This window comes from Oncorhynchus gorbuscha, linkage group LG05 (assembly GCF_021184085.1).
Source record: "Oncorhynchus gorbuscha isolate QuinsamMale2020 ecotype Even-year linkage group LG05, OgorEven_v1.0, whole genome shotgun sequence".
Taxonomy (NCBI): Eukaryota; Metazoa; Chordata; class Actinopteri; order Salmoniformes; family Salmonidae; genus Oncorhynchus; species Oncorhynchus gorbuscha.
Window position 1 is genome coordinate 36,915,505 of NC_060177.1, and position 121,642 is coordinate 37,037,146.

General features: G+C 43.9%; 1 pseudogene; it reads right to left on the minus strand.

The window, feature by feature from the left end:
* Positions 1-449: 449 nt before the first annotated feature.
* LOC124035911 lies at positions 450-95,958 on the minus strand (annotated as a pseudogene).
* Between the last annotated feature and the right edge of the window lie 25,684 nt (positions 95,959-121,642).

The following is a 121,642-nucleotide window of genomic DNA, read 5'->3' on the forward strand; positions in this document are numbered from 1 at the left end:
GGCCAGCCACAAGGAGTCGCTAGAGCGCGATGAGCCAATGTTTAATAGCCCCCCCCCCCAGCCAAACCCTCCCCTACTCGGATGACGCTAGGCCAATTGTCCCGATCACGGCCGGTTGTGACCACAAACACATTTCTAATCGAACGTTGTTTTTGGAGTTTTCTGATGTTCTCATGCATTTGGTATGGAAGACTGATCTACCAAGCTAGAAATAGCTAAATAACTGTAGACATGGGGGGAAAAAGGAATGGTTATTCATGGGGTCACACAGAAGTTGGGGTCAATGTGAATGTAATAACATTGATGAGAACTGTGAAAAAGAAATGCCCCTAGGCCACAGCAGGGAGACGTTGTCGAGTATCTTGACAGAGTCTGTGACAGCGAGATCGAGACATTTTAGTACCTAGGATGACTCGTTGGTTTTGTTCTGTGCAACACTCGAGATGGGCCTTAGGACCATTGTCTAATTTAATGGGTTTTGTGAACATCCAGACATTCTTAGTATTGAAGTTGCTATACTTATATTCCTTTATATGTAATAAATCCCTCCAGATTAACTAGTTCATTAAATAAGTTATTATGAATTCACTGTTACAATGGATTCTAATTTATTTTATTTCTTGATGGTGGAAGAAAAAAAACCTCAAGGATAAGTCGATTTGGATGAGCCAAACATTCAGTAAACACCACTATAAGAGCCATGCACTTTAGTACTTGCATGGCCTGTTTAACTAAATGCACTCCCGACCTGCATTCCTTAGCTCTCCTCTCGTTTCAAAACACTTAGATTATAGAGTGATTCAAAATAATTTAAAACATCTCTATGCGTATTTCTACATATTACATGTACACGTTGAGCACAAAATGAGCGAATAACATTTAATTGAGCAAAAACCATCCATCGGCTCCCGATATGGCATTGTGGCTGTTTAACAGTACAGGTTGTTGTGAAGATGTGACATGAGGATTGGTCTGCGAGGGTGTCGCTGAGAAAGAGTAGAGGGACAGGGTCTGTGGGAGGGGTGTGTGTGCCGCCCTCATTCCCAGGGTCCTTTGGGGGCAAAGCTAGGCGTAGAAGGTCTCCACTTTGACTGCATGGCAGAACATCGTCATAGAGAACACCAAACCCAGAATCTACACAAAGGGATCACATACACAATCAAAATCAATGTGAGACAACTACATCATCAATAAAGTGGCCCGTGTCCAAATACCCGTACTTGCGTCCTAAATAGTAGGCCGTTTGAGTATGCAAATGTTTTTACATTTTATAGCAGGAAATCTAGTTTACTTTAAATGCCCGAATGTCATACTCATTTCGGCTTTGACAACAGCTGATAATCAGCTATGGGGATTTGCGACAGAAATGAACCAAGACTCATTCTCAGTATGCGGAAATAGAAAGTTTTATAGTATATACACTACTGGTCAAAAGTTTTAGAACACCTACTCATTCAACGGTTTTTCTTTATTTTTACTATTTTCTACATTGTAGAATAATAGTGAAGACATCAGAACTATGAAATAACACATATGGAATTATGTAGTAATCGGAAAAGTGTTCAACAAATCAAAATATAATTTATATTTAAGATTTTTCAAATATACTTTATACTTGAGATTCTTAAAATAGCCACCCTGCCTTGACGACAGCTTTGCACACTCTTGGCATTTTCTCCTCAACCAGCTTCATGAGGTAGTCACCTGGAATGCATTTCAATTTACAGGTGTGTCTTGTTAAGTTAATTTGTGGAATTTCTTTCCTTCTTAATGCGTTTGAGCCAATCAGTTGTGTTGTGACATGGTAGGGGTCGTATACAGAAGATAATATGGGCTTTATCTTTTACCAAATCATGCTATGGTAAGAATAGCTCAAATAAGCAAAGAGAAACAACAGTCCATCATTACTTTAAGACATGAAGGTCAGTCAATATGGAACATTTCAAGAACTTTGAAGGTTTCTTCGAGTGCAGTCGCAAAAACCAAGTGCTATGATGAAACTGGCTCTTATGAGGACCCCCACAGGAATGGAAGACCCAGAGTTACCTCTGCTGTAGAGGATACGTTCATTAGTTACCAGCCTCAGAAATTGCAGCCAAAATAAATGCTTCAGAGTTCAAGTAGCAGGCACCTCAACATCAACTGTTCAGAGGAGACTGTGAATCAGGCCTTCATGGTCGAATTGCTGCAAAAAAAACACTACTAAAGGACACCAATAATAATAAGAGACTTGCTTGGGCCAAGAAACACGAGCAATGGACATTACATTTTTGGTTCCAACTGCCATGTCTTTGTGAGACGCGATGTGGATGAACGGATGATCTCGGCATGTGTATTTCCCACTGGGAAGGTGGAGGTGTGATTGTGTGGGGATGCTGTGTTGGTGACACTGTCTGTGATTTATTTAGAATTCAAGGCACACTTAACCAGCATGGCTACCACAGCATGCTGCAGCGATACACCATCCCAGCTGGTTTGCGCTGGTTTGCACTTGGTGGGACGATCATTTGTTTTCCAACACACCTCCAGGCTGTGTAAGGGCTATTTTACCAATAATAATGAGAGTGATGGAGAGCTGCATCAGATGACCTGGCCTCCACAATCACCTGACCTCAACCAAATTAAGTGAAGTAAAAGCAGCCAACTACTGCTCAGCATATGTTGGAACTCCTTCAAGACTGTTGAAAAAGCATTCCAGGTGAAGCTGGTTGAGAGAATGCCAAGAGTGTGCAAAGCTGTCAAGGCAAAGGGTGGATATTTGAAAAATCATCAATATAAAATACTTTGATTTGTTTAACAATTTTTTTGGTTACTACATAATTCCATATGTGTTGTTTCATAGGAGGTGTGATGGTGTGGGGGTGCTTTGTTGGTGACACTGTCTGTGATTATTTGTCAATGTAAAAAATAGTAAAAATAAAGAAAAACCCTGGAATGAGTAGGTAGTGTACATTTAAGAAAATCTAGGATGTTTATACTAATTTCAGCTCAACATCTAGTAGAATTCGATGCACACTTTCCCACAATGCATTGGAAGAGGGGCGCTGTGAGTGACGAGCCCAAGTTCTCGTCAACTAACCAAACAACAAAACTATGCTACTTAATTGGGAAGATGCCGATAGCGAAGCTTCTGCGGTGGTGTTCACGAATATTGCATAGTAGGCTACATCATTTAAAAAAACTATTTTATTTGACCTAACATGGATTTCTGTTTTCTCATAAAGTGTTTCTTGTTCTCTTGGCCTTCGTCAGAGCTTTTAAAGTAAATACTGAAACGTGGTGATTTCTGAGTGTGTCGGCACCGGGGACTCGGGATGTGGCTGCGTTATTGATGTCGTGTTAATCAGGCTTTTTGTTTTGAACATATGGATTGTTTAGGTTTTGTAGGCTACCTGTTTCATTATTTAATGTATGGATCAAGCCTTAACTCCTTCCCAATGATCAGTGCTTTAGTTCATTATGTTGCTGTCCAGCGGTTCTGAATTTGCGATGCGCCCATCTGTCCACGTTTTTCTGTGCAATAGCCTTTTGATTTGAAAAGTTTTGCTGTGTGTACTAGGCTAATGTATACGATACAGCACTTTGGTTTCACTCAGAAATATGTTGAAATGGGACCAAATGATTTGTTTCTGTCTTCAGTCCTTTTGAAATAGGATAGAATGGCTATATGGGCTACGGTATACTGTTGGATAATGCGATGCAAGAAAAATCCACCCGCACTCAGCCCCGCCCCACGTACTCAGCCAGTCAGGATCCACCACTACGTTGCGGTCGCGGCAAACTGTATACTTTTTACTATGCGACGATGAGTACATAGCATGCAGTTGAAGTATATAATAAGCTAGTGTGGGTATTCAGACACAGCCAGTCTCCATTGAGAATAAAAAAGTACAACGTCGTGAATTTGAGTTCACTGTAATAGTTAACAATAGTGGCTTACTTTCAAATCATCTCATTTTTATCAATTGTTAGTGATATTAGCCTGGTTCCAGATCTATACAATATGTGCTTTAACCCAACTCCTCTTGACTTTTGTCGTCATGCCATTGTCTGACCCCAATGCAAGCTACAGTAAAACGTTCAGGTGCGCAGATATTTGGAATGGGGTCTGTGTATAGCAATGACAACCAATGGTCAAAGTCGGAAAAGCAAAATGCCGATCTTCTGGTGCCAAGCTAAGATGCTGTGGTTCCCTGTCAATAGACATCTCTCTATAAAATGTATTGGTCACATACACGTGTTTAGCAGATGTTAATGGGGGTGTAGCGAAATGCTTGTGAACTGTACAATGGTGTCACCAGTGTCTGTACCTGTGTGAGTGCCGTACACAGAGCAAAGATCCACAGGGCCACCAGATTCTCTTGTAGCCAATCCTTCACCCGTTCGTAGCATGGCTGTGGAGGCACACAAGAATGGAAACAAATATTTTAAAGCACATAAAATATATATTTTTTATTTATCCGTTATTTTACCAGGTAAGTTGACTGAGAACACGTTCTCATTTGCAGCAACGACCTGGGGAATAGTTACAGGGGAGAGGAGGGGGATGAATGAGCCAATTGTAAACTGGGGATTATTAGGTGAATAGAACAGCCATAGAAAAAGTGATTTTACCTGAAAGGTTAGAGAAAACAAAAACTAACAATTGAATGTGTTTCCTCATTCACTCCATCTGGTGCTAGTCTTGGTAGACTTACAAGAGTATTGGCCCACAGACTCTTTTATACACTGGCCAGCACAGTGACGCATCCCACACACGCCTTTTCCTCTGAAAATCATCTCCTTGTCATGTTAGCTAAGTGGGTCCCTTGCCTTCCACATTTTGCCCAACTCTGCTCTGTTGTTCCCTGGGAGGGCTAACATCCCTATCTAGTGCGATGGACGGAAGGATGGGAGTGACTTGCAGATACCATCACTCTGTGCTGGGACAAGTGAGTGAGCTGAATTTTTCATGGCCAACTCGAACGGGATATACACATAGGCGACGTCAACCAAAGTTTCGACTCTCCCTTTCCAACATTCATTACGTGTAGTAACACAGTGAAAAGGATGATGGACCACTAGACAACTACAAGTCCTTATGTAAAAAAAAGTGAATAGTTTATATATCCTCAAAGTGGTTGTTGTAATAATTCAACATAGTGGCATAGACAATGGTAGACAGTGATGGGACTGGCACAGAGTGCATGAGCCTGGCATGGTACACGGCAGAAATAATTTACGCCTTACAAGGGAACCCAAACCGGCTGCACACATGCACCATTGTACATAAATGTATTTTATCCCCCCCACACCAAACGCAATCACGACACGCAGGTTAAAATATCAGAACAAACTCTGAACCAATTATGTTCATTTGGGGAATTTGGGCACTTGCAAGCTAATTTGTCTTATTTAGCTAGCTTGCTGTTGCTAGCGAATTTGTCCTGGGATATAAACAATGAGTTGTTATTTGACCTGAAATGCACAAGGTCCTCTACTCCGCCAATTAATTCACACATAAAAACGGTCAACCGAATCGTTTCTAGTCATCTCTCCTCCTGCCAGATTTTTCTTCTCTGGACTTTATATTGCGATTGGCAACTTTCATAAATTAGGTGCATTACCGCCACTGACCTTGTTCGTCTTTCAGTCACCCACGTGGTTATAACCAATGAGGAGACGGCACGTGGGTACCTGCTTCTACAAACCAATAAGGAGATGGGAGAGGCAGGACTTGCAGCGCAATCTGCGTCAGAAATAGAACGGATTTCTATTTTAGCCCGTGGCAACGCAGACGCTTGTTTGGCGCGCGCAATAATTGAATAACACAGATTTCTACATTTATTTTGCGACGCGATCGGTGTAGTCAGCCTGTTGGTCTGTAGCACTGCTGTTTTTCAGTCTTCCCTATAATCATGGATTTAGACCTGGGACACCAGTTGAGTGGATTCTCTCGCCGAACACGGGGATTAATCAAGTAATTATATATTAACTAACTACCAGGGGCGAAAGAAAGTCAGCACTGCTGCTGCAGACCTCGAAGCCGAGATTCCAAAACAGAGTTGATTAACATAAACAAATCCACATCAAAATCTGTCTAGAGATATATCTGTGGAAATACTACTCTGTTTGTCAGACCACGAAGCATCCCGAGAAACGGTCTATGACCCCACTATGGTGTTCTCCATTTTTTTCCCCATATGACTCCCACAAGTGTCACGTGACTAGTCTAAAGGTAACCCGGGACCAGTTTAAAAAATGAATGAATGTATGGAAGTAATTTTGTGCCCCAAAAAAAGGGGTTAAATGTGTGTCCCCAAATATAATTATTATACAATTATTCCTGAGCTTTCTCCTAGATGTAAACCTTATTCTTTATGATACATTTTTGACTGTCTGCTTTGCCATTTAAGAGTGTGCTATTACTTGTGCAGTAAAGACCCCCCCCACACACACACACGTTTAGGGATTAAATACCCCTTATATTTGAATATGCCTTTTACCCCAGGTATAAGGAATATGAGAACAGGTAGTTCTCCTCAGCACAGCAGTGTTTCCCAAAGCGTGGGTAGGGTTTTAGCAAAAATCTCTGTGGACTGTGTGGATTGTCTGAGATTTTTCGCAGTATAATGTTTTGCTTAGCTGGTTGGTCACAAGGGAGGCTTTTAGACAAACATTCTTTTTTAAACATTTGGGCACCAAAAACTACAGAATAACATTTGGGAACGAACTAAGTGTGCATGCGCGTGTGTATTCATTTCAGAGAGACCGAGTGTGTGTGTGTGCATATGTGTTTGTTCGTGCATGTTTTTATCCTGTGCATCTTACAGCAGTCCACCAGGTCCCTGGGTTCTCGAGGCCACAGTTGTCGCTGTACTCCAGACAGCAGGAGTCGGGCACACGGCTGGCGTTGTACACATCGAACCAGTCCGTATGGTTGGTCACGCCACAGCAGCGGAACTACACCAGACAAGGACACTGCATGTCAATGACAGAACAGAGAGGAAAACCGAACATGCTACACACTAAAACCATTCTGCATGATTCAAAAACGGAGATCGTTCTCAGGCTCTGACATGTTAAACATATCTGTCACATCGTTTTTTTTTTTCTTTTTAGATAGTTCTCCCTCATCACTCCAAATGGGCCGTTACTGAATTGGAACTAGATTAACATTTTGCAGTGTGGTAATGTATTCAGTGGGGTGTGGAGAGGGTAAGCTTGGTTTTATGGAATGAGAACTTTTCTTGCTGCGGTTTTGACATTTGACTCAATCTAGAATTTCACGTTGAACACATGGTCACTCACATACACACACAACTAATGCACACTACAAACAATCAAACTGGACTCTGTAATGTAAAAGTGGCCCCTTCTGTGATGAACAGCCCAAAGTCTGATATCGTGTAACTTTTGAAGTCTATCGGCAGCTTTCACCAGCAACATTTTTATTCGCTCCTTTTGTTCAACCTTTCCTCTACTATCTTTCCTCACCTTGTGTTTCCTACTTTCCTTTGCCCACGATTTGAGCATTGGATTTTTGGTCATGAATAATACAAAGCCGAGCACATCAAAGTCAGTGTGGAAACAAACAATGTTGTTCTTCGGGGAGCCGTGCGGTCCAATTTGCATTCCTCTTACTGATTGACAGCCTATTTAAAGAATCGAAGGCTGTTCTTATTGGTTGGAATCAGGTTTGATTGTATAATCCCTTGTCCCTATGAAGTGGTACATATGATAATGTAATTAGCCTGCAGTACTGTATTTCTCCAAGCTTGAACTGTTTTAACACTAGCCTGGCCCCAGATCTGATTGTGCCGTCTTGCTAACTCCTATGGCCATTGTCATTCAGTGTCATAAACCGATCTAGGATCAGAATAATTTAAGACTGTACTGTTCTACTGTTGACCACCAGGGGGCAGTCTAAGCAGGACAAGTTGACTTACATTTGACATTTTATTCACTTAGCAGACGCTCTGGATGACTTACAAGAGCAATTAGAGTTAAGTGCCCTGCTTCAAATAAAATAACATTTTATTGGTCACATACACATGGTTAGCAGATGTTTTGCGAGTGTAAAGAAATGCTTATGCTTCTAGAGCCGACAGAAGAGCAGTATCAAACAGGCAATATTGAACAATTCCACAACAAAACCTAATACACACAATCTAGTAAAGGAATGGGATGAGAATATATAAGTACAAAATATATGGATGAGCAGTGACAGAGCGGTTAAGACGCAATAGATAGTAAAGAATAGATAGTGAAGGATACAGTATACAGCATATACAGTTGAAGTCGGAAATGTACATTTAAACTCAGCTTTTCACAATTCCTGACATTTAATCCTTGTACAAATTCCCTGTCTTAGGCCAGTTAGGATCACCACTTTATAAGAATGTGAAATGTCAGAATAATAGTAGAGAGAATTATTTATTTCAGCTTTTATTTGGTAGAATTGCCTTTAAATTGTTTAACTTGGGTCAAACGTTTTGGGTAGCCTTCCACAAGCTTCCCACAATAAGTTGGGTGAATTTTGGCCCATTCCTCCTGACAGAGCTGGTGAAACTGAGTCAGGTTTGTAGGCCTCCTTGCTTGCGTGCGGTTTTTCAGTTCCGCCCACACATTTTCTATAGGATTGATGTCAGAGCTTTATGATGGCCACTCCAATACCTTGACTTTGTTGTCCTTAAGCCATTTTCCACAACTTTGGAAGTATGCCTGGGGCCATTTTCCATTTGGAAGACCCATTTGCGACCAAACTGTCTGATGTCTTGAGATGTTGCTTCAATATATCCACATAATTTTTCTACCTCATGATGCCATCTATTTGGTGAAGTGCACCAGTCCCTCCTGCAGCAAAGCACCCCCACAACATGCTGCCACCCCCGTGCTTCACGATTGGGATGATGTTCTTCGGCTTGCAAGTCTCCCCCCTTTTCCTCCAAACTTAACGATGGTCATTATGGCCAAACAGTTCTATTTTGTTTCATCAGACATTTCTCCAAAAAGTATGATCTTTGTCCCCATGTGCAGTTGCAAACTGTAGTCTGGATTTTTTTATGGTGGTTTTGGAGCAGTGGTTCCTTGCTGAGTGGCCTTTCAGCTTATGTCGATATAGGACTCGTTTTTACTGTGGATATATATAATTATGCGCCTGTATCCTCCAGCATCTTCACAAGGTCCTGCTGTTGTTCTGGGATTGATTTGCACTTTTCGCACCAAAGTACGTTCACCTCTAGGAGGCAGAACGCGTCTCTTTCCTGAGCGGTAAGTGTTCTCCAAGCTGTTTAAAGGCACAGCCAATTTAGTGTATGTAAACTTGTGATACAGTGAATTATAAGTGAAATAATCTGTCTGTAAACAATTGTTGGAAAAATGACTTGTGTCATGCACAAAGTAGATGTTCTAACCGACTTGCCAAAACTATAGTTTGTTAATTAACAAGAAATGTGTGGAGTGGTTGAAAAACGAGTTTTAATGACTCCAACCTAAGTGTATGTAAACTTCTGACTTCAAATGTACATATAAGATGAGTAATGAGAGATATGTAAAGATGGAAGCTGTTTTTCAATCTCTCTGTCCCAGCTTTGATGCACCTGTACTGACCTCACCTTCTGGATGGAAGTGGGGTGAACAGGCAGTGGCTCGGGTGGTTATTGTCCTTGATTGTCTTTTAAAGCCTTCCAGTGACGTCGGGTGTTGTAGGTGTCCTGGAGGGCAGGTAGTTTGCCCCCAGTGATGCGTTGTGCAGATCGCACCACCCTCTGGAGAACCCTGCGGTTGTGGCTGGTGCTTTTGCCATACCAGGCGTTGATGTAGCTCAACAGGATGCTCTCAATTGTGCATCTGTAAAAGCTAGTGAAGGTTTTCGGTGACAAGCCACATTTTTTCCGCCTCCTGAGGTTGAAGAGGCGTTGTTGCGCCTTCACCACACTGTCTGTGTGCGTGGACCATTTCAGTTTCTTGGTGATATGTACACGAGAAACTTAAAATTTCCACTGCCGTCGCATCGACTGGGGCCCCAGTGTTGAGGATCAGCGGAGTGGAGATGGTTTCCTACCTTCACCACCTGGGGGCAGTCCGTCAGGAGGTCCAGGACCCAATTGCACAGGGCGGGGTTGAGACCCAGGGTCTCAAGCTTAAAGGATGAGTTTGGCATGTACTATGGTGTTGAATGCTAAACTGTAGTCAATGAACAGCATTCGTACATAGGTATTCCTCTTGTCCAGATGGGTTAGGGCAGTGTGCAGTGTGATGGTGATTTCATCGTCTGTGGACCTATTGGGGCCTTAAGCAAATTGGAGTGGGTCTAGGGTGACAGGTAGGGTGGAGGTGATATGGTCCTTAACTAGTCTCAAAGCACTTCATGATGACAGAAGTGATGGTCATTTAGTTCAGTTATCTTCGCTTTCTTGGGAACAGGAACAATGGTGACCATCTTGAAGCATGTAGGGACAGCAGACAGGGATTGATGGAATATGTCCGTATTTAGGACGTGGCTAGGGATGCCGTCTGGGCCGGCCGCCCTGCAAGGGTTAACACGTTTAAATGTTTTTTTCACGTCGGCCACGGTGAAGGAAAGCCCAAGGTCTTTGGTAGCGGGCCGCGTTGGTGGCACTGTATTGTACTCAAAGCGCCCAAAGAAGTTGTTTAATTTGTCTGTAAGCAAGACGTCGATATCCGCGATGGGGCTGGTTTCCTTTTTGTAATACGTGATTGTCTGTAGACCCTGCCACATACGTCTCGTGTTTGAGCCATTGAATTGTGACTCCACTTTGTCTCTATACTAATACTTTGCTTGTTTGATTGCCTTATGGACGGAATAACTACATTGTTTGTATTCGGGCCATGTTTCCAGTCGCCTTGCCATGATTAAATGCGGTGGTACTTGCATTCATCTCCTATCCACTTCCTTATAAACTTGCTCACTGAGTCAGCATGTACGTCAATGTTATTTTCTGAGGCTACCCGGAACATATTCCAGTCTATGATTGAAGCAATCTTGAAGCGTGAAAGCTGAGAGTTTTCTGTGCTAACAATGTAGGAAATAATACATTCAAAAAACTAAATACTGTACAGTTTCCTAAGGACTAGAAACAAAACTGCCATCTCTATCGGTGCCATCTTGTGTACACACACACACAAACACTCTGCTTAAGGACTTACATCCGTTTGTACGATCATCCAAGCGTTGGTCAAGCCCACGTTGCCCTCGGTGCCAAAGAGCTGGAGTCCCCTCTTCAAATCCCTCTGGGCATAGTGATCAATCTGGTTACAAGACACACAAAGACATCAAGGTGAAGACATAAACCTCCTTACTCATGCAAAACACACACACACACACACAAATTCTGTCTCTGTCTCCGAAACACATGACTTAACCTTTATTTATACATTCAGACAGTCAACAAACAAGATATCAATCTGATTGATCGCCATTGCTCTCTCAAAAACTGTGCCATGTAGAGTAATGTAGTCTTTTGGCATGTTTGTGTAGTGGGCTACAGGCTGATAACCTCAGTGGTCTGTTCAACCCACTGTCGACTAAATCACATCTGTTTACATCCGTTTCAACACAGCCGCAATGTAGCATGAATAATAGACTCTACACCTGATATTTCTCTGAGCAATATAATATACTGGTACAATGTAAAACAAGGTAACACAGAGGATGAAAGAGCATGGGTAAGGCCTTCAGGGGAAGTTACTAAAAAAACAATTTCATTAGTTTAGCTTTGTACTTGTCTTGTATTCCCTTTCTGAAAAGAACAGGAGCAACTTAACTCTGACTTTTGCGTCATTCATTGACGTTAATGGGAGACAAATTTGAGTTTAGTGCTATCTCAGGTCAGAATATGGCCCTGAGCAGATGCTGTCTCAGACTTCCAATCATGCCTCTGCTGACACTGACACTAACTTTAAAAAAAATGCATGATCAAATATGTCTGGCGAAAGACTAATCAAATCTGATATTTTTAAAACATCTACTCAAAGTTTGACTTTTCAAGCTGAGCCTAATAGACTCTCATTAGTAGGGAGTGTGAACTGCTGTTTCACTGTTAGCTCGGTATCGATGTTGACCTTGGGACTGCCGTCGCCTCCTTGACTACACCAGGCAAGGTAAGGAGGGAGGCATCAATTACTTAGAAGGAGAGAGAGAGAGAGCGTAGGTGAAGGGCAGAGAGAGCAAGATAATGGGATAATGGGATAGAGAGAAAAGGGGGAGAGAGAATGGGAGAGAGAGAAAAGGGGGAGAGAGAATGGGAGAGAGAGCAGAAAATAAATGAACTTCTTATGGCTGGAGGGCAGTATTGAGTAGCTTGGATGAATAAGGTGCCCAGAGTAAACTGCCTGCTACTCTGGCCCAGAATATAAGATATGCATATTATTAGTATATTTGGATAGAAAACACTGAAGTTTCTAAAACTGTTTGGATGATGTCTGTGAGTATAACAGAACTCATATGGCAGGCAAAAACCTGAGAAAAAATCCAACCAGGAAGTGGGAAATCTGGTTGGTACAGTGGGATATTGGTCATATTGCACTTCCTAAGGCTTCCACTAGATATCAACAGTCTTTAGAACCTTGTTTGAGGCTTGTACTGTGACGTGGGGGCGAATGAGAGGGAATGAGTCAGAGGTCTGCCAGAGAGCCACGAGCTGGAGGAATTCCAACCGGAATTCTCCGGTTGGAACATTATTGAAGATTTATGTTAAAAACATCCTAAAGATTGATTCTATGCATCGTTTGACATGTTTCTACAGACTGTAATGGAACTTTTTGACTTTTCGTCTGCTTGAGTGTCATGAATTTGGATTACTGGGCTGAACGTGCTAACATAAAGGAGGTATTTGGACATAAATGATGAACTTTATCGAAACAAATCAAACATTTATTGTGTGATTCCTGGGAGTGCATTCTGATGAAGATCATCAAAGGTAAGTGAATATTTATAACGTTATTTCTGACTTCTGTTGACTACACAACATGGCGGATATCTGTTTGGCTTGTTTTGGTCTCTGAGCACCGTACTCAGATTATTGCATGGTTTGCTTTTTCGATAAAGCTTTTTTGAAATCTGACAGCGGTTGCATTAAGGAGAAGTTTACCTAAAGTTCCATGCATAATACTTGTATTTTCATCAACATTTATAATGAGTATTTCTGTAAATTGGTGTTGCTCTCTGCAAAATCACGGATGTTTTTGGAACTACTGAACATAACGTGCCAATTTATACTGAGATTGTTTTATATAAATATTTAACTTTATCAAACAAAACATACATGTACTGTGTAACATGAAGTCCTATGAGTGTCATTTGATGAAGATCATCAAAGGTTAGTGATTAATTTCTCTCTATTTGTGCTTTTTGTGACTCCTCTCTTTGGCTGGAAAAATGGCTTTGTTTTTCTGTGAATAGGCACTCACCTAACATAATCGTTTGTGGTGCTTTCGCTGTAAAGCCTATTTGAAATCGGACACTGTGGTGGGATTAACAAGAAGTGTATCTTTAAAATGGTGTAAAATACTTGTATCTTTTGAGTAATTTTAATTATGATATTTCTGTTATTTGAATTTGGCGCCCTGCACTATCACTGGCTGTTGTCATATCGATCCCGTTAGCGGGATCTCAGCCATAAGAAGTTTTAATAGCAGAGGCAGCATAAGATAAGGTACACAAAAAATCCCCCAAAACAACACGGAAGACCATAATTCACTGCTTTTGCAGCTGCGACCTGAAAGTAAACATAAACAAAGTTTGCATTATGTGGGTTGAAAACGCTTTGTCGTAGGCGGGGTAAATTCCATTTCAATAAATAGAAAAAACACTCAAATGGCGTCATTCATGGCATCAGGTCAACAGAAGGAGAGAACTTGTGAAAGAAGTATCTTTCCAGTGAAACCAGCACCACAGACAAACATATACATTTTCTCTCAAGTCAGGAAGAAACATAGAAAGTGAGAGATACTTGAAAGGAAAAGGGGGCTTTAAATACAGTAGGGGGAGAGACATGAGCATATCCTCTGTGTATTGCCTTGGAACACACTGACTCATAATATGCCGGGTCACCACAAGACAGCTAAACCTGCCATATAAGAGTAGAGATTCAAGGAAGGATTTTCATTTTCATTTTTCAGCAACTGGCAAAGCTTTTCCAGTCAGTGCAGTGAAGGGAGAGGAGAAAACAAAGTTTTATTTCAGACATTATACTCGGAAAGTATTCACACCCCTTGACTTTTTTCATATTTTGTTACGCTACAGCCATTTTCTAAAATTGATTCAATTGTTTTGCCCCCCTTTTCAATCTACACACAATACCCCATAAAGAAAAAAGTTGGTCAGAATTTTTTTTTTTAAACCTCCAAATTCACATAAGTATTCATACCCATTACTCAGTACTTTGTTGAAGCTCCTTTGGTAAGAATTACAGTCTCGAGTCGTCTTGGGTATGACGATACAACCCTGGCACACTTGTATTTGGGGAGTTTCTACCATCCTTCTCTGCAGATCCTCTCAAGCTCTGTCAGGTTGGATGGGGAGCATCACTGCACAGCTATTTTCAGGTCTCTCCAGAGATGTTCTGGCTGGGCCACTCAAGGACATTCAGAGACTTGTCCCAAAGCCACTCCTGCGTTGTCTTGGCTGTGTGCTTAGGGTCATTGTCCTGTTGGAAGTTGAACCTTCGCCCCAGTCTGAGGCCCTGAGCAGGTTTTCAACAAGGATCTCTGTACTTTGCTCTGTTCATATTTCCCTTGATCCTGACAAGTCTCTCAGTCACTGCAGCTGAAAAACATCCCCACAGCATAATAATAATAATAATAATATATGCCATTTAGCAGACGCTTTTATCCAAAGCGACTTACAGTCATGTGTGCATACATTCTACATGATGCTGCCACCACTATTTATTTATTTTACTAGGCAAGTCAGTTAAGAACAAATTCTTATTTTCAATGACGGCCTAGGAACAGTGGGTTAACCATTAACAACAGATTTTTACCTTGTCAGCTCGGGGATTTGATCTTGCAACCTTTCAGTTACTAGTCCAACACTCTAACCACTAGGCTATCTCCTGCACCATGCTTCACTGTATGGATGGTGCCAGGTTTCCTCCAGACGTGACGCTTGGCATTCAGGCCCATGAGTTCAATTTTTGTTTTATCAGACCAGATAATTTTGTTTCTCATGGTCTGAGAGCTGTCGTGTGCCGTTTCCTAAGGCTTATGTCTGGCCACTACCATAAATGCCTGATTAGTGCAGTGCTGCAGAGATAGCTGTCCTTCTGGAAAGTTCTCCCATCTCCAAAGAGAAAATCTGGAGCTCTGTCAGAGTGGCCATCGGGTTCTTGGTCACCTCCCTGACCATTGCCCTTCTCCCCTGATTGCTCAGTTTGGCCGGGCAGCCAGCTCTAGGAAGAGTCTTGGTGGTTCCAAACTTCTTCCATTTAAGAATGATGGAGGGGCCTCCCGGGTGGCGCAGTCGTTAAGGGTGCTGTACTCCAGCGCCAGCTGTGCGACCAGAGACTCTGGGTTCGCGGCCAGGCTCTGTCGCAACCGGCCGCGACCGGGAGGTCCGTGGGGCGACGCACAATTGGCCCAGCGTCGTCCGGGTTAGGAAGGGCTCAGCCGTTAGGGATATCTTTGACTGATCGCGCACCAGCGACTCCTGTGGCGGACCGGGCGCAGTGCACGCTAACCAAGGTTGCCAGGTGCACGGTGTTTCCTCCGACACATTGGTGCGGCTGGCTTCCGGGTTGGATGCGCGCTGTGTTAAGAAGCAGTGCGGCTTGGTTGGGTTGTGTATCGGAGGATGCATGACTTTCAACCTTTGTCTCTCGATGAGACAAGACAGTAGCTACTAAAACAATTGGATACCACGAAAAAGGGGGTAAAATTCCCAAAAAAAGAATGGAGGCCAATGCTGCAGAAATATTTTAATTCACTTCCCCAGATCTGTGCCTTGACACAATTCTGTCTAGGAGCTCTACGGACAATTCCTTTGAACTCATGGCTTGGTTTTTGCTCCCACTGTCAACTGTGGGACCTTATATAGACAGGTGTGTGCCTTTCCAAATCATGTCCAATCAATTGCATTTATCTCAGGTGGACTTCAATCAAGTTGTCGAAACATCTCAAGGATGATCAATGGAAACAGGATGCCCCTGATCTCAATTTCGAGTCTCATAGCAAAGGGTTTGAATACTTATAAGTAAGTTATTTCTGTTTTTATTTTAATAAATGAGCTAACATTTCTAAACCTGTTTTCTCTTTGTTATTATGGGGTATTGTGGGTAGATTCATGGGGGCGGGGGGGGGATCTATTTAATACATTTTAGAATAAGGCTCAAATGTAACTAAATGTGGAAAAAGTCTAGGGGTCTGAATACTTTCCGAATGCACTGTACTTCAGACATTGTACTGTGTGACATGTTTATTGGACAAGGATTCAGGAAATATGAAGAGACGGGGAAGGCTCTGTGCATCGTCCCAAAATGGCAAACTGCTTATCTATGCTCGTCTGTGATAGCTCCCTGCAAGGGGCGAATAGTGTGAAAATGGGCCCTTTTTTTGGATTCTATTCTCTCTGGAGTCATTCCCCTTAATTTCGTATGTTCATTCAAATGCATTCATATGTATTCATAGGAAAACATTGACAGAAGCTGTTCACGCTTTGTTATCCACCCACAGCCTATTTTCCTCAATGCTGCTTTGCTCCTTTCTAGTTCTTGTATTATGGTTTTATCTCAACCTGATTGCAATATTGAATTAGACTGTTTTCCTACCCGACGGTTTGTACACGACCCTCATTTTGGCTTATGGGGCTCCCGAGTGGAGCAGCGGTCTAGGGCACTGCATCTCAGTACTAGAGGCGTCACTACAGACACCCTGGTTCGAATCCAGGCTGTATCACAACAGGCTGTGATTGGGAGTCTCGTAGGGCGGTGCACAATTGGCCCAGCGTTGTCCAGGTTTGGCCGGTGTAGGCCGTCAATGTAAATAAGAATTTGTTCTTAACTGACTTGCCTAGTAAAATAGAAAACAATTGTGCCTATGAAATTCGAATCAACAAATACTTTTCCCAGATGTGGGTTCAAATAGGCTAGTATTTGTACTTTGCGTGTTTGGTTGAGCCCGCCTGCCAGTTAATCCTGCCAAAAGTCAAGCTAAAGCTTTTGAAACAAAACAAATACCATTTGAACCCAGGTGTTGTTTTTTTACGGTCAACACCACTACAGGATTTCACCAATGGGTTCCTCCTTTTCACATAATGAGCAGAACATTTGACATGTTTTGTGGGTAGTCCAATTAATTAGTCATTTCATGTTTCCATTCATTTAATGGGTAAATCAATATGATTAGTGGTGCGTTTTACCAATGAAACATTTCTCTCAGTGTGAAATGAAACTTTTCCATGCTTGAAATTCATTCAGGCAGTGGGTTACATGACTCAATTTCAAATTGCTACATTGAACCTCAGAAGTCCCATGTTGCTGAGGTAAAATGTGCAACTTGTTAATCTAAGAAATATGATTCATACTAAGATTAAATACAACAAACTGAGTTATGCCAACGTCAGTTCTAAAAGAAACAGTGACATTGAAGATAACATCACTGTCTTTCATTTAAAATATGAGAATAATATTGACAGGTGTCTCAGTGAATTGAGCAATTGGATGTATCATTTATTTATTTTATAATGTGTAAACTAACTGAAAATGACTGACAACTTCCATTGAAGTGAGTCTGTCCTATTTAAATAAAAATGTATGTAACCTTTGAGGTTTGTATGTAAAACCCATTGAGGTTAAAAACCTATTTTGCAAGGGTGACCTGGCAAGGACGCAAAACAGGTAAATAGCAGCGAGTCCATAAAACATTACAGAAAAATACAGAATGCACACAAAAGATAACGTGTCACAAGTTAAAGATACAACTGCAGTTGTCGATCAGAGTCTTAAAAACAGGCAAAGACACTAACTCCCCTAACTTTAAGATCTTCTGAAGCATGTTCCAGGATGAAGGCATTATGGCATTTGTTTTCTTTTTTCTTCCCCATCTCGGTTCTAGACTTAGGAACAGACAGTCAGCAGCGACTGTGAACGAAGACTATATTGAGAGACCGATCTGGCCAGTAAAGAGAGATACAAATGGAGTTGTCCCATCAATGCTTAGTACACAAGTGTACCAGTGCTTTAGCCTCCTGGTGGAGAGAGAGGTCCCTTTCACCATAGTGTACAGATCACAGTGATGGGTGAGGGATCTAGCATTTGCAATAGTGTATCATGGTGCTTTAAGATCTATGTCCAGAGTTTAAGGTACTTGCTGAGGCCTGCATATAGACAATATCCCCATAATCCAGCACAGTTTTTTTAAAGTGCTTTGAACAAGATATTTTCTGACTAACATTGAAAAGCAAGATTTGTTCCCGTAATAGAAACCAAATTTCAACTTCAGTTTCTTGGTCAAGGTATCAATGTGCTGTTAATATTCAACTTTTCATCTAATCAAATTCAAATATAATTATAGGAGGTGACCCTATCAATTTGCTGGTGTTTTATAGTTAAAATCTGCACGTGACGCCATCTGTTTACTATCAGGGAAGAGAAAACCATAATCTTTGTTTTCCTTTCATGAAGCACAAGTTTCAATTTGAAAAGTTGCCTTTGAATAACATCAAAGGCCAACTGTAAGGTCCTGAAAAGCCTTCTCAATATTAGATGCGCTAGAATAAATAATTGTGTCATCAGCATAAAGATGGAGATTTGCAGAGTCAACAGTCTGCCCTAAATCATTTATATACAGTGTAAAAAGGATCAGACCTAAAAAATGTAGCCCTGGGGAACTCCTTTTTTAAGTCTTCGAAACTCAGATTTCATACCCTCCTGAGTTACACACGGTGTTCTGCCAGAAAAGTAGTTTTGGACCCAATCCAATGCATCAACACTTAAACCAACCTTTTTAACCTATACAACAGCACGGCATGGTCAACAGTGTCGAAGGCCTTCGATAAGTCAAAAAGTGAAACAGTGATTCTCCTTCACCTACAATCTTACTTACAGCTGTAATTGTACTATGCTCGGCTCTAAATCCCGGCTGGATTTGAGATAAACTGAGTTATTATAAAGAAAGTCTTTGAACTGTGAGGTCAACAAGTTTTCCAAAACTTTTGCCAGCGCAGGCAGTTTAGATAGTTCTCCAACTGGGACGGATCTACACCTTTATGTGAAGGCGTGACATCGGCTGCTTTCCAGACTTTTGGAATGGTATTACTCCCCAATTAAAGATTTAATATATGAGTGAGAGGGGCAGCAATGATCTCTGCACCATTTTTTTTGTTTTTAGAAAATATGGGTTTAATTCATCTTGGCCAGCTGCTTTCTTAATATCATTAGATTTGAGTTCCTTTACAACTCCTGAAAGCTCAATCTCTGTAAAATGAAATAAATGAACCGTAGGCCGGCATGTGGCAGTTTCATTCACAGCCTCATTTGAGATGGTTGGAAGGAGTTCATTACCAAATAAATGCCCAGCTTTAGCAAAATGCTCATTAAACATGTCAAGCAGTTCATTCTTGTTAGTCACATCCATTGAATTTGAGGTCAATTTCAGCAGAAGACCAGAGGAGTTTGTGTTAACATTCATGGATTTAATGGTTTTCCATAATTTTGTCAGGTTATTGAGGTTTTCCTTGGTATATTCATAATAGAAGCTAGATTTGCATTTCCATATTAACAAGGTGCACGTATTTCCAAGTGCGCTGAATAACTGTCATTCAATCTGGGAATTACCCTTCCTGGCTTTGGCCCAATGTGTATTTTATTTTTGGATCAAATCAGATAATTCTGTAAACCAGGGATTGTCTATCCCTTGCCCGGTACTTTTTGAGAGGGACATATTTATCACAGATAGTAGAAAATATAGAATGAAAATAGGAGAATGCCTCTTCGATATCTGGAATAAGTGCAATCCTGTCCCAGTTGTATATGTATAAAGTTCATGCAGGAAAGCATGCTTACAGAACTGCCTAAAATGTTGTTTGAATATGAACCGAGAGGGCACTTTGGGGATTTTGGTGTCTTTAATGCAAGCAACTGCACAATGATCACTTAAAATCATTAGCGAAAATCCCAACGGCCGAGTATTTATGCGGATTGTTTGTTAGAATAACATCAATAAGTGTTGACTCAGAGATGTCTTTTGGATTGAATCTTGTAACCTCATTCATCATTTGAGTAAAATGAAATGTATTGCACAGTCCTCTTATGGCCTCAGAGTTTGGAGATAACCAATCCCAACTTAAAATAACTGCAGCTTCACTGCTAAAAACTCAAACTGTTTTGGTTTGGATAAAGACCTTAATTCAAGAACCACATATGTCATTAATATAGATGGCTATACATCCCCCCCTTACTTTGTAGGTCACATCGCTAAACATTAGACCATCCAAGCCTATAGACTGATTTAGAACAGATTTCTGAAAACGGGTCTCGGACAGTACTAAAAGACATCTGGGTCAGCAGTGTGAACCCAGACTTTTATCATGTCCAATTTCAGCATCAAACTCCTCACATTAATATGCATTAGTCCCAACCCTGATCTAGTTTTAAAATCATTTGGAGTGGGAAGTTCATCCATAGCCAATGGTCCTTGGTTTGGGTGAATGTTTCCTGATCCATAGCCAATGGTCCTGGGTTTGGGTGAATGTTTCCTGATCCATAGCCAATGGTCCTGGGTTTGGGTGAATGTTTCCTGATCCATAGCCAATGGGCCTGGGTTTGGGTGGATGTTTCCTGACACCAAAAGCAGAAGATTAATAAAACACAATTTGTTTCTTCCTAAAAATCTCTCTGCACTTAGATGATTTAAATCCAAACTACAGTCATCTGATACAGCAAACAGTTTCTAGCCAGACCAAACCCTGTAGATGAGAAGGTTTTATGTGCCTGTCACAGTAAGAGTAAAATGGTAACACAATCTGATCCCTCTGAAAGATAAAAGCTGCTATACTATCAGTCGAAGTAGGGTTTAGAGGTATCTCTGGGTTAGGGAGATGAGATTTGTTTTTGAGCGTTGTTGCCTTAGTTAGAGCGGTCAGCGCGTTCAACAACCGCTGCAGGAATGTACTGACGGGATTGCCCAGTGTGTGGGTCTGGTCAATGCACCCAGTCACCTTGCAGTAGGCTACCGCACAGTGAGGCAGAGCGGGCCCAGTAGACCAGCCAATCACTGGTTGCTAGTCCACCCGGCAGGGGTATCCTGGGCTAGGAACCTCAGGAGACTCCGGTAGAATGTCGAAACACCGGTAAAAACCTGACCGTCGAGGAGTAGCCAAGGCTAGTCAGCTCAACATGTCGAGACCGTCAGTCACAGCACAGATGTATCCTCTCTCGGCTTCCAGGAAGGGCACCACACCGGCTTTATCTCCTCATGTAGAAAACAGCAAATGTCAATTTAACGCCTTAATTGCTTGGATCCTGTAGGATTTGAGATTTTGCCTGTTGTTTAATGCAGCCTATAATGGTTGTGCTAAGTAATTAAAAACGTGTAACACTTGAAACAAACAAACAGTGTGACACAACACGCTCGGCAAAGCTGCCCTGCCGCCATCTTGAACTAGTGTCTAGAAACAGACGTGTTTATGGACACCGGACGGATCACCCTTTTCCTACAGTAACTTAATTGGTTTGACTGACAAGGTTTCCTAGTTGGAAAGGAAACCCTGCCTGGCTGCCGTAACTTTTTTTTAGTGACCCTATTTGATTAGGTGGTTATGTGACTAGCTGGTGATGAGACTAGGTTAGCGTTTCTCGATCCTGGTCTTGGGGACCCCTGAGGGGAGCACATTTGAGTTTTTACCCCCAAAGCTAGCACTACACACCTGATTAAAATAATCAAAAGGCTTGATGATACGTTGACTATTTGAATCAGGTGTGTAACGCTCGGGCAAAAACAAAAATATGCACCCCTTGTGGTCCCCGGGACCAGGATTGGGAAACACTGGACTAGGTGGTACTGGCATGACTGCCTGGAGTTACAGGGATTGAAGTCAGTCAAAGATGGCAAGGTTGGCAGCTGTAGGCTGGCATTAGGTGCCACGGGCTGATGTGGTGATGAGACAGCTGGGAGTGTTCCAGGCCATCAGTGGAGCAGCAGAGTTGTGGGAATGAGACCCGGCAACAGAATACTGATGAGGGATCAGGGAATCAGCTCTCTGGGCAAAGTTTCCTCGTTATTTCGTACTTTCTCAATCATGTTGAATCAATGTTGCTGGTAGGTTGAATATTTCTGAAAAAGGCAACAACATACTGTACGGTGTTTTAATGTCACAGATTTGCAGTGGGAACTGATACATTTGACTATAACGCAAGTTGACATAACCGTTAACGTCACGTACCAACTCATCTGATCACCAAGACCGTGCTTAATCATTGTGCGTCAGTGCTGGGCTGCCATAAAAGCCAGCACACACACATCTCCCTTCCAGTACTCGGAATGGAAAACACTTTTAAAAAAATAGCCTTCCCAACAATAACATTAACATATAGCTCTTATGTACATGTGGAATGACTCCCTGCTGTTCAAGAACAACGTAGAGTCCATTTAAAATAGCCACTAGAGGACCATTCCCCCTTTGTCTTCCTTCCTAACAAGTCTTACAGTACATCTACAGTACGCCTGACTCTTACAGTGCTCCACTCGTTTACTCAGTTTCTCGTTGCACTGCTTTGTGTAGAACAGTTAAGAACTGAAACAAAATCATTCAGACACAGAATGGAGGATAGGGAAACAGGGGAATGCTAGACATAGGGACTAGGGTGGGGACGGAGGTAAGTTAACATTCATAACGGATGGGATGTAGTGGCTGAGAGCCCAGGAAGATGCTACCAATCCAGGAACTCTTCTAGAATTACACAGCGAGTGAGACAAACCAAAGGATTATAATGGCTGTGGGGCGGAGGATTCCGATTTAACAGAGCCTGTATGGGTTTTATTACATAACCACAGATAAAAGGCTATAGACAGTACGAGAGTGGGGGAAAATGTAATACACTCAAAGGAAATAAAGAGGGTGGAGAAAAATATCAAAAGGATAGGATCATTATTTACTAAAAAGGTACAGAAAGAGACTTTAGACACCAACGGCCTTTGTCCTGGCCCCCGGGGTAGCGAGGACGCCACAAGTCATGCATAATGGAGTGGCGTGGTCGATAAATTGGAGGGTGTCCCGTCATTGGAGCAACGCTTGTTTAGACGGATTGAATTTGGAATGCCGTGAATTGTATTACTGTGTCCGTGTGTGCCAGCGTATGCGTGCGTATGTAGGAGCAGGATGTGTGTGTGTGCGCGAAATGCATGATTAATACCTTCCCATGTCGGAAATGCTCTGATGTGTAGAGATTGATTTATGTTGAAAAGCCATTGCTCCTCTGCCTTTCAATCAGACTTGCTTATTGTACAGGGGGGGAAAAAAGTATATAGGATTAGTTTAAATCAATATATATTATGTTATTATTCTGTGATACATAAACTGTACCGGAATCGACCACAGTAAAAGAAATAAGAGCGAGACGTCACCTTACCTGGTTTTGGTTAACAAAGAAGAGCGTGATGGACAGAATCTCCAAGAAGAAGATCAGAAGGAGGAGGATGAAGAACTGTGGAGAGAGAGAGAGAGATGGAGAGAGACAAAACTGTCAGGAAGAGTGAGTTGAAGATACATGGGAGATCCAACCCCTTTGGATCATTCCGCCTATATATATATATATATATATATGTGTATTTATATATATGTGTATTTATTTATGACTGACAGAGAAGGAGAGGAGTGGGACAGTAATACTCAGACCGACAGGTTGGGCCGTGACACAGTGAGATCCAAATGTATTGGGACAGTGACACATTTATTATTGTTTTGGCTCCGTACCTCAGCACTTTCAATTGATACAAAGACTGAGGTTAAAGTGCAAACTGTTAGCTTTAATTTGAGGGAATTGTCATCCATATCGTTTGAACCGTTTAGAAATTAGAGCACTTTTTGTACATAGTACCTCCATTTTAGGGGACCAAAAGTATTGGGACAACTTCACTTATATGTGTACTTGAAGTAGTAAAAATGTAAGTATTTGGTCCATTATTCATAATACACAATGACTACATCATGTGACTCTACAAATATCATACCCCTCCAATAATGCTAACTTCCCCTGTTATTGTAATGGTGAGAGCTTAACATGTCTTGGGTGTCTGCAACTTTCACACTCATCATTATTCACTTAGGATTGTCCGTAATCATGTTAGCATCCACATTCATGTAGAAGTGTTTAGATACACGTTCTATTCTTATTTACAATAAAAGTGACTCCAAAATGACACAACACATTATTTACCATTCATTTCTATTGGGCACAAAATAATCTAAATCACCACCGAAACAGCAAATGCATCCAACAAATTTGGAGAGTCACAAGCTCGACGTAGTCATTGCGTGCTATGAATATGGGACTAAATACTTAACCTTTTACTACTTTAAATACACAAGTGAATTTGTCATTACTTTTGGTCCCCTAAAATGAAGGGACTATGTGCAAAAAAACGCTTTAATTTCTAAACGGTTCACTCGGTATGGATGAAAATACCTTCAAATTAAAGATGCCAGTCTGCACTTTAATCTCATAGTCATTGATTATCTCAAATCTAAAGTGCTGGAGTACAGAACCAAAACATTAACAAAAGATGTCCTGTCCCAATATTTTACGTGATTTATAACCTAACTGTCACGCCTTGGTCATTGTATCTTGTGTTTTTGTTATATGTTTGGGTAGGCCAGGGTGTGACATGGGTTTATATGTTGTATTTCGTATTAGGGTTTGTATTAATTGGGAGTGTGTATTATTAGGGGTGTGTCTAGTTAGGCTTGGCTGCCTGAGGCGATTCCTAATTGGAGTCAGCTGATTCTAGTTGTCTCGGATTGGGAACCGTATTTAGGTAGCCTGAGTGCGCGTTGTATTTCGTGGGTGATTGTACCTGTCTTAGTCACTAGATAGGCTGTATTTTGTTTCATTCGTTTGTTGTTTTCTTCTTCCGTTATTTCATGTACCGTATAGCTTCATTAAAAGTCATGAGTAACCTACACGCTGCATTTCGGTCTGACTTTCTACAAACAACAGACGAAGATCATTACACTAACCTGTATGCCTTTCATATTTGGAAATGCTCACATATTTTAAATCAACAAACCCTACCTTCTTGATCGTTTGCTAGATTGGATAGTTTCTGAGTAATACATTTCCCCCCCTACAAGCCTCACGTGAGTGCTCAAAAAAGTTACCACCCGATACATCCTACCCCCGCAAAGCAATCGTTCCTTCCCTCTCACCGAAAAATACTTGACTAATCTCAAACGGAGAGGAAAGGAGAGAACATGGGAGGGTGATGGAATGACAGCGAGTTTTCGAATGTCAAGGGAGTGAAAGTGAGTTTACGAGTGCGACTGTCACGCCCTGACCTTAGAGAGACTTTTTATTTCTCTATTTGGTTAGGTCAGGGTGTGATTTGGGTGGGCATTCTAGTTTTTCTATTTCTTTGTTGGCCGGGTATGGTTCCCAATCAGAGGCAGCTGTCTATTGTTGTCTCTGATTGGGGATCATACTTAGACAGCCCTTTTTCCACCTTTTAGTTTGTGGGATCTTGTTTGTGTGAAGTTGCTTTCTGCACTGCATGTAAACTTTACGTTCATTTTGTATTTTGTTGTTTTTCGGTGTCATTTAAAATAAAGAAAGATGCACTTCTACCATACTGCTGCTTGGTCCAATCCATCTCTAAACGAGCGTGACAGCGACTAAGTCTGTGAAGACAATACTTTGGTTTACTGCAGTCTGGTGTATGGTGCATTTGTCTTTTCTAACTGCTAAAGCGTCATTTTCAGGCCTTTCTAAGTGTGAAAGGCTAGTTAGAGTGGTTCTCACAGTCCTCGTCAGGTTTGGGCGGACGTCGCCTTCAAGGACTGCTTGGCAGAGCTTGTTTGAATGGGAGACCAAAGCAGGGAGGATAAAAAAAACAACTCTATATTATAAAAAAATGGCTGACTTAGTGAAGACCTTGCCTCTGCTCTCTCCTCGACTCAACCAGGAAGAAGCTGTTCTATGTGCGTGTCCTTTGTTTCCAGACACACTGGCTGCGTGTGCCGGCTTTTAATGCATTACTTCAGTGTCTCCCAAACTCAGTCCTCGGGACCCCGTTTTGTTTGTTGTCCTTGCACTACACAGCTGATTCAAATAATCAACTAATCATCAAGCTTTGATTATTTCAATCAGCCGTGTAGTACTAGGGCAAAAATCTAAACGTGCACCCATTGGGGTCCCCAGGACAGAGTTGTGGATATGCTGCATTACCGTTATGCAATCGTGTGGGAAAATCATTTTAAAAACAAAGGTTGAAGGGGTCATAGAGAGAAAGGAAAATGGAGCGGCAGGTAGCCTAGCTGATTGAGAGAATGCCAAGAGTGTGCAGAGCTATCTTCAAGACAAAGGGTGGATACTTTGAAGAATCTCATATTTTCACTTGTTTAACACATTTTTGGTTACTACATGATTCCATATGTGTTATTTCATAGTTTTGTTGTCTTCACTATTAGTCTACAGAAAATAGTCCAAATAAATAAAAACCCTGGAATGAGTAGCTGTGTCAACTTTTGACTGGTACTGTGTGCGCACATGTACATGGCTGTGAGGGAAGCCCCCCCACTACAGTAACCAAACCAGCCCTGTTATTTATGTTATGACTTGTTTCTCCCCTCGTCAGGCTTTGCTGATATCCCAGTTTAGTGGAGATCAATGCCTTGTCAGGGAGAGTGATGAGGAGAACTATAATCAAACTGCTGGTCTGCCATTGATCTCGGGGGGGGGGGGGGGGGGGGGGGGGGGTTTATCGACTCTCTGTGATTCCCATTCAGCATGAAAGCTACCGAGGCTCTTTGTTGATAGACGGACAAGGGAGAAACTGAAGGCGTGCCACTGTTAGACTGTGCCTCCCAAATCAATACCTTGAGGAATTCAGCTGTGTCGGACCGGTAACGAACTAACTTGGGGTGGCGGGGAGGTTACAGCTGTGCTAGGTCCCAAATTACTCTGAAATGGCAGCCCCTTTTTGCTTTGTTCTGTAGCCACTGATCTGAAAGGACTGGCTAGGCGAAAGCAATGCGGTGGTGTTTTTCAAGATTGGGCCGGAATCTGGCCTTGGTGCACTAACTAAAAGCCAACCTCTAGCTCATCACCTTTGATCTCGGGCCAGTCTTGCACGTCACATTTTACACCCATAGAGATTTAGGGGAGATTTAACTCCTGGACTGTGACAATGCAGTGAGTCTGCGGTGGAGGTAGAAGCTTCCAGAGAGGCTGTTTTTAGCTGAAGGCAGGGTTCTAAAGTGCGACCAATTTGTTTGCATATGCAACAAAATATTTTTCTGTGCGACCAGATGTTTTATTTTGGGAACACTGTGCCCCTAGGAAAAAATCTCCCAGATAATAATTGCTGTAATAATAAGGCGAGTGCAGATTCGATAGCGTCGTGGTTGCACCATTACTACAGCGAAAACGGCTTGCTTATAGCCCAACTAGGTCAAAAGGTCCGACCCATATTCCCGGCACAATATTTTTATCTCCCTATAGTGGATCGCAGGGACCACATTTTACATTCCTTAGCCATGTCTTGGGCATTTCTAAAACTACTCGCGCGTCATTTACACTTTGTTCAGTCATTTCATCTCATTGGCTAGCTAGCTAGCTAACTAACAACCTGGTAACATGACCAGTATCTCCAAACATTTGGGGCCACAGACAGAAAGGAAAAGGTCATAGCAATGAATAAATGACAGATCTCTTGCATGTCTTTGTCACCAACCTGATGTTTTTAAAGAGACAGTGCACAATTTTCAATGTAATGCATCTCAATAGGAAAACAGTGCTTTTACACAATGCAGAAACCGATTATTCCACAAACAACTTTGTAATATCAATGACAGGTATTCGTATCAACATTTGAGCTTTTATAATAAACAAATGCCTTTACAGTGTCACATATTACCCACTGGACACAGACCTCAATTCAACGTCTATTCCACGTCATTTCATTGCAATGACGTGGAAACAATGTTGATTCAACCAGTGTGCCCAGTGGATAGTTTCTTCTTTCTAGGGAACAACATGTGCTTAAAGTAGCTAGAATTCATATAGGCTGTATCTCAATCAATGAAAGAAATCTAATATTCTGGTGCTACCAATGAAAAATGTCATTTAGAGCCCTGGTTGCAGGTTAACCATAATGGAAGGCTCGACAACCCAGTTTAGAGCGATCTGGTTCAAATGGACTGAAATGTGTTATCGGATATGAAATTTGTCCCTACAAGACTACTTCAGAGCATTCAGACTAGAAGGAGCAGTCTCCAGTGTAAAAGTATGGCAGTCCACCAAGAGGGCTGTTAGGCTACGGTCCATATTAGTACACTACTTAGAATGTGTGCCTAAAGCTTTGTACCAATATGCATACTAGCGAACCACTTGAAATGTGTGCACAAGGGCAAGGCTCAGTGGTGACACATCATTCAGGGCAGGTGGGGCAGAGCCTGTTTTGAGCCCCACCTTTCTAGCCTGTTTTGCATGCTATTTTGGCATTAATACGTGTCAAATATCAGTTTGCAAACGATGTAAAAAAAAAAAAAAACCATTTAGTTCATAAAGCCGCATACAAACATGGTCTTTTTTTGTGCTTTCTTGAGTAAAGCAGCTCCAAAATGCATGTGTTTCAGCCTAGCTCAGTGCTTTCTGTGGTGGTGGGGCAGCCAGCAGAAAATACAGAGCATAGGGGTTGGTAATGTTCTCTAGTTCTCTAGTCGATTGGCTCAGTGTTCTGTCACTCATGGGGACACTACGGCACCATCAAATCTAAGGGTAGAGCTCGAAAATTCAAGCCCCTTGAATGCTGCCATAGAGTTACATTAGAAGTGCACATCCAAGAAGGCTCAAGGTCATTGGCCACAGGTCAAATGACGTTATATCTATAGCAGCTTTGATTGGACTGATCATGTCAACGTCATACTTTCGAAATCTTAAGTTGCAAGCTAGCAGTCATCATGAATTAAGTCGACAATCTACTTGCAAATCCTTTTTAATGAAGATAAATTATAGATAAAACGTATCGGTGCTCATCGGCCATAAACGTCATACAACACGTTGGAAATCACAAATTCAGCAATGTGTGGTTTGAAAGTAGTCGGTAGCTAACTGCAAGCATTGCAAAGCAATCACTAGCCAGCTATTCAGTGAAGTGTGTGTGTGGTCCCAAGTCTATTTTCCAAGCTTAAAAGGATAAACATAAAAAATTGGCCATTGTGTCAATCCAGCATGTTTGTTGTCCCGCTGAAAACTGGAAACTCAGAACTGGGAAATCAGATTTCAGTGAGTTCAAGACAACTGGAAACTGGGAAAAAAAACTCAGACGGGGAAATAAGCTTTGAACGGTCATCTCGGATTTGCAAATCGGGAATTCTGGTCTCTTTCTAGAGCTCCGACCTGAAGATCACTGACATCATCATGATTTGACCCTGTTTTTTTCCGAATTCCCAGTTGTCTTGAGCGCTATGTGACCAGGTCAAACGTAGTGCACTACATACAGTGGGGCAAAAATGTATTTAGTCAGCCACCAATTGTGCAAGTTCTCCCACTTAAAAAGATGAGAGGCCTGTAATTTTCATCACAGGTACACTGCAACTATGACAGACAAAAATGAGAGAAAAAAATCCAGAAAATCACATTGTAGGATTTTTAATGATTTTATTTGCAAATTATGGAAAAACACTGGATCATTGTTATTCTAACTTCTGCGACGCATACAAAGCCCTCCCCCGCCCTCCTTTCAGAAGATTTGACCATGACTCCATTTTGTTGCTCCAAGCCTATAGACCGAAACTAAAACAGGAGACACCCGTGCTCAGGTCTGTTGAACGCTGGTCCGACCAATCGGATTCCAAGCTTCAAGATTGCTTCGACCACGTGGACTGGGATATGTTCCGTATAGCGTCGGACAATAACATTGATGAATACGCTGATTTGGTGTGCGAGTTTATTAGCAAGTGCATCGGTGATGTTGTACCCACAGCGTCTATTAAAACCTTCCCCAACCAGAAACCATGGATTGATGGAAGCATTTGCGCAAAACTGAAAGCGCGAACCACTGCTTTTAATCAGGGCAAGGCGACCGGAAACATGACCAAATACAAACAGTGTAGCTATTCCCTCCGCAAGGCAATCAAACAAGCTATGCTTGTAGACAAAGAAGAGTCGCAATTCAACGGCTCAAACACGAGAGGTATGTGGCAGGGTCTACAGTCAATCAAGGACCACAAAAAGAAAACCAGCCCCGTCGCAGACCACGGTGTCTTGCTACCAGACAAACTAAACAACTTCTTTGCTCGCTTTGAGGACAATACAGTGCCACCGACACGGGCCTCTACCAAAGCCTGTGGGCTCTCCTTCACTGCAGCCAACGTCAGTAAAACATTTAAACGTGTTAACCCTCGCAAGACTGCCGGCCCAGACGGCATCCCTAGCTGCGTCCTCAGAGCATGCGCAGACCAGCTGGCTGGTGTATTTACGGACATATTAAATCAGTCCTTATCCCAGTGTGCTGTGCCCACATGCTTCAAGGGGGCCACCATTGTTCCTGTTCTCAAGAAATGTAACTGAGCTAAATGACTACCGCCCTGTAGCACTCACTTAAAAAAAAATGTTAACCTTTATTTAACCAGGCAAGTCAGTTAAGAACATATTCTTATTTTCAATGACGGCCTGGGAACAGTGGGTTAACTGCCTGTTCAGGGGCAGAACGACAGATTTGTACCTTGTCAGCTCGGGGGGTTTGAACTCGCAACCTTCCGGTTACTAGTCCAACGCTCTAACCACTAGGCTACGCTGCCGCCCCAACTTCCGTCATCATGAAGTGCTTTGAGAGACTAGTCAAGGACCATATCACCTCCACCCTACCCAACACACTAGACCCACTCCAATTTGCTTACCGCCCCAATAGGTCTACAGACAACGCAATCGCAATCACACTGCCCTAACCCATCTGGACAAAAGGAATACCTATGTAAGAATGCTGTTCATCGACTCCAGCTCAGCATTTAACACCATAGTAAACTTGTCATTAAGCTCAAGACCCTGGGTCTCGACCCCACCCTGTGCGACTGGGTCCTGGACTTCCTGACGGGCCGTGGTGGTGAGGGTAGGAAACCAGATCTCCACCCCGCTGATCCTCAACACTGGGGCCCCACAAGGGTGCGCTCCCAGCCCTCTTCTGTCCTCCCTGTTCACCCATGACTGCGTGGCCATGCACGCCTCCAACTCAATCAAGTTTGTAGACGACACTACAGTGGTAGGCTTGATTACCAACAACGATGAGGCGGCCTACAGGGAGGAGGTGAGGGCCCTAAGAGTGTGGTGTCGGGAAAATTATCCTCACACTCAATGTGAACAAAACAAAGGAGATGATCGTGGACTTCAGGAAACAGCATATCCACATCGATGGGACAGTAGTGGAGAAGGTGGAAAGTTTTAAGTTCCTCAGCATACAGATCACGGACAAACTGAAATGGTCTACCCACACAGACAGCGTGGTGAAGAAGGCGCAGCAGCGCCTCTTCAACCTCAGGAGGTTGAAGAAATTTGGCTTGTCACCAAAAACACTCCTGGTACGGCAACTGCTCCGCCCACAACCGTAAGGCTCTCCAGAGGGAAATGAGGTCTGCACAACTGTAATGGTTTTCTTCATTTGAATGAGAGGCGGACCATAGCGCAGCGTGGTTGTTTTGATTCATGCTTTAATAAATCACTTCACATGAACAAACTAACAAAAACAAATGTGAAAACTCAAAACAGTCCTATCTGGTGCAAACACAGAGACAGGAACAATCACCCACAAACACACAGTGAAACACCCAGGCTACCTAAGTATGATTCTCAATCAGAGACAACTAATGACACCTGCCTCTGATTGAGAACCATACTAGGCCGAAACATAGAAATACCCAAAACCTAGAAAAACAAACAGACTGCCCACCCAACTCACGCCCTGACCATACTAACTAAATACAAAACACAGGAAATAAAGGTCAGAACGTGACAGTACCCCCCCCCAAAGGTGCGGACTCCGGCCGCAAAACCTTGACCTAAAGGGGAGGGTCTGGGTGGGCGTCTGTCTCTGGCGCGGGACGCGGACCCCACTTCACAATTGTCTTAGTCCGCCTCTGTGGCTCTCCAACCATGGCAACCCTTCTCAATGACCCCACTGGACAGAGGGGCAGCTCGGGACAGAGGTGCAGCTGCTCGGGACAGAGTGGCAGCTGCTCGGGACAGAGGGGCGTAAGCTCTGGCGCCTCTGGGCTGAGGGGCTCTGGCGTCTCAGATTCCGGCAGCAGCGCCGGACAGGCGGGAGACTCCGGCAGCAGCGCCGGACAGGCGGGAGACTCCGGCAGCAGCGCCGGACAGGCGGGAGACTCCGGCAGCAGCGCCGGACAGGCGGGAGACTCCGGCAGCAGCGCCGGACAGGCGGGAGACTCCGGCAGCAGCGCCGGACAGGCAGCGCCGGACAGGCGGGAGACTCCGGCAGCAGCGCCGGACAGGCGGGAGACTCCGGCAGCAGCGCCGGACAGGCGGGAGACTCCGGCAGCAGCGCCGGACAGGCGGGAGACTGCGGCAGCAGCGCCGGACAGGCGGGAGACTCCGGCAGTGAGGAGACCGAGAGACAGCCTGGTGCGTGGGGCCGCCACAGGAACCACCAGGCTGGGGAGACCTTCAGGAGGCTTGGTGTTAGGAGGAGCCTGAAGGACCGGGCTGTGGGGGAGCACTGGAGCTCTGGTGCGCAACCTTGGCTCCCCAGGCTGGACAACTACTCTAGCCCGGACGCTCCAGAGTGCAGGCACAGGTTGAACCGGGCTGTGGGTAAGCACGGGAGATCTAGTGCTTACTACACGCACCTCTCCCTTAGGCTCCACACCCACATTTGCCCGGCACGAGCGGCGCGCAGGCAGAGGACGCACTGCACCCTCCCAGCGCCCCGGAGACACATCACGCAGAGCCGGCGCAGGATAACCTGGACCAAAACTGCGTACCGGTGACCAGACCCACTGAGCAGTCACCATACGCCCTGGCTCAATGCCCATACTCGCATGGCACTTTCGGGGGGCTGCCCTATTGCGCACCGGGCTATGGGCACGCACTGGCGACACCGTGCGCTTAACCGCATAACACAGTGCCTGGCCAGTAATGTGCAGCTTATAATAAGCACAAGGCGTGAGCTCAGGTCTGCTACCTGGCTTAGTACCACACCTCGTCTGCCCCCCCCCCGTACCTGTCGCACTGCCGTGCTGCCTCCTCACATCGCCAGCTCCTCTCTCCGGCTGCCTCTGCTCTCCTAGCTGCCTCCACCTGTTCCCATGGAAGGCGATCCTTTCCCACCAGGATCTCCTCCCAGGTGTGGCAACCCTTGCCGTCCAATACATCCTCCCATGTCCATTCCTCCTGTGATGCTGGCCGCTGTTGTTGCTGCTGCTGCTGCTGCCGTCGCTGCTGTTTACCACGCCGCTTGGTCCAAGTTGGGTGGGTGATTCTGTAATGGTTTTCTTCATCTGAACGAGAGGCGGACCAAAGCGTAGCGTGGTTGTTTTGATTCATGCTTTAATAAATCACTTCACATGAACAAACTAACAAAAACAAGAAATGTGAAAACTCAAAACAGTCCTATCTGGTGCAAACACAGAGACAGGAACAATCACCCACAAACACACAGTGAAACCCAGGCTACCTAAGTATGATTCTCAATCAGAGACAACTAATGACACCTGCCTCTGATTGAGAACCATACTAGGCCGAAACATAGAAATACCCAAAACCTAGAAAAACAAACATAGACTGCCCACCCAACTCACGCCCTGACCATGCTAACTAAATACAAAACACAGGAAATAAAGGTCAGAACGTGACAACATCACATCACCGGGGGCAAACTACCTGCCCTCCAGGATACCTACACCACCCGATGTCACAGGAAGGTCAAAAAGATCATCAAGGACAACAACCACCTGAGCCACTGCCTGTTCACTCCACTATCATCCAGAAGGCGAGGTTAGTACAGGTGCATCAAAGCAGAGGCCGAGAGACTGAAAAACAGCTTCTATCTCAAGGCCATCAGACTGTTAAATAGCCATCACTAACACTGAGTGGCTGCTGCCAACATACCATCTCTAGCCACTTCAATAATGGGGCGCCAGGGTAGCCTAGTGGTTAGAGTGTTGGACTAGTAACCAGAAGGTTGCAAGTTCAAACCCCGAGCTGACAAGGTACAAATCTGTCGTTCTGCCCCTGAACAGGCAGTTAACCCACTGTTCCTAGGCCGTCATTGAAAATAAGAATCTGTTCTTAACTGACTTGCCTAGTTAAATAAAGGTCAAATAAAAAATTAAATAAGAAAAAATTGGATGTAATAAATGTATCACCAGCCACTTTAAACAATGGCACTTTATATAATGTTTACATACCCTACATTACTCCTCTCATGTGTGTGTACTCTATACCATCTACTGCCTATGCCGTTCATCCATATCTTTTTATGTATATATTCTTATTCATTCATTTACACTTGTTTGTATAAGGTAGATGTTGTGAAAATGTTAGATTACTTGTTAGATATTACTGCACGGTCGGAACTAGAAACACACACATTTCGTTACACTTGCATTAACATCTGCTAACCATGTGTATGTGACAAATAACATTTGATTTGATTTAGGGAATAGGGTGCCATTTGCGATGCAACCTCAGTGCCATAATCCCTTTAAGAGTTTATTTGCTGAGAAAAAGAAAACTCTCCAAGGCTCTAGTCTATTCATTGTGAGGCCAGACTGCCGTCCCTTTCAATAGATGAGTATAATACAGTGTGTTGGTTATACTTGAGCACTTACTTTTGTTAAATTGGTCTGCTGAGGGGTGTTATGCTATGTCTGATGTCCTTGTGGTAAAATGAAAACTGACAAAAGCAGAAAAAGAAGTAACTGTCAAAAGTAAATGATGGCAGTTCTATACATTTTTCCAAACAATGTCAATGTAGCCTACCATCTTTTAAATTGAAAAGCCCCTGCTTGACAGAAAGTATAATGATGAAACCTTCATTATGACATATTTTTGTGATATGCTAGTGTGGCTATTGGAAAAATGCTTTGTATTCTCCAATGAATCTCATGGAGATAATAGAATAAACATGAAAACATAACCTCACTAATAGACTTACAAGACGTTTAAGTACACAACTGTTGTAAGGTATTGCCATGTTACAAATTACCACTCAACCTTATTACTTTGAATTACAACACATATCAGGCACGAAACATCACAGCAATTAGCACTGTCAAATCTTGATCTATTTCCCCCTCAATGATCAGTTCAGTTATCAAATCTCTAATTGTTTTTTTACCCTGTTTTCTCCCCAATTTCATGGTATACAATTGGTAGTTACAGTCTTGTCTCATCGCTGCAACTCCCATATGGATCAGGAAGAGGCGAAGGTCAAGAGCCTCCGAAATACAACCCAACCCAAGCCAAGCTGCACTGCTTCTTGACACAATGCCCACTTAACCCGGAAGTTGCACCACACTGTGCACCTGGATACCGACTCAGCGTGCACTGCACCCGGTCCACCACAGGAGTCGCTAGTGCGCGATGGAACAAGGACATCCCTGCCGGCCAAACCCTCCCCTAATCCTGACGACACTGGGCCTATTGTGCGCTGCCCCATTGGTCTCCCGGTCGCGGACGGGCCTGGAGCCTGGACTCGAACCCAGAATCTCTAGTGGCACAGCTAGCACTGCGATGTAGTGCCTTAGACCACTGTGCCAATCGGGAAGCCCCTAATTGCTTTTGTAATGAAAGCAGAGGGTTAGAGCTGTCTCTTTTGAAATCGATGTGAAGGCTCAAGATGATTCGTCAGTCGCTGCGAAAAAGCCTTCGAACATCGTCTTCCAATCATATCGACACAGTGGTTCAACCGGCTAGGCGTTCTGGGAGAATGTCAAGGCTGATACTAATGATGGGCTTTTGCACTGCGATACGTTTGATGGTCGGTCCCATGGGGCCAGTAATTGAGCCACCTGCTGCGCTGATGTCATAAACTTTATTTAAAACCTAGGTTTATAGGCTAAATTAACAGACAGTTGTTTGAAGTAAATAAAATGATATGGTTTGTTATACGATGGGCGACTTGTTCTTATCAACCAGAGACAATTTTGACTTGAAATAGTGTTTTTAAATGGGAAGATGGAGTTATGAATGTGTGGTTCCAATGACTGGGTTGAAGCATGGTGCTGGTTGTGGGTTTGATTCCCGCACGGGCCGCATATACTGAATATCGTCATACCCTTATCTGTTTCACCCGTCTTTGTGCTCGTCTCCACCCCCCACCAGGTATCTCCCCTCATTATCCACAGTGTATTTATACCTGTGTTCTATGTCTGTTGCAATTTCGTTTAGTTTCGTCAAGCGTTTTTCCCATGCTCCTGTCTTTTTCTAGTTCCTGTTTTCTAACTTTCCCGGTTTTTGACCATTCTGCCTGTCCTGACCCTGAGCCTGCCTGTCGTTCTGTACCTTGTGACACCACCCTGGATTACTGACCTCTGCCTGCCCTGACCCTGAGCCTGCCTGTCGTTCTGTACCTTTCGGACTCTGCTCTGGACTACTGACCTCTGCCTGCTCTTGACCTGTCATTTGCCTGGCCCCCTGTTTTTGTATTACAATTTTGTTACTTTAAAACTGTCTGCATCTGGGTCTTTTCCTGAGACTTGACAAATATACACAATGTGTCACTGTCTGTTGAGGTTGACATTTGTATGTTGCTTTGGATAAAAGCATCTGCTAAATTGTAAAAGTGTGAATATAACATGATGCTTACAGCAGATATGTGAATGTTTATAAATACTAATTATCAAGAGTGGCAGATACTCACGCTCAGCAACAGCGGACGACTTTCTTAGACAGCTCCGACACAGCCGAGGCAACCAATTACCATGATGATGGTCCCTACCACAATGAGTAGATTGGCTGCTGAGAGGGATGGGAGGGATGAGGAGAGTGTGGCAAAGTTGCCCTGGGTCACTGACAGCCATACCCCCACGCCCAGTATTCCACAACCCCCCAACTGTCCGAGAAAGAAGGAGAGAGATAGACAAAAGAAGAAGGAAAGAAGAAATAGAAAAGGTGAGTAGCATATAAAAAACACACACAACATAAAATACTTTGGGATTATTTGTTGCACACATTTACATTTACACAACACACACAAATCCCAAGGCGCTGCCAGGAAATGCATTGCCCGGCATGCTCAACCAAGACAGGGATACTCGATTTGCGTGGTTAAATATGTGATTATTGTTTTTCTCCCTAACTTCTATCTCAACTGTACAACCACACCAGATCGGTTTTAAATCAGCTCTTGAGGTCAAAGTAGGGCAGGTCATGAATAAAACTGCTCTGAAGCGTTGTGTGCTGCCGCTCCAATCACTTAGACAGGTTGGTGCAAGTCATCCATCACCCTCCACCATGATCAGAATACTAGAACAGCTGGAAATTAGAGGATGATTATACTGCTGTCTCTCCTCATACAAGCCTATCATCATACCCCTGAGAGAGAAGTCAGAAGGGAATCAGAGAGAGGGGGAGGGGGGGAGAAAAGACAAGGACAGAGACAGACAGACGAGGGTACTGCAGTAATGTACATGAAATAACAATGACAAGGTAAAACAGATATGATACATGCTCCCAATGCCCTATTTTATCAACACATAGCGCTTTACATACGTACATACCACATGCTCTGTGCCTCAGTCGATACAATGTCATACTTAAAATTTGAGGTCAACCGATTATGATTTTTCAACACCAATACAGATTTATTGGACGACCAAAAAAAACTGATACCGATTAAATCGGCCAATTTATTTATTTACTGGTAATAATGACAATTACAACAATACTGAATGAACACTTATTTTTACTTAATATAATACATCAATAAAATCAATTTAACCTAAAATAAATCATGAAACATGTTCAATTTGGTTTAAATAATGCAAAAACAAAGTGTTGGAGAAGAAAGTAAAAGTGCAATATGTGTCATGTAAAAAAGCTGCAATATGTGTCATGTATAAAAGCTAACATTCCTTGCTCAGAACATGAGAACATATGAAAGCTGGTGGTTCCTTTTAACATGAGTCTTCAATATTCCCAGGTAAGAAATTTTAGGTTGTAGTTATTATAGGAATTATAGGATTATTTATCTCTATACCATTTGTACTTCATATACGTTTGACTAGTGGATGTCCTTATAGGCACTTTAGTATTGCCAGTGTAACAGTATAGCTTCCGTCCCTTTCCTCGTCCCTACCTGGGCTCAAACCAGGAACACATCGAAAACAGCCACCCTCAAAGCATCGTTACCCATCGCGCCAAAAAAGCCACGGCCCTTGCAGAGCAACTACTTCAAGATCTCAGAGCGAGTGATGTTTTAAACACTATTAGTGCGCACCCCGCTAACTAGCTAGCCATTTCACATCAGTTACACCAGCCTAATCTCGGGAGTTGATAGGCTTGAAGTCATACATTGCGAAGAGCTGCTGGCAAACGCATGAATGTGCTGTTTGAATGAATGCTTACGAGCCTGCTGCTGCCTACCACCGCTCAGTCAGACTGCTCTATCAAATATCAAAGCATAGACTTAATTATAACATAATAACACACAGAAATACGAGCCTTAGGTCATTAATATGGTCAAATCAGGAAACTATCATTTCGGAAATTTATTCTTTCAGTGAAATATGGAACCGTTCCGTATTTTATCTAACAGGTGGCATCCCTAAGTCTAAATATTGCTGTTACATTGTACAACCTTCAATGTTATGTCATAATTATGTACAATTCTGGCAAATTAATTACAGTCTTTGTTAGGAAGAAATGGTCTTCACACAGTTCACAACGAGCCAGGTGGCCCAAACTGCTGCATATACCCTGACTGCTTGCACGGAACGCAAGAGAAGTGACTCAATTTACCCAGTTAAAAAGAAAGTCATGTTAGCAGGCAATATTAACTAAATATGCAGGTTTAAAAATATATACTTGTGTATTGATTTTAAAGAAAGGCATTGATGTTTATTGTTAGGTACACACTGGTGCAACGACAGTGCTATTTTCACAAATGCGCTTGTTAAATCATCACCCGTTTGGAGAAGTAGGCTGTGATTCAATGAGAAATTAACAGGCACCGCATCGATTATATGCAATGCAGGACACGCTAGATAAACAAGTAATGTCATCAACCATGTGTAGTTAATGAAGTGATTGTGTTAAGGTTGATTGTTTTTTTATAAGATAAGTTTAATGCTAGGTTGCAATTTACCTTGGCTTCTTGCTGCACTTGCGTAACAGGTAGTCAGTCTGCCACACAGGCTCCTCATGGAGTGCAATGTAAGGCAGGTGGTTAGAGCGTTGGACTAGTAACCAGAAGGTTGCAAGTTCAAACCCCGAGCTGACAAGGTACAAATCTGTCGTTCTGCCCCTGAACAAGGCAGTTAACCCACCATTCCTAGGCCGTCATTGAAAATAAGAATCTGTTCTTAACTGACTTGCCTCGTTAAAAATTGATTTAAAAATAATAATAATAAAATGTAAAAAGAAATCGGCCACAATTGGTGTCCAAAAAATGCTGATTACAGATTGTTATGAAAACTTTAAATCGTCCCTAATTAATCGGTCGACCTCTACTTAAAATATCACATGTTCTGTGCCTCAGTTAGTACAACATCTCCATAACATGCTTTTGCTAAGAGGGCCTCATACTGACATCTACAGTATGTGGGCTGCCCTCTAACCCTGAACTGTGACGGAGAGACTAGAGAGATGTACAGATCAGAACGCCGGTCAGCGCCAGAGGGTTGATAAGGAAATTATCTCGAGAGTCTTCGAAGAACTCCCGTCTGCCCTCCTTGAGACTACACTTCCCTCTTTTCATGGTTCATGAATCCATGGTGTTCTATGTGAGACACGTCTTGTATCCCAAATGGCACCCTATTCCCTATATAGTGACCTACTTTTGACCAGAGCTCTATGTGACCAGGTTAAAAGTAGTGCACTACATAGGGAATAGGGTGCCATTTGCGATGCAACCTCAGTGCCATAATCCTTTTAAGAGTTTATTTGCTGAGAAAAAGAAAACTCTCCAAGGCTCTAGTCTATTCATTGTGAAGCCAGACTGCCGTCCGTTTCAATAGATGAGTATAATTGTGTGTTGGTTATACTTGAGCACTTACTTTTGTTAAATTGGTCTGCTGACGACGGTGTTATGATGTCTGATGTCCTTGTGGTAAAATGGGAAAAAGCAACAAGAAAGTAACTATCAAAAGTGAACGATGGCAGTTCTATATCTATTTCCAAACAATGTCAATGTAGCCTATAATATTTTAAATTGAAAAGCACATGCTTGAGAGAAAGTATAATGATGAAACCTTCATTATGACATATTTTAGCCAGCAGATGAGCTGTGCCAATTCAAGTTTTGATAAGGGCATGGCATCATGAACACACCATAAAATTACTTTCAACTGGTTATTTTATTGCTTGGAATATAATCTGCCAGTCTATGTCTTAGTGGTGTAGAAATTGTCACACCCTGATCTGTTTCACCTGCCTTTGTGCGTGTCTCCACCCCCCACCAGGTGTCTCCCATCTCCCCTCATTATCCCCAATGTATTTATACCTGTGTTCTCTGTTTGTCTGTTGCCAGTTTGTTTTGTTTAAGTCTACCAGTGGTTTTCCACTGCCTCCTGTCTTTTCTATAGTTCCTGTTTTAGACTGTTCTACCTGCCATCCTGTACCTTGCCACACCATACTCGATCACTGACCTCTGCCTGCCCTTTGACCTGTCGTTTTGCTTGCCCTGTCATTTTGCCTGCCCCCTGTTCTAGTAATACACTTTTGTTTGCATCTGGGTCTTCCCTAAAACATTTGTTAAAATGTCATCTTTATTTAACCAGGTAGGCCAGTTGAAAACAAGTTCTCATTTACAACTGCGACCTGGCCAAAATAAAGCAAAGCAATGCGACAAAAACAACACAGAGGTACAGATGGGGAAGGTAAACATACAATCAATAACACAATAGACAAATCGGTGAGTGCAAATGAAGTAAGGAGGTAAGGCAATAAATAGGCCAATAGTGGCAAAGTAATTACAATTTATCAATTAACACTGGAGTGATATATGTGTAGATGAGGATGTGCAAGTAGAAATACTGGTGTGCAAAAACAAATATGGGGAAGAAGTAGGTAGTCGGATGGACTATTTACAGATGGGCTGTGTACAGCTGCAGCGATCGGTAAGCTGTTCTAACAGCTGACGCTTAAAGTTAGTGAGGGAGATACAGTTGAAGTCGGAAGTTTACATACACCTTAGTCAAAAACATTTAAACTCAGTTTTTCACAATTCCTGACATTTAATCCAAGTAAAAATTCCCTGTCTTAGGTCAGTTAGGATCACCACTTTATTATAAGAATGTGAAATGTCAGAATAATAGTTTTTATTTCTTTCATCACATTCCCAGTGGGTCAGAAGTTTACATACACACAATCAGTATTTTGTAGCATTGCCTTTAAATTGTTTAACTTGGGTAAAATGTTTCAGGTAGCCTTCCACAAGCTTCCCACAATAAATTGGGTGAATTTTGGCCCATTCCCCCCTGACAGAGCTGGTGTAACGGAGTCAGGTTTGTAGGCCTCCTTGCGAGATGACATCAAGGTTTTTATTGACTATTCAATTCGGGACAGGTTGCATCCCGCATCATCAGGTTCAATCTGAACTTGATGAAACGTCAAAGTTGTTGATCACCGGAAGTCGTTTGTCAGCAGCTAAGAACAATTCACCATACTTAAAGGCTATAGGCTACATCTCAGCAGTCCTGTAACTTCAACAGAAACCCAGTGCACTTATAATCGGATTTAGATGTGTATTAAAACTAATTGTTTATTCGGCATGGAAAATATTGCAAAGGTAATTATGGAGAACTTCTGCATAATTACCGGTGATTAATTGGACAAATTTATCAAATCAGTAAGGGACTCATCCTATTGAATCTCTCACCAGCAGCGAGTTGGTTCAACACCAACACCAAAATAATTAGTGAGTCTAAGCAGATTGTTCATTCTTTGTTAAGTGGGTTGGAAGAGGGAGCTGACTCGCTCCGAGGCCTTCTGGTGTCTATAGCGAAAACTTGGGCCAAACAACTGTTTTTTTTTTTGCCTCTTCCTAAATCCGTTTGCTTGGTCTTGCCAACTCCTATATGACAATCACCATAGAAGTTGGCAAGACCGCACAATCGGATCTGGGACCAGGCTACTGATTTGTATATTCTTACATATCAGTAATCATAACATCATCTCTATCCTCCAGATGTTGTGTTATAGATCTCTATCCAGGAGTCCCCACAGTAATGCTGTATTATCTGCCAAATGTTGCCCTCCGCTCTGTGACATCTCCCACAATCTGCTTGTATATGTGGGAGTTAGAATAGATAAAAGGAAAATGCTTTCAAGTATGCATCTATGGTGTTTTGTGCTCGTGGGAAATCTCTCATTTAAATCCAGGTCTCAGATAGTGGAATTTAGACACTCCTATTCTCAAGCAACCTAAGAAAGCACCAAGGGAGCACGTGTTTCAGGATGTGATTTGGTGTCATCATAAAAAATAAAAAAGTGTGGTGGTAATTTATGCCAGAAGAAAGCAAAGCCAATAAAGCTCTCAGCATTTTAATGTTTTAAACAAAAACCAATGACTATATGGACTCTGCAGCCGATGCAAAGCAATATACAGTAATCTCCCTGTAGAGTAGAGCCAAGGTTCATAAAAATAATACTCTATAATAATAATACCCCCCAAAAAAAAAAATGGAGGCACACAGGAGATCATCTGATGAATACACAGCCTGAGAGCCAGTGGAGCTCTTGAACACCTCCTGGTAGTGCTAGTGAGCTTGCTTACATTCCCCTAGTACTGTCTTGAAAGGCTAAAGGGTCTTGAATATTAAGATGCTCTCATCCCCAGTACTATAATGTTTCCCCTTCACATTGAATAGAGAGCTCTCCGCTGGTAGCTAGCCTCCTCGTCACCATATTCCAGTGGGGGCTACACATTGGAGAGGGGTGAGGCCATTCACCTCACATACAATGTCGAGCGTTCTGAGACCTTGACTCGAACGTAAAAATGCAATTTATCACTCAGGTCGGCGGTTCGTTCAAGACTGAGGGCCCAATTCAATCTAAATCTAAACGCTTGTCTTTAACAAGAACGCAATCCAGGAGGAGGAGGATGCATTGCATCTTGAGACCATGGCTTTTTCAGTAGTATAGCCAAGTGGGGGTTTGAAACTGATTCAGAGTGTTTAATAGTCACAGAGTGGCAGGTGTGATTGCAGCAGACAGAGAAATTATTTGGCTTTGAGCTCCAACATGCAGGACTAGTGAAATAAAATAATGAAAATGGTCATAAACAACAATAGAAATAGCACTATATACTTAATAGTAACTGTGGCAGTGATGACAAAATACAGTTGAAGTCAGAAGTGTACATACACCTTAGCAAAATACATTTAAACTCAGTTTTTCACAACTCCTGACATTTAAACCTAGTCTTAGGTCAGTTAAAATAAAGTGGTGATCCTAAGAATGTGAAATGTCAGAATAATAATAGAGGGAAGGATTTATTTCAGCTTTTATTTTTTCATCACATTCCTAGTGGGTCAGAAGTGTACATACACTCAATCAGTATTCGGTAGCATTGCCTTTAAATTGTTTAACTTGGGTTAAACGTTTCAGGTAGCCTTCCATGAGCTTCCCACAAAAAATTAGGTGAATTTTGGCCCATTCGCCCCTGACAGAGCTGGTGTAACTGAGTCAGGTTTGTAGGCCTCCTTGCTCGGACACACTTTTTCAGTTCGGCCTAACAAATGTTCTATAGGGTTGAAGTCAGAGCTTTGTGTTGGCCACTCCAATACCTTGACCTTGTTGTCCTTAAGCCATGTTGCCACAACTTTGGAAGTATGCTTGGGGTCATTGTCCATTTGGAAGATCCATTTGTTACCAAGCTTTAACTTCCTAACTGATGTCTTGCAATGTTGCTTCAACATATCCACAATTTTCCTCCCTCATGACGCCATCTATTTCCTGAAGTGCACCAGGCTCTCCTTCAGCAAAGCACCCCCACAACATGACAATGCCACCCCCGTGCTTCACGGTTGGGATGGTGTTCTTCGGCTTGCAAGCCTGCCCCTGTTTATTTTGTTTCTGGTGTCCTTTGACAGCTCTTTGGTCTTGGCCATAGTAGAGTTTGGAGTGTGACTGTTTGAGGTTGTGGACAGGTGTCTTTTATACTGATAACAAGTTCAAACAGGTGCCATTAATACAGGTAACGAGTGGAGGACAGAGGAGCCTTAAAGAAGAAGTTACAGATCTGTGAGAGCCAGAAATCTTGCTTGTTTGTAGGTGACCAAATACTTATTTTCCACCACAATTTGCAAATAACTTAATAAAAAATCCTACAATGTGATTTTCTGGATTTTATTTTTCATTTTGTCTGTCTTAGTTTAAGTGTACCTATGATGAAAATTACAGGCTTCTCTCATCTTTTTAAGTGGGAGAACTTGCACAATTGGTGGCTGACTAAATACTTTTTTTGCCCCACTGTAGATACTTTTGTACCGGTTTCCTCTAGCATTGTCACACAGTCTTTTTCTGTTGTTGTAAGTGAGAATTGAGGGTGTGTGTGTGGAGGGGGTCCATTAGGGGGAAGAGTGGGGGATGTACATGGGGGGGGGGGAGTAGCAGGGGTGAGGGTAGCTGACTATTCAGCAGCCTGATGGTCTGAGGATTGAATTTGACAAAATGTAATGTAACCTTTAACTAGGCAAGTCAATGAAGAACAAATTCTTATTTGCAATGATGGCCTATCCCGGCCAAACCCGGACGATGCTGGGCCAACTGTGCGCCGCCCTATGGAACTCCCAATCACGGCCGGATGTGATAAACTATTGGCCGGTCTTTCAGTTTTTGCCATGATGCTCTTGTACTGTGTGCGTCTGAGTGATTGAAGCTGGGAGAACAAGGCATGGCTTAGGTGGCTGGGGTCCTTGATGATCTTCTTGGCCTTCCTGTGAAACCTGGTGATGTAGGTGTCCTGTAGGGCAAGCAGTGTGCACCCAATGGTGAGTTAGGCTGCACGTATCACCCTGTGAAGAGCCATCCGGTCCGCGGCGGTGGAGTTGCCGCACCAGGCTCCGGTGCAGCCCGATAGTATGCCCTTGATGGTGCTCCTGTAGAACACTGTGAGGGCCCTAGGGGACAGGCCACATTTCTCCAGCATCCTGAGGTTGAAGAGTCGGTGTCATGCCTTCTTCACTATGGTGTACATGTGGTTAGACCATTTCAGGTTCTGTGAACACAAGTACACAGCGGTGGTGCATAATATGTGTCAAGCCTCTGGTGAAATTCCACCGAGTTCCACAGCTTCTTGCGTTGATGCAGTGGTTGGTTGTAGGCCTATTAGAGAAGAAAGCTCATCTCTTCACACTGATGCTGTGATCTCGGCAGATGGGAAGAGCTCCAGCAAGCATGGTTTACAGAAGGCGGGGTACGATTGTCTCTTTTGGAGCACGGCACCAAACAAAATAACACAGCCCCTGCAAAACCCTATAAATAAACTGTGGCTGTTCGAAAGAGGGAGCGAGGACGAAATAGAGATTGAGAGGAAGAAAGATGGAGAGAGAGATGGGAAGGGAAGGAAAGAGAGCGAGGGAGGGAAAGGAGGAAAGAGAGAGGGGAGGGTTGAGAAAGAGAGAAGGACCCAAATGGTAATCAATAATGCTCTCATCTCTAGGGGATTCTCCCTTGTTCCTCATCTACTTCCTACTCCTACCCCCTTGTTCCAATAGCAGGTACCATACACAAACATAGCATGTACTGTACACACGGCAAAAGCACACACTCACACCCACAAGGCTCACACACAGGTACCCCAGAGTCTAGGCTCATTATATCGACTCTGCTTGGAGAGAACAGTGATTTGTTGTGGTAGCTGCCAAGTTCGTCAGACCTTGTCACACTCCCCCTTAACAGCAATCAACTCTGTTCATGTCACTCAGCAAAGGCCCGGGTCTCTGGCATTAATATGCTAGGATCATTTTGCTAACGTTGTGTTTAAGCTAGCTCGTAAACCATTGGAAGTACACTGAACAAGAATATAAATGCAAAATGCAACAATTTCAAAGATTTGACTGAGTTACAGCTCATATGAGGAAACCAGTCCATTTAAATAAATAAATTAGGCCCTAATCTATGGATTTCACATGACTGGGTATATAGTTATGCCTTTGTTGGTCACAGATACCAACAACAACAAAAAGGTAGGACCATTTGCCCCATGCGGCGCGACACATCTCCTTCGCATAGAGTTGATCCGGCTGTTGATTGTGGCCAGTGGAATGTTGACCCCCTCCTCTTCAATGGCTGTGTGAAGTTGCTGGATAATGGCAGGAACTGGAACACGCTGTCGTACACATGTCTGGTGAGTAGGCAGGCCTGGAACATTTTCAGCTTCTAGGAATTGCGTACAGATCCTTGCGACATGGGGTGCCGTGCATCATCTTGCTGAAACATGAGGTCATTGTGGCGGGTGAATGGCACGACAGTGGGCCGCAGTATCTCGTCATGGTATTACTGTGCATTCGAAGGTTTTGCATTTGCACACGGAAGTCGGTTACGACGCCAAACTGCAGTCCAGTCAAGACCCCGGTGAGGACAACGAGCACGCAGGACAACGAGCACGCAGGTGAGCTTCCCGGAGACAGAATTTCTGCACAAACTGTCAGAATCATTGGTTATGCAAACCCACAGTTTTATCAGCTGTACTGGCGGCTGGTCTCAGAAGAAGACGGATGTGGAGGTCCTAGGCTGCGTGGTTACAGGTGGTCTGCAGTTGTGAGGCCGGTTGGACGTACTCCCAAATGCTCTAAAACGACGTTGGAGGCGGCTTATGGTAGATAAATTAACATTCAATTCTCTGGCAACAGCTCTGGTGGGCATTCCTGATGTCAAATCAAATCAAAATGTACTTATCACATGCGCCAAATACAAAAGGTGTAGATCTTACAGTGAAATGCTCACTTACAAGCACTTAACCAACAATGCTTTAAAAAGTTAAGGGAAAAAAAGTGTTAAGTAAAAAATAGATAAGTAAAAATAGAAAATAAAAGTAGCAGTAAAATAACAATAGTGATGCTATCTACAAGGGGTACTGGTAGAGATGCAATGTGCGGAGGCACCGGTTAGTCGGGATAATGTAGGTAGAGTTAAAGTGGCTATGCATAGATAATAAACAGAGAGTAGCAGCAGCGTAAAAGAGGGGTCTGGGTAGCCCTTTGACCAGCTGTTCAGGAGTCTTATGGCTTGGGGGTAGAAGCTGTTAAGAAGCCTTTTGGACCTAGAGTTGGCGCTCCAGTACCGCTTGCCGTTGCCGAGAGAACAGTCTAGGACTAGGGTGTCTGGGGTCTTTATGACCATTTTTAGGGCCTTCCTCTGACACCGCCTGGTAAGAATGTCTACAAAAAGTCTACCACACAACCTTTAAAAAAAAAAAATCATACAAAAAACACCCCCCCCACCAGCAACACTGAAGAAAACCCGAAAGAAAAGTAACATCAGAAGCTATGTACTGTACTTGCATATCAAATTTCGAACACAAATGTGACACTTTTCCTTCCAGATCTCTTTCATCCTCTTCGATAAGGGTTCCATATAGCCTGGACTAAGACGTACTGTACTCTCTGTGTGCTTGAGAGATAAAGGCATCTTGGATGACACACATTAGTGACATGAGGGGGGGGGGGTGAGATTTTCTCAGGGTTGAGCCAACAATGAGTGTATGAGATCAAACAGCAGGGGAAGGAAGAAAGAAAGAAGTAACAGCACAGATAGAACAATGAGTCAGACATTTCCCCCGAATGTGTAAATGTGAATCATCTGGTTGCCGTTTCCACTCACTACCAAATATGGCGGTGAGAGGAACCCGTGGTGGCTGAAAGTGGGAGATGATGGAGCGAGATGGATTTTTGGCCGACATCCTGCAAATGTCCTCATTGATAAAACATTTTGAACTCGATACAGTTTTCCGTTTCCAAAACGAGAATCCGTTACAAACAGAGTGGATGAAGTTCTGTAGACTTTACCCGTTGCCAAAGTTTCAAAGAATTGCATTGTTTAGAAGGAGTGCAAGGGTACATGTCGTTATGGCAGATGCGCAACTCCACAGAGTAGGCATTCCCTAACGGAAACATGCAAATACCAATGCGCTCTTGCTACCTCATGCGTTGCTCTGCCCGCTATGATTCATTTGCTCCCATTGGACACGTCAGGCTGTTAGTTATAACTATGACCAATGAAGCAGTAGCGGGGCGTTGGGAAATCATTGGGAAAGCCAGGAAGGAAAAAAAAAGCCATATTACAATAATTGTGTTGTTTGCCCTATTACCTGCGAGTTCATATGCCTTGTCATCGTGATGTAGGCAGGGGTGAAGGTAAGGCGGTCCAGTACGGCGTCCCAGCAAAAGACAAACAAACACACGAGCCTATCACAACAACTAAAACAACATGCCAATTAAACTGTAGGCTTTTACACCTCTTTTTAAAATCATCACCGTATTGTCAGAGGCATGTAAAAAATGTGCAAATGGACTTCAAAACGGGTGGTGTGGCCAACGCTCTAAAATGTGATGTGGTTCGTGGAGAACACAGGAAAAGGCAGAGATGAGTGGCCGACACCGAGACGCGCGCAAACAGCAGTGTACGCATACATTCTGGCCTAATGACGACACTTTTGTGTAACAGATGTCTCTATCCATTCATCACTGTTTGGAGACTGGGAATATGTTGCGAGTGGATGAACGTGCGCCTTCCGCCTAGTAAAGGAGCCCTTTGAAGTGATTGTTTGACAGTCAGATGAAAATATCATGACTGTTCGTGTTTATATGACACAATATATATTTTAAAAGTTTTAATGACAAACCTTTTATGACTAGGCCCACAGAGATCCTATTGAATGAATAGGGGTTCTACAGTATATGTAATCGCACCGGGAAGACATGTATTCTACTTTCACCACAGTATATGGACCTAAGGGCGAGACTAAAAGAAGACACAGTGGCTGAATAAATTCAACCACACCTTTGTGTTTCGTCCCAAAACCGGAGAGAAACATCTGTCCGCTGAAGTCCACAAAGCATATTGCACGTAACAAACAGATACATGACCTACAGAATGGTCAAGCAACTTCATGTTTCCAACATTTTTGGACTACAAAACAACTACTGATTTTGAACCACAGAGAGTTACCGCAAGTCGCAAAGAAAACAGGAGCTGCCTCCACTAATCACTATTGCAGCACTATTTCAACTGAAACATCATCAAATAAATCACCTCGGCTTAGTCTAATACAGTGACCACTAAAAGATACAAAAAACGACTTAGTCCAATCAACGCAAGCTAAATATGATGTGGTTGTCCATGGTAGCCTACATCTAGCAACATATTGAACTTCCATCCTCTCAGGCCAGGGGGGCACAGCAATGTATGACGTAATGGTTGGATCAGAACCCCCATTATAATCATTGGCCAGTACGGAGAATTAAGTAAAACCACAAGTCCAAATCTCTTATGTCCATCTATGGCTAATTTAGGAAAGGGACCATTTTAGTTAGCTAGCTAGCCACTGGAGGACAACAACACAATGATATGCAACAATTCAAGTTTTCTTCTGTCAATTACTTTTTGCTTTTGATGTGATGTAATTGGTGTGAAGACAAAATCCAAACTGGTTTCCCTTGACACCTTTTTGGTGGGGGGGATGCACAGGGACCCAAACTCAAAGGAAAATGATGAAAACACAAAGACTAAATCAAGTAATTGTATGTTTTTTTTTTCTTGGTAAATGTTTTGTGGGAACCTGGCTTCCCTTGGCATCGATGAAAACACGCCACTGGCAACGAGAAGTGTACTGCAGAATGGCAGTTGCATAACACATTAATAATGGAGGGAGGAAGAAGAGCGCGAGCGAGAGCAAAAGAGACATAGAAGCAAACAGTGACCCGTGAGAATGATACAATAACCTGGCAGTAGCAGCATAACAAATCTGTGAGAGGAAGGGAAGGAGGAAGGAAGAAGATTAAGAGAGAGCAAGTGCAACACAGAAGGAACAGGGGAAGAAAAATATAGGCTCAACTCGAGGAAGCTAGAGGGCGAGTTAAGATGGGAGGACAAATGGACTCAGCGAATCTGAAGAGCACACATTGGAGTTTCATTAGGCTGGTGACTTATCCTGAAATGGGTCAATTTCCCTACGTTTACAGTTAACGGATGCACTCCCCCAAGGGCCCCTTCCATGGAGGCACTAAATCTCTGCGCCTAAGAAAATCATTTATCAAAATGTGTTCCAACTCATAAGCTAGCAATCAAACACCCCCGACCACGACACGACACCTCACTGTGTGTCTGTGTGTGTGTGTCTGTTTCTGTGCGTGCAGACTTCCCTAGTTCAATCTCTGAGTGTGTGTGTGTGTGTGTGTTAACACTCAATTTGAGTGAGACTGGACACAATTCCCTTGTCCTTCCTTCCTCCTCCTGTTACCCTCCCTCTCTTTCTCTCCCTCCCTCCCTCCCTCCCTCTCTCCCTCCCTTCCTTTCTCTCTCTCTCTCTCTCTCCCTCCCTCCCTTCCTTTCTCCCTCTCTCTCCCTCCTTTCTCCCTCCCTTCCTGTCTCTCGTCCACCCTATGGTAGTCCATATTTCCCACTGCAGCCTTAATCATCCCACGTTCACACATTTTTCTTCTTCTCTCCAAATGCCAAATCTACCCTGGGTGAATAGCTTATAAAAGTAACAGGGGCATCTCAACCAGCCAATGCTGCTCTGAAGAGAGTGGCATGGGAAGAGCACATTTGAGGATTACTATAGAAGGGGTTTCAGGCTAGTGGGAAGGTTAGTTAGTGTCGAACATTTCAACAGGGTTCAGCGTCAAACGGAATGAGGTGGGAGCAAAATGGCAAAGGAGGGGTTGTAAATTCCCCTTTGTCAAACAACTTTGTATCTGCTGTGCATCGGAAGATGCGACCTGATCATACACACGAGCGGCGCATGGCTCTTGGCGGAACTGTCATGACTGATGTCTCAATAGTACGGTCTTCACTTAAAAGAACCATGGTAAAATAACACTTCACTTATAGCCACCGTCATAAGAGCTACACTAGGACTATCATGATAGAATACCCAGTCATTATTAAAGGGGAATGGCTTAGCTAGCATCATTTATGAGCTGATCTAAAACAGCACGAAGCAATCCACATTGTCACGGGTCACAGCTTAAGGCCGTCACAATGACTTGTCATCGGCTACCCCGTGGGTGAGTAGAGACTGCTTAGGGGGCGTGTGCTGCTGGAGTCTGACTTGCAATCAGTTGGCACGCCATTGGCCTGCTTACTTTGCTAAGCATTTAGAAAAGCCATACCTAATTAACAGTCCTATCACCAGCTGTGGCATCAACTAGCTGGCTAGCCGCAGAAGAGCCCAGTTCATTTCAAATGAAATCAAAGAGTGCAGTTCAAGACGAAGAAAATATTTACCATGTAGACTAAAATAAAAATTAATAATAAAAAGTAACACAATAAGAATAACGAGGCTATATACAGGGTGGCATCAGCACCGAGTCAGTGTGCAGGGGTACAGGCTAGTTGAGGTAATCTGTACATGTAGGTGGTGGTGAAGTGACTATGCATAGGCAACAAACAAACAGAGTAGCAGCAGTGTAGAAAGGGAGGGAGGTCAATGTAAATTGTCCGGTGGCGATTTTATGAATTGTTCAGCAGTCTTATGGCTTGGGGGTAGAAGCTGTTGAGGAGACTTTTGGTCCTAGAATTGTCGCTCCAGTACGGCTTGCCGTGCGGTAGCCGAGAGAACAGCCTATGACTTGGGTGACTGGAGTCTGACTATTTTATGGGCTTTCCTCTGACACCACCTATTATATAGGTCCTGGATGGCAGGACGCTTGGCCCCCGTGATGTACTGGGCCGTTCGCATTACCCTCTGTAGCGGCTGACGGTCAGATGCCAAGCAGTTGCCAGTTGCAGTGGGAGGGGTTTAGTCCCAGTCTTTAGCTTAGTGATGAGCTTCGTGGGCACTATGGTGTTGAACGCTGAGCTGTAGTCAATGAACAGCATTCTCACATAGGTGTTCCTTTTGTCCAGGTGAGAAAGTGCAGTGTGGAGTGCGACTGAGATTGTGTCATCTGTGGATCTGTTGGGGCGGAATGCGAATTGGAGTGGGTATAGGGTGTCCGGATGCTGTTGATGTGAGCCATGACCAGCCTTTCAAAGCACTTCATGGCTACCGACGTGAGTGCCACGGGGCGGTACTCATTTAGGCAGGTTACCTTCGCTTCCTTGGGCACAGGGACTATGGTGGTCTGCTTGAAACATGTAGGTATTACAGACTCGGTCAGAGAGAGGTTGAAAATGTCCGCGAAGACACTTGACAGTTGGTCCACGCATGCTTCGAGTACACGTCATTTGACTGGCAGTCAAGGCTGAGGGAATATACTTGGCAGTATCCTCTCTGCTAGTGTATGCCAGCGACTCGCTAGCAAATATTTTGAAGAGAGAAAAGGAAGCCACTAGTGACTACTCTACATTGGTAGATGGTGTGGCCTTTCAAGATAGAGAATGAATACAGGATAATTCTATTTAAAAACACACAAAAACAAGGCCTTGGCTAGAGGTTAGACATATGAACCAGAGTCGGAGGGTTGCCAGTTGAATGTCAAGCCTGGCAACAGTGGGAATGAGACATGAAGCTGATGGTTGCTGTTACCATGTACAGTACATCTGTTGCCCTTAGGAAAGGCAGTTAACACCTAAATTGCTTATGTGGCACTGCACTGTTGCTGACCCTGTGATTCCAAACAACACATGGGTGTCTTTCTAGCCCGGAATGGGGTTGGGAAAAAGCAAAAGACTACAAATATCAGAATCAGAATCTTAGAAAGCCTACCGTCTACTGCCATTAGGCACTCAACACCTAAATGACTTTGGCTAACACCTGCAGTTGAAGTCGGAAGTTTACATACACTTAGTTTGGAGTCATTAAAACTGTTTTTTTTTCAACCACTCCACACATTTCCAATGACATTCGTCACTGTTGCAGTTGTTAATATGCATATTATTACATTTTTTGTTTGTTTCATTTCACTCAGTGGTCATGCTGTTGCTCCCCCTATGGTCATTCCACCCCACCCCGTCAACTGTCTTTACTCTGCCTCCACCCCAATGGACATGTACAGTTGAAGTCGGATTTTTACATGCACTTAGGTTGAAACTCATTTTTCAACCACTCCACAAATTTCTTGTTAACAAACTATAGTTTTGGCAAGTCGGTTAGGACATCTACTTTGTGCATGACACAAGTCACTTTTCCAACAACTGTTTACAGACAGATTATTTAACTTATAAATCACTGTATCACAATTCCAGTGGGTCAGACGTTTACACACACTAAGTTGACTGTGCCTTTAAACAGCTTGGACAATTCAAGAAAACGATGAAACTTCTGACCCACTGGCAATGTGATGAAATAAATAAAAGCTGAAATACATCACACTCTCCACTATTATTCTTGGCATTTCACATTCTTAAATTAAAGTGGTGATCCTGACGGACCTAAGACAGAGGATTTTTACTAGGACTAAATGTCAGGAATTGTGAAAAACTGAGTTTAAACGTATTTGGCCGAGGTGTAAACGTCCAACGTCCACCGTCCATCGCTCCAATGCTGCTGCATTGTGGCTGACCCCTGTAATTATCTCGCAGACTCCGTTGTATTCTCCTCTTATGTTCCTCCATCAAAATATTGATTTTGGAAAAGAGGCGACACTTGACCGTTTCATTGTGATTAACCACAAAGGAGGTGTATTTTGAGTAATGTGACTAAAGCAGCCTGAAAATCAGAGGATCTCAAAAGAATGTGTCATGATTCAAATCGACCAGTCTCCTTGAAAAGCGCGTTTCTTTATCTCCGGCATTGAAGCGCATTACTGTACGGCCAGACAGAGCCCCATCCATGGAAGCAGAAACAGACAGATCGGAAGGAAAGGGAGGCTTCCCAATGAGCAAAAAAGATACCTTGCGTAACTTAGGAGGGGACCATTAAATATTAGAAACCGTCCCTATGTGGCAGCCAGCAAGGTCATATTAAGTGTATAATTGTATCAATATATCATGGGTTTTAATAAATAATAAATCAGACCAAAATACTTGTGTATTATTTCATACCTGCGCTACTAGATATACTGATCAATAGACGCATCAACTAATTGTGAATAACACAGGCCTTCGGCTATTAGGATGGAATGGTGCGCACTGCTACAGAAATCTGTATCCATATTGAGTCTGCTTCCATTTATTACAGCATGGAGCTCATTTTCCATTAACGAGCTCATTCCGGTCCTTGCATGATCATCAAGGTGGTTTATGAATCAGTTGGCCTGACCCTTTCCATAATGTTCCCCTCCCCCTAACACCTCCTGCTGTTACTCCACCTGTTCCCTTGATCCACCGATATGCATCCCTACATCCTTCTCTCGTCCCTCGTCTCCATCCTCTTCTTTGCCTTCTTCCCGAGGCAGTCGGCCCGGTATTCCGCTCACGGGCCCCACAGTGTTTACAGATTTGCTCTTTCTATATCGATGCCATTAGGACTCCCTGCTGAACCTAATACATTATCGTTATATAGCTTGGGTCGTCCTAATTCATTTATGCCACTGTGTGCTTCGTGTTTGTCTTTCTAATATGAGGCACCTTTCTCGCACGGCCTGGGCTGTCCGTCTCAGTGTTTACTGCTCAGGCAGTAAGGCAGCTTTCTGTGGACTTCTGCTCTGCAGAACCAGGCTGGCTCAATTACTGAACAAGGGCATTAGGGACGAAAACCATGCTTTGTCTCTCTCGAGGGCAGGAGAATCGCAGAGCTGAGAGCCCACTCCACGCTGAGCCACTTCCCAACTACATCCCTGATCCCCTGCTCTTTCTTTATCATTTTGCCCCTGCTTGGGATAAAACTTTAATGCCTACTTGCTTCCCCTCTCCCTCCACTCCAGCTTTCCTCTCTCTTTCTGTTTTCCCCTCTCCCTGCCCCTCTTATTTCTTTCCGGAAACACTCGCTCTCTCTCAATTTCCTTTGTCGATAAGAAGATGAATTTTTATCTGTGTTAATAAACCCTCTATTTTTATAGCCTGGCAGGGGATGAGGGTCCATGTCTTCTGCCAGTGTGTGTGTGTGTGTGTGTGTGTGTGTGTGTGTGTGTGTGTGTGTGTGTGTGTGTGTGTGTGTGTGTGTGTGTGTGTGTGTGTGTGTGTGTGTGTGTGCATGCGAGTTTTGAGAAAGAGAGAGACAAAATAAAGCAAGAGGGGAAAAGGCAAGCATGAAACACAAATATCTACAGTACCAGTCAAAGTCTGGACACACCTACTCATTCAAGAGTTTTTCATAATTGTAACTATTTTCTACATTGTAGAATAATAGTGAAGACTTCAAAACTATGAAATAACACATACGGAATCATGTAGTAACCAAAAAAAAAGTGTTAAACAAATCTAAATATATTTGTCACGAGGGTGGGCAATCTATGTTATCTATTTCTTTGTTGGCCGGGTATGGTTCCCAATCAGAGGCAGCTGTCTGTCGTTGTATCAAATCAAATGTATTTGTCACATACACATGGTTAGCAGATGTTAATGCGAGTGTAGCGAAATGCTTGTGCTTCTAGTTCCAACAATGCAGTAATAACCAACGAGTAATCTAACCTAACAATTCCAAAACGACTACCTTATACACACAAGTGCAAAGGGATAAAGAATATGTACATAAAGATATGACTGAGTGATGGTACAGAACGGCATAGGCAAAATGCAGCAGATGGTATCGAGTACAGTATATATATATATATATGTGATGAGTAATGTAGGGTATGTAAACATTATATTAAGTTGTTTAAAGTGGCTAGTGATATATTTTACATCAATTTCCATCAATTCCCATTATTAAAGTGGCTGGAGTTGAGTCAGTGTGTTGGCAGCAGGCACTCAATGTTAGTGGTGGCTGTTTATGGATGATGGCCTTGAGATAGAAGCTGTTTTTCAGTCTCTCGGTCCCTGCTTTGATGCACATGTACTGACCTCGCCTTCTGGATGATAGGGGGGTGAACAGGCAGTGGCTTGGGTGCTTGTTGTCCCTGATGATCTTTATGGCCTTCCTGTGACATCGGGTGGTGTAGGTGTCCTGGAGGGCAGGTAGTTTTCCCCCGGTGATGAGTTGTGCAGACCTCACTACCCTCTAGAGAGCCTTACGGTTGTGGGCGGAGCAGTTGCCCGTACCAGGCGGTGATACAGCCTGACAGGATGCTCTCGATTGTGCATCTGTAGAAGTTTGTGAGTGCTTTTGGTGACAAGCCGAATTTCTTCAGCCTCCTGAGGTTGAAGAGGCATTGCTGCGCCTTCTTCACGATGCTGTCTGTGTGGGTGGATCAATTCAGTTTGTCTGTGATGTGTACGCCGAGGAACTTAACTTTACTACCCTCTCCATTACTGTCCCATCGATGTGGATAGGGGGGTGCTCCCTCTGCTGTTTCCTGAAGTCCACAATCATCTCCTTAGTTTTGTTGACATTGAGTGTGAGGTTATTTTCCTGACACCACACTCCGAGGGCCCTCACCTCCTCCCTGTAGGCCGCCGTTGTTGGTAATCAAGTCTACCATTGTAGTATCGTCCGCAAACTTGATGATTGAGTTGGTGGCATGCATGGCCACGCAGTCGTGGGTGAACAGGGAGTACAGGAGAGGGCTCAGAATGCACCCTTGTGGGACCCCAGTGTTGAGGATCACCGGGGTGGAGATGTTGTTACCTACCCTCACCATCTGGGGGTGGCCCGTCTGGAAGTCCAGGACCCAGTTGCACAGGGCGGGGTCGAGACCCAGGGTCTCGAGCTTGATGACGAGTTTGGAGGGTACTATGGTGTTAAATGCTGAGCTGTAGTCGATGAACAGCATTCTCACTAGGTATTCCTCTTGTCCAGATGGGTTAGGGCAGTGTGCAGTGTGGTTGAGATTGCATCGTCTGTGGACCTCTTTGGGTGGTAAGCAAATTGGAGTGGGTCTAGGGTGTCAGGTAGGGTGGAGGTGATATGGTCCTTGACTAGTCTCTCAAAGCACTTCATGGTGACGGAAGTAAGTGCTACGTGGCGGTAGTCGTTTAGCTCAGTTACCTTAGATTTCTTGGGAACAGGGACAATGGTGGCCCTCTTGAAGCATGTGGGAACAGCAGACTGGGATAAGGATGGTCGAATATGTCCGTAAACACACCAGCCAGCTGGTCTGCGCATGCGCTGAGGACACGGCTGGGGATGCCGTCTGGGCCTGCAGCCTTGCGAGGGTTAACACGTTTAAATGTTTTACTCACATCGGCTGCAGTGAAGGAGAGTCCGCATGTTTTGGTTGCGGGCTGTGTCAGTGGCACTGTATTGTCCTCAAAGCGGGCAAAAAAGTTATTTCGTCTGCCTGCGAGCAAGACATCCTGGTCCGTGACGGGGCTGGTTTTCTTTTTGTAATCCGTGATTGACTGTAGACCCTGCCACATACCTCGTGTCTGAGCCGTTGAATTGCGACTCTACTTTGTCTCTATACTGATGCTTAGCTTGTTTGATTGCCTTGCAGAGGGAATAGCTGCACTGTTTGTATTCGGTCATGTTTCCGGTCACCTTGCCCTGGTTAAAAGCAGTGGTTCGTCCCTTTCAGTTTCACGCTGCCATCAATCCACGGTTTCTGGTTTAATGTTTTAATCGTTGCTATGGGAACGACATCTTCAATGCACTTTCTAATGAACTCGCTCACCGAATCAGCGTATTCGTCAATGTTGTTGTTGGATGCAGTGCGGAACATATCCCAGTCCACGTGATGGAAGCAGTCCTGGAACGTGGAATCAGATTGGTCGGACCAGCGTTGAACAGACCTGAGCGCGAGAGCTTCTTGTTTTAGCTTCTGTCTGTAGGCAGGGAGCAACAAAAATGGAGTCCTGGTCAGCTTTTCCGAAAGGATGGCGGGGGAGGGCCTTATATGCGTCACGGAAGTTAGAATAGCAATGATCCAAGGTTTTACCAGCCCTGGTTGCGCAATCGATATGCTGATACAATTTAGGGAGTCTTTAGACAGCCTTTTTCCACCTGTAGTTTGTGGGATCTTGTTTTTGGTACTGTGCTGTGAGCACTACTCGACGTTACGTTTCGTATGTTTTTGTTTTTTCGTTGTTCATTAAAAAATTAAAATGTACGCCTATCACGCTGCACCTTGGTCCGATCCTTCCATCAGCGAACGTAACAATATTAAGTATCCACCCTTTGCCTTGATACAACCTTTGCACACGCTTGGCATTCTCTCAACCAGCTTCATGAGGTAGTCACCTGGAATGCATTTCAATTAACTTCTTATGGCTACAGTGGCAGTATTGAGTAGCTTGGATGAAAAGGTGCCCAGAGTAAACTGCCTGCTCCTCAGTCCCAGTTGCTAATATATGCATATATTATTATTAGTATTGGATAGAAAACTTAGAAGTTTCTAAAACTGTTTGAATGATGTCTGTGAGTATAACAGAACTCATATGGTAGGCAAAAACCTAGGTTGGTCGATTTTCAACCCAGCCCCTACTGAATACACAGTGGGATATTGGTTATGTTGCACTTCCTAAGGATTCCACTAGATGTCAACTGTCTTTAGAAACTTGTTTGAGGATTCTGCTGAGAAGTGGGACCGAATGAGTCAGAGGTCTGCCAGCTGGTCACACGCATTTCAGATGAGGTATCTCCCGTTCCTTTGCTTTTCTGAAGACAAAGGATTTCTCCAGTTGGAATATTATTGAAGTTTTATGTTTAAAAAATCCTAAAGATTGATTCTATAGATCGTTTGACATGTTTCTACGGACTGTAACGGAAAATGTTGACATTTCGTCTGCAACTAGGGAACGCGCTTCATGACTTTGGATTTGTTTACCAAACGTGCTAACAAAAGTAGCTCTTTGGACATAAATGATGGACATTATCGAACAAATCAAACATTTAATGTGGAACTGGGATTCCTGGGAGTGCATTCTGATGAAGATCATCAAAGGTAAGTGAATATTTTGAATGTTATTTCTGATTTCTGTTGACTCCAACATGGCGGATATCTCTTTGTTTTCTGAGCGCCGTTCTCAGATTATTGCATGGTTTGCTTTTTTGAAATCTGACACAGTGGCTGCATTAAGGAGAAGTGTATCTATATTTCCATGTCTAACAATTGTATTTTCAGACATTTATAATGAGTATTTCTGTAAAATGATGTGGCTCTCTGCAATATCACCTAATGTTTTTGGAACTAGTGAACATAACGTGCCAATGAATACTGAGATTTTTTAAAATCAAAATATGCACTTTATCGAACAAAACATATGTATTGTGTAACATGAGGTCTTATGAGTGTCATCTGATGAAGATCATCAAAGGTTAGCGATTCATTTTATCTCTATTTGTGCTTTTTGTGACTCCTCTTCGGCTGGAATTTTTTTTATTTTAATAAATAAATAAAATATATATTTTTTTAAATCGCTGAATTTTTCTGTGATTTGGCGGTGACTTAACATAATCGTTTGTGGTGCTTTCGCTATAAAGAATATTTGAAATCGGACACTTTTTGGTGGGATTAACAACAAGATTTCCTTTAAAATGGTATAAGATACATGTAGGTTTGAGGAATTTTAATTATGAGATTTCTGTTTGAATTTGGTGCTCTGCACTTTCACTGGCTGTTGTCATATCAATCCCGTTGCAGCCCTAAGAAGTTTTAACAGGTGTGCATGGTTAAAAGTTAATTTGTGGAATTTCTTTCCTTCTTAATGCATTGGAGCCAATCAGTTGTGGTTGACAAAGTAGGGATGGGATACAGAATATAGTCTTTTACCAAATAGGGCTAAGTCCATATTATGGCAAGTACAGCTCAAATAAGAAAAGATAAATAACAGTCCATTGTTACTTGAAGCCATGAAGGTCAGTCAATCCAGAACATTTCAAGAACTTTCTTCCAAGTGCAGTCGCAAAAACCATCAACCGCTATAATGAAACTGGCTCTCATGAGAAGTGCAACAGGAAAGGAAGACCCAGAGTTACCGCTGCTCCAGAGGATAAGTTCATTAGATTTTCCAGCCTTTGAAATTGCAGCCCAAATAAATGCTTCACAGAGTTCAAGTAACAGACACATCTCAACATCAACTGCAGGAGACTGCATGAATCAGGCCTTCATGGTCAAATTTCTGCAAAGAAACCACTACTAAAGGACACCGATAAAAAGAAAAGACTTGCTTGGGCCAAGAAACACAGACTGGTGGAAATCTGTTCTTTGGACTGATGAGTCCAAATTTGAGATTTTTGGTTCCAACTGCTGTGTCTCTATGAGATGCAGAGTAGGTAAACGAATGATCTCGGCATGTGTGGTTCCCACCGTGAAGCATGGAGGAGGAGGTGTGATGGTGCTTTGCTGGTGACACTTAGAATCCAAGGCACACTTAACCAGCATGGCTACCACAGCATTCTGCAGCGATACGCCATCCTATCTGGTTTGCGCTTAGTGGGGCCATCATTTTTTTTTCAACAGGATAATGACTCGAAACACACCTCCAGGCTGTGTAAGGGCTATTTGACCAAGAAGGAGAGTGATGGAGATCTGCATCAGATGACCTGGCCTCCACAATCACCCAAACTCAACCAAATTGAGATGGTTTGGAATGAGTTGGACCACAGAGTGAAGGAAAAGCAGGCAACAAGTGCTCAGCATATGTGGGAACTCCTTCAAGACAGTTGGAAACGCATTCCAAGTGAAGCTGGTTAAGATAATGCCACGAGTGTGCAAAGCTGTCATCAAGGCAAAATATGGCTACTTTGAAGAATCTAAAGTATATTTTGATTTGTTTAACACTTTTTTGGTTACTACATATTTCATAGTTTTGATGTCTTCATTATTATTCTACAATGTAGAAAATAGTAAAAATAAAGAAGACCCCTTTAACTATTGACAATATGTTCCAAAGCTCAGCAGACGATCCTACTCCCTGCTTGATTAGAAGCCTGATTCTTCACTACGCTCTGACAACTCTAAGCTGCTCAAATATATGCTCTAACCTACAACCAAACCACTAGCAGTCTTTGCTTCATGCACAACATATGTCATCACCTGGTTGGCATCTGTTAAACCCAGTAAGGTAATCAAACATGTTCGAGAGGGTATGCCTGAGCAAGACACTTGGCAGACTAAACGATCTCCAAACCACAGTGCATTCTAAACGACTACCCATTAAGTTTGGAAACTTTTTCCACTCAGGCCCCCCTTCTAGCATTGGGGAACATCCCGCACCACCCTGCGCGCCACAACTATTTATATGGGCGCAAGCACTGTTCATGACACAAACTGTTCACACTCCTCTTGTTGGCGGAGATACACTTTTTGTAGGTTTCCTGCAATTATACACATTGTGTCATGGGGTTGCAGAGAAAATGTTGCAGTTTAAAAGCTAATTGTCTTGCAATTCTATACATTTTGCCATGTCTAATGTTTATTGATGTGATAATTGAGTGACTCAAACATTACAACAATATCTATGGGCAAAAAAATAGCTCTCTAAGGTGACTGACGTGACAAGAGGAAAACTGATGATTCACTGCCCAATTTCTACTATTACAACTTTCAAGAGTAAGTTGAAAGCCGGACTGAGTTCCTTCAAGAAATATATTCAATTTTTTTGGTGTGTGGGGGGGGGGGGTAATCATTCTTGCTGGGCAATCATTATATAAAAAAATGTTCTCTCCATAGGGCCTTAAAAAGTACAAAGTTAGGCACTGCATCCCAGTTCAATCACTTTCGGGAGTAGTCTTTTTGCCTATTCACTCCATTATGACTCCAAAGCACTGTGATTCTGGAGCGATACGGGACTAGCTCAACCGTGGCAGGTGCTGGATGGATGTAATCATGAGGTGAATGTCGTTCGCATAATTCAATTGTGGTTGACGTATTTTCTTGACAACGGTGAGGTTTGTTCAGAAACCGCCGGTGACAAAGAACCTTTCTCAGGCTGTAAATGAGTTATTAACATTAGCAAATCAAACCATAGTACTTATTCAGCAGAGTGGAAGGTTATAGAAAGATCAGATAGAGATGTATTCTCTAGACCAGCCATGATTCTCTGTTGTGTAGAATGGAGATGTGCATCCACTCTATCCATTTACCTTTCTATGTGAAACATTGAAACCAGTCCCACTGAATAAGCCCTAAACCACAACTTCCAGAGTCCCAGTAGCAGTGGTGTATATCTGTAGCTTTACCTTGTGTAGTCTAAGGCCACAGACCCTTAACATGTCTCATTGTTTTATTTAATTTAACCTTTTTTAACTAGGCAAGTCATTTTAAAACAAATTCTTATTTACATTGACGGCCAACACCGGCCAAACCCGGACGACGCTGGGCCAATTGTGCGCCGCCCTGGGGGACTACCAATATCGTCCAGTTGTGATAAAGCCTGGATTCGAACCTGAGTGTCTGTAGTGACGCCTCTAGCACGGAGATACAGTGCCTTAGACCGCTGCCCCACTCGGGAGCCCAGTTTGAAGAGATGCTTGTGTCTGCTCCCTAACAATGTCGACAGAGCCGAACGGCGTGCTCTCAAGCTCCCACCTATTCCTCTCTTTGGATTAGTGGATACATCTCATTATTTGAATACCTGTTTGAATATTCGATGAGGGGTGTTGATGTCAAACGCCTGTATTCAACGGAGAGTGAGATGCTAGCCTTAAGAATATGCATACACTCTTAGGTTAGATAACACTTTTTTTTCTAAGAGTGTAGACCGACACAAATTTCAATAGCGACAACTCCGATATAAAATGTTTTTTTCTCAAAGTGGCCGGGATGTTACACTGAGTACACAAAACATTAAGAACACCCGCTCTTTCCATGACAGACTGACCAGGTGAAAGCTATGATCCCTTATTGATGTCACTAGATAAATCCACTTCAAATCATTGTAGATAAAGGGGGAGGAGACTCGTTAAAGAAGGATTTCTAAGCCTTGAGACATGGATTGTGTGTGTTCCATTCAGAGGGTTAACTGGAACGCTGCTGGGTTTTTCACACTCAACAGTTTCCCGTGTGTATCAAGAATGGTCCACCACCCAAAGGACAACTTGACAACTGTGGGAAGCGTTGGAGTCAACATGGGCCAGCATCCCTGTGAAATGCTTTCGACACCTTGTAGGGTCCATGCCCTGACAAATTGAGGCTGTTCTGAGGGCAAAAGGGGGGTGCAACTCAATATTAGGAAGGTGTTCCAAATGTTTTGTATACGCAGTACATCCCTAACAACTTAATGAATACATTTCTATTATATCAAATACGCCTTGTGTATCAAAACAGCAATTCATTTTTATCATGACTAAATTCAACACACTCATTGCCTCCCATAGACAAGCTCCTCACTTGCTTAATAATTAATGATTTGCTTAACGTAGACATATTTTGGGTGGAGTAAACCCCCTTGCTCACCAAGAGTGGTAGGTCTGTGCATGTACTATGAATATACCACATTATGGATTATGATGTGAGTACGTGTTGGACGTTCGCAAGCCAATTGATATTTGTCCAATTATGTTTATTCTGCCTATTGCTTGAACATATAATAAAACAATTGATCTAAAAAAAAAAACATTTTTAAAGCAAGAGTTCGAGACACAATTTCTCTACCGGCGGTAAATGGAAAGCGACATGGGGTGAGAAATGTCAACGTAAAACAAATGTGTCCAAAGATGAACGAGTGTGTTGGAACAGGTGTCTAATTTCTCTTCAAATTAACTTTCACTCCATGGCTTGTTCATTTGGACATCCAGAGATTCATATGGTGCAGTACAATCAGTGGTTTGATGAGGAGTTGATGAGTGGGATCAGGTGTGTAATGCTAGGGGGGGGGGGTGAACAAATGTGCATACTGTTCTAAGTCAACAGGAGGAAACATGAGGTTTGACATAATGTTGCCTGACAAACTAAGGCAATCAATCCGAAGGACTAGTTTCTGTTAGCGAGTTGTACCGTACGGCATATACATATCCCACCTGATTCAGATCTATACTGAACAAAAATATAAAACGCACAGTGAAACACGGAACCAACACTTTACATGAGCTGAAATAAAAGATCCCAGAAATTGTCAATATGCACAATAAGCTTATTTCTCTTAAATGTTGTACACACATGTTTTAACATCCCTGATAGTGACCATTTCTCCTTTGCCAAGATAATCCATCCACCTGACAGGTGTGGTATATCAAGAAGCTGATTAAACAGCGTGATCATTACACAGGGGCACCTTGTGCTAGGAATAATAAAAGTCATTTTGAAAATGTGCAGATTTGTCACAACACAATGCCACAACTGTCTCAAATTGAGTGAGCATAAAATGGGCATGCTGACTGCAGGAATGTCCACCAGAGCTGTTGCCAGAGAATTTAATGTTAATTTCTCTACCAATGGCATTTTTGAAAATCTGGCAGTACGTCCAACCAGCCTCGTCCTCACCAGGGTCTTGACCTGACTGCAGTTCGGTGTCATGAACCGACTTCAGTGGCCAAATGCTCACCTTCGATGGCCACAGGCACGCTGAAGAAGTGTGCTCTTCATGGATGAATCCCAGTTTCAACTGTACCGGGCAGATGGCAGACAGTGTGTATGGTGTTGTGTGGGTGAGCGGTTTACTTCTGTCAATGTTGTGAACGCCCTATGGTGGCGGTGGGGTTATGACATGGGCAGGCGTAAGCTATGGACAATGAACACAATTGCATTTTATCAATGGCAATTTGAATCCACAGAGATACCGTGACCAGATCCTGAGGCCGTTGTCGGGCCCTTTATCCACTGCCATCACCTCATGTTTCACCATAATGCACTGCCCTGTGTCGCAAGGATCTTTACACAATTCCTGGAAGCTGAAAAAATGTCCCAGTTATTTCATGGCCTGCATGCTCACTAGACATGTCACCCATTCAGCCTGTTTGGGATGCTCTGGATCGACATTGTACCACAGCGTGTTCCAGTTCCCGCTAATAATAAGCATTTCGCTACACTCGCAATAACATCTGCTAACCATGTGTATGTGACCAATAACATTTGAATTGATTTGATATCCAGCACCTTCGCACAGCAATTGAAAAGGAGTGGGACAACATTCCACAGCTCACAATCAACAGCCTGATCAACTCTATGTGAAGGAGATAAAAGTATCTGTGACCAAGAGATGCATATCTGTATTCCCAGTCATGTGAAATCCATAGATTAGGGAATCATTTATTTTATTTGACTGATTTCCTTATATGAACTATAATTCAGTAAAATCGTAGAAATTGTTGCATGTTGCGTAGTTTTTTTCTGTGTAGTAACATTTGGTACTCTGATCTGTGCAAAAACCAGATTCTGGTACCTGCCAGTGGTCGAGTGTTAGTGCAGTATCCAAGACCGATCACGAGTCAAAGACATTATTGCCTGCTGTAAACAATCTAGCATTTAATGTGATGTAGAATGTGCAAATACCCTGTTATTTACAGTTCTCATGCGCTAGGGAACCACACCTGGTATACCATGTGAGTGTGCATGTTAACAAATGTATAAGTAGACTAGGGACAGGAAGACCAGGTTTGCCAATAGCTTAAGTGATACATGAAAATGTAAAAATCAGCCACAGTTGCAACCTGCACTCAATCTCTATACATTTTTTACATTTCCACTTTACAAATGCAACCCAGGAGATGTCTTGTCTTACTTCTCATGAGACTGGCTTAAAACACATACAGCTGCAGATGCATACATCACACATACCAACCAGCAAACTGCGGTCTATAAGCCTGAGCTACAATGCAAGTTACTGTATGTTCCTACTGAATATGAACGATGGTCTGGAGGAGGCCAGGGGAAACTCAGCTCACAAGGCAGGGAAATTCCCATTGATCTGACTAAATCAAGGAAGACAGAGTGGAGCTAAGAACTACAGAACTCCAGGAATTGGGAGCCAATGGATCCTGTAGACTGCTGGGTTCTGACCTACATAACACAGGCAACAACAACAAAAAAAACTTTTGAGTACTAGGGACTTCAATCCCTCTCTTTTTTCGTTTTCCCATACTCCATCTCTCTTTCTGTCTTCCTCTCCATTTGGGTCTCACCAGGCCCGGCGGCAGGATTAACTCGGAAAGGGGGCATCAGAAATTACTAAGGGGGCACAGCTATTTTCGCTTGCCGGTAACACAGGATGGATAATAATCGAGAGTACAATTACACACAATGTATTTGCAGCCACGCACGGCTGTCTAGTCACAAGAATACAGGACACTGCGCCGCTTCACAAACATACAAAAATGCATAACCGTCTCGAGAGATGGCAAGTTACGACAACGCTACACGCACGATACCCATCAATGCAATGCAAAACAGTTGCTAATTGCAGCAATAACACTTCCCACATGCCAATACAATGTATTTCCAATCGCAGAAAGCAAACAATAATGTGCAATGCACCACCACAATTTATCAGTACAATGGAGCTTGGACACAAGTACCAAGCTGTCTTCCCACAAGAGTGCCGTACTCTGCTGCGTACGATAAGAGAAAGGTGTATTCTATAGCAACGAGTTGTTTATAGCAACACTATGGCTACATTGTTACTCAACCATTGGTCAAGGTCTGCCTACTCTCATCAATGTAATGCAGAGCACCTCTTCTACTATATAAAAACATTAAAAACAACCCCATTATATTACAAACCAAACATTTCCAATCATATCACGTCACAGAAACCAAGCAGTAGACCTGCCAATAAAGAAAATCACGTCTACGCCTCTGACATTTGCCACACTTTTTCAAAAGCTAGCAAATGACAAAACAATACCAGGCCAGCCAGGCTGCCTGTTCTTACCCAGATTCAAAATATTTGCAGCCTCCTTGGTGCTGTGTTCAACCTCCTCAGAAATCTCTCGTTCCACTCCCCAGGGAATTTGCTTGCAAGATCCCTCTCAAAATGCCAGTTGAATCAGCATGTGCTTTCCTGCTGTGCAACATGCTCCGTCTGTGCTCACTGAATACATTTTTTCAACGTTGAAAAAGAGTTCTTGCAAATTGCTGTGGATGCTCCAAATGTTAATTCCAGCTTCAATGCCATCATCATAGTAAGCATAGCTGTTTAGAGGCCCAGGGTATCTATCCAAAATGCTCTGCATAATGTTAGTCCAATTTTCTTCTCCAGATTGGGCTATTTCAGTCTGTAGAAACTGGCGTGCGACAGTAAACTCAATTGCCACAAAATCTCCAGAGATGAAGTCCAGCAATGGTCTCACCTTTTCCACATCCATAAAGGATTCATTCTCTGGGTGCAAGGCACACAGGGCCTCAACAAGTTGGCTGTTTCGTTTGTTAAATCTCGCTGACATTTCTCCCAGTACAGCATCCAGAGTGCTGAAAAACAGTCTATTGCACTCCCTGTCATTATCCTCTTCTTGCTGGCCCATTGTTGTTTTCGACCACATATTCTTTCAGACTACTGCTCACTACTCTTTGCCATTTGCTTGGAGCGGGGGTGTCCGCGTGCTTGTATTTCCTTGCAGGAATATTCCAGCCACTCTCTGCCTTTAAACCACACGTTACAAAATGCCAGTTTTCTCCCACAGTACAGGCGGGTTGGGTATCTTGGAGGTTTGCAGGCCCCTCCTCGGGTTGGTTACCTCCTGTGTCACCAGGCTGCAAGACGGCTGTGCAGGTGCCTTTGCTGCTGGGCTCGACGGCCTTGGCCTAGGTGATTAGCGTCTGCTCAGCGGCAGCTTTGATCCGATGCTGCCGTTGTGCTTTCTAATATCCATACTATCAGCTACCTAACTATCTGTTAACGTTAGCTAAATTCCATCCAGCTGTGCGGTGAAACAATTTTTTTTTTGTTGGTAGTAATTAACATTGAAAGTAACCTAAACAGTCAAACCCCCCCCTACTGTGAAAGCCAATAGTTTTTTCCCACCGGTAAAATGTGTATGACGTACGTATGATGCATGCAAGGGAGTTGCATGAATGAAGCATACACAACCAATCGGTTGGGCATGACGGAGGGGGCCTATTGTGGGACAGAATAGGGATACAAAACTGAGGGGGCACAATATTCAAACTTTTTGCACCCTCGTGGCACAAGGCCTGGGTCTCACCCGTGGGTCCCCGCAGTATGAGTACACCAAGTCCGCACTAACGAGATTTATTACATAGTGACGGTAATTAAGTGACTTATTGGGGTCTTTGCTGCTACTGTACGTGCGTGTGTGTGTGTGTGTGTGTGTGTGCCCTTTGTCGCTCAAATGCGCCGAGGCTGTCGAAAGCTATATGATTAGCGCCGTGCATCCTCACGTATTTTGGGAGGCCCACTTTTATTGTAATTCTTCTGTGAAGTCATTTTGGGGGCTGGTCGCTTTTTTTCCCTGTCTTTTCTACAGCTTGTCTGGGAAGGACTGATATACCCCTTGTGCTTCGCTGCAGTTCAGAAGACGCTAATAGTCCGGGGTAGAATGAGAATGTATTAAGCTTATTTCAGTCAGTTAAGGTAATGGGGAAGATTAACATAAGGATAACTGAATTTAGCCCCGGAGTAAGTGAACGCTTATTGGATTTCAATTTAACTGGAGTGTCTTAGTGCCAGAAAGGCCACACACACACACACACAAAGTCTCTCTTATACACTCCCTCTTTGACACACACCAGACACAACCCCCTTTTTTAACATGCTTTCAACATCAAAAGGACAAAAATCCTCGCTGTAACCAAGGTCATTATAGTGGTAGAAGTTGACTTTATTCTTCAATAACGCAGCCGGTTGTTGAATCTTATGGTATCCCCTGTCACGTAACCGTCGGATTTTAGCAGACAAACATCAGGCAATAGCACACTTAATAACCTGGATGAGGATAAGAAAAATAAACACAACTCCCGCTATTGGAAGTATCATGCTCACCGAAAAACTCCCCCATGTGCCGAATGTGAAAGACAACCACACGACTAAGCCAAGATCATCTGGATTGTAATGATGTTTAGCGACCTCAGTCCTGATCTTTTGGATTAGGTCAGTTATTTCCTCAGAATTATCAGGAATGTAAGTACGGCATTCAGCACATGTACCCCATGTTTGCCTGCGGCATAGTGTAGAGAAAGAGCTCGAAACGTACTGATGCCCGAGTGTCCCTCATCCTGCATCTCTGTGTTAGAATTGGAAACACCACCCACATCCTGTCTTAGGAGGAAACTCACAAGGAAAATCATTTCAAACATCTTTCACTTGTCTGCGAGACAATAACGGCGGCAGGGTAGCCTAGTGGTTAGAGGGTTGGACTAGTAACCGGAAGGTTGCAAGTTCAAACCCCCGAGCTGACAAGGTACAAATCTGTCGTTCTGCCCCTGAACAGGCAGTTAACCCACTGTTCCTAGGCCGTCATTGAAAATAAGAATTTGTTCTTAACTGACTTGCCTGGTTAAATAAAAAATTCAATAAATAAAAAAATTCAATCGTCCTATTGTCAAGGTAATCATTCACATAGTCCTTTAAAAGTAACCAGCTCTTCCACACTGGTATCAGTCCCACATAGATAACTATTAGAAATTATGTTCTGACAGTCTGCCGGTAGTGAGGAATTCTTCTTCTGTTCCACTGGATGATGAGGACGTCGCCAATGAACACTTCACCAGTGATCTTGTATCGTTTTAAGTACAGTCCCTGGGTTAAGGGACATTGCTTCAGCATTCAGACAGTAGATTCTCATCATTCACAAAAAAGTGAAAGTAACATGTCCGCGTTTCAAGAGAAATTGATATTTCACACAGATTTCCCTAATATGCCGACCTCGTTATGAGCAAAACTTGATAAGGACCTTCCCATTTTGGACCCAGTGTGCCTGTTACATATTTGTTTTACCATCATGGGTAACTCCCGAAAGCATACTTTGAGTCTGTGTAGATATTAGCCGTTTTTCCTTCCGCCTGTTTGCGTGCTTCTGTCAAAGCCACCAGTTCCTGTGTTGACGTTCCTGCAGCTAATGTGCCTGTCACTATCCCATTGTCCGTTGCCCAGCCTAGTTTCTTCACACCCACCTCCACAATGCTTGAACAGTGTGTGTATCAGATCAACTCAGGGTTTTCCAACAGGTGACTCTTAATGAACCCGTCAGAGAGCTGATCCAAAACCGACTCCCAACAGTCGTGTTCAACGTAATGTGGCATCTGGAGGAAGCATCAGAGGAGCTGGATTACATGGGTTGCCACGTTGGATGATGATGTTAGGAGCCTCCAACACAATTGACCGTTTGTTCCAACGAGCAGCTGTGACCTGTGCAGCTCGATTCATTGTCAAAAGAGTATGAACAGATTGTGGACACTTGATAGTAAGACGGTGGTCGAGAACAAGTGATGCCACCATCGACACAGTGACGTAAGTAGCCTGCATAGCTCTGAGACCCCTTCCCAAACACACAACATCCAGCTTCTTCGAATAGTAGCCTACAGGATTCTGACAATCACCGTGGTCTTGTGTCAGCACTGAGGTCATGTGGCCATCTTTTTCAGGAACAAAGAGGGTGAACGGTTGGCCTGAGTCCGGAATGCCCACAACCGGCACTGTTGACAGAGCTAGTTTAAAAACTTGCCAAACACCTTTTGCTGTTCTTCCGTGAAGGCTACAGAGTCTTTTGAATCAGGATCTCCCTTGAGGAGATCGTTAAGGGGTTGTGCAATTTCGGCGAAGGTGTCCACCCAGCATCTGTTATAGTTGCACAATCCCATGAAGGAGAGAAGTTCTTTAATAGTAGTGGGCTCCTTGGCAGCTTGTATTGCAGCCGTACAACTTTGTGTCATCTCTCTCTTTCCCCGTGAGACCAGTTGACCAAGGTAGATAACCTGTGATTGCATGAGTTGGGCCTTCTTAGGGACAGCTTTATGACCTTTGGCATGCAAGGGTTTCCTCATCTTCTGATGCCAACAATATATCATCAACATATTGTATGACATCTGAGGGAGACCTTGGAGATGTCTCCGCAATGCCTGATGGTAAATCAACGGACTATTATTAAGGCCCATAGGCGTCCTAGTCCACTGATACTGTTGGCCAGCCACAGAAAAGGCAAGCCATGGACGGACCCATTAGCCATACCAATAACTGAGAACCCAGAGTGAGCAGGTGATAATGAGGAAAACAATGGTTGAGGTGTCAGCCAACAGTGGAGTGAGCTAGGAGATGGCCCCATTTGCATTCCTATAGTCGATTTTTTTCACTGGCCATACTGGGCTATTAGAGGCAGAATGTGTCTTTTCAACTATAACCCTGTCCCATAGATCTTTAATCACTACTTTAGTAGCGCCCATAGCTTCCTTGCTAATGGGATATTGTTTTGTGCAAGGTGGGACAACACCTGTCAAGCACACTGGTTCCATATCCAATGTTCCACACTCGTTTTTCTTCGCAGTCCAAATAGGATGGTTCTGAACTGTAGATTCCTGCAGTTGTCTAATTTGCCACATCACCTTTCCTTCAGAGATGTTCAGTGGAGAATCAAGTTGCATTATAACATTAAAGGCCTAAAATAGGTTGTTCAAAGGAACTTATCCACACCCCTGCATTATTCTTCATTGGACCAATAGAAATGTATAATGGTTTGGTCTGTTTCATATTCCCCCCCTGTAGCTCTCATCTTCTTGCCCGTGTACTGAGGACATATATGTTTTGCATAAGATATGGGCACTCATATCTACAACAGCAAACAAAAAAGTTGTTAACCATCATGTTCACATATATTCCATCCGATTTCATATGTACACCATCTGAGATAGGATGTAAGAGGGCGTCTGTTAGTTTACCTCCATGGCATCCAGCAAACTCTGCTGCTGAGCCGGAAAGAGCTTCTTATATTTCTGCATTAGCATTGTGTCGTTGGGGCTGTTGTTCTGTTTCTAATTTCCCTTAGATGGACTCTGCTTCTCCTGGCCATTCCTCATAAGGACAGGTTTCCTTTCCCGACAATCTCGTTGCCAGTGACCAGAAATCCCGCAATAATGACATACACCGGGTTTCTCTTCTGCTGAACGAATAATGTCGGTTTCACGTGGAACCTGCACAACTCTGACGACAGCTCGTTTATCATGTTGATTTATGTCCCTGTCCGGTCGTGACCGCCTGTAAATGAAGTTGCCATAGTTTTGTCTCTCCCAATCAGTAGTTGTGGAAACAATTTGTTTTCCGCAAATCATTGTGTATGGATTGCATCAACTGATGGGTGACTGCCCCATTTTTGGAGGAATTGAGTGCATCTCCATCTTCCATGTCAGGTAACCCATTGTGTCTAATCACCTCTGCTCTAGTACGCCATGTTCACGGTTGCTCAAAACAAAGGCTAATAACTGTAACCCATCATAAGGATATCGATTGTAGAGTTTCTTATATCGCTTCAAATGGTCCCACGTCTTCATACCCACGTCTCGTGGATGCTTCAGTCTTTGACCATTCATCCAACTGTTTTGGAGATGCTGATTTGTGTGTGAATCATATCACTGGATGTTTTGTCTTTAAGTACCTTTTTACAGCCTGTGTTCTGGTTGGCCTAAGACATTGTTTCGTCACCGCTGTCAGAATCTGTTGACTCAAAGCCAGGTAGTGCTGACCAGATGCTTGAAACCTGATCTGCCTTACGCAATTCAGTGCGAGGAATAGATGGAGGGAACAGAGAGCCCACAGGTGGGGGTCCAGTCTTACTTTTTCACCCGTGTCTCCTCCTACAATAGTTGAATTTCTCCTTTTAAGGTTTTTATCTGTTCACCAAGAACCCTCAAACTCTCTATATCTCTCTGCAATGTCAATGAGTTAGACATTCTCTTTATTTTTCCCCAAGCGTTTTTGAATTTCAGACATATTCCATCTTTGTCAACAATGACAGAATATCAATTTATTATCTCGTGCCTACTCTCCTCCACTTTGAAATGGTTCTTTATATCACTAGACAGTGAATTCAAAATCTCTTTTATATTCACATCCGTATCAGCCGTTCCGCCCTTCTCCAGAGTGGTTTTCTCACTTAAAAATGGCATTACATTAACTTCAAAAGTTGTATAATATATATCTTATATATTTATTTAACCTCATATATATATATACATACAACCCATTGAGGACTCTAACCTCTTATCTTCTAGAACACTAATTGTTTCTGCAGGACCTGGTTAACCATAAAAACTTGTGTTCACTTCAAAAGCACAAGGCTTACATTTCCCACACATGTAAAAAAAAAAAAAAAAAAAAAAAATAGCAACTCACTTCGATGCAACAGGAAGGTTTCACACCCTTAATCAATTATGGCTTATTTAACTGATAGTGCTTTTGTTAAAGCCCTCAAACCTTCAATAGAGAAAAGGACTAACCTTTAATAAAAGGACTCAAACCTTTAACTAGAGGACTCAAAACCCTATACATCACAGATACGTATCACTCATTGCATGCACTCATTTTAATTTGCTTTGGTTCTTTTAAATTACATGGGTCTAGACTCACCCAGGAATATCAAATGTCATCAATCAGGAGATTAAGAGTTCTTTCACCCAGGGCCAACACACAGCTGATGAGTTGTTCCTTGTTGTTGGTCACGACCAATTCATCCGGGTCATGATACCAAGTGTTATCAGTTGATGTTATTCTTCAATAACACAGAGAAATATAGGTTTATTCAAAGAGAATAAATCATTGATGATATGCTGGGAAGTAGATTTTCATTCGTCCCTGTCCTCAGTGATTCTCCACAGAACAAAGCGACATTATGCAATTTATAACCCCCAACCCTAGTCTGAGGTTGACCAATTAGAATTCCTTGCAGTAAAATTGGGCCAATGGCCAAATAACAAGTATCCTGCGTCAAGGTCAATGTATAGACCATTCGAACCAATGAAAACTTGCCACATGTAGCTATGAGTCCAGGACTGAAACTCCTACACCGATTCTAAAACAGATGTAGAACTTAAAAACAACTATTTCCATTGATTGTTAATACCCATTTGACCTCTAGTCCTCTGTGTTGTGAATTATCTTTAAAAAATTTAAAAAATAGTAAACTAAAACTAATAATGAAAAAACAATTTAGCACACTGAAATAAAATAATTAACAATCCTGTTTGAAAAACTCTTTGACTCCAAACGTAACAAAAAATAAATGAAAATCACCATAAGTTCAGTTTAGTTTTGGGGGGGTGGGTAAGACAATTGTCCGACTTGCACCTCATGTCGACTGCATGAACAAAACTCATGTGATCAAAGGTCATAAAGTTGTGCTAACACTATGCTATTCTCATTCACTGCCACTGATGTGCTGGTTGTAGCGTGTCGAAGTAGGGAGAATGCGCATTTTATGGTTTATAAAAACGTTGAACAAAGTGTTGACAGTGCTGGATAACAACTTAAACATGAACTTACACATAAAAGAGACGCTTTTTACTCTCTAGTCATGGTTTTAAAAGTTTCGAAATCCTACAGTATCAACTTCGCTGTGCGTTTGAGGCTTCTTTTTGCAGTCAATGGCTAAAGAAAACTGTGCAGACGCGAGCTATCTGATTGGCCAGCTGTGGGCCTATAGGTACACTTGATTTGCTCTCTGGGTCTGCCGGGTAGGCAGTTCTACTTTCAGACACATGAAATGGTTCAAATTGGGAACACTTTGCCTTCCCGGTGCTAGGGCTGTTGAATCAAGTGCACCTACCACGAACAGCGCGAAACGTATATTAAAAATTGGAATGCAAGACTTTATCGTTGTTTGTTTTACATAAATGTTTGATGATCAACTAGGAAAGCCTTGGAGATTGACCAGTCGTGATCGACCGGTTGGTGACCACTGCTGTAGATAGTTCAACTCTCCAGTAGGAGGTGCTGCCCTGCCTATAGTTTTTTTCTTATAGTGGATATTACATTGAAGAGCGGACATTTTTTCAAAGGTACAAATTTAACATACATGTAACCCTCAAAACTACGTTGATTACTTTTTATAAATCCAATGTATTTTACAGCATAGATTCCACATCACAATACGTTGGCAAATGACGCTAAAACAACATTGACTCAACCAGTTTGTGCCCACAGTCACACAGAGTATCTGCACATGTGCACGGGGTGCGCTTCATTCTGCTACAATGTGGTAGCTACGGGACCAAAACAGCCGAGAAGTTTAGAGTCACGCTTCAACGCTCCTGGATGTTGGGGCGACAGGTAGCCTCGTGGTTAGAGCGTCGGGCCAGTAACCGAAAGGTTGCTGGATTGAATCACCGAGCTGACAAGGTTTAAATCTGTCGTTCTGCCCCTGAACAAGGCAGTTAACCCACTGTTCCCTAGTAGGATGTCATTGTAAATAAGATTTTGTACTTATGACTCGAAATATACATTTGTTTTTATAAAGGAAATAGAAACTAGTAAAGTGACTCTGAAAGGCAAGTCAGTAAACAGGTTAAATCAAATTTAAATAAAACTTTAAAATCTTAACCTAACCTATGACCTGACCCATCACTTCATGTATTATTTCCCCACAGTGGCAAGAAGTGATGTCCCAAAATCCTCCCAAAATCCATCCCAAAAGCCTCACAGGCATAGGTTACTTTCTGTCCCTAACACAAAAACTGACACTAAATAATATAAAATTTAAATATACATTTGTTTTTATAAAAATGTAACTAAATGGAAATGATGAAAAAGACGAATTGAAACTAAACTGAATTTCAAATAAAACTGAAATAAAAAAAACACAAAAACCCCAAACTATAATAACCTTGGCTGTGACCTTTTTTTATTGTCTGTGTATGAGGAAAATATGTTTCATAAGAATGTATTAGGTGCAGTGTGTGTTTATATGAGAGAGAGCGAGAGAAAGCATGTGTGCGTTGCGTGCGTGTTTGAGTTTCTGTCTGCTGGTAATGAGCATGCTTTTTGTCTGTGAAAGTATGTTTATAGTGTTGACAGTTGTAATAAACAAACAGCCAGGCGTTAAAGGTGAAGTTCACCACAAAACACTTACGGGCCCTTTATAAAACACTTGCCTTGCTGTTTGTCCCAGACAGTCTCTAGTTCCATTGTTTGAGTATTTAGATTTCTGTATTTTTATATCAAAATGTTGAATTTCCCGAAATTAACGGAAATGCATAAAAAATGATATATTTAATATTACATAAACAATGGCTGGTGTCTCGGCATTGAATTGCCAAACAAAGAGACGAGAGAGGACGCAAAGAGTATGCAATCGAGATCTTCCCACAGAATTCTACGCGCCCAGGCCAGATTAATCGAATCCCCTCATTGAATAGAACGGGTGATCCCATTCAAAACAACGATGTCATAATGGGTGGACTGCAGGCTATTGCAAACGTACCCATAGGAGCCGTGCAGTAAGGAAAAGCAGGAAGTGCACCTATCAATCTGTGCTGTGGGTTGTTTAATCAACTCAACTGAAATGACAGAAAATACATTCCTTTGCATGAGCCACATCAGTTAGCATCATTTGAATGAACCTTTCACATTACCATAGAAATGATTGCATCACGCACAGCAAGCGGTACTGATGTACCAAGTCTGGAACCAACAGGACCCTAAACAGCTTCTGCCCCCAAGCCATAAGACTGCTAAATAGACTTTAAGTCAGAAGTTCACATACTCCTTAGCCAAATCAATTCCCAGTGGGTCAGAAGTTTACATACACTCAATTAGTATTTGGTAGTATTGCCTTTAAATTGTTTAACTTGGGTCAAACGTTTCAGGTAGCCTTCCACAAGCTTCCCACAATAAGTTGGGTGAAGTTTGGCACATTTCTCCTGACAGGGCTGGTGTAACCGAGTCAGGTTTGTAGGCCTCCTTGCTCGCACACGATTTTTCAGTTCTGCCCACACATTTTTTATAGGATTGAGGTCAGGACTTTGTGATGGCCACTCCAATACCTTGACTTTGTTGTCCTTAAGCCATTTTGCCACAACTTTGGAAGTATGCTTGGGGTCATTGTCCATTTGGAAGACCCATTTGAGACCAAGCTTTAACTTCCTGACTGATGTCTTGAGATGTTGCTTCAGTATATCCACGTAATTTTCCTCCTTCATGATGCCATCTATTTTGTGAAGTGCACCAGTCCCTCCTGCAGCAAAGCACCCCCACAACATGATTCTGCCACCCCCGTGCTTCACGATTGGGATGGTGTTCTTCGGCTTGCAAGCATCCCTGTTTCCTCCAAACATAACGGCCAAACAGTTCTATTTTGAATCATCAGACCAGAAGAAATTTATCAAAAAAGTACGATATTTGTCCCCATGTGCAGTTGCAAACCATAGTCTGGCTTTTTATGGTGATTTTGGAGCAGTGGCTTCTTCCTTGCTGAGCGTCCCTTCAGGTTATATCGATATAGGACTCATTTTACTGTGGATATAGATACTTCTGACCTGTTTCCTCCAGCATCTTCACAAGGTCCTTTGCTGTTGTTTTGGGATTGATTTGCACTTTTCGCACCAAAGTACGTTCATCTCTAGGAGACAGAACGCGTATCCAAATGATGTCAATTAGCCTTTCAGAAGCTTCTAAAGCCATGACATCATTTTCTGGAATTTTCCAATGATTGCATGACGTTACTGATGGCGTGCCACAATATTACACTGCCATCATTAGACTAGCTAAAGTTAGGCTGAATGGTTTTTACCACCAGCTCCTCCTTGGCTGGTTTTTCAACCGGGGCGATGTTGGGAGGTAGGTTTGGTGTGTCAACTTTGAAGTATGGGTCTTTGTATATGACCTGTTAATCTTCCCGCCACTTGACAGCCTGCTGGACCAATCGGGTTGTAAAGTTGTACGTCTTCGGGGGACAAAATGGCGCCGTAGAGAGAACACGGTGTTTCAGCGAGCTCTCGTGGCATTCGTAAATTTATATTCTTACATTAATCTCCTAGCTTGAAAAAGTGGTAGAATTGGCTAAATAAGTTACCATATAATGAGCCTTGACGACTATTTCGCAAAAATCTACGACAACATGCCCAATAGAACTACTAAGAAGTCGACCAAAACCACCACCCCTGTGGATGTGCATGAAGAGCTAGCTAACATTAGCGAAGCTAACACCATTGCGGACCCAGGCACAATGGACCTGATAATTCAAAAGATGACTGATAACATTACTAAAGTGATCGATGCTAAGATAAGAACGGTCTTGGAAGCAATAGCAAGCCATTCAGCTGAAATACAGAGCGTTGTGAAACGTGTTGTTGAGGCGGAAGGAAGAATCGCTGCAGTGGAAACTTCAACTTCATCTATGGACGCTAAGATAAAAGCACTTGAGAAACAGGTGCGCGAAATGGCGGAGCACATTGACGACTTGGATAATCGAGGACGCAGATGCAATATTCGTGTTGTGGGACTCCCGGAAAATTCTGAAGGGACACGTTCAGTAAAATTCTTTGAGGAATGGATCCCTGGCTACCTACAAATGGACGCTAAGGCTGGTCGTGTGATGCTGGACAGAGCCCATCGCTCTCAAGCACCGATACCGGGCCCCAATCAACGCCCACGGCCGGTGTTTATAAAGTTCCACAACTTCACCGACAAGCAGCGCGTCATGGATGCGGCTAGAAACATCGGCTCTGTTGGTAGTCAACATAAAGGTCCAAAGGTCTCATTCTTCAATGATTACTCCACAGCGGTTATACGAAGATGCAAAGCGTTTGATGAGGCGAAGGCTCGACTCAGGAGAATGAAGATGGACTACGCACTGTTGTACCCGGCCACATTGAAGATTATGGTCAACGGATCACCTAAAAAGCTCTACACACCTGAAGAGGCTGCTGCGTTTATTGACTCTCTCGGGTAAATAACTTTAAGCTCCACCTCCACAGCATTGAATAACTTTGCTTATTTTTGGTTGAATCTGATCATGAAACAGTGGTATGAGTCCTCACGTACTCCGGCTCAGTAATATTCGTATCTTTATTATTTTTCTTGCTAAAGTAATAGCCACTATAGCTCAGGCTGAGATATGTGTGAATCCATATTGGTGCCCAGGCTTGGTTTTAGGTGGAAGAGCCTCAATCTTCTTCTATTGATTTTCTTTTCCATATATATAAAGGATGAGGCTATTGAGCGGCAATGCGGACTTAAGAGTCTACATTGGAGAGTTGAAATCCCCTGCATGTTAGCTAGTGGGAAAACCCCCTTTTGGATTTTTACATGTTTAATTTTTGGGTTTAGTATAGTTCGAGTTCAGGGTTCATATTTTTTGTTTATGCTCAGTGAGATGGAGGAGAGTTCAACACATGGAAAAAGGTACCACCCCACTTTCACAGTAGGATCCAGTCTGAATATTGAATGGTCAAGATACAATGGCAGATAACAGACTGCGTGTATGTACGTGGAACATTAGAGGGAGCCATAACCCCATTAAGAGGAAGAAAGTATTGTCTTTTTTTGAAAAAAGAAAATATTGATATTGCCCTGTTGCAAGAAACCCATTTGGATGATAAGGAGCACCTGAAATTACAACAAGGAGGGTTTGGTCAAGTGTTTTTCTCATCATTTATTTACATTTACATTTAAGTCATTTAGCAGACGCTCTTATCCAGAGCGACTTACAAATTGGTGCATTCACCTTATGACATCCAGTGGGACAGTCACTTAACAATAGTGCATCTAAAACTTAGGGGGGGTGAGAGGGATTACTTATCCTATCCTAGGTATTCCTTAAAGAGGTGGGGTTTCAGGTGTCTCCGGAAGGTGGTGATTGACTCCGCTGTCCTGGCGTCGTGAGGGAGTTTGTTCCACCATTGGGGGGCCAGGGCAGCGAACAGTTTTGACTGGGCTGAGCGGGAGCTGTACTTCCTCAGTGGTAGGGAGGCGAGCAGGCCAGAGGTGGATGAACGCAGTGCCCTTGTTTGGGTGTAGGGCCTGATCAGAGCCTGGAGGTACTGAGGTGCCGTTCCCCTCACAGCTCCGTAGGCAAGCACCATGGTCTTGTAGCGGATGCGAACTTCAACTGGAAGCCAGTGGAGAGAACGGAGGAGCGGGGTGACGTGAGAGAACTTGGGAAGGTTGAACACCAGACGGGCTGCGGCGTTCTGGATGAGTTGAAGGGGTTTAATGGCACAGGCAGGGAGCCCAGCCAACAGCGAGTTGCAGTAATCCAGACGGGAGATGACAAGTGCCTGGATTAGGACCTGCGCCGCTTCCTGTGTGAGGCAGGGTCGTACTCTGCGGATGTTGTAGAGCATGAACCTACAGGAACGGGCCACCGCCTTGATGTTGGTTGAGAACGACAGGGTGTTGTCCAGGATCACGCCAAGGTTCTTGGCGCTCTGGGAGGAGGACACAATGGAGTTGTCAACCGTGATGGCGAGATCATGGAACGGGCAGTCCTTCCCCAGGAGGAAGAGCAGCTCCGTCTTGCCGAGGTTCAGCTTGAGGTGGTGATCCGTCATCCACACTGATATGTCTGCCAGACATGCAGAGATGCGATTCGCCACCTGGTCATCAGAAGGGGGAAAGGAGAAGATTAATTGTGTGTCGTCTGCATAGCAATGATAAGAGAGACCATGTGAGGTTATGACAGAGCCAAGTGACTTGGTGTATAGCGAGAATAGGAGAGGGCCAAGAACAGAGCCCTGGGGACACCAGTGGTGAGAGCGCGTGGTGAGGAGACAGATTCTCGCCACGCCACCTGGTAGGAGCGACCTGTCAGGTAGGACGCAATCCAAGCGTGGGCCGCGCCGGAGATGCCCAACTCGGAGAGGGTGGAGAGGAGGATCTGATGGTTCACAGTATCGAAGGCAGCCGATAGATCTAGAAGGATGAGAGCAGAGGAGAGAGAGTTAGCTTTAGCAGTGCGGAGCGCCTCCGTGATACAGAGGAGAGCAGTCTCAGTTGAATGACTAGTCTTGAAACCTGACTGATTTGGATCAAGAAGGTCATTCAGAGAGAGATAGCGGGAGAGCTGGCCAAGGACGGCACGTTCAAGAGTTTTGGAGAGAAAAGAAAGAAGGGATACTGGTCTGTAATTGTTGACATCGGAGGGATCGAGTGTAGGTTTTTTCAGAAGGGGTGCAACTCTCGCTCTCTTGAAGACGGAAGGGACGTAGCCAGCGGTCAGGGATGAGTTGATGAGCGAGGTGAGGTAAGGGAGAAGGTCTCCGGAAATGGTCTGGAGAAGAGAGGAGGGGATAGGGTCAAGCGGGCAGGTTGTTGGGCGGCCGGCCGTCACAAGACGCGAGATTTCATCTGGAGAGAGGGGAGAAAGAGGTCAGAGCACAGGGTAGGGCAGTGTGAGCAGAACCAGCAGTGTCGTTTGACTTAGCAAACGAGGATCGGATGTCGTCGACCTTCTTTTCAAAATGGTTGACGAAGTCATCTGCAGAGAGGGAGGAGGGGGGGCGGAGGATTCAGGAGGGAGGAGAAGGTGGCAAAGAGCTTCCTAGGGTTAGAGGCAGATGCTTGGAATTTAGCGTGGTAGAAAGTGGCTTTAGCAGCAGAGACAGAGGAGGAAAATGTAGAGAGGAGGGAGTGAAAGGATGCCAGGTCCGCAGGGAGGCGAGTTTTCCTCCATTTCCGCTCGGCTGCCCGGAGCCCTGTTCTGTGAGCTCGCAATGAGTCATCGAGCCACGGAGCGGGAGGGAGGACCGAGCCGGCCTGGAGGATAGGGGACATAGAGAGTCAAGGGATGCAGAGAGGGAGGAGAGGAGGGTTGAGGAGGCAGAATCAGGAGATAGGTGGGAGAAGGTTTGAGCAGAGGGAAGAGATGATAGGATGGAAGAGGAGAGAGTAGCGGGGGAGAGAGAGCGAAGGTTGGGACGGCGCGATACCATCCGAGTAGGGGCAGTGTGGGAGGTGTTGGATGAGAGCGAGAGGGAAAAGGATACAAGGCAGTGGTCGGAGACTTGGAGGGGAGTTGCAATGAGGTTAGTGGAAGAACAGCATCTAGTAAAGATGAGGTCGAGCGTATTGCCTGCCTTGTGAGTAGGGGGGAAGGTGAGAGGGTGAGGTCAAAAGAGGAGAGGAGTGGAAAGAAGGAGGCAGAGAGGAAAGAGTCAAAGGTAGACGTGGGGAGGTTAAAGTCGCCCAGAACTGTGAGAGGTGAGCCGTCCTCAGGAAAGGAGCTTATCAAGGCATCAAGCTCATTGATGAACTCTCCGAGGGAACCTGGAGGGCGATAAATGATAAGGATGTTAAGCTTGAAAGGGCTAGTAACTGTGACAGCATGGAATTCAAAGGAGGCGATAGACAGATGGGTAAGGGGAGAAAGAGAGAATGACCACTTGGGAGAGATGAGGATCCCGGTGCCACCACCCCGCTGACCAGACGCTCTCGGGTGTGCGAGAACACGTGGGCGGACGAAGAGAGAGCAGTAGGAGTAGCAGTGTTGTCTGTGGTGATCCATGTTTCCGTCAGTGCCAAGAAGTCGAGGGACTGGAGGGAGGCATAGGCTGAGATGAACTCTGCCTTGTTGACCGCAGATTGGCAGTTCCAGAGGCTACCGGAGACCTGGAACTCCACGTGGGTCGTGCACGCTGGGACCACCAGAGTAGGGTGGCCGCGGCCACGCGGTGAGGAGCGTTTGTATGGTCTGTGCAGAGAGGAGAGAACAGGGATAAACAGACACATAGTTGACAGGCTACAGAAGAGGCTACGCTAATGCAGAAGTAGAGGTGTAGCAATTCCAGGTGAAAAAGAACTTACCACTTAAGGTCTTGAATTGTGTGAAAGATAAATTTGGTCGCTTTGTTATAATGAATGGTACTTTACAAGGGCAGAACATTTCCATAATGAATATTTACTTCCCCCCTGCTCACCCCCCTGATTTCCTCACTAAGGCATTTCTAGACTTTTCAGAATTAAACTCAGACACTGCAGTGGTTGGAGGAGATTTTAACTGCTTGTTAAACCCCCTTATTGATAAGTTTCCCAGTGGTATAGCTTCACTCTCTCCTCAAGCTAAGTCACTTAAAGTTATTTGTGATGATCTGGGGTATGCAGATGTCTGGAGAGCTTTCCATCCCTCCAACAGAGAGTTCACTTTTTTCTCTGCACCTCATGGATGTCAGACTAGAATAGATTATTTTTTTATGCCCAAGACGTCTTTGCAGTCTGTTTTATCTGCTAGGATAGGAAGCATAGTCATATCTGATCATGCTGAGGTGATCCTGGACATAAAACTCAACGGGGCATTCAATCGGTCAAGACATTGGAGGTTGAACACAACCATTCTTAAAGACCATACATTCACATCATATTTTATAACAGAGTTTAAAGCATTTTTCTCTATTAACTCTCAATCAACAGATAACCCCTCGCTCCTTTGGGAGACCTGTAAAGCATATGCCAGGGGTCTGATTATGTCATACACAGCTAATAAGAGACGGAAAAAGCGGGAAAAGCAAAAAAATGTTAGAGGGTGAATTAGGAACTAAAGAGAAGGACTACATTAAAACGCCCACTCCTGCCCTATTAAAGGAAATATCAGTCAATAGATCAACGTTAGACTCTCTCCTAACACAGGACGCTGAAAAGAAAATGAGATTTGTCAGGCAAAAGCTATATGAACATGGCGATAAGCCAGGAAAGTACTTGGCATACCTAGCTAAAAAGAGGGCTGACTCTCAGTCAATTGCTACTATTACTGATTCTGATGGTAATCATTTATATGAAAATAAATTGATAAGTGACTCATTTAAGAAATTTTATACAAACCTTTATGCCTCAGAACTGCCAAAGGATGCACCCAAATTAATGGAGAACTTCTTTGGTAAGATTGAGCTCCCTACTATCTCCGAAGAACAGAGGTCCCTCCTTAATGCCCCTATTACCAAGGAAGAGATAATGTTCACAATTAAGAATCTGCAAAATGGTAAGGCCCCAGGACCAGACGGGTTTTGTAGTGAGTTCTATAAAGAGTTCCATGGTCTGATCCTTGAGCCATTGCGTGATATGTTTAACCACTCATTTTCAAATGACCAACTCCCTCAAACGCTGAGAGAAGCCAACATTTCACTTATTCTCAAAAAGGAAAAATGTCCAGAGTCTTGTTCCTCGTACAGACCAATTTCCCTTCTGAATGTGGATAGAAAATTGCTTTCTAAAATTCTAGCCACAAGATTAGAGGACTCATTGCCACTAATTGTGAAAGGAGACCAAACTGGCTTCATTAGGGGCCGTAAGTCATGCAACAACATCAGGCGGCTTCTTAATGTAATTCAAGCCTACCAACAAAGTGCTGTGGATGGTCTTGTGCTCTCCCTAGATGCTGAGAAGGCATTTGATTGTGTGGAGTGGTCTTACCTATTATTTGCTCTAAATAAATTTGGTCTGGGGGACAACTTTATAAAATGGGTGAAAGTTTTATATGATGATCCTCAGGCTGCTGTCCTTACTAATGGGCTACGGTCAAATAGTTTCTCTATACACAGAGGTACCAGACATGGCTGTCCTTTATCCCCCCTCCTCTTTGCACTCGTTATGGAACCACTGGCCGAGTCCATCAGGGTAACGCCTGCTATACAGGGGCTGCTCATTGGTGATGTTCACCATAAAATAAGCTTGTATGCTGATGATGTCCTGATATTCATCTCTAGTCCCGAGACTTCAATTACATCTCTTATTAATATTATTGAATTATTCAGCGGATTCTCAGGCTACAAGATTAACCTTACTAAGTCAGAGGCTATGCCACTTGGTAGCCTGCATTCTGTACCTAATACTTCTCCCCCCTTCCCTTTTAAATAGTCTCCCTCAGGTTTCATGTATCTGGGTATATTTGTAACTCCTAAATTCCAGCTAATGTACAAAGCCAATTTTGTTCCTTTGTTTGATACAATAAGACAGGATCTGGAGCGCTGGAACTCTCTCACCATTTCTTGGTTGGGTAGAATATCCCTCTTGAAAATGAACGTTTTACCTAGACTACTTTACCCAATCCAAATGATCCCAGTATTACTCTCCAATAAGGTAATAAAGGATGTAAATGGATGGCTAAGTTCCTTTATATGGAGTAAACGCAAGCCAAGACTTAAGATGGCAATATTGCAGCTGCCAAGTTCTATGGGCGGCTTGGACCTGCCCAATATCAAGTTCTATCAATGGTGTGCCCACCTTTGTTATATTTCTGACTGGATCACAAATGATGACTCCTCTATTTGGTTAGACATTGAGACTTCTCTTTCAAAATACCCCTTACAGGATCTTTTATTTTTCAGAAGTTTCAAGTCTGTAGAAGAACACTGCAATAATCCAGTTACACTTAACACACTCAAAGTATGGAGGTCAGTTCAACGCTTCCTGGGAAGGTCCAAACTAACCTCTGCTCTTACCCCAATTCTTAACAACCCAGATTTCAGCCCAGGATTGCTGGATGCTGGCTTTAACTTATGGCTTAATAAGGGCATACGCAGGCTAAACGACTTATTTGCTGATAAGATTTTGTTGTCATTTGAGCAGATGGTCGAGAAATATCGACTCCCAAAGCGGGACTTTTTCCGCTTCCTACAAGTAAGACATTATATTTTGGAGAGCACCACCTTAATTGGTAACCCTGATGTGTCTGTCATTGAAAGAATGCTTTTTTCCCACAAAGGAAAATGTCTGTAAGTCTGTTTTATGATACTTTAAGGTCATTTTCTGCTGTCAACACACAGAGGGTGAAACAAGTGTGGGAGAAAGAATTGTCTGTTACTATTGATGAAGAGATGTGGGAGGACATTTGGAGATATGCAAAAACAATATCTATATGTAACCGTACTAGAACAATCCAATTAAGAATAATACACAGATTGCATATATCCCCAAATCGCAGACATGCTTTTAGCCCCACTTCCTCTTCCCCTCAGTGTCTTAAATGCAAAACTGATACAGGCACCCTAACACATTGTTTATGGTCATGTACCAAAATACAAAGATACTGGTCTGGTGTCCTACAAGAAATTGAAAAGATCCTAGGGGTTGATCTAGAATTGGACCCAGTTTCTTTACTGTTAGGTCTCCCTAGTAGGCATGTTACTTCTGTCTGTAAAAGGAGGCTTTACATTTACATTACATTTACATTTAAGTCATTTAGCAGACGCTCTTATCCAGAGCGACTTACAAATTGGTGCATTCACCTTATGACATCCAGTGGGACAGTCACTTAACAATAGTGCATCTAAAACTTAGGGGGGTGGGGTGAGAGGGATTACTTAACCTATCCTAGGTATTCCTTAAAGAGGTGGGGTTTCAGGTGTCTCCGGAAGGTGGTGATTGACACCGCTGTCCTGGCGTCGTGAGGGAGTTTGTTCCACCATTGGGGGGCCAGGGCAGCGAACAGTTTTGACTGGGCTGAGCGGGAGCTGTACTTCCTCAGTGGTAGGGAGGCGAGCAGGCCAGAGGTGGATGAACGCAGTGCCCTTGTTTGGGTGTAGGGCCTGATCAGAGCCTGGAGGTACTGAGGTGCCGTTCCCCTCACAGCTCCGTAGGCAAGCACCATGGTCTTGTAGCGGATGCGAGCTTCAACTGGAAGCCAGTGGAGAGAACGGAGGAGCGGGGTGACGTGAGAGAACTTGGGAAGGTTGCACACCAGACGGGCTGCGGCGTTCTGGATGAGTTGAAGGGGTTTAATGGCACAGGCAGGGAGCCCAGCCAACAGCGAGTTGCAGTAATCCAGACGGGAGATGACAAGTGCCTGGATTAGGACCTGCGCCGCTTCCTGTGTGAGGCAGGGTCGTACTCTGCGGATGTTGTAGAGCATGAACCTACAGGAACGGGCCACCGCCTTGATGTTAGTTGAGAACGACAGGGTGTTGTCCAGGATCACGCCAAGGTTCTTGGCGCTCTGGGAGGAGGACACAATGGAGTTGTCAACCGTGATGGCGAGATCATGGAACGGGCAGTCCTTCCCGGGAGGAAGAGCAGCTCCGTCTTGCCGAGGTTCAGCTTGAGGTGGTGATCCGTCATCCACACTGATATGTCTGCCAGACATGCAGAGATGCGATTCGCCACCTGGTCATCAGAAGGGGGAAAGGAGAAGATTAATTGTGTGTCGTCTGCATAGCAATGATAAGAGAGACCATGTGAGGTTATGACAGAGCCAAGTGACTTGGTGTATAGCGAGAATAGGAGAGGGCCAAGAACAGAGCCCTGGGGGACACCAGTGGTGAGAGCGCGTGGTGAGGAGACAGATTCTCGCCACGCCACCTGGTAGGAGCGACCTGTCAGGTAGGACGCAATCCAAGCGTGGGCCGCGCCGGAGATGCCCAACTCGGAGGGTGGAGAGGAGGATCTGATGGTTCACAGTATCGAAGGCAGCCGATAGATCTAGAAGGATGAGAGCAGAGGAGAGAGAGTTAGCTTTAGCAGTGCGGAGCGCCTCCGTGATACAGAGGAGAGCAGTCTCAGTTGAATGACTAGTCTTGAAACCTGACTGATTTGGATCAAGAAGGTCATTCAGAGAGAGATAGCGGGAGAGCTGGCCAAGGACGGCACGTTCAAGAGTTTTGGAGAGAAAAGAAAGAAGGGATACTGGTCTGTAATTGTTGACATCGGAGGGATCGAGTGTAGGTTTTTTCAGAAGGGGTGCAACTCTCGCTCTCTTGAAGACGGAAGGGACGTAGCCAGCGGTCAGGGATGAGTTGATGAGCGAGGTGAGGTAAGGGAGAAGGTCTCCGGAAATGGTCTGGAGAAGAGAGGAGGGGATAGGGTCAAGCGGGCAGGTTGTTGGGCGGCCGGCCGTCACAAGACGCGAGATTTCATCTGGAGAGAGAGGGGAGAAAGAGGTCAGAGCACAGGGTAGGGCAGTGTGAGCAGAACCAGCAGTGTCGTTTGACTTAGCAAACGAGGATCGGATGTCGTCGACCTTCTTTTCAAAATGGTTGACGAAGTCATCTGCAGAGAGAGGAGGGGGGGGGCGGAGGATTCAGGAGGGAGGAGAAGGTGGCAAAGAGCTTCCTAGGGTTAGAGGCAGATGCTTGGAATTTAGCGTGGTAGAAAGTGGCTTTAGCAGCAGAGACAGAGGAGGAAAATGTAGAGAGGAGGGAGTGAAAGGATGCCAGGTCCGCAGGGAGGCGAGTTTTCCTCCATTTCCGCTCGGCTGCCCGGAGCCCTGTTCTGTGAGCTCGCAATGAGTCATCGAGCCACGGAGCGGGAGGGGAGGACCGAGCCGGCCTGGAGGATAGGGGACATAGAGAGTCAAGGGATGCAGAGAGGGAGGAGAGGAGGGTTGAGGAGGCAGAATCAGGAGATAGGTGGGAGAAGGTTTGAGCAGAGGGAAGAGATGATAGGATGGAAGAGGAGAGAGTAGCGGGGGAGAGAGAGCGAAGGTTGGGACGGCGCGATACCATCCGAGTAGGGGCAGTGTGGGAGGTGTTGGATGAGAGCGAGAGGGAAAAGGATACAAGGCAGTGGTCGGAGACTTGGAGGGAGTTGCAATGAGGTTAGTGGAAGAACAGCATCTAGTAAAGATGAGGTCGAGCGTATTGCCTGCCTTGTGAGTAGGGGGAAGGTGAGAGGGTGAGGTCAAAAGAGGAGAGGAGTGGAAAGAAGGAGGCAGAGAGGAAAGAGTCAAAGGTAGACGTGGGGAGGTTAAAGTCGCCCAGAACTGTGAGAGGTGAGCCGTCCTCAGGAAAGGAGCTTATCAAGGCATCAAGCTCATTGATGAACTCTCCGAGGGAACCTGGAGGGCGATAAATGATAAGGATGTTAAGCTTGAAAGGGCTAGTAACTGTGACAGCATGGAATTCAAAGGAGGCGATAGACAGATGGGTAAGGGGAGAAAGAGAGAATGACCACTTGGGAGAGATGAGGATCCCGGTGCCACCACCCCGCTGACCAGACGCTCTCGGGGTGTGCGAGAACACGTGGGCGGACGAAGAGAGAGCAGTAGGAGTAGCAGTGTTGTCTGTGGTGATCCATGTTTCCGTCAGTGCCAAGAAGTCGAGGGACTGGAGGGAGGCATAGGCTGAGATGAACTCTGCCTTGTTGACCGCAGATTGGCAGTTCCAGAGGCTACCGGAGACCTGGAACTCCACGTGGGTCGTGCGTGCTGGGACCACCAGAGTAGGGTGGCCGCGGCCACGCGGTGAGGAGCGTTTGTATGGTCTGTGCAGAGAGGAGAGAACAGGGATAAACAGACACATAGTTGACAGGCTACAGAAGAGGCTACGCTAATGCAAAGGAGATTGGAATGACAAGTGGACTACACGTCTCGAATGTTCAGAAAGTTAAGCTACGTAGCAAGAATCTTATTGACTAAAATGATTAAAATGATACAGTACTGCTGAAGTAGGCCAGCTGGCAGTGGGTGCGTTGTTGACACTACACTAATCAAGTCGTTCCGTTGAGTGTAATAGTTTCTGCAGTGTTGCTATTCGGGGGCTAGCAGGCTAGCTAGCAGTGTTGTTTACGTTACGTTGCGTTAAAAGAACGACAATAGATGGCTAGCGAACCTAGAAAATCGCTCTAGACTACACAATTATCTTTGATACAAAGACGGCTATGTAGCTAGCTAAGTAGCTAGCTACGATCAAACAAATCAAACCGTTGTACTGTAATGAAATGAAGTGAAAATGTGATACTACCTGTGAGTGCGACCGGGTAGTTGAGTTCTATACAGAAGACGTTGGCTAGCGTTGGCTAGCTGTTGGCTAGCTAGCAGAGTCACCTACGTTAAGGACGACAAATAGCTGGCTAGCTAACCTCGGTAAATTAAGATAATCACTCTAAGACTACACACTCTAAACCTAAACAACACAATTATCTTGGATACGATGATACGAAGACAGCAAAGACAGCTATGTAGCTAGCTAACACTAAACTAATCAAGTCGTTCAGTTGAGTGTGATAGTTTCTCCAGTGCAGCTAATCAGTGGACGTTAGCTAGCTGGCTAGTGAAGACTACGTTAGGACGGCGAAATACGATAATTACGCAATTATCTTTGATACAAAGACGGCTATGTAGCTAGCTGAGAAGAATTTGCTAAGATAAGACAAATCAAACCGTTGTGATATAATGAAATATAATGAAAAAGTTATACTACCCGTTGGAGCGACGTGCAGATGCGACCACTCGCTCCAACCGGAACCGGTCGCAGCGAGGAAAAACATCCTTTTACAGTGGATTAGTGATAAGGTTCCTTCTATTAAAGACTGGCATAAGATACTATTTGAATGGGTGCCTCTGGAATATCTGACATGTACATTGCATTCTAAAACAGACCAGTTCTACAAAGTATGGGAACCTTATCTAGAACCTGAGGTATAAGCTATTATGCTATTATGCTGCAAGGATTATCTTAGAATGGCGGGGAGCTATGTATTTCAGAACTACACTGTACGTTCCATGTGTGGAACCTAACCTATTGGTTTAAACTGAGCTTTTTGTTTAATTTCTGTTTGTAAGTTTGTTTAAAATGTATGTATTGAGAGACGCAATGATGGTGATGGGGTGAGAGAAGCACAGAGCGGGAAGAGGAAAATGGTGTGCGTATGTATGGGTGTGTATATGTGTGTGCGTGCGTGTATGTATGCATATGTGTGTGTATATGCATGGGTATATGTATATGTGTGTATGTATGTGTATGTATGTATGTGTATATATATGCACGTAGATATGGGTAAGTGGGGGCTGTTTTTCTTTTTGTTCTGTGTGCTTTGTCTCTGTTGTATCTCTGAATATGGGTGAAAATTGTGAAATTTCAATAAAAATACTGTTACAAAAAAAAAAGTTGAACGTCTTCAGTTCAGACACTCTTCTCTACCCAATCCTTAGCGTTATGTTATCCTGTCCTACTGCCTATCCTGTCAATCTGCACATGGCTGCGGCGTTTTCTGAGCTAAACTGACCGAGACGCACCTCCAACAACACATAAAACCTCACAGAATTTTGCCTAAAAACAATGACAATTTCTCTCAACCAGTGGCAAATTGACTTTTTGGGTGAGCGCTGATGCTGCCTTGTGATAAGCACTGCCCACTTGGTCAAAGGCAGGGGGCGCAAAATAATTTTACTTCTCCATTTCCAGCACTCCCCTCAAGGGTGCTGTTGGAGAGATGCATCGCTGCGGCTCTCCACCAACGTTCCGTCAAAAATAATATCTATGATAAATCACGTAGCAGATATAGGATATGGTAGAAAGAGTATATGGCCTTTTCTGTAGCTTAGAGGCTGGAGATAAAATGTCTGACAATGTAATGAGACGGACACTTTTAACATCATGCTTCTCCGATCAAATAGCCTAATCTGAATGGCACGCAATCAAATAAAAAAATGTGCTGTCATGTTAACAAACAACATGTCCTAAAAACAGGACAGGTCAAAGTAAAATGGCCAGTATAGAATAGACAATCACAACTGTTGTCCAGGAGTTTCATCCCATTGTCATCATCAGTGGTTTCAAGTTTGACAAGTTGATCGATCATAGCTTAAAAAGTCAAATTGATTAGTCATAGGAATCTGGGCAAAAAAGCCAATGCAATCAGCCTGTTTAACAAAATGGTGGGCCTACCACATGGATAGGCAGCAGTGGAGGTTCCTCTGAGGAGGAAGGGGAGGACCATCCTCTTCAGTGAATTTCAGAAAATAAATGGGCCTAGGCCTATAAAACATAAAATATTACAGGCCGAGGGATAATTAGCCGTATTGATGATTGCACAATATATTTACATTTACGTAATTTAGCAGACGTTCTAATCCAGAGCGACTAACAGGAGCAGTTAAGATTAAGAGCAATACTCATGGGCACAGACAGATTTTTCATCTTCTCGGCTCTGGGATTCGAACCAGCAACCTTTCGGTTACTGGCCCAAAACTCTAAGCGAAAGGCTACCTGCCACAATGCTATTGATGGCTCTCTTGGTCTTGTATACTTGAAGAAAGTATAGCCAACTCACTGCTCAAATGGTGTTAGTGGTCAAGTGTGAGGCTGTTTGTCTTCCTTTTGTTTGTGAGTTTACAGGCTAGTTAGGATGTTAATGGTATAAAAGCTAGACTGGCAATCGCAAGCAACATGTTCTCCTCTACTACCACTATTGACTTTATACTTATTACACTGTTTCGTAATATACATTCATGTTTATGTAGACCCAGATTCTGAAGTCCGTGTGTCCCATACATTATTTTTCTATGGCACACATCCACTCGTTGTAGACACTGTTTACCAAGCCAGCATGTCGTCATTGTCAGACAAACTTGAAGGGGACTACAGTAGGCAGTTACATTATGGGGTGTAGGCGGGATACTCGAAAATACAGCTATTTATCTTAATCTTAGAGAGCAATATAAATATACCCTGTGAGTAATATTGGACAAAACACTTACGCTTCAGAGAGCTTCCCATTTGGACCGTGAAGTGTGGCATGGCGTTTCCAAGGTGATCCTGGGCATTCTAAAGAAAGTCTCCAACACACCAGGATTGATGAGGGACAAGAAATCGTAGTGGTTTAGTTACGTACACACACGCCATTTTCAGCTGGATCGTCAGTCTGATGTTCTATTTTCTCCATTATCGGAAAAGGTCTGTTGGTATGTCCAGCAACTGCACCAGCAGTGGCCGTGCATTCTGGGAAGAGCCTGTGTTTCCTCAACATCTGCTCGCTCCTGTCTCTCTTTTCTCTCGGTCAGCCCGCAAACGGAACAACTCAGCCTCAGTATACTCCGGCTCAAACCGATATGGTACTACAGTACCATTCTGAAAATAAGGCAGGTCTTCAATTTCCTCTTGGTTCTCGAATCTGACATTCTTTACTCTAATCAAATTTGACGAGGGCAGTAAATACTGTGAGGGAGTGAGAACAGAAAATGGATTGCTTTACATCCTTCAGCCACGCCGACCTAGGTCCTGAGTCGCATGAATCCAGTTCTTGGATTTCAATACGAAAATAACATAATACATGAATAAAGTGGCCAGAGCGGTGTGTTTGGGAGGTGTTTATGACGGACTTTGACTGTGCATGGGATTTCTATGGGGAAGGAGGGGTAGAATCAGCTTATTACCTACGTCTAAATACTCAAGCAATGGGCCTAAAAACAGTCTGGGTACTGACAAAGGACCAGGCAAGTGTTAATGTTTTTTCCCGGTGAACTTCCCATTTTAAGCTGTGTGTTGGTGGGGGGGGGGCGAGGATATACAGAGGATACAACAAACATCCCTGTCATTTAGCTCCAGACTTTCAAAAGGCCAAAAATTTCCAGTTGAAGAGCTCTGCCAGTTTTAGTCAAAGGGACCAGCACATTGTAGAGACCCAAATTCCCAGGGCATGCAGAGAAAAGGATAAAGGAAAGTCATGAAGGGCGAGTAGAGAGAGAATGCTAAAGAAGAGAAAGAGCTGTGAATTTGAAGCATAATGGTCACGTTTGAGAGCTGTGCAGGCGTCAAAAAGGAGTGAGGGGACGGACGTTATCGTCGTGAGACTGACACGGTCGAACAGACACAGACAGTCAAGAGCCCCCAAGTGTAAAAAGATAGGATCGTGTCGTAGACGGACCCGAGTTCACAGCAGCCACTTTTGCAAAAGAGTAAGATAGATGGGATAACGAATTAGAGAGTGACTATTTCAATAAAGTGATAGTTGCGATACAAACAGGTTTCCGCATGCATTTTCTGAACACAAACAGGCAGAACTATACCCACATAGAAATACAAAAACTAAATTTAATGAAGCACACGCACACAATTACTCATATAACACCTATACAGACAGACAGACACAGTTAGACAGACACACGCACACACACACACACACACACACACACACACACACACACACACACACACACACACACACACACACACACACACACACACACACACACACACACACACACACACACACACACACACACACACACACACACACACACACACACTGCAAAACACCCCTAACACAAACACACTTCAAATACCAAAAAGCTGGACTCACCCAGAAGAGGAGGTTGAAGAAGACCATGCCGTAACGCAGGCCCCTCATGCAGCCCTCAGCCATCCTGCAGCGCCGCAGCTCTAGGAGGAAGATGAAGGAGAGGTCCAGGTAAAACACCACATACTTCTTCCCCTGCGAGGTGTTGTAGCGACCTTTAGCCGTCTGTGGCCCAGGCGCCGTGTGGAAGCCAAACGCAAAGGGCGGACGTTTATACTCGTACTCGCCACTGTAGCTGTGGAAGCCCGAGGTGAAGGGCGGTGTCTCGGGCTTGCTGTCCAGTGAGGGACTGCGCCGGTACGGCGTCTCGTCCGTGCTCGAGCGCCTCATGGACGAACTGGAGGTGAGACGCTAGCGACAGCTGAAGTTTTAATTCAACCCCTTCCTTCAAGAGCTTCAAGTGGTCTTTGAGAGCCCACACAAAAAAAGTCACTTAAGACCTGAACAGAGACACAAAGTCCAAACAATGTGTCCTAAGGGGACAAATGTTCAGAATTGTGGTGACAGTAATGTGGAACAGCAACTGCTCCCAATAGTTTCTAAGCTAACCAGCCTACAGTGTTTTCACCACAGAAACTGAAGCACGATCGGGCATGTAGTCCAACTGTGCCCCTGCAGTGATAGACCAGCTAAGATTAAAACACATCACCTCAAATTTCTTACGTTGCTTAATCCTACAACACCTGTATATTCCGGTTTCCCTTTGCTTAATCCTACAACACCTGTTCGTTATTATGTTCCTTTCCTGAATCCCACAACTACTGTACAGCTGTCTATCATTTGAAAAATAAGCTTTCGTTTTTCCAATTCCAGCTAATCTTAGATCAATCGGACGCACATAATCGCAGGAACGCTTGGCACTACCCAAGCTGCTCTAATCTGGTCAGTCGGCTGAGTGATATGTCACACCTGGTAACATTAGAAATTCCGGAGCAGGTGCGCTCTGGCAGAGAAAACAGCTACTGTTGACGACGACAGTGTTTTAGCCAATCAGTCTCTTTTACACCAGAACCACTTCTTCATTAAGAACGCACGCTAGTACTCCATCCAGTTGGAATTGATTCGGAATGTTCACCAGTGCCCATTGTCTTGGCTTCACTTTCCCTCACATGCAGAAAAGTTCAAAAGAGAGAAGATGTGCAGACCAAGAGACAACACTGAGGGTGAATGTGTGGGGATGAGTGGAAGGGAAAGATGCACGAGAAAAGGATAGGTAACTGAAATGAGGAGAGCAATCTTTGGCTTCCATTAGGTGAGCGCTCTGGTTTTCCTGTTCGTTCTTTTTCCTCCTCTCTAACTCCCCCTCTCTGCTTTTCCTCGGTCCCCCCTTCCCGCAACTGCTGTTTTGCAGCTCTACCTGCTACTTGTCTCACTGCCTCTCTCCTTCTTCACCTCGGCCTCCCTCCCTTTCTGTCTATCCGTTCTGATGTAGACACATTTCCTTAATTTCCACAATCCAGCCAGTAGTGAGTTGTTTTAGGGCAGGGTTCCCTCTCCTCCTCTTTTCTCCCTCCCTTCTGTGCGCCTGTTCGTTTGTTTTCTCCTCTTTCTCTATGGGTGGGTAAGGAGAAGAAAGTATCCGCCAGGGTCATGGCCAGAAGAAGAAGAGACACATTCCTTGGAGGAAAAAAAAGACTGCAGTGTCATAGCAACCGTCCAGCCTGCCTAAAGCTCTCTCTCTCTCTCTCTCTCTCTCTCTCTCTCTCTCTCTCTCTCTCTCTCTCTCTCTCTCTCTCTCTTTCTCTCTCCCTACCTCTCTCTCTCTCTCTCTCTCTCCCCCTCTCTCTCTTACTGTCTCTCGCATTCACTCACACTATTTCAGCGCTCCCCTTCTACTCCTTGATAACTGTCCCCAAATCCTGACAGTGAGATGGGTTGGAACAGTCATTCACAGCCTATAGCCACACCCTACTACAGAGCTGAGCCAATCCGCTTCCTGCATCCCATCCTCCCTCTCTCTCTATCCCTCTCTCCCCTCTCTCTCTCTATCTCTCTCTGACACACACAAACACGTGAGCCTTAACCCCACACAAAAGAGGACCTGCTCCTTGGTTAATAACATACCAGCAAGAAGCTAGTGCTCCCTCTCTCTCTTTCTCTCCATCTCACTCCACATTCCACGGTGCTTCTCTCACTCAAACCTGCACTCTATATCCGCTTGACTACAGTAGTGTTTTCAACCTCTATCCCCCGACAGGACCAAACATACCCACACAGTGCAGCTAGAATCCCATGCTGCAAACAACTCTCCCTAGACGTGCAAAAGCATTACTATAGATGGGAAACGTACTGCCTCACACTGCTGCACCTGACAGACGATCAGACAAAACAACAACACGCTCCACAACTCCGACGACCGTCTGGGTCAAAACAATGAATTGTGACGAAGGCTTTGTTTTTAATAACAAAAAGGCCCATTATGATTGAACTTGTATTTTACTCACCAAGATGCCAGTAGCAGAATATTGAACTTTCCGTTTGTTCTTAGACGCACGTGTTAGACTGCAAGGCGGCGAGTTACTGATAAGCCTATAATTGTTCAGTGCTTGCTATTGATGTTCGGTAATTGTGTGGATCATCTAAACATAGCATTTGTGTTGATATAAAGCGCAATCCTATACTGTGTAATATACCTATCAAAAATGATTTTCCATAAATCCTCACGTATTGCTGAACATACAAAATAAGGAAGGCATAAACGTCCTGGAATGTAGCACAGTTCCCTGTAGATATGCGTATCAGTCCATCAGGTTTACAGCATAACCTCCTTTCTGCAGGATCAGGTTTACAGCATAACCTCCTTTCTGCAGGCGTAGAGAACCATGCCTGGTAGCCCCATCTCAAATACAAAACCAAGCAATGATAAACTACATTATGTCAATGTAATGATAAACTAACATAGCAGTGGAGGCTGGTCCAGGTGAGAAGGGGAAAACTGACCTCTTTTGTACATTTGGGTAAAACACATTCAATTATCCATTATTGTCTGAATATGTTTTATGTAAATACTATACACATACAGACACATTAATGTTCTACCTCTATACCCTTGCTATTGTAGGCTTGGCTTTATTTCAGACCCACAGAGAATGAATGAGTACCAGGCTACTATACATGTGGCTTGGTCGGCCAGTTGGCGCGTTGACAGTTTACAGTGAAACTCTTGAGGCTCAGCAGGTGGTTAAATGCACTACACGTTAGAAGCCACTTTCAATAAACAGACTAAATGACCAGGAAATGCAATAGTCTTAAAGTAGGGGAGAAGACTGTGAGGCTACATTGTAATGTAGTCATCATAGATTAGCAGACCACCTACGTCCTAGACAAGGACTCTTAATAGAAGAGTAATCTATTCCTGCTGGGACGTGACATTATTATTTTGTGAAGTGAACTAATGACTATGGTTGTGGGGTGACATCAATACGTTCATGCTGAGGCCAAGTCAATGGCATGCTAGATCAATGTTAATTATCAACGCTTGAATATTGAGAGCGGGACAGTCTCAATGGGATGGAGATGAATGGTCCCGAACTGTGGGTCGGAGACCCAGTGGTGGATCGTGACTGGAGTACAGGTTGGTTGGAGGATTTTAATAAATAAAATATGACTATGTAGTTCATTCCTTCAAGCTGGCCAAAAGATGTCCTAAAAATGTCCACGTTTTCCATCAAAGATTAATTTATTTTACTACATATTATCTTTCTATTGCCTCTGTTTTTCAGCTGCACAAAAAATATATGGTGAGTCCCATGTAGTGGAAAATGTTAATTGGACGAAGATCCAAGGGTTTTATTTTGGAAGGAGGCAGGGGAAAATTGACTTTCCACACAGCGGAGATCAGTACAATTACCAGATACCAAACCCAGTAAAATAAACCAAGAGAAAAACAACAGTTGACATCTATATTTGTTCCCCTCTGAAGAACAACGGTAGATTACCTCTCCTAGTGTGAAACGACAAAGGAAATGGAACTTTAATAATTCATCAAATCTACCACAAAGCCTCCACACACACAGCCTCCGTGGAACTGATTTGTATTTGACTGGGCAGTGCGTATCTAAACACAGTTCCACACTTACAGTTGAAGTCGCAAGTTTACATACACCTTCGCCAAATACATTAAAACTCAGTTTTTCACAATTCCTGACATTTAATCCTAGTACAAATTCCCTGTCTTAGGTCAGTTCGGATCACCACTTTATTTTAAGAATGTGAAATGTCAGAATAATAGCAGAGAGAATAATTTATTTCAGCTTTTATTTCTTTCATCACATTCCCAGTGGGTCAGAAGTTTACATACACTCAATTAGTATTTGGTAGCATTGCCTTTAAATTGTTTAACTTGGGTCAAATGTTTTGGGTAGCCTTCCACAAGCTTCCCACAATAAGTTGGGTGAATTTTGGCCCATTCCTCCTGACAGAGCTGTAACTGAGTCAGGTTTGTAGGCCTCCTTGCTCACACACACTTTTTAAGTTCTGCCCACACATGTTCTATAGGATTGAGGTCAGGTCATTGTGATGGCCACTCCAATACCTTGACTTTGTTGTCCTTAAGCCATTTTGTCACAACTTCGCAAGTATGCTTGGGGTCATTATCCATTTGGAAGACCCATTTGCGACCAAGCTTTAACTTCCTGAATGATATCTTGAGATGTTGTTTCAATATATCCACATCATCTTCCTGCCTCATGATGCCATCTATTTTGTGAAGTGCACCAGTCCCTCCTGCGGCAAAGCACCCCCACAACATGATGCTGCCACCCCCGTGCTTCAAGGTTGGGATGGTGTTCTTCGGCTTGCAAGCCTCCCCCTTTTTCCTCCAAACATAATGATGGTCATTATGGCCAAACAGTTATATCTTCGTTTCATCAGACCAGATGACATTTCTCCACAAAGTACGATCTTAGTCTCCATGTGAGGTTGCAATCCATGGTCTGGCTTTTTTATGGTGGTTTTGGAGCAGTGGCTTCTTCCTTGCTGAGCGGCCTTTCAGGTTCTGTCGATTATAGGACTTTACTGTGGATATAGATACTTTTGTACCTGTTTCCTCCAGCATCTTCACAGGGTCCTTTGCTGTTGTTCTGGGATTGATTTGCACTTTTCACACCAAAGAGACAGAATGTGTCTCCTTCCTGAGCGGTATGACGGCTGCGTGGTCCCTTGGTGTTTATACTTGCGTACTATTGTTTGTACAGATGAACGTGGTACCTTCAGGTGTTTGGAAATTGCTCCCAAGGATGAACCAGACTTGGAGGTCTACCATTTTTTTCTGAGGTCTTGACTGATTTATTTTTATTTTCTGATGATGTCAAGCAAAGAGGCACTGAGTTTGAAGGTAGGTCTTGAAATACATCCACAGGTACATCTCCAATTGACTCCAATATTGTCAATTAATCAGAAGCTTCTAAAACCATGACATCATTTTCTGGAATTTTCTGTCAACTTAGTGTATGTAAACTTCTGACCCACTGGAATTGTGATACAGTGAATTAGAAGTGAAATAATCTGTCTGCTAACAATTGTTGGGAAAATTACCAAGAAATTTGTGGAGTTGTTGAAAAACGAGTTTTAATGACTCCAACCTAAGTGTATGTAAACTTCAACTGTATATCAACACTGGGTGGTATTCAATCAAACTCACACTGCAGGAAACCATGCACGGCACTAAATGGATTTAACAAATGTGGATCCAGCACCCAACTTTTTTTGAAAAAATCATTTGTAAGTGAGCACATTGTCTATTATCTCATCTTAATTAGAGCGAATAGTGAAACAAACATCAAAACAGAACATCGGTCTCGGCCCTAAATAAACTATAGTGGTATGAGAAAGGGCACCTGCCATCCATCCATCACACTTCCCAGCCCGGGGACAGTGTCAAAAGGTGCCAGCCAGCCTGATGCTGATCTCGTCACACCTTCTAACAGCCCCTGTGAAAACCTCTTCACCAGCCACAACCAGGATGTATCTGTCAGATCTCTCAGTGATGTTATGAGCCTAATCCATATTCACAGACATCAGATTTATTATTTATTTATAGGAGAATAATCTTCTCCGCTCAATTTCTATGCAGTCGAGGAATGCTTTCTTTGTGCATCCGCACATGCGGATTACGAACATTACTGGGAATGAGTGAGTTTCTAATGAATTGGTGTTGAGACGGGGTAGATGTAACGATTCTGACGAAGAGGAGTAGTAAGGAAGGATCGGAGGACCAATGCGCAGCGTGGTAAGTGTCCATATTGTTTAATAAGAATAATGAACACTGAACAAAACAATGAACGACACCATGAAATAACAAAACCAAAACAGTTCCGTGTGGAACAAACACTGACACGGAAAATAATCACCCACAACTCAAAAGTGAAACCAGGCTACCTGAGTATGGTTCTCAATCAGGGACAACGATAGACAGCTGCCTCTGATTGAGAACCATACCAGGCCAAACACAGAAATAGACAAATAAAATAGAAAAAGGAACATAGACATCCCACCCAACTCACGCCCTGGCCATACTAAAACAAAGACAACAAAAGAACTAAGGTCAGAACGTGACAGTAGAGGATGTATGTGAGACTGACACAGGGACACAAAACTGGGGTTAGGGGAGGTGTTGGCTCATCGCAAGTCTAATCCTGCAGCCATTGTCTCCTGAGGAATTAGATGAGATTAGGGGAGAAAATCCCCTTTGAGGACAGGGTGTAAGGATTACAGCACATCATCCATCTATCACACATACACACTCATAGATCACCCCCCCCACACACACACACACACGCACACACACATACTGCTTTTTAATAGGATTTAATGGTATTTTGCCTATATAAAAAAAATTGGCCAATGTTTATATGACCCCCCCTACAAACAGGCCCATTTTTACCGCATTCTTGCCGGCATATCACAGCTGGTTGTGATACAGCCTGGAATCAAACCAGGGTCTGTAGTGACGCCTATTTCACTGAGTTGCAGTGCCTTAGACCGCTGCGCCACTCGGGAGCCCAACCAGAAACCATTTTTTGCCCAGCCAGAAACCAATTAACCAAATAGCCTACACAGACAGGGATTCAGTGAAACAAACTCACATTGATTGAGTCAAGAGAAGGCCTAAGATACTAAGCACCTGAAGAGTAAAAATCATCCAATAGATGAGCCAACTAGACAAGATGATCATGAGCACCTCAACTTAGCTAGCATTTCCCCAGCGTAATTGTAGGCTAACCAATATGAAAACGGAGATTCAGTCCCTGCAATGGATCTGTCCCAATCAAAACGGTGCTGAGCTCATCATCTAGTTGACCACACTATTGCTTGGATGACTTCAGGAGTTTCAGTAAGCAACAACTTGATACATGCCTTGAATTTCAATAGCCTACTTTATTCCAATATTTTTGCCATTCAGTGATATTTATTCCCGCTGCAATTCTTTATGGATCCATCCAGTTGGGGTTAAGAAAACAGTGCATGCTTGGTGGTGGGCTATGCGGTGAGACATGACATGCTTGACAAAGTTTAGAACTGGCAGGAGGATGGTTAACTGGTGCTGCCTAGCAACCATCAAGAGAGAACCATTTAAGAGCATAGTGCGTGCCAATGCCGCCTCAGCATTAAGGCTACGTTTCATACTAAAGGCATGCTTCGGTTCGGCTGGTGCCTAGCAAGTGTGCTCGCAAAGTCCCTTAAAAAGATATTTGCTTGAAAAAACGAAGAAGAAAAAAAATCGACAATATTTCTGTGTCTATCTTGAGACGCCGTAGCCAGAATAAATCTAAAATAACTCAAGAAATCTGTAATTAATTTTGACGTTTTTGCCAAGGAGATTTTAGTCACACAATTTTACATCTAACTAAAAAGTTTGGTGAATAATCCCTACTGTTGACTAATCACCAACGTACCGTACCTACTTCGGTTTTCCGCGAGACAAAAATTGTGTTCTTCCAGGGACTCTCCTGGAAGAAGCTAGCTAGTTTACAAAGAATAACAACAAAAAATATCTAGTTAACAGAAGAAAGGAAGACAAAATAAGGACAAAAGAAGGACAGAAGAAAAAGGAAAAGAAAGAGGACAACAAAGTGAAACAGTCAGCACTTCTATTGCAACTTCGTATTTCGTCGTCCTAACGTAGTCTACACTGCTATCTGCCCAGCAGCTAGCCAGCTAGCAAACGTCCACCGTCTACCGAATAGCAGCACTGTAGAAACTATTACACTCAACTGAACGACTTGATTAGTGTAGTGTTAGCTAGCTACATAGTTGTCTTTGCTGTCTTCGTATCCAAGATAATTGTGTAGTTTAGAGCGTGTAGTCTTAGAGTGATTATCTTAATTTACCGAGGTTAGCTAGCCAGCTATTTGTCTTCCTTAACGTAGGAGACACTGCTAGCTAGCCAACAGCTAGCCAACGTCTACTGAATAGAACTTCCGCACTCAACAACCCGGTCGCATTCCGCTTCGCTCCACAGGTAGTATCACATTTTTCATTTCATTTCATTACAGCACAACGGTTTGATTTGTTTGATCGTAGCTAGCTACATAGCTAGCTACATAGCCGTCTGTGTATCAAAGATAATTGTGTAGTCTAGAGCGATTTTCTAGGTTAGCTAGCCAGCTATTGTCGTTCTTTTAACGCAACGTAACGTAATCAACAGTGCTAGCTAGCCAGCTAGCCCCCGAATAGCAGCACTGTAGAAACTACTACACTCAACGGAACGACTTGATTAGTGTAGTGTCAACAACGCAGCCACTGTCAGCTAGCCTACAAAGTCAACAACGCAGCCACTGCCAGCTAGCCTACTTCAGCAGTACTGTATCATTTTTAATAATTTTAGTCAATAAGATTCTTGCTACGTAAGCTTAACTTTCTGAACATTCGAGACGTGTAGTCCACTTGTCATTCCAATCTCCTTGCATTAGCGTAGCCTCTTCTGTAGCCTGTCAACTATGTGTCTGTCTATCCCTGTTCTCTCCTCTCTGCACAGACCATACAAACGCTCCACACCGCGTGGCCGCTGCCACCCTAATCTGGTGGTCCCAGCGCGCACGACCCACGTGGAGTTCCAGGTCTCCGGTAGCCTCTGGAACTGCCGATCTGCAGCCAACAAGGCAGAGTTCATCTCAGCCTATGCCTCCCTCCAGTCCCTCGACTTCTTGGCACTGACAGAAACATGGATCACCACAGATAACACTGCTACTCCTACTGCTCTCTCTTCGTCCGCCCACGTGTTCTCGCACACCCCGAGAGCTTCTGGTCAGCGGGGTGGTGGCATAGGGATCCTTATCTCTCCCATGTGGTCATTCTCTCTTTCTCCCCTTACCCATCTGTCTATCGCCTCCTTTGAATTTCATGCTGTCACAGTTACCAGCCCTTTCAAGCTTAACATCCTTATCATTTATCGCCCTCCAGGTCCCCTCGGAGAGTTCATCAATGAGCTTGATGCCTTGATAAGCTCCTTTCCTGAGGACGGCTCACCTCTCACAGTTCTGGGCGACTTTAACCTCCCCACGTCTACCTTTGACTCATTCCTCTCTGCCTCCTTCTTTCCACTCCTCTCCTCTTTTGACCTCACCCTCTCACCTTCCCCCTACTCACAAGGCAGGCAATACGCTCGACCTCATCTTTACTAGATGCTGTTCTTCCACTAACCTCATTGCAACTCCCCTCCAAGTCTCCGACCACTACCTTGTATCCTTTTCCCTCTCGCTCTCATCCAACACTTCCCACACTGCCCCTACTCGGATGGTATCGCGCCGTCCCAACCTTCGCTCTCTCTCCCCCGCTACTCTCTCCTCTTCCATCCTATCATCTCTTCCCTCTGCTCAAACCTTCTCCAACCTATCTCCTGATTCTGCCTCCTCAACCCTCCTCTCCTCCCTTTCTGCATCCTTTGACTCTCTATGTCCCCTATCTTCCAGGCCGGCTCGGTCCTCCCCTCCCGCTCCGTGGCTTGACGACTCAATGCGAGCTCACAGAACAGGGCTCCGGAAGGCCGAGCGGAAATGGAGGAAAACTCGCCTCCCTGCGGACCTGGCATCCTTTCACTCCCTCCTCTCTACATTTTCCTCCTCTGTCTCTGCTGCTAAAGCCACTTTCTACCACTCTAAATTCCAAGCATCTGCCTCTAACCCTAGGAAGCTCTTTGCCACATTCTCCTCCCTCCTGAATCCTCCTCCTCCCCCCCCTCCTCCCTCTCTGCAGATGACTTCGTCAACCATTTTGAAAAGAAGATCGACGACATCCGATCCTCGTTTGCTAAGTCAAACAACACCGCTGGTTCTGCTCACACTGCCCTACCCTGTGCTCTGACCTCTTTCTCCCTCTCTCTCCAGATGAAATCTCGCGTCTTGTGACGGCCGGCCGCCCAACAACCTGCCCGCTCGACCCTATCCCCTCCTCTCTTCTCCAGACCATTTCCGGAGACCTTCTCCCTTACCTCACCTCGCTCATCAACTTATCCCTGACCGCTGGCTACGTCCCTTCCGTCTTCAAGAGAGCGAGAGTTGCACCCCTTCTGAAAAAACCTACACTCGATCCCTCCGATGTCAACAACTACAGACCAGTATCCCTTCTTTCTTTTCTCTCCAAAACTCTTGAACGTGCCGTCCTTGGTCAGCTCTCCCGCTATCTCTCTCAGAATGACCTTCTTGATCCAAATCAGTCAGGTTTCAAGACTAGTCATTCAACTGAGACTGCTCTTCTCTGTATCACGGAGGCGCTCCGCACCGCTAAAGCTAACTCTCTCTCCTCTGCTCTCATCCTTCTAGACCTATCGGCTGCCTTCGATACTGTGAACCATCAGATCCTCCTCTCCACCCTCTCCGAGTTGGGCATCTCCGGCGCGGCCCACGCTTGGATTGCGTCCTACCTGACAGGTCGCTCCTACCAGGTGGCGTGGCGAGAATCTGTCTCCTCACCACGTGCTCTCACCACTGGTGTCCCCCAGGGCTCTGTTCTAGGCCCTCTCCTATTCTCGCTATACACCAAGTCACTTGGCTCTGTCATAACCTCACATGGTCTCTCCTATCATTGCTATGCAGACGACACACAATTAATCTTCTCCTTTCCCCCTTCTGATGACCAGGTGGCGAATCGCATCTCTGCATGTCTGGCAGACATATCAGTGTGGATGACGGATCACCACCTCAAGCTGAACTTCGGCAAGACGGAGCTGCTCTTCCTCCCGGGGAAGGACTGCCCGTTCCATGATCTCGCCATCACGGTTGACAACTCCATTGTGTCCTCCTCCCAGAGCGCTAAGAACCTTGGCGTGATCCTGGACAACAAACTGTCGTTCTCAACTAACATCAAGGCGGTGGCCCGTTCCTGTAGGTTCATGCTCTACAACATCCGCAGAGTACGACCCTGCCTCACACAGGAAGCGGCGCAGGTCCTAATCCAGGCACTTGTCATCTCCCGTCTGGATTACTGCAACTCGCTGTTGGCTGGGCTCCCTGCCTGTGCCATTAAACCCCTACAACTCATCCAGAACGCCGCAGCCCGTCTAGTGTTCAACCTTCCCAAGTTCTCTCACGTCACCCCGCTCCTCCGCTCTCTCCACTGGCTTCCAGTTGAAGCTCGCATCCGCTACAAGACCATGGTGCTTGCCTACGGAGCTGTGAGGGGAACGGCACCTCAGTACCTCCAGGCTCTGATCAGGCCCTACACCCAAATAAGGGCACTGCGTTCATCCACCTCTGGCCTGCTCGCCTCCCTACCACTGAGGAAGTACAGTTCCCGCTCAGCTCAGTCAAAACTGTTCGCTGCTCTGGCTCCCCAATGGTGGAACAAACTCCCTCACGACGCCAGGACAGCGGAGTCAATCACCACCTTCCGGAGACACCTGAAACCCCACCTCTTTAAGGAATACCTAGGATAGGATAAAGTAATCCTTCTCACCCCCCTCCCCCTTAAAATATTTAGATGCACTATTGTAAAGTGGTTGTTCCACTGAACAAAAACATCACATACACAAGCCACATACATCATGCACAAACGATGTCATAAGGTGAATGCACCAATTTGTAAGTCGCTCTGGATAAGAGCGTCTGCTAATGATTATAACCAAAGCCATTTCCTTCCCAAGGACCATTCCTCATTACCCTCTCCACGTTAGATTGCACTAGATAGTTCAGCAGATACAAACACATTACTGCCTCATATCTGTCTTGCATTCACGTGTAATGGATTCCCGGTTCCCAAGGGTATATAATCATCCACTTAACCTGGCAGTATAAAGAATGAGAACCAATATGCTGTTGTTTGATTATGGTAGCTACCAGCTTAGCAGGCCTTTCCTGGTGCAGACAGTGTTGCTGGTGAGCTAAGGCCAAACAACATGGCCAATGGCATAGGGCTACACTCTCAGAATATATCAGAATATATCTACCTGGAGCCAAAAAGGGTTCTTCTATTGGGACAACCAAAGCACCCTTTAGGTTGTAGAAAGGAACTACTCTTAGAAAAAGAAAGGAACTTTCTTTTTCTAAGAGTGTAGAATTCAATCAAACTCTCACTGCAGGCGTAGCTCAACTGTGGTAAAGCTGGCCTCATCATAATCAGTGCAAGCTTAGAGACATTCAGTTAAAACTGTTAGTGGGAAATGCAGAGTTCCTCAGAGGTTCTCACCATATAGAATTAATTATCGTAGAAATATAATTAGACATTCTATTGCTGCAGTTCACACCCCCGCTGTGGGAACATAACAGAGTTCCGGTGTCGTAACCCGGACGATCGTGTTTACTAGTTGAAACACCGGCTGGTAAGTAATTCATGTTTGAAATGAATTAATTATATTATAGTCCTCTGCATATGCTCCCCCACATTTCCTAACAGAGTGACTGGTCGAAACACACATCATGTTTGTTTCGCAGTACTGGTCTGATAGAATCCAGCCCTAATTATGTTCACTTCAGTTAGCGAGTGTTTGCAATTTAGCTCGCTTCAAAAATATATACAAATATATAGACTAACTCAAAGGAGTCCGAAAAAGTTACTCACAGAAGACAATCAAATACACTTCCCACTGGGCAAAAAAACAGGTTGAATTAAAGTGTGTGTGTCCCCGCCCAAAAAATAAAAGTTAATGTGATGATGTTCAACCAACATGGAAAACTGATTGGATTTGAAAAGAAGTCATCAACATAAGGGATTTAAAAAACAAACGATGTAACTTTTAACCTAAATCCAATGACATGGCAATTCTTTTTTGTTAATTTCCCATTGAATTTCCCGTTGAACCAAATGTAAATCAAAACTAGACGTTGAACTGACGTCTGTGCCAAGTGGGTTGGATGTTTAGTTGATGTACTAAAATGTTAATTGAAACAACACCGAAGTTGTTAAGTAGCAAAGAAATTAAGACTAGTTAACAGTGGCGGTATATTCTTACGAATTCTTTCAAGGACAAAAGCCTGTGAGAACATAATTATCAAAATCATAATTACTGTTGGTGGAGTTAGTGGAGGACTGTTGGCATGGAGAAAGAGGATGCTAATTAGTAGACTCACACAGAGCCGTAATAATAATAATAATAAACAATAGGAAAACAATCAAATAGAAAGAACAGTAATATAGAGAGATAAGCACTCCAACAGATTGTGGCCCACTCCTCCACACATCTTTTCCAATAAACATATAGTACCATTTCAGTCATGTTGTCTTTACCCGTATAAAAAAAAATGATGCACGTATGACTGTACGTCTCTTTGAATAAAAGCATCTGCTAAATGGTATATATTTTTATGTGATATAAAAGAGTACGATTCAGTTTGAAATAATACAAAAGAAAGTGGTGAGTCCAACATTGATCTTCCCTCTTTGCAAGGCAGGTCTATTACATATCTTCACAGCCTGAGTTGCGTTAAAAAACCCCTATTTTTTTTCAATTTTTGACTAAAATGACATCCCCAAATCTTACTGCCTGTAGCTCAGAACCTGAAGCAAGGATATGCATATTCTTGATACCATTTGAAAGGAAACACTTTGAAGTTTGTGGAAATGTGACATTAATGTAGGAGAATATAACACATTAGATCTGGTAAAAGATCAACTCAGCAAAAAAAGAAACGTCCCCTTTTCAGGACCCTGTCTTTCAAAGATCATTCGTAAAAAATCCAAATAACTTCACAGATCTTCATTGTAAAGGGTTTTATCACTGTTTCCCATGCTTGTTCAATTAACCACAAACTATGAATGAACATGCACCTGAGGAAAGGCCGTTAAGACACTAACAGCTTACAGACGGTAGGCAATTAAGGTCACAGTTATGAAAACGTAGGCCTCTTTAGTGTCCTTTCTACTGATTCTGAAAAACACCAAAAGAAAGATGCCCAGGGTCCCTGCTCATCTGCTTGAACATGCCTTAGGCATGCTGCAAGGAGGCAGATGTGGCCAGAGCAATAAAGTGCAATGTCCATACTGTGAGACACCTAATACCCTGACTACAGCGACGCGAGCGTTGAAAAATTTATTTAGAAATATATATTATTCAATTATTGCACCCACACTGCTCACGTGCGCCAACGAGAGTATGCGTTGCCAAGGGTTCAAATGGAAGTCAGTTCTATTTGTGACGCAGATCATGCTGCAAGTCCTGCCTCTCTCATCTCCTCATTGGTTTATAGGAGCAGGTACCCACGTGCCATTTCCTCATTGGTTATACCCACGTGGGTGACTGAAAGACGAACGAGGTCGGTGGCGGTAATGCACCTAATTTATGAAAGTTGCCAATCGCAATATAAAGTCCAGAGAAGAAAAGGCCTGGAAGGAGGAGAGATGACTGTTTTATGTGTGGATTAATTGTCAAAGTGTGCATTTCAGGTAAAATAAAAACTCAAGGTTTATATCTCAGGACAAATTAGCTAGCAACAGCAAGTTAGCTAAATAGGACAAATTAGCTAGCAAGTGCAAGCTAGCTAGCTAATGTGCCAAAAATGTAAAATGCTTTTCGACCTGCGCAGTCGGTTTGGGTTCCGTGTAAGACAGCGCTACAGGGAGACAAGATGGACAACTGATCGTCCTCGCAGTGGCAGGCCATGTGTAACAACACCTGCACAGGATCGGTACATCCGAACATCACACCTGCGGGACAGATACAGGATGGCAACAACAACTGCCCGAATTACACCAGGAACGCACAATCCCTTCATCAGTGCTCAGACTGTCCACAATAGGCTGAGAGAGGCTGGATTGAAGGCTTGTAGGCCTGTCGTAAGGCAGATCCACACCAGACATCACCGGCAACGTCGCCTATGGTCAGAAACCCACCATCACTGGACCAGATAGGGCTGGCCCATTGAACACGTCTGGGGCCTGTTGGACCGGAGGGTGAGGGCTAGGGCTATTCCCCCCCAGAAATGTCCGGGAACTTGCAGGTGCCTTGGTGAAAGAGTGGGGTAACATCTCACAGCAAGAACTGGAAAATCTGGTACAGTCCATGAGGAGGAGATGCACTGCAGGACGTAATGCAGCTGGTGGCCACACCAGATACTGACTGTTACTTTTGATTTTGACCCCCCTTTGTTCAGGGACACATTACTCAATTTATGTTAGTCACATGCCTTTGGAACTTGTTCAGTATATGTCTCAGTTGTTGAATCTTGTTATTTTCATACAAATATTTACACTGGTTAAGTTTGCTGAATATAAATGCAGTTGACAGGGAGAGAACATTTCTTTTTTTGCTGAGTTTACAAAGAAAGAAACATGTTTTTTTGTGTTTTTTTGTCTATCATATTTGAAATGCAAGAGAAAGGCCAAAATGTAATTTTCCAGGTTAGGCGCAATTTAGATTTTGACAACTAGATGACAGCAGCAGCTAACGTAGGCTAATGTGATAAGCATGAGGTTGTAAGTAACAAGAACATTTCCCAGGACATAGCTGTCCAACATGACTCCAAACCAAAGATGTTAAACAGTAGGCCTACACAACAGTGGTGGCTGGGAGAGGTGGGGAGGATGGACAACTTATTTAATCGGCAGACAATTTGCTCCAACAGAATGTTGATAGTCTTCATATGTAATACATCCCAATTGGCTTATTTGTCTCAGGTCGGTCTATTTTTTTCTTTTCTGCATATCTATCTGACTTAGGCTAATGTTCTGGTGACTGGTGAAAAGAAATAGCAGGAAAGAAAACTGGAGCACATGTGGAAATGAAAGGAGGTAAGAAAAGAGGGGGAGTGTAGAGTAGAACACCTATTTATGTTTGGGGAATGAGATCGACAGAGGGTAATTGTGGGACGAGGGAACCAACTCCAGTAGTTGATGTAATGATAAAAAGGGCCAAACACTAAATAACTACCAAACACACAATCCCTCAGACTATTTCATTCACACACACTACCATGGTGTTTCTTGACAATGTTTAGATGAGGTGAGACACACTTCTGTTTGACTATCTTTCCCACTGGTGGTCAATTTAAACCCTGCACGCTCACAGAAATGTTACACTATATCCCGACAGTGTCAAACCTGCTGATGCAGTAAGTCCTTTGTGGCCTCATTCCGCTTTTAAATCAAAGTAGCCATAACACCACTGTCACCCAGGAAGTAAACAATGCCAGAGTGAGCACAAAATATATGTGTATAAATAACGTCCCCTGCCTCCCTCTCCAAGCATAGGAACGCTTGACAGCCGGCATGTCATTATCCCTAATTGCATCTTCACTCTCTCCAAAGACACCAGGAAGAGTAATTCAACTGCACAAAAAACAATGAGAGTCAGTCAACTACTGCAGATTAACAATATCGAATCAGGCTAATCTATTACAATGTTCAGAAAACAATTGAGAACACATATACTGTAAGATGGACGGATGGACGGACAGAGAGAGAGGTACTGAGAAAGAGAAAGAGTTACTGAGAAAGAGAGAGAGGGACTGAGAAAGAGAGAGGGGTACAGAGAAAGAGAGAGAGGTACAGAGAAAGAGAGAGAGGTACAGAGAAAGAGAGAGGTACAGAGAAAGAGAGAGGTACAGAGAAAGAGAGAGAGGTACAGAGAAAGAGAGAGAGGTACAGAGAAAGAGAGAGAGGTACAGAGAAAGAGAGAGAGGTACAGAGAATGAGAGAGAGGTACCGAGAATGAGAGAGAGGTACCGAGAAGGAGAGAGAGGTACTGAGAAGGAGAGAGAGGTACAGAGAAGGAGAGAGGTCCTGAGAAGAGGAGAGAGAAGGAGAGAGAGAGAGAGGTACCGAGAAGGAGAGAGAGGTACCGAGAAGGAGAGAGGTCCTGAGAAGAGGAGAGAGAGGGAGAGAGAGAGCGAGGTACCGAGAAGGAGAGGTACCGAGAAGGAGAGAGAGGTACCGAGAAGGAGAGAGGTACGGAGAAGGAGAGAGAGGTACCGAGAAGGAGAGAGGTACCGAGAAGGAGAGAGAGGTACCGAGAAGGAGAGAGAGGTACCGAGAAGGAGAGAGAGGTACCGAGAAGGAGAGAGAGGTACCGAGAAGGAGAGAGAGGTACCGAGAAGGAGAGAGAGGTACCGAGAAGGAGAGAGAGGTACCGAGAAGGAGAGAGGTACAGAGAAGGAGAGAGGTACAGAGAAGGAGAGAGGTACAGAGAAGGAGAGAGAGGTACCGAGAAGGAGAGAGAGGTACCGAGAAGGAGAGAGGTACAGAGAAGGAGAGAGAGGTACCGAGAAGGAGAGAGAGGTACCGAGAAGGAGAGAGAGGTACCGAGAAGGAGAGAGAGGTACCGAGAAGGAGAGAGAGGTACCGAGGAGAGTGAGGTACCGAGAAGGAGAGAGGTACCGAGAAGGAGAGAGGTACCGAGAAGGAGAGAGGTACCGAGAAGGAGAGAGGTACAGAGAAGGAGAGAGGTACAGAGGAGAGAGAGAGAGGTCCTGAGAAGAGGAGAGAGAGAGAGAGAGAGAGAGGTCCTGAAGAGGAGAGAGAGAGAGAGGTACCGAGAATGAGAGAGAGGTACAGAGAAGGAGAGAGAGGTCCTGAGAAGAGGAGAGAGAGAGAGGTCCTGAAGAGGAGAGAGAGAGAGAGGTACCGAGAATGAGAGAGAGGTACAGAGAAAGAGAGAGAGGTACAGAGAAAGAGAGAGAGGTACCGAGAATGAGAGAGAGGTACCGAGAAGGAGAGAGGTCCCGAGAAGGAGAGAGGTACCGAGAAGGAGAGAGGTACAGAGAAGGAGAGAGGTACAGAGGAGAGAGGTACCGAGAAGGAGAGAGAGGTACAGAGAAGGAGAGAGGTACAGAGAAGGAGAGAGGTACAGAGAAGGAGAGAGGTACAGAGAAGGAGAGAGGTACAGAGAAGGAGGTACAGAGAAGGAGAGAGAGGTCCTGAGAAGGAGAGAGAGGTACCGAGAAGGAGAGAGAGGTACCGAGAAGGAGAGAGAGGTACCGAGAAGGAGAGAGAGGTACCGAGAAGGAGAGAGAGGTACCGAGAAGGAGAGAGAGGTACCGAGAAGGAGAGAGAGGTACCGAGAAGGAGAGAGGTACAGAGAAGGAGAGAGGTACAGAGAAGGAGAGAGGTACAGAGAAGGAGAGAGAGGTACCGAGAAGGAGAGAGAGGTACCGAGGAGAGTGAGGTACCGAGAAGGAGAGAGGTACCGAGAAGGAGAGAGGTACCGAGAAGGAGAGAGGTACAGAGAAGGAGAGAGGTACAGAGGAGAGAGAGAGAGGTCCTGAGAGAGAGAGAGAGAGAGAGAGAGAGAGAGAGAGGTCCTGAAGAGGAGAGAGAGAGAGAGGTACCGAGAATGAGAGAGAGGTACAGAGAAGGAGAGAGGTACAGAGGAGAGAGAGAGAGGTCCTGAGAAGAGGAGAGAGAGAGAGGTCCTGAAGAGGAGAGAGAGAGAGAGGTACCGAGAATGAGAGAGAGGTACAGAGAAAGAGAGAGAGGTACAGAGAAAGAGAGAGAGGTACCGAGAATGAGAGAGAGGTACCGAGAAGGAGAGAGGTCCCGAGAAGGAGAGAGGTACCGAGAAGGAGAGAGGTACAGAGAAGGAGAGAGGTACAGAGAAGGAGAGAGGTACCGAGAAGGAGAGAGAGGTACAGAGAAGGAGAGAGGTACAGAGAAGGAGAGAGGTACAGAGAAGGAGAGAGGTACAGAGAAGGAGAGAGGTACAGAGAAGGAGGTACAGAGAAGGAGAGAGAGGTCCTGAGAAGGAGAGAGAGGTCCTGAGAAGAGGAGAGAGAGAGAGAGGTCCTGAGAAGAGAGAGAGAGAGAGAGAGAGAGAGAGAGAGAGAGAGAGAGAGAGAGAGAGAGAGAGAGAGAGAGAGAGAGAGAGAGAAAGAAGGGTACTGAGAAGGAGAGAGAGAGGTACTAAGAAGGAGAGCGAGAGAGCAGGAGAGGTACTGAGAGTAAGAGGTAGACAGAGAGAGCAGGAGAGGTACTGAGAGTAAGAGATAGACAGAGAGAGCAGGAGAGGTACTGAGAGTAAGAGGTAGACAGAGAGAGCAGGAGAGGTACTGAGAGTAAGAGGTAGACAGAGAGAGCAGGAGAGGTACTGAGAGTAAGAGGTAGACAGAGAGAGCAGGAGAGGTACTGAGAGTAAGAGGTAGATAGAGAGAGTCCGAGTAGGAGAGAGAGACTTTGCCCTGGGACTCTGATCAGGCTCAATATTTTTTCAAAAACAAAGGGAATACTTGATCTAGGAAAATCTATGGCTGTGTGAACCGTGTCGCAAACTTTACCCAGAACGTATTTTCGAAAGAAAGCTCCAGCTTTCAGCTTCAGCATCAACACACTCTTCCCGATTTCCAACAGATTTGTTGCCATGGCAACTAAACCCAGAGCTGAGCAAGTAAAACAGCACCTTGTGAACTTTTCAATGAGGGAGCGAGTCACTGTGGACTGTGGTGTGGGGGACCATGCATGCTAATGATATAATGGAGGACCTTGTTAGGGGTGAAACTAATAGAAGCAAACACATTTACAGAAGTTTCCATTTGGTTGATTTGATTTGTTGCGTTTAGTGTACTTACTTGTTCCAACCATGGATCTCTATTTGCCTCAATGAAGACAGCAAATCACCATCGAGCAACTCTTCGCAAGATGAAACACCCATCCATGACGGGTGATCTGCATGTACCCTACATAGAGTCCGGTGTGGCTCAGTCGGAAAAGCGCGGCACTTGCTGAGTTGTGATCGTCGGTTTGATTCCCACTGAGGCCACCCATATGAAAATGTAGACATTAAGGTCTATAAGTCACTTTGGATAAAAGTGTGTGGTAATTGGCATATGCTGTATTTCACTTTCAATGCATTTGCAAATAATGTCTAAAAACATGTTTTCACATTGTCATTAATGGGATTCTGTGTGTAGATACAGTGCCTTGCGAAAGTATTCGGCCCCCTTAAACTTTAATCGACCTTTTGCCACATTTCAGGCTTCAAACATAAAGATATAAAACTGTATTTTTTTGTGAAGAATCAACAACAAGTGGGACACAATCATGAAGTGGAACGACATGTATTGGATATTTAAAACTTTTTTAACATATCAAAAACTGAAAAATTGGGCGTGCAAAATTATTCAGCCCCTTTACTTTCAGTGCAGCAAACTCTCTCCAGAAGTTCAGTGAGGATCTCTGAATGATCCAATGTTGACCTAAATGACTAATGATGATAAATACAATCCACATGTGTGTAATCAAGTCTCCGTATAAATGCACCTGCACTGTGATAGTTTCAGAGGTCCGTTAAAAGCGCAGAGAGCATCATGAAGAACAAGGAACACACCAGGCAGGTCCGAGATACTGTTGTGAAGAAGTTTAAAGACGGATTTGGATATAAAAAAGATTTCCTGAGCTTTAAACATCCCAAGGAGCACTGTGCAAGCGATAATATTGAAATGGAAGGAGTATCAGACCACTGCAAATCTACCAAGACCTGGCCGTCCCTCTAAACTTTCAGCTCATACAAGGAGAAGACTGATCAGAAATGCAGCCAAGAGGCCCATGATCACTCTGGATGAACTGCAGAGATCTACAGCTGAGGTGGGAGACTCTGTCCATAGGACAACAATCAGTCGTATATTGCACAAATCTGGCCTTTATGGAAGAGTGGCAAGAAGAAAGCCATTTCTTAAAGATATCCAAAAAAATACAGTTTTATATCTTTATGTTTGAAGCCTGAAATGTGGCAAAAGGTCGCAAAGTTCAAGGGGGCCGACTACTTTCGCAAGGCACTGTAGATGAGGGAAAAAAATCTATTTAATTAATTTTGTATTGAGGCTGTAAAACAACAACGTGGAATAAGTCTAGGGGTGTGAATACTTTCTGAAGGCACTGTATACCTCACATGCGACCTACGAGCTGACAAGGTAACAAACAAAAAAATGTTGTTCTGCCTCTGAACAAGGCAGTTAACCCACTATTCCTAGGCCGTCATTGTCAATAAGAATTTGTTCTTAAGTAAAATAAAACATTTTAAATGATAAGACTATGTAATGTGTATGTCATCAAAGTCTATTAAACTGAATAGCTGACCAAATTTAACATTCTAGAAAAACCATGTGCAATCAAGTATTATGCGTTTAGCTGACTAAGATCAAGGAATGGTCATGAGAAACTAATATCAAAGCAAGTATTTTAACTTTGCAAAAATGAATGGATTCACATACAAGGCATAACGCTTAAGCTACAAGGCAATACTGACTTTAACAAAACATCATTATAGGCATTTACAGTGCATTTGGATAGTATTCAGACCCCTTGACTTTTTCCACATTTTGTTACACTACAGCCTTATTCTAAAATGTATTCAATTGTTGTTGTTTTTTCGCCCTCATCAATCTACACAATACCTCATAATGACAAAGCGAAAAAAAAATACAAATATAAAAAATACAAATATAATATCATATTTACATATGTATTCAGACCCTTTACTCAGTACTTTGTTGAAGCACCTTTGGCAGCAATTACAGCGCTGAGTTTTCTTGGGTATGACGCTAAAAGCTTGGCAAACCTGTATTTGGTGAGTTTCTCCCATTCTTCTCAGTAGATCCTCTCGAGCTCTGTCAAGTTGGTTGGGGAGTGTCGCTGCACAGCTATTTCCAGGTCTCTCCAGAGATGTTCGATCGCATTCAAGTCCGGGCTCTGGCTGGGCCACTCAAACACATTCAGAGACTTCCCTCCGAGGCCACTCCTGCATTGACTTGGCTGTGTGCTTAGGGTGATTGGCCTGTTGGAAGGTGAACATTTGCCCCAGTCTGAGGTCCTGAGTGCTCTGGAGCAGGTTTTTATCAAGGATCTTTCTGTACTTTGCTCCGTTCATCTTTCCCTTGATTCTGACTAGTCTCCCAGTCCCTGCCGCTGAAAAACATCTCCACAGCATGATGCTGCCACCACCATGCTTCACCGTAGGGATGGTGCCAGGTTTCCTTCAGACGTGAAGCTTGACATTCAGGCAAAAGAGTTGACAGGCAGATAATCTTAATTCTCATGGCCTGAGATTCCTTTAGGTGCCTTTTGGCAAACTCCAAGTGGGCTGTCATGTGCCGTTTACTGAGGAGTGGCTTCCGTCTGGCCATTCTACCATAAAGGCATGATTGGTGGAGTGCTGCAGAGGTGGTTGTCCTTCTGGAAGGTTCTCCCATCTGCACAGAGGAACTCTGGAGCTCTGTCAGAGTGACCATCGGGTTCTTGGTCACCTCCCTGACCAAGGCCCTTGTGTGTGCCTTTCCAAATCATGTCCAATCAATTGAATTTACCACAGGTGGACTCCAATCATGTTGTAGAAACATCTTAAGGATGATCAACAGAAATAGATGCACCTGAGCTCAATTTTGAGTCTAATAGCAAAAGGTCTGAATGCTTCTGTAAATAAGGTATTTATTTTTTATACATTTGAAAAAATTGATAACCTGTTTTCGCTTTGTCATTATGGGGTACATTATGGTGATCAATGAGGATTTTAGAATAAGGCTGTAATGTAACAACATGTGGAAAAAGTCAAGAGGTCTGAATACTTTCCAAATGCACTGTAGATCTTAAGGTTAACTGACAAGACAAAGCATGAACAAAGAGATGCCCACTAGGCCCGAGGCCTAGGAAATTAGAATTGATCATACAACCTTCCTCCGTGGACTAGATATAGTATAAGAGACAGAACAAAGGTGTTTAATTCCATTGGTAACATCTGAAGGTTAAACGATGCATAACATCTGAAGGCCAATCAAACGATACAAAGTTTACAGTAACCTGAACACCCACAGGGTGGCACAGCATATAAAGGCTTGTGTGGAGGGATGAGAGCAACGTAAATAAGACAGAATTCCCGAGAAGACAATAAAATCCCTTTGTATAGAGTCATTTAGAGTTCCACCGGTACAGATACAAGTTACCATAGAGATCCTACATCCATATAGGACGGCATAAAGGTTATCCTCGGAGGACAAGTTTAGATAGATTCCAGACATGGCTGCTGTAGAATTATTATATCACATTAAAAATCGGTCCTCTGGATACTGTAGAGAGAGATATATATTTTTGCCCTTTCGAGGGGGGAAGGCCTGACTGATCCTTGGGAATTGTCCGTTGTGTCTTCCTTGTGCGCCTGGGCCATTTGGAATTCAGCCCCAGATGACAGACGGCACATACTGTATCTCATTTACATAAGTATTCACACCCTCTTGCTGTGGCACTCCAAATTGAGCTCAGGTGCATCCAATTTCCTTTGATCATCCTTGAGATGTCACTACATCTTGACAGGAGTCCACTTGTGGCCAATTCAATTGTTTGGACATGATTTAGAAAAGAACACACCTGTCTATAGGGTCCCACAGTTGACAGTGCATGTCAGAGCAGAAACTATACCACGAAGTCCAAGGAACTGTCCGTAGATCTCTGAGATGAGACATATATCTGAGGAAGGGTATAAAACAATGTATAGTGTTGAAAGTTTCCAAGAGCACAGGGGTCTCCATCATTGTGAAATGGAAAAAGTATGGATCTACCCAGACTCTGACTAGAGCTGGCCATCCAACCAAACTGAGCAACCAGGCAAGAAGGACCTTGGTCAGGGAGGTGACCAAGAACCCAATGGTGACTCTGCCAGAACAACAGAGTTCCTTGGCTGAGATGGAGAATCTGCCAGACAGAGAACATTCTCTACAGCACTTCACCAATCTGGGCTTTATGGGAGAGTGGCCATACGGAAGCCACTCCTGAGAAAAAGGCACATGACAGCATACCTGGAGTTTACTAAAAGGCAAGTGAAATCCTCTGAGAACATAAGGCAAAATACTCTGTGGTCTGATGAGACAAAAATGTAACTCTTTGGCCCGAATGCAAAGCGCTATGTCTGGAGAAAACCAGGCACAGCTCATCACCCGTCTAACACTGTCCCTACCGTGAAGCATGGTGGCAGCATCATCATGCTATGGGGATGCTTTTCAGCGGCAAGGACTGTGAGACTGGTAAGGATAGAGGGAACAATGAATGGTGCCAAATACAGGCAAATTATTGATAAGAACCTGCTTCAGAGTGCAAATGACCTTAGATTGGGGTAAAGATGTGTGTTCCAACAGGACAATGACCCTAAGCATACAGCCAAAGCAATGCTGGAATGACTTCAAAACATGGATGTGAAATCCCTTGATTGGCCCAGCCAAAGCCCAGACTTGAATCCCATTGAAAATCTGTGGAAAGACTTGAAGATTGCTTTTCACCGCAGCTCCCCACTTAATTTAACAGATCTTAAGAAAATCTACATGGAAATATGGGAGAAAATCCCCCAATCTAGATGTGCAAGTCTGATACAGACATTCCCATAATGACTCAAAGCTGTAATCATCTAAATGGTGCTTCTACAATAAAAATCATTCTGATTGGCTGGGCCTGGCTACCAAGTGGTTGGGCCTATACCCTCACAGGCCCACCCATGGCTGCGCCCCTGCACAGTCATGTGAAATCTATAGATTAGGGCCTAATGAATTTATTTCAATTGACTGATGTCCTATGAACTGTAACTCAACAAAAATCTTTGAAATTGTTGCATGTTGTGTTTATATTTTTGTTCAAATGCGAACGACGTGCGACAGACACTGGGAGCTAATTGAGGATATAATTACATCAAACACCCTGAACTGGAATGGATATTTGTTCAATGAGGAAGTGTCATATTAGCTGCACTGTGACACTTCAGCTGTATTTATAATACTTGCAAACTGGAGGAGAGCAGTGGGGAGGATGAGGTGAAAAGGGGAGTGGAAAATGAGTCTTTTAAAAATGACTTATTTCCAATAAATAGTTAGATAATGCAGCAACCATGTCGCTAAATCTAGCACTCTGTGGCCTGCTGAATATCAAGAGCAGGCTCTTCAACAAAGTGCTTGTGGATTGTGCTGACATGCATGAGGTCCCTGGTTCAAGTCCAGCTCCTGGCTCTATCCCCCAAATTCACAACAGCGTGTTAAGCTTTTTTTGTAGTGTTATAATACTTAATGTCATACAGTAAAGAGCTTTTTTGCTCATTAAAAGGCGCTATACAATATAGCATAAGAGCACTATCACAGTATACACCAGGCATACACAACACCACCTGATCAAACCGATCAGATTTGCAAGAAAGCTCCTCAGTCAGCTGATTACACATTCATGTGTGAAAGAGTTTTACCATCGGAGTATTGAGTTGTGGACTGAATGAAGCCGCCATCTTTACAAGCACTCAATCTCACTACTATGCCAGATTATGGGGTATCAAGCTAAACTCTTCATACCCTGTCCCTCTCCAGAGGTCTAAATAGCCCCATGTAAACCATCAAAATATCAACGAGCCTTCTATTGCAAAGTGTACTCATTTTGAGGGAACTTCCCACAGAATGATTGGCAAAAAAAAAAACATTCATTCGTGACATTCTGGACAACAGCATTTGAAATGCAGCAAAGAGTAAATCAATGTAGTCTCACTGAAATACAAAATAAATATAATTGAAAATGAGAGAGAGAGAGAGAGAGAGAGAGAGAGAGAGAGAGAGAGAGAGAGAGAGAGAGAGAGAGAGCATGAAAGAAGAGAGACTGAGCAAGAGACAGATGCTGTCATTGTTGCCCAAATGTTTATTGATGTGTAAAGGGTGTGTTGGTGAGACTGTTGGTGAGACTGAGAGGGAGGAAGAGTGTGTGGTTGAGGCATTTGGTTTTACACTCCACTTAACGTCAGCACTCACCCACACAATAGGAAACAAACAAAAGACACTTCAAAATAGGTCCAGCGTGGCCTTGATCACATCGGCATCTGATCTCACAACCAACCTGACAAGAGGCACAATGGTACATTTTGTGAAGTGTGTGTGTGCAGTACAGTGCCTGTCTAGTGCTAGTTGTACATTTCCCTCTCCCTTTAGAAGGCAGCACCTGTATGTACAAATGTTTCCTTCCACTTAAAAGGACTTCTCTGTGCATTGTCCAGGAACACACACACACACACACACACACACACACACACACACACACACACACACACACACACACACACACACACACACACACACACACACACACACACACACACACACACACACACACACCTCTTTAGCCTAGTGGTTAGAGTTTTGGGGCAGTGACCAAAATGTTGCTGGTTCAAATCCCCCGAGGTGAAACATCTGTCTGTTCTACTCTTGAGCAAGGCAGTTAACCCCCCACAACAAAAAGCCCCCCCGCACATCTCCAATTCAGAGGGGTTGGGTTAAAAGCAGAAGCCGAGTTTCGGTTGGACCTCGTGTGCAACTGATGATACAAAACATCTATTATTTATTATGACCTCTTACTCCCTCTCTTTTACACACATACACACTCCTACTATACAGAGTTGGGTTGGCATGTTCACCCTCAGTGGAGCCAGTGTTTGTGATAATTATCCCGACCCGAATGTTGGCACACCAAGAGGGAGCTACAAGTCGCCCACAAAACTCTCAAGGACAAAAACAACACCAGCTGCAGGAGCATAACGTAAACACTCCCTCTACTTTCTCCACCCCCCCCCTCCCCTTTTTTTTAATCGTTCCTGTTAACTGATTTTCAAAAACTTTTTTAAAACCTTGGCCTTGTTAGGGAACACAACAGGAGAGAAAAAAAACATGGCTAAATAGAAAAGGCCAAAACTTGGGGTGTGCCTTTTCCATTTGCTCTCGGCTCGTGCAAGTCAATGTAAACAGTGGGCTACAACCAACTGAGAAGTCAGAGTTCATCAGTTCACCCACGTTGGCCTGTTGAAGCGTGGGAGCGCATATGGAGGAGGCGGTGTCTGTGCCCTCACTACGTTTACTAAGCTCGGCATTGTCATAGCACCGACACGTTCTTAAGCATTTTGCTGCAATATACAACATCAACAAGAAGACTTCCATTGATTTGAATGACAAGTCACTTTGATGGTCCTCAGTTGGTTGGTCAAAACACACAGTGCATTCGGAAAGTATTCAGACCCCTTGACATTTTAGACATTTTGTTACATGACCGACTTATTCTAA